Source organism: Tachypleus tridentatus, unplaced genomic scaffold, assembly GCF_004210375.1.
Source record: "Tachypleus tridentatus isolate NWPU-2018 unplaced genomic scaffold, ASM421037v1 Hic_cluster_1, whole genome shotgun sequence".
NCBI classification, from domain to species: domain Eukaryota; kingdom Metazoa; phylum Arthropoda; class Merostomata; order Xiphosura; family Limulidae; genus Tachypleus; species Tachypleus tridentatus.
In genome coordinates, this window is record NW_027467777.1 from 28,305,525 (window position 1) to 28,449,703 (window position 144,179).

General features: G+C 33.3%; 6 protein-coding genes, 1 long non-coding RNA gene and 1 pseudogene across 17 annotated transcripts in view; 5 read left to right on the top strand and 3 right to left on the bottom strand.

Moving 5' to 3' along the window:
* The first annotated feature begins 1,914 nt into the window (after window positions 1–1,914).
* LOC143241889 (uncharacterized) lies at window positions 1,915–3,404 on the top strand. Its single transcript, XR_013022321.1, has 2 exons — window positions 1,915–2,214; window positions 2,813–3,404. It is a non-coding gene; the product is annotated as an uncharacterized LOC143241889 (long non-coding RNA).
* Window positions 3,405–15,771: 12,367 nt separating this feature from the next.
* On the bottom strand, window positions 15,772–49,182 carry LOC143241882 (ADP-ribosylation factor-related protein 1-like). Of its 3 annotated transcripts, none has more exons than XM_076485190.1 (8): window positions 49,053–49,182; window positions 30,176–30,448; window positions 27,347–27,434; window positions 26,737–26,819; window positions 25,513–25,594; window positions 21,590–21,660; window positions 16,987–17,087; window positions 15,772–15,994 (listed from the first exon to the last, which is right to left on the bottom strand). In XM_076485190.1, exons 2-8 carry the CDS (start codon window positions 30,266–30,268, stop codon window positions 15,907–15,909), a joined length of 606 nt encoding a protein of 201 aa, XP_076341305.1. In that variant the 5' UTR covers window positions 30,269–30,448; window positions 49,053–49,182; the 3' UTR covers window positions 15,772–15,906. The 3 variants fall into 3 exon arrangements, with proteins under 3 accessions (XP_076341305.1, XP_076341306.1, XP_076341307.1); XM_076485191.1 differs by having other exon boundaries at window positions 49,042–49,061; XM_076485192.1 differs by lacking the exon at window positions 49,053–49,182 and adding an exon at window positions 48,702–48,857.
* Window positions 49,183–50,493: 1,311 nt separating this feature from the next.
* Window positions 50,494–67,956, top strand: LOC143241766 (carbonyl reductase family member 4-like). 4 transcript variants are annotated; one of them, XM_076484988.1, is made up of 6 exons: window positions 50,494–50,678; window positions 60,349–60,460; window positions 63,125–63,271; window positions 65,028–65,162; window positions 66,729–66,899; window positions 67,726–67,956. In XM_076484988.1, the coding sequence occupies exons 1-6, from the start codon at window positions 50,520–50,522 to the stop codon at window positions 67,737–67,739; spliced, it is 738 nt and encodes a 245-aa protein (XP_076341103.1). In that variant the 5' UTR covers window positions 50,494–50,519; the 3' UTR covers window positions 67,740–67,956. The 4 variants fall into 4 exon arrangements, with proteins under 4 accessions (XP_076341103.1, XP_076341104.1, XP_076341105.1 ...); XM_076484989.1 differs by having other exon boundaries at window positions 66,729–66,868; XM_076484990.1 differs by lacking the exon at window positions 63,125–63,271.
* Window positions 67,957–76,968: 9,012 nt separating this feature from the next.
* RpS20 (ribosomal protein S20) lies at window positions 76,969–79,707 on the top strand. The gene is made up of 4 exons (XM_076485230.1): window positions 76,969–77,128; window positions 78,367–78,472; window positions 78,582–78,781; window positions 79,603–79,707. Exons 1-4 carry the CDS (start codon window positions 77,126–77,128, stop codon window positions 79,657–79,659), a joined length of 366 nt encoding a protein of 121 aa, XP_076341345.1. The 5' UTR covers window positions 76,969–77,125; the 3' UTR covers window positions 79,660–79,707.
* Window positions 79,708–83,018: 3,311 nt separating this feature from the next.
* On the top strand, window positions 83,019–89,931 carry LOC143241925 (cytochrome c oxidase subunit 6C-2-like). Of its 3 annotated transcripts, none has more exons than XM_076485232.1 (4): window positions 83,019–83,143; window positions 83,755–83,923; window positions 89,607–89,703; window positions 89,788–89,931. In XM_076485232.1, exons 2-3 carry the CDS (start codon window positions 83,757–83,759, stop codon window positions 89,683–89,685), a joined length of 246 nt encoding a protein of 81 aa, XP_076341347.1. In that variant the 5' UTR covers window positions 83,019–83,143; window positions 83,755–83,756; the 3' UTR covers window positions 89,686–89,703; window positions 89,788–89,931. The 3 variants fall into 3 exon arrangements, with proteins under 3 accessions (XP_076341347.1, XP_076341348.1, XP_076341349.1); XM_076485233.1 differs by having other exon boundaries at window positions 83,080–83,143; window positions 83,694–83,923; XM_076485234.1 differs by having other exon boundaries at window positions 83,100–83,143; window positions 83,740–83,923.
* LOC143241924 (uncharacterized) lies at window positions 89,931–136,447 on the bottom strand. The gene is made up of 9 exons (XM_076485231.1): window positions 136,326–136,447; window positions 127,281–127,406; window positions 126,819–126,982; window positions 124,054–126,469; window positions 101,896–103,593; window positions 96,853–100,506; window positions 92,470–92,796; window positions 90,899–91,039; window positions 89,931–90,815 (listed from the first exon to the last, which is right to left on the bottom strand). The coding sequence occupies exons 1-9, from the start codon at window positions 136,348–136,350 to the stop codon at window positions 90,760–90,762; spliced, it is 8,607 nt and encodes a 2,868-aa protein (XP_076341346.1). The 5' UTR covers window positions 136,351–136,447; the 3' UTR covers window positions 89,931–90,759.
* Window positions 136,448–139,877: 3,430 nt separating this feature from the next.
* Window positions 139,878–144,179, bottom strand: part of Taf2 (TATA-box binding protein associated factor 2) — a 99,144-nt gene continuing 94,842 nt past the window's right edge. For 3 of the 4 annotated variants that reach the window (XM_076484823.1, XM_076484826.1, XM_076484827.1), the window contains 2 exons: window positions 140,406–140,637; window positions 139,878–140,195 (listed from right to left, as the gene is read on the bottom strand). In XM_076484823.1, the coding sequence (XP_076340938.1) occupies window positions 139,906–140,195; window positions 140,406–140,637 (522 nt within the window). In that variant the 3' untranslated portion in view covers window positions 139,878–139,905. The remainder of the gene's footprint in view (window positions 140,196–140,405; window positions 140,638–144,179) is intronic. The other variant, XM_076484825.1, reaches the window with a different exon arrangement.
* The window catches only part of LOC143241994 (uncharacterized), a 3,018-nt pseudogene continuing 790 nt past the window's right edge, over window positions 141,952–144,179 (top strand).

Sequence of the window (144,179 nt, forward strand, 5' to 3'; positions counted from 1 at the left end):
ACGTATAATAGGAGAGGTTAACTGCTGCCACCTGGATTCTACTTGTGCAATTTACAAGATATTTGGTTTACTGGAGAATATTTTATTATGGGGCTCAGCATGGCCGGGTGGTTAAGGTGCTCGACTCACAGTCCGAGGGTCGCGAGTTCGAATCCCCGTCACACCAAAGATGCTCGCCCTTTCAGACGTGGGGGCGTTATAATGTGGCGGTCAGTTCCACTATTCGTTGGTTATGGAGTAGCCGGAGAGTTGGTGGTGGGTAGTGATGACTAGCTGACTTCTCTCTGGTGTTACATTGCTAAATTAGGGACAGCTAGTGCAGATAGCCTTCGAGTAGCTTTGTGCGAAATTCAACAAACAACAAATTTTCTTGTGGCCTATCCAACAATCACTTGGTTCAAGACAGTTTGTCTTTAGAAAATAAAAAGTATTTCTTGTGACGTAATGAAGATATTTGTCGGGGTTTAGCTCAGTTTCTAGTTCTACTGAGAATCTTGTTGGTCCCTTGATCTTAAATGCATAGTGATATCGTAACAGCTGAGAGTAGGCTGTAGAATAGAGTAGGCTATAGAATAGAGTAGGCTATGGAATAGATATGGAATATAGTAGACTATAGAATAGAGTAGGCTATAGAATAGATTAACTTGACATCTAGAAGTAGCTGACGACCTGATTAGACTCTTTATTCCATGGTGAAAGTTAAAAAGCAGAGAAGTTGATAACAACTGCAGATATTTGGCCTAACTTCTGTGTCGAAGTAACATTTATTTGTTTACTGGACAGTTGATGTTGGCTCTTCTTGTGTCCAGTATAGTCTGTGTGGCAAGGAGACTTTGAACTTCTTGATGTAACTAAAATCATGTTATCTTCAGTAGTTGACTTTAAATACCCCAGTGTTTCTCTTCTCCGTGTTTGAAAGTAGTAAGACGATAAAATAAGATACACTTCACATCAGAGAAAACAAGTTTAATCAGTCTGTCATAAATAAAACATTACTATTAGGCCTGTTACATTTTTAAACACTAAATTCGTTATTCAGTTCTTAGAGACTTTCAATTATTAGGAAATAAACGAACAACAATATTCCAATTATTTGTCATGTCTGTTGTTGGCGATGCATTCGCTCAATCCACGTCTCGATAGGTTCTTCTCTGACTTCTGTTTGGAGTACAAATTCAACGTACGTGTGTAGAGACAATATTAACTTCTTGTTTTCCATGTTACCATAGCCACACAGTAGGGCTAAATTAATTTTGATTTATTTTCAGTATTATTTTTATAATAACAGTTAAATATTATTTAAGGTAAAAAAACTGTCGTAAATTAATTGTTTTATGTATTTTTTGACAAGTAAAACGACAGTATTCTATATATATATATATATATGTTTAAATGATTTAATGTATAATATAAGTGTTACACAGATTTTATTTTCCATTATAATCTATCATTCAGAAACCGATGGATTGAAAAATGGATCCATTCTTTTAACATCCTTTTTGCTCACCTGTGCGGAACTTCTAGTTTCAAGAAATAGCTCTCATATATCTTTGCACAAAATTCACAACGAAACCAAAACTTCAAAACAGAAATTAGATGTAAAAACATTATGAACAGAAATAATTTTAAATTACAGGGATCCTGAACCCGATGTTTACAGCAAACTGTCCAGTTATACCCGCGTGACGTAAGATGTGACAACTTTCTGCTATCAGGTGATTGGTTGTTGATTCTTTAAAACTCCCCCTGCATTTTCTATCTTCCAATCGTTAAGTCAGTGAAATACGAGTTTCTATTGGCTCTTCAGGCCTCTACAACCTTATTCTGTAACCACAATAAAATTGTTACAAATCTACTAGTTTGTGTCTTCAGGCAGTGATATTTATCTGTCTTGAAGGTGTTTCTAAGAGCTACGTCTAACGGTTACAACGTGATGAAGACAACGTTAGAAGTTCCGACTGGTGGCCGTCACGACTTCAAGAACAAATCCACCGACGAGATGAGCTATTTGTTGTGTAAACTAGTAGAATTAGTACCTAATATACCGAGAAAAGAGAGGCTTTCTAAGCTTGAGATAATTCAATATGTTATAGATTATATTCTAGATTTACAGCTCGCTGTGGAGTCTCACCCGACTTTTAGGGCGACGAGACCTGAGCGTCAGCCCTAACTTCTTCCAGTAACGCTACGGTTAATATTCCTGCTGTGCACGAGGTAAGTCGCATGCGCTCCTTGAACGATTTAAATTTGACTGATTCTCTGGGATTTTCAAGTACATAGTTATGTACATTTTCATAACTAAACGTCAATCCAATAATGAAAATAGCTAACCTAAACATGCTCTTCTTACGTCTTATTTATATTGATTAGAATGCACCGTTTCATCTATTCGATACCCGTGGTGGGCAGAACACAGATAGCCCATTTTGTAGCTTTGTGATTAAAACAAACACAATTTATCTTTCCGTTCTGCACTGTAATCCATTTAATGTATCGCCAAGTTGGTAGCTTAAAAGGTTCGGGTTATTTCTAAATCCAGTTGTAACTGTAATACACATCACGTATGATTTATAATACTGTATATTGGAGGACTTGTGTCTAATAGTATCACGCGACTCATTGTCCTGTGTCTAGCAAAAGTGTGTAAAATATATCACATGATTTAAAGTGTGTGTTTTCAGATTAAAATGTGTAACATGTCACGTGATTTAAAGTGTTTTGTTTTTTTTAGAATAAATTACTTCTTTTGTTGAGAGTAGATATTCGGGTTAGACAGAAACAGACGTAGGTTATGGTTTAATATTTTTCTCAGGAAACTCGTACTGAACAAATTTATAGTTACTTACACAATATGGAGGTTGGACTGACGAAACTAGTTTCCTGCTAGACAAATGCAGAAGGTATTGGAAGCCTGGAATCAAGAGAAAGACACTTCCAAGGAGTATATTATATATGATACTAGTCCAAGAGACTAAAAAGTCAGGGAAGTATGTGACGTCATCCTAGAATCAGTATATTTAGTCACGGATTATGTCCTCTCATTGGAAGAAACGTCAGTGGCTACTTCCAGAACTGTAAAAAACAAACTGTTTTGTTTCTTGTATATCTCGTGCTCATTTTCTACTCTGCAAGGTTTGATTGTTATGACAGTTGTGTGTCCACTGGTACACGTAAGCCGTTATAGAATACATGAAACTTTCTGATTTAACTCTAGTCTACGGACTCTTCTATATCACTTTGTGATAATTTTTCATGTTCATCGTATATGCAGGAACTCGTTTAATATTTATACAAGTGATCACGTGATAGATATTGCAGCATTGTGAAATGTAAGTGTATATACGTAAAGGTGGTTCGTTTTTGATGTAAGAAAAAAATATTAAAAACATGTTCCAAATTGAAAATCTTTGATGTCTGAACATTTATTTAATACTACATAATTGAAGTAATTCTGTTGTTAACAAAACATTGATATTATGAAATAGCATTTTAATGCGATCAGATAAAACAAATATTGACGCATTTTGTCACGTGCTTCATGTAGATTTATAACCATTAACCAGATATAACCCTCAAATACTTACTATAATCTTCCGAACTGACCCGTTAAATGCTCTAGCGATAAAAAAACAATAATATTTAATAACGATGTAAGCGGATTTAGTCCTAGCGTCCAAATAACTTTATGGACGATACTGAGAATTAAATTAGATTCATTAACAAAATTTCATATTTATATTTCGAAACAAGTCCTTTCCCTAAAGTGGACATAGTCCAGATGACGTTTTGTGTAGCTTTACAAAGAAACTTGTCAAAACTTTATATGTCAATAAAGTTCTTTATGAACGCTTCGAATGTAGACTCTGTCATCAGCGATTAGCTACAAACAGCTGAAATAGACATATTGTTACTCGGGAATTTAAACTGTTGTGTTCGCAACACCACCAGATGTCAGGGTGTATTCTTGTCAGTTGTTATCTTGGGCTTCTGTATCGATAGTTACCGTTTTGTTCATAAGTTGTTCAGCTCATTTACAGGCTCAACTTTTTTGTAGAGGGGAAAAAATCTGTTGGGCTTTGTTGTGTTCTTTATGTTATATTAATGAGTCATTTCGGGGGTTATGAACCTTATAAAAACAGGGGTAACTTTAACACAAGGTTAAACAGGGACTAACTTGCCAGGTGGTGTAAAAATGAACAATGTCATTCCAGTCATGCGAGAAGATCCGCACGTGCGGGACCGTTGGTCTTTCAAAACAGGCAGATAACACCAGGTGACACCGGTTTATAGTGACATCTGGTGAGAATGCTCTATATGATATTGCTTGAGCTAATCATCCGTGACGTCATCGTGATATGTGTGAGTAGCCGCCAATCATATTAAAGTTTAGCTTGATGACTTCGCAATAAGAACTCTTTCCACATAAAGTTGAAAAAAAATATATTACAAAAAAGCAGAACAACGAACCCCCCTCACGGCCACCCTAAAAACAATGACAAGCACCCCTTACAAAACAACATCCCTGTACAACTTGTACTTAATAAAACAATCAGAAACACGCTTTAAACATGTTTATAACTGTGTTCGTTTCCTTTACAGTTATGGGCACAGAACAGGTAGATTAATATATATTTCTCTACAAGAGGGTTTTCTCGACATCACTGAGAACAGGTAGATTAATATATATTTCTCTACAAGTTGGTTTTATCGACATCACTGAGAACAGGTAGATTAATATATATTTCTCTACAAGTGGGTTTTCTCGACATCACTGAGAACAGGTAGATTAATATATATTTCTCTACAAGAGGGTTTTCTCGACATCACTGAGAACAGGTAGATTAATATATATTTCTCTACAAGTTGGTTTTCTCGACATCACTGAGAACAGGTAGATTAATATATATTTCTCTACAAGTGGGTTTTCTCGACATCACTGAGAACAGGTAGATTATTATATATTTCTCTACAAGTGGGTTTTCTCGACATCACTGAGAACAGGAGGATTAATATATATTTCTCTACAAGTGGGTTTTCTCGACATCACTAAGAACAGGTAGATTATTATATATTTCTCTACAAGTGGGTTTTCTCGACATCACTGAGAACGGGTAGATTAATATATATTTCTCTACAAGTGGGTTTTCTCGACATCACTGAGAACAGGTAGATTAATATATATTTCTCTACAAGTGGGTTTTCTCGACATCACTGAGAACAGGTAGATTAATATATATTTCTCTACAAGTGGGTTTTCTCGACATCACTAAGAACAGGTAGATTATTATATATTTCTCTACAAGTGGGTTTTCTCGACATCACTGAGAACGGGTAGATTAATATATATTTCTCTACAAGTGGGTTTTCTCGACATCACTGAGAACAGGTAGATTAATATATATTTCTCTACAAGTGGGTTTTCTCGACATCACTGAGAACGGGTAGATTATTATATATTTCTCTACAAGTGGGTTTTCTCGACATCACTGAGAACAGGTAGATTAATATATATTTCTCTACAAGTGGGTTTTCTCGACATCACTGAGAACAGGTAGATTATTATATATTTCTCTACAAGTGGGTTTTCTCGACATCACTAAGAACAGGTAGATTATTATATATTTCTCTACAAGTAGGTTTTCTCGACATCACTGAGAACAGGTAGATTATTATATATTTCTCTACAAGTGGGTTTTCTCGACATCACTGAGAACAGATAGATTAATATATATTTCTCTACAAGTGGGTTTTCTCGACATCACTGAGAACAGGTAGATTATTATATATTTCTCTACAAGTGGGTTTTCTCGACATCACTGAGAACAGGTAGATTAATATATATTTCTCTACAAGTGGGTTTTCTCGACATCACTGAGAACAGGTAGATTAATATATATTTCTCTACAAGTGGGTTTTCTCGACATCACTAAGAACAGGTAGATTATTATATATTTCTCTACAAGTGGGTTTTCTCGACATCACTAAGAACGGGTAGATTAATATATATTTCTCTACAAGTGGGTTTTCTCGACATCACTGAGAACAGGTAGATTAATATATATTTCTCTACAAGTGGGTTTTCTCGACATCACTGAGAACAGGTAGATTATTATATATTTCTCTACAAGTGGGTTTTCTCGACATCACTGAGAACAGGTAGATTAATATATATTTCTCTACAAGTGGGTTTTCTCGACATCACTGAGAACAGGTAGATTAATATATATTTCTCTACAAGTGGGTTTTCTCGACATCACTGAGAACAGGTAGATTATTATATATTTCTCTACAAGTGGGTTTTCTCGACATCACTAAGAACAGGTAGATTATTATATATTTCTCTACAAGAGGGTTTTCTCGACATCACTGAGAACAGGTAGATTAATATATATTTCTCTACAAGTTGGTTTTCTCGACATCACTGAGAACAGGTAGATTAATATATATTTCTCTACAAGTGGGTTTTCTCGACATCACTGAGAACAGGTAGATTAATATATATTTCTCTACAAGTGGGTTTTCTCGACATCACTGAGAACAGGTAGATTAATATATATTTCTCTACAAGTGGGTTTTCTCGACATCACTGAGAACAGGTAGATTAATATATATTTTTCTACAAGAGGGTTTTCTCGACATCACTAAGAACAGGTAGATTATTATATATTTCTCTACAAGTAGGTTTTCTCGACATCACTGAGAACAGGAAGATTATTATATATTTCTCTAGAAGTGGGTTTTCTCGACATCACTGAGACAGGTAGATTATTATATATTTCTCTAGAAGTGGGTTTTCTCGACATCACTGAGACAGGTAGATTATTATATATTTCTCTACAAGTTGGTTTTCTCGACATCACTGAGAACAGGTAGATTATTATATATTTCTTTACAAGTAGGTTTTCTCGACATCACTGAGAACAGGTAGATTATTATATATTTCTCTACAAGTGGGTTTTCTCGACATCACTGAGAACAGGTAGATTAATATACATTTCTCTACAAGTGGGTTTTCTCGACATCACTGAGAACAGGTAGATTAATATATATTTCTCTACAAGTGGGTTTTCTCGACATCACTGAGAACAGGTAGATTATTATATATTTCTCTACAAGTGGGTTTTCTCGACATCACTGAGAACAGGTAGATTAATATATATTTCTCTACAAGTGGGTTTTCTCGACATCACTGAGAACAGGTAGATTATTATATATTTCTCTACAAGTGGGTTTTCTCGACATCACTGAGAACAGGTAGATTAATATATATTTTTCTACAAGTGGGTTTTCTCGACATCACTGAGAACAGGTAGATTATTATATATTTCTCTACAAGTGGGTTTTCTCGACATCACTGAGAACAGGTAGATTATTATATATTTCTCTACAAGTGGGTTTTCTCGACATCACTGAGAACAGGTAGATTATTATATATTTCTCTACAAGTGGGTTTTCTCGACATCACTGAGAACAGGTAGATTAATATATATTTTTCTACAAGTGGGTTTTCTCGACATCACTGAGAACAGGTAGATTAATATATATTTCTCTACAAGTGGGTTTTCTCGACATCACTGATAACAGGTAGATTATTATATATTTCTCTACAAGTGGGTTTTCTCGACATCACTGAGAACAGGTAGATTATTATATATTTCTCTACAAGTGGGTTTTCTCGACATCACTGAGAACAGGTAGATTATTATATATTTCTCTACAAGTAGGTTTTCTCGACATCACTGAGAACAGGTAGATTATTATATATTTCTCTACAAGTGGGTTTTCTCGACATCACTGAGAACAGGTAGATTATTATATATTTCTCTACAAGTGGGTTTTCTCGACATCACTGAGAACAGGTAGATTAATATATATTTCTCTACAAGTGGGTTTTCTCGACATCACTGAGAACAGGTAGATTAATATATATTTCTCTACAAGTGGGTTTTCTCGACATCACTGAGAACAGGTAGATTAATATATATTTCTCTACAAGTGGGTTTTCTCGACATCACTGAGAACAGGTAGATTATTATATATTTCTCTACAAGTGGGTTTTCTCGACATCACTGAGAACAGGTATATTAATATATATTTCTCTACAAGTGGGTTTTCTCGACATCACTGAGAACAGGTAGATTATTATATATTTCTCTACAAGTGGGTTTTCTCGACATCATTGAGAACAGGTAGATTATTATATATTTCTCTACAAGTGGGTTTTCTCGACATCACTGATAACAGGTAGATTAATATATATTTCTCTACAAGTGGGTTTTCTCGACATCACTGAGAACAGGTAGATTATTATATATTTCTCTACAAGTGGGTTTTCTCGACATCACTGAGAACAGGTAAATTATTATATATTTCTCTACAAGTGGGTTTTCTCGACATCACTGAGAACAGGTAGATTAATATATATTTCTCTACAAGTGGGTTTTCTCGACATCACTGAGAACAGGTAGATTATTATATATTTCTCTACAAGGGGGTTTTCTCGACATCACTGAGAACAGGTAGATTAATATATATTTCTCTACACGTGGGTTTTCTCGACATCACTGAGAACAGGTAGTTTAATATATATTTCTCTACAAGTGGGTTTTCTCGACATCACTGAGAACAGGTAGATTAATATATATTTCTCTACAAGTGGGTTTTCTCGACATCACTGAGAACAGGTAGATTAATATATATTTCTCTACAAGTGGGTTTTCTCGACATCACTGAGAACAGGTAGATTATTATATATTTCTCTACACGTGGGTTTTCTCGACATCACTGAGAACAGGTAGATTAATATATATTTCTCTACAAGTGGGTTTTCTCGACATTACTGAGAACAGGTACATTATTATATATTTCTCTACACGTGGGTTTTCTCGACATCACTGAGAACAGGTAGATTAATATATATTTCTCTACAAGTGGGTTTTCTCGACATTACTGAGAACAGGTAGATTAATATATATTTCTCTACAAGTGGGTTTTCTCGACATCACTGAGAACAGGTAGATTATTATATATTTCTCTACAAGTGGGTTTTCTCGACATCACTGAGAACAGGTAGATTATTCGGCGCCTGTTCTGTGAAAGTGGGTTTTCTCGGGGATCTCCCGTTTCCCTCCACAACTAATTCTTTGGCTCGTTCGGTTAATTCTAACCTAGACATTGGATGTTTAGATCCTTGCGACCAGGTGGCCCTGACAAAGGTTCGTCAATCATTTGGTTCTACAAGACCCTTCCGTCTCGCTTCTTTTCAACTTTATCGATATCTTGGAAGTCGTCACTGAGAGCCTAAGCTTTCTCTTGCCTTGAAGCCCTCTAGATATCTACTTAATCTCACCAAGTCACACTTCAGACAGCAACAGAACTTTATATCCCTGAACACCCCAGTTGGGAAACTGGAATACCTTCCTCAAAAGTAAATGTCTGCCATAGTCTGTTGTGTGTTTTTTAAAGTTGAAAAGTTTTACGTAAAGTACACACAGTGATAACTTCGGTCCTTTCTATAGCTGGCAAACAGTTCCAGTTAATTGTCTTTATGTTAGTCACAGCCTGTCTTCAACTGTGGAGGTTCTGTAGTTTTAAATACGTTTTGTGCAGAACGTGTTCACGTGGTTTCTTGGTCGTGTATGCTGTCCTTCTCGAGGTCAGGTTGACTTACGACGTTTGTACGATCAAATAATTCTGCGATGTTCAATTTGGTTTAATCATTAATAACATGTAAGTATGACTATTTTTGTTTGTAATAATTTAGTGATTACATTTTCCCTGTACGAGAGCATGTGGTCAATGAGAAGTCAAGATGCGAGGTTATACTCAAACTAAGATTTCTCTGTATTCTCAAAGTTCATAAGAAATTCGCATGTAAAAACTAGGCATTTGTAAAATGTGTTAAACGTATCATAGCAACACCTCAACTTTGTTTTGAATCTTCCACAAATATTTATTTAGGCCCAGCATGGCCAGATGGGTTAAGGCGTTCGACTTGTAATCTGAGGGTTGTGGGTTCGAATTCCCGTCGCACCAAACATACTCGCCCTTTCAGCCGTGGGGCGTTATAATGTTACGGTCAATCCAACTATTCGTTGGGAAAAGAGTAGCCCAAGAGTTGACGGTGTTTGGTGATGACTAGCTGCCTTCCTTCTAGTCTTACACTGCTAAATTAAAGACGGCTAGCGCTGTATTTGAAACTTTGCCTGTATTTAATTTTTACTTGTTTAAGGTATGAAGTGCTATGGGACATTATAAAATTAATATTAATTTTTACGTGTTTAAGTTATGTAGTACGATGGCACATCAGAAAATTGACGAGTGAGAAAGAGCGAAACAAAGGCGTCACCGAAGAAGTGAACCAGACAAGCAGATGTCCATGTAAAACGACTAGATTCAGGACAATATTGTTGCCTTGGCTGAGATTTAAAGATCCAATGTCTGAGACTTGGATGTGGGGGGAAACAGGAGAGCCCCGAGAAAATCCACTTTCACAGGACAGGGCCCGAAGCGACATCTCTTGGGCTAGTCTATCACCAATGAATAGTGGGAATTGACTGCCACATTATAACTCCCCCACGGATGAAAGAGAAAGCATGTTTGGTGCGGCAGAGATTCGAACCCGCAACCCTCAGATTACGAACGCCTTAAGCACCTGGCCATGCTGGGCCCACAAGGGAGGGATCGTGTTGCTCGCCAGGAGGAATGTGTAGTGATTCCACTTATCGTACACCATAGGGCGTCATACCGCTTTATTTCTAACAAATTGTAGCGGCTTTACTTTTTTATATATATAATAAGGTATTGCACCATTTTTGGGAGAGAAGTCATAGTTTCACTTCTCGGATCCCAGAGGGTTCTTCATCGCAATGGATGGACAAATGATGAACATAACGGTCACAACTAAAGACAACATTTCTTCAAATTTTGTGATTTCCTTTGGTTGACTGTTGTAACGTATTCACCTGTTTGTGTTCAGGTAATTTATATCAATTATGAACTACATCAACATCTTAATATACAGTGATAAACTGACAGACACGGAGAAATTTAATAAAACAGATAAATATGTTATCAGGTTAGTTACTATATCAACATCGCGAGCTTTTAGTTGTATTTTAACTTGGGTATAAGTTTCTAACAGGTTGTATAACCGCGTTTTAATTTTGAAATTAGTTTTTAACGGGTTGTATTACCACGACTTAAGTTGGAAACAAGTTTCTAGCATGTTATGTAGAAAATGTTCATAATACGGTGTTAAATTTTGCTACAATTCTACTGCCAGTTTTGAAATTAAAACGTTGGATTTGACGTTCTGGATTTCAACCAATCAGCATTAATACTAAACAAGCCAAAAAACTTGAAATGCGAACAACCTCAAGACCAGACGCGAACCGTACCTCTATAGATTGAGATGCTAATCTTTCAGCCCAGAAGAAGTATGCTCGCAGTGGCAGAGCGGACTGTCTGCAGACTTAAGACACTAGAAACCGGGTTTTCATACCCGTGGTGGGCAGAGCACGGATAGCCCGTTCTGTAGCTGTGTGCTTAAATAGAAATTAAATAATTATTATTTTTATCTGTGCTTGTGAATGCACTTCTGATGTATCTTAATTGTTTAACACAATAGAGCACAGAAATATAGAGCAAACTCAAAATTACTTTATAAAAACAACTAAATAAACAAATACATAAATAACTTTTATTACTTTTCCTTGCCCGACGTGAAAAAAAGATCTTCAAAAATATTAACAATAATTTTACAACGACACCAAGTGACTGAAAATGAAACTAATTTCATCATCACCTTTCTGGGCAAATATAGAAAACTCATATTTTATATCTTTCCCCGGTGGACCAGCGGACTTACAACACTAACATACGAGGTGAGATTTTCCGCTGGACACAGCAAATAGCCCGATGTGGCTTTTCACTAAATAATAAAAAGCATAATTTTGATGACTAAACTGGAATGAACGGTATCTGTCTGTTATAAAACACAAGACGAAAGAGGTCGACGTTCATACAAACGTTATAACAAAACATGATTCAAGGTATCACATGCCTTACAAACGTTATAACAAAACATAATTCAAGGTATCACATGCCTTACAAACGTTATAACAAAACATGGTTCAAGGTATCACATGCCTTACAAACGTTATAACAAAACATGATTCAAGGTATCACATGCCTTACAAACGTTATAACAGGTTATAAAATACGCTTCACGGCCAGACGTCTTAGAAATGTTATGACAAAAGTTTTTGTTACACAGGTTCCTCGGACAGGTGATTATCTCTACCAGTCAGTGCTTTCTGGTTGAGAGACCCAATGTTAAATTTTAGATATTATACGGAAATTTTAAAAAAATCAAAACAAATTTCGTCATTATTTTGAATGTACATCTAAATTTCACACGCGTTCTTGAGGTAAAACTTCTCTTTACTGGAACATTTATTTAACTGTTTATAACTTCGTTCATGACAACACACACGTGAATAGAGCAGGAAATACACTCGCGGTTGTTGCAAGAAAATAACAGACGATCAGTTGATTAGATGTTGTTACCTTATCAGTAATGTGACTGAACGATTAAATCAGTTAAATTTCTTAACGACAATCATTGGCTGAGAAAATTAGCGTTATTCTACCCGGAATATTAACAAAGACGTTTAAAGTCTACACAGAATATCTAATGTTTTTATTTGGTGTAGGCATAGACTTGTAACAATGTGCCAAATTAATCACTTAAGTGTGTTTGAATTTTCAAGATGGCTTCTGACATGGTATTCAGATAACCTTGGGCGGATGGCTTCTGAAGAGATCATTTTACATGTTTAAAGAAGCCTTGAAAGTCATTCTTCATGAAGCCATTTCATTTTAACTTATTTTAATAATGATATTGTGAACAAAGGGAGTCTCGTACCCATAATCTTATCTGTAATTAGTGTGAAATTATCATCTGAGGTCTGTAGTTGAAATGTGATGTTCAAGTTGATCCGTTTGACATGAATCTCACAAGATGTCATCTGTTACTTAGTCCACTATTCGAGGAGTGTTAACGACAGCTATGTTTGTGCTCATTCCAAAGACACTAACTGGAATATAGGTCCAGTGGAGATGTGGGTCAAGGAGGATGACCAAAGTTAATATCACACTTTTTAGAATAGAGATCTGGTGATGATGTTGGAAAGGAAGATGACCAAAGTTAATGTCACAGTCTTTGTAAGGTAGATCTGATGATGATGTTGGCCAAGGAAGATAACTAAAGTTAATGTCACAGTCTTTGTAAGGTAGATCTGGTGATGATGTTGGCCAAGGAAGATGACCAAAGTTAATGTCACAGTCTTTGTAAGGTAGATCTGATGATGATGTTGGCCAAGGAAAATGACTAAAGTTAATGCCACAGTCTTTGTAAGGTAGATCTGGTGATGATGTTGGCCAAGAAAGATGACCAAAGTTAATGTCACAGTCTTTGTAAGATAGATCTGGTGATGATGTTGGCCAAGGAAGATGACCAAAGTTAATGCCACAGTCTTTGTAAGGTATATCTGATGATGATGTTGGCCAAGGAAGATGACTAAAGTTAATGCCACAGTCTTTGTAAGGTAGATCTGGTGATGAAGTTGGCCAAGGAAGATGACCAAAGTTAATGTCACAGTCTTTATAAGATAGATCTGGTGATGATGTTGGCCAAGGAAGATGACCAAAGTTAATGCCACAGTCTTTGTAAGGTAGATCTGATGATGATGTTGGCCAAGGAAGATAACTAAAGTTAATGTCACAGTCTTTGTAAGGTAGATCTGGTGATGATGTTGGCCAAGGAAGATGACCAAAGTTAATGTCACAGTCTTTGTAAGGTAGATCTGGTGATGATGTTGGCCAAGGAAGATGACCAAAGTTAATGTCACACTCTTTGCAAGATAGATCTGGTGATGATGTTGGCCAAGGAAGATGACTAAAGTTAATGCCACAGTCTTTGTAAGGTAGATCTGGTGATGAAGTTGGCCAAGGAAGATGACCAAAGTTAATGTCACAGTCTTTATAAGATAGATCTGGTGATGATGTTGGCCAAGGAAGATGACCAAAGTTAATGCCACAGTCTTTGTAAGGTAGATCTGATGATGATGTTGGCCAAGGAAGATAACTAAAGTTAATGTCACAGACTTTGTAAGGTAGATCTGGTGATGATGTTGGCCAAGGAAGATGACCAAAGTTAATGTCACAGTCTTTGTAAGGTAGATCTGGTGATGATGTTGGCCAAGGAAGATGACCAAAGTTAATGTCACACTCTTTGCAAGATAGATCTGGTGATGATGTTGGCCAAGGAAGATGACTTAAGTTAGTTTCATACTTTTAGAACCAGTTTTAGAGAATACAATGAATTGGTGAATTATTACTAAGAGGAAACTATAGTATTATTGAATGGACAAGATGGATAACTGGTCAGATTTATTCTGAATTTATTTTAATTTGGTCTTCCTTTTAAATTAAATAAAAGACCTAACCTCCATCATAAAATATTTCTCCACACTGTTATACCACCTCCAGTACTTGGAAACAATACATGCATGATCAATTACATTATATTGTTCATTTGTTTACTTTGACCTCAGTACATAAAAAATATGGAATGTTAGACTAACTCAAGGTTTTCCTTATCCTGTATCAGTAGCTTCAGTCATTCACTTCTTACACTATAAAGTTTTCCTGTTTATATGCACTACGATTGTCCCATTATCATGTTAAAAACACATAAAACTCAGGTTTAACAATAAATTATTTTACAATTTTCTATTTTTTTCTTACATCAAATTTCAGTTTCCCAACTTATAATCCAGGAAATATATTGGGACTTATCTGGAAGAAGTTATCATTCTAGAAGAGAAGGTGGGGGAAACATAACCATACAGTTGTTTTATTAAAAATGTAAATTATTGTCTAACATTTTAATCTGAAACAAGCAATAATTAATGTCTTGCATCTTTCTACTATTTTCTTTAGTACAACACCAACTGTATAGTAACATTTGTTCCACTCTCTATTTAAGGGAAGTCTAGGAAGTGTTCTTATATTTTGTTAGTTAAAAAAGATTTTAGTGTTACTAGTTACAAACAATAAGTGTTTGGGTTTCACTACATTCTGTAACACCCCAACAGCTTCAGCAGCCTGCTCATCATATTGTGAACTAGTGTTCTTGTTTATTTACTTTGTTTTAGTGAAACATTTGTCACTTCTGCACAAATAACTTATAACAGCAAAGAATGAACACCAGAAGAACTTTGATACTGTGGTTGTTCTAGAGTATGTTTAGGAACGTTTGCTATTCAATATTTACATAGTAATTTAGCTGTGGCTCTAAAGTTTTGGTAATGTAAATATTGGTAAGTATATCTCTTGGACTTAGAACAACAAAGACCCCTACAATATCTGGAAAACATATTTCAATATAGCTGTAAAATGATACACTGGAATAGAGACATTACAGGAGCAAAGATAGACAACGTAATTATTAGTTGGAATTTGAGTGCATGTTTACCACTGTGAAAGGTCCAGGATATACTTATAAAACTATCTATATAACATTAAGGAGGCTACCACTGTGTTTAGTTCATGTTTAGGAGAATGTTTGCAAAAATTATATCTCAAACCCATTTCTCAGTCAGGTTGTAAATATTTATTACAAAAGTATGACAGAAAAAATGTATTTATTTTAATAATTCTTCAGTTAAACTTGGTTAATGAAACACAGAGCCAGGTAGTGCATACTTCTATTTATAACAAATGAATCACATTACTCATTTTATTGACAAGTTAAAAAAATTACACAACAAAGTGTGAACATGTGACAAGTGAAACCAACAACTATCTTTCTTCACACCAAATGAGGCTTTAAACCTAATGTTATGAATCATCCAATCGTTTTGCAGGTCGAACAACATTTCTTTTAACACACTCCACCACCCATTCTATTCCGTCATGTATTCCATCACTGTAAAAATATTAAAGGGGAAAATGTTAGAAAAAAAAACTTTAATATTCTATTGGTTATAGTTTACCTAAGGTGAGGATTACAAACAGCAATGAAACATTGTCACATGACTTCAACATCTGCTCTGATTTCTTTCAAAGTGATAAACTTGGAGGATTATTAGATTCAGAAATAAATGGTTTTAACCTTTCTTAAAAATGCAATAAAACTACCACAGGAATAATAAAAATAACATCTTTATAAATACAATAAAACTATCACAGGGATAATAAAAATAACATCTTTATAAATACAATAAAACTACCACAGGGATAATAAAAATAACATCTTTATAAATACAATAAAACTATCACAGGGATAATAAAAATAACATCTTTATAAATACAATAAAACTACCACAGGAATAATAAAAATAACATCTTTATAAATACAATAACTACCACAGGAATAATAAAAATAACATCTTTATAAATACAATAAAAATACCACAGGGATAATAAAAATAACATCTTTATAAATACAATACTGTTCTTGAAAAATTTTAAAAATAATAAATTTTTAATTAAATGAAATAATTTTAAAGTATCTAATAACAAAATGTTTGAAAGTTTTTAGTTTGTATATTTTAACTTTCAAAAACAAGTCTATTATTAGGTCAATGAAATAACTCATTCATTTTAAACTGTCAAACTGTAATGAAAATTTTTATAAATTCCAGAGATTATAGAAGTATGCTTAGCTTCACCTCAAATGTTAAGATCACACAAGGAATGTAGGCTTAGCTTACTCAGCTAAAATTAAACAAGTTACACAAATAAAGTATGTTCTAGATATCATCACACAAAGGTTATCTGAGCTAGCCATCCCTGTTAAAGATGAGAAGGAAGACACGTTATTAACAGCACCCACAACCAGCTCTTGGGCTACTCTAATTCATTAGTGAAGTTTCATTGTTTTTCTTACAATTCACAAGTGAATTAGGCTTAACTTACCCTCTAAGTGCTGAAGTACCCAACATGTGACAATCTCTTCTTCCAAGGAGACGAGCACTTTCTCTAAGCACTTGTCTAATATCTCGCACACTCATACAGTCCTGTAATATTATATAGGTTCTTTGAAAGATTACTTCTACTGTGGAACACAAATTAAAAAAATAAAATTCCAGCTAACCAGACCTTAATGTTCTATAAAAGTTTTATTTTAACCTATATCTAACTTTAAATAAGACAAACAACATATCTTACAAAATATTAGAAAAAGAAAACATCCCAATAGAATTGAATTTCAGGTGGGTTTATAGGGTTAGGTTTTTGTAATTATGTCAAAACACACACGGTTAAAGATCAGAGCAGTAAGCTAGTTCTTGAATCAATACACTTTAAACAAGTAAACTATATGGAGGAACAACCATTCAAAAGACAAAATGATGAACATAAGTTTGAAATTCTTTACAAGAGTAGATCCAGTGTTAAAATCTCTATTTTCACCCATCATACAAAAGGCCTAAAAAACAGTGCCAGAATAATATTACAACTCTTACACACTACATTCCAAAGTGACAAATTTCATATTTGAACTTTAGTTTGAAAGTTACAGAATTTAACACATCAACAAATGTGAAAAAATTTAAGAACATTCCAGCCATAAGTTATAACACTGACAGTCTTAGTTACTCTTTACTTTACACTTAGTACCATAAGTTATGACACTGACAATCTCAGTTAGTCTTTACTTTACACTTAGAACCACAAGTTATGACACTGACAGTCTTAGTTAGTCTTTACTTTACACTTAGTACCATTAGTTATGACACTGACAGTCTTAGTTAGTCTTTACTTTACACTTGGTACCATAAGTTATGACACTGACAATCTCAGTTAGTCTTTACTTTACACTTAGTACCATTAGTTATGACACTGACAGTCTTAGTTAGTCTTTACTTTACACTTAGTACCATAAGTTATGACACTGACAGTCTTAGTTAGTCTTTACTTTACACTTAGTACCATTAGTTATGACACTGACAATCTCAGTTAGTCTTTACTTTACACTTAGTACCATTAGTTATGACACTGACAGTCTTAGTTAGTCTTTACTTTACACTTAGTACCATTAGTTATGACACTGACAATCTCAGTTAGTCTTTACTTTACACTTAGTACCACAAGTTATGACACTGACAGTCTTAGATAGTCTTTACTTTACACTTAGTACCATTAGTTATGACACTGACAGTCTTAGTTAGTCTTTACTTTACACTTAGTACCATTAGTTATGACACTGACAATCTCAGTTAGTCTTTACTTTACACTTAGTACCACAAGTTATGACACTGACAGTCTTAGTTAGTCTTTACTTTACACTTAGTACCATTAGTTATGACACTGACAATCTCAGTTAGTCTTTACTTTACACTTAGTACCGTAAGTTATGACACTGACAGTCTTAGTTAGTCTTTACTTTACACTTAGTACCATTAGTTATGACACTGACAGTCTTAGTTAGTCTTTACTTTACACTTAGTACCATTAGTTATGACACTGACAATCTCAGTTAGTCTTTACTTTACACTTAGTACCATAAGTTATGACACTGACAATCTCAGTTAGTCTTTACTTTACACTTAGTACCATTAGTTATGACACTGACAGTCTTAGTTAGTCTTTACTTTACACTTGGTACCATAAGTTATGACACTGACAATCTCAGTTAGTCTTTACTTTACACTTAGTACCATTAGTTATGACACTGACAGTCTTAGTTAGTCTTTACTTTACACTTAGTACCATAAGTTATGACACTGACAGTCTTAGTTAGTCTTTACTTTACACTTAGTACCATTAGTTATGACACTGACAGTCTTAGTTAGTCTTTACTTTACACTTAGTACCATTAGTTATGACACTGACAATCTCAGTTAGTCTTTACTTTACACTTAGTACCACAAGTTATGACACTGACAGTCTTAGATAGTCTTTACTTTACACTTAGTACCATTAGTTATGACACTGACAGTCTTAGTTAGTCTTTACTTTACACTTAGTACCATTAGTTATGACACTGACAATCTCAGTTAGTCTTTACTTTACACTTAGTACCACAAGTTATGACACTGACAGTCTTAGTTAGTCTTTACTTTACACTTAGTACCATTAGTTATGACACTGACAATCTCAGTTAGTCTTTACTTTACACTTAGTACCGTAAGTTATGACACTGACAGTCTTAGTTAGTCTTTACTTTACACTTAGTACCATTAGTTATGACACTGACAGTCTTAGTTAGTCTTTACTTTACACTTAGTACCATTAGTTATGACACTGACAATCTCAGTTAGTCTTTACTTTACACTTAGTACCATAAGTTATGACACTGACAATCTCAGTTAGTCTTTACTTTACACTTAGTACCATAAGTTATGACACTGACAATCTCAGTTAGTCTTTACTTTACACTTAGTACCATTAGTTATGACACTGACAATCTCAGTTAGTCTTTACTTTACACTTAGTACCATAAGTTATGACACTGACAGTCTTAGTTAGTCTTTACTTTACACTTAGTACCATAAGTTATGACACTGACAGTCTTAGTTAGTCTTTACTTTACACTTAGTACCATAAGTTATGACACTGACAGTCTTAGTTAGTCTTTACTTTACACTTGGTACCATAAGTTATGACACTGACAGTCTTAGTTAGTCTTTACTTTACACTAAGTACCATAAGTTATGACACTGACAGTCTTAGTCTTTACTTTACACTAAGTACCATAGTTATTTATGAGTAGTAATACCATCTTTAGAAAATTGATATCTGGACTATCTGAAACGGCTGTTCCTAAGTTAATTTATAGCTTCTCAACATGAAGAACACAGGTGGTCAGACATTTGCAAGTTTGTTTACCCACATAATAGGTCACTTGCCACAGTCTCACTGGAAGAAAAATTCTGCATAGATTTGGAAAAGAAAATTATCATCTATATTTTAGGGTGTTGATAATGAAAATCTCTATCACATGGTGGAACAAATCTCTGTCACATGGTGGAGCAAATCTCTGTCACATGGTGGAACAAATCTCTGTCACATGGTGGAACAAATCTCTGTCACATGGTGAAACAAATCTCTGTCACATGGTGAAACAAATCTCTGTCACATAGTGGAACAAATCTCTGTCACATGGTGGAACAAATCTCTGTCACATGGTGAAACAAATCTCTGTCACATGGTGGAACAAATCTCTGTCACATGGTGAAACAAATCTCTATCACATGGTGAAACAAATCTCTATCACACGGTGGAACAAATCTCTATCACACGGTGGAACAAATCTCTATCACATGGTGAAACAAATCTCTATCACATGGTGGAACAAATCTCTGTCACATGGTGGAACAAATCTCTGTCACATGGTGGAACAAATCTCTGTCACATGGTGGAACAAATCTCTGTCACATGGTGGAACAAATCTCTGTCACATGGTGGAACAAATCTCTGTCACATGGTGAAACAAATCTCTATCACATGGTGGAACAAATCTCTATCACACGGTGGAACAAATCTCTATCACACGGTGGAACAAATCTCTATCACATGGTGGAACAAATCTCTGTCATATGGTGGAACAAATCTCTGTCATATGGTGAAACAAATCTCTATCACATGGTGGAACAAATCTCTATCACACGGTGGAACAAATCTCTATCACACGGTGGAACAAATCTCTATCACACGGTGGAACAAATCTCTATCACACGGTGGAACAAATCTCTATCACACGGTGGAACAAATCTCTATCACACGGTGGAACAAATCTCTATCACACGGTGGAACAAATCTCTATCACACGGTGGAACAAATCTCTATCACACGGTGGAACAAATCTCTATCACACGGTGGAACAAATCTCTATCACACGGTGGAACAAATCTCTATCACACGGTGGAACAAATCTCTATCACACGGTGGAACAAATCTCTATCACATGGTAAAACAAATCTCTATCACACGGTGAAACAAATCTCTATCACATGGTGAAACAAATCTCTATCACATGGTGGAACAAATTTAGTTCCTGGTGGAACATGTTCTCAAAAAAACACCACATAAACAAAAAAGATGTCTTTATAACTATCTATATATATTGCTAAAACCTGTTAACTAAAATATTTATATCAACAAATACATGCCAGATAAGTTACTTACTGTAATATCTTGTTTATATCATCAAATACATGCCAGATAAGTTACTTACTGTAATATCTTGTTTATATCATCAAATACATGCCAGATAAGTTACTTACTGTAATATCTTGTTTATATCATCAAATACATGCCAGATAAGTTACTTACTGTAATATCTTGTTTATATCATCAAATACATGCCAGATAAGTTACTTACTGTAATATCTTGTTTATATCATCAAATACATGCCAGATAAGTTACTTACTGTAATATCTTGTTTATATCATCAAATACGTGCAGATAAGTTACTTACTGTAATATCTTGTTTATATCATCAAATACATGCCAGATAAGTTACTTACTGTAATATCTTGTTTATATCATCAAATACATGCCAGATAAGTTACTTACTGTAATATCTTGTTTATTAGCTACAATCAGCAGAGGTATGCCTTCAAGTTGTTCACTAGAAATCATTTTCTCTGAAATTGAAAAGCAGTAAAAAACATATTTGTTTTGGACAATGTTTTAATATAGTGAAAGTGGGAAAAGTTTAACAATAGGCTATTTCAGAAGTTTACTAAATACTGACTTATGGCTGTTTCTTAAACCACTTGTTATTTTCCTTGATTGGTATTATAGTATTGGTACAGTAAGTAGTACAGGAGTCAAGATGTCCACAAGAATTACCAGACAACTGGTTATGGTAAGTAGTACAGGAGTCAAGATGTCCACAAGAATTACCAGACAACTGGTTATGGTAAGTAGTACAGGAGTCAAGATGTCCACAATAATTACCAGACAACTGGTTATGGTAAGTAGTACAGAAGTCAAGATGTCCACAAGAATTACCAGACAACTGGTTATGGTAAGTAGTACAGGAGTCAAGATGTCCACAAGAATTACCAGACAACTGGTTATGGTAAGTAGTACAGGAGTCAAGATATCCACAATAATTACCAGACAACTGGTTATGGTAAGTAGTACAGGAGTCAAGATGTCCACAAGAATTACCAGACAACTGGTTATGGTAAGTAGTACAGGAGTCAAGATGTCCACAAAAATTACCAGACAACTGGTTATGATAAGTAGTACAGAAGTCAAGATGTCCACAAGAATTACCAGACAACTGGTTATGGTAAGTAGTACAGGAGTCAAGATGTCCACAAGAATTACCAGACAACTGGTTATGGTAAGTAGTACAGGAGTCAAGATGTCCACAAGAATTACCAGACAACTGGTTATGGTAAGTAGTACAGGAGTCAAGATGTCCACAAGAATTACCAGACAACTGGTTATGGTAAGTAGTACAGGAGTCAAGATGTCCACAAGAATTACCAGACAACTGGTTATGGTAAGTAGTACAGGAGTCAAGATGTCCACAAGAATTACCAGACAACTGGTTATGGTAAGTAGTACAAGAGTCAAGATGTCCACAAGAATTACCAGACAACTGGTTATGGTAAGTAGTACAGGAGTCAAGATGTCCACAAGAGTTACCAGACAACTGGTTATGGTAAGTAGTACAGGAGTCAAGATGTCTACAAGAATTACCAGACAACTGGTTATGATAAGTAGTACAGAAGTCAAGATGTCCACAAGAATTACCAGACAACTGGTTATGGTAAGTAGTACAGAAGTCAAGATGTCCACAAGAACTACCAGACAACTGGTTATGGTAAGTAGTACAGAAGTCAAGATGTCCACAAGAGTTACCAGACAACTGGTTATGGTAAGTAGTACAGAAGTCAAGATGTCCACAAGAATTACCAGACAACTGGTTATGGTAAGTAGTACAGGAGTCAAGATGTCCACAATAATTACCAGACAACTGGTTATGGTAAGTAGTACAGGAGACAAGATGTCCACAAGAATTACCAGACAACTGGTTATGGTAAGTAGTACAGAAGTCAAGATGTCCACAATAATTACCAGACAACTGGTTATGGTAAGTAGTACAGAAGTCAAGATGTCCACAAGAATTACCAGACAACTGGTTATGATAAGTAGTACAGAAGTCAAGATGTCCACAAGAATTACCAGACAACTGGTTATGGTAAGTAGTACAGAAGTCAAGATGTCCACAATAATTACCAGACAACTGGTTATGGTAAGTAGTACAGAAGTCAAGATGTCCACAATAATTAACAGACAACTGGTTATGGTAAGTAGTACAGGAGTCAAGATATCCACAAGAATTACCAGACAACTGGTTATGGTAAGTAGTACAGGAGTCAAGATATCCACAAGAATTACCAGACAACTGGTTATGGTAAGTAGTACAGGAGTCAAGATATCCACAAGAATTACCAGACAACTGGTTATAGTAAGTAGTACAGGAGTCAAGATGTCCACAAGAATTACCAGACAACTGGTTATGGTAAGTAGTACAGGAGTCAAGATGTCCACAAGAATTACCAGACAACTGGTTATGGTAAGTAGTACAGGAGTCAAGATATCCACAAGAATTACCAGACAACTGGTTATAGTAAGTAGTACAGGAGTCAAGATGTCCACAAGAATTACCAGACAACTGGTTATGGTAAGTAGTACAGGAGTCAAGATATCCACAAGAATTACCAGACAACTGGTTATAGTAAGTAGTACAGGAGTCAAGATGTCCACAAGAATTACCAGACAACTGGTTATGGTAAGTAGTACAGGAGTCAAGATGTCCACAAGAATTACCAGACAACTGGTTATGGTAAGTAGTACAGGAGTCAAGATATCCACAAGAATTACCAGACAACTGGTTATAGTAAGTAGTACAGGAGTCAAGATGTCCACAAGAATTACCAGACAACTGGTTATGGTAAGTAGTACAGGAGTCAAGATGTCCACAAGAATTACCAGACAACTGGTTATGGTAAGTAGTACAGGAGTCAAGATGTCCACAAGAATTACCAGACAACTGGTTATGGTAAGTAGTACAGGAGTCAAGATATCCACAAGAATTACCAGACAACTGGTTATGGTAAGTAGTACAGGAGTCAAGATATCCACAAGAATTACCAGACAACTGGTTATGGTAAGTAGTACAGGAGTCAAGATATCCACAAGAATTACCAGACAACTGGTTATGGTAAGTAGTACAGGAGTCAAGATGTCCACAATAATTACCAGACAACTGGTTATGGTAAGTAGTACAGGAGTCAAGATGTCCACAAGAATTACCGGACAACTGGTTATGGTAAGTAGTACAGGAGTGAAGATGTCCACAATAATTACCAGACAACTGGTTATGGTAAGTAGTACAGAAGTCAAGATGTCCACAAGAATTACCAGACAACTGGTTATGGTAAGTAGTATAGGAGTCAAGATGTCCACAATAATTACCAGACAACTGGTTATGGTAAGTAGTACAGTATTGTTTGACACAAAACTTTCACAGTTACAATCTGCTGAAATAGCATTTACATTTACTGCAAAATAAACTTTAAAAAATAGTAATAATTTATTTATTTATTATAATTTATATTATGCTACAAACAATACTTCATAACGCATGTCTGAATCCATGTTTTCTTATTGTCACAGCAACAGATACCAGAGAAATTGACTGTAAAATGTAGAACTACAAACAACCAAAGTAAAACTACACGTGGTCCATAAACCAAGCACAGCTTATGTTACTATTGCAAAGTCACAGTTTTCCTTCCACATCTTTCAGCTAATGTAACAAATTTTATAATTTAGTAATTCAATGTGTTGTTTTATCTTCAGCCATTTTATTAATGAAACTGTAATATATTACAAGTACTTATCTAGTATGACAAAGCTTAAAGCAGAGGGTCATGTCACCTAAGAGTTTAAATACAACTGACCCTAAGTGACAGATACTTAAATAAATTAAAATAATGTTTTGGTAAGTAATTCCCTAAACACCTAGCACAGTAAACACTGGTTTTGGTTATTATGTAAACACTGGTTTTAGTTACTACGTAAACACTGGTTTTAGTTATTATGTAAACACTGGTTTTAGTTATTACGTAAACACTGTTTTCTAGTTATTACGTAAACACTGTTTTCTAGTTATTACGTAAACACTGTTTTCTAGTTACCAAAAAAAAAAGTTTTTTAGTCACCATGTAAACACTGGGTGTGTTTTTTTGTTGTTGTTTTTTTTAGTTACCATGTAAACACTGGTTGTTTTTTTTTTTGTTTTTTTTTAAAGTTACCATGTAAACACTGGTTTTAGTTACTATGTAAACACTGGTTTTAGTTATTACGTAAACACTGGTTTTAGTTATTATGTACAAATTTACTGTTTCACACTTCATTATTTTGCTCTGAATACATTACAATACATTACAAAACTAAGACAAAAACTTTACCAAATGCAGACTTTGATTCTTCTAACCTTTCCTTATCTGAAGAGTCAATAATATAAATCAAAGCATGAGATTCGGCATAGTACTGGAAAGAAATGTGTACAAACATTAAGAATTATCAATCGCACAGTCAAAATAATTGCACAAACATTAATAACTATAAATCACAGAGTTTCTCCAACATTCACTAACCCTAGAATATTGTAAAACTGTCAGTTTCAAATTTAAAACACAGCAAATTTTATAGAATGTCCAAGAAATGTGAAGCTATTTTCACCACCTGATGTTTGTCAACAGTTCAGTGGAGACTTAACAAACAAAGGACAACTTGATTCTACACAGGTATTATCTGATAGATACATAACTATTAAGTTTACAAAGACAAGGTTCCTTTAATTTCTTCAAACGATTACAAACAAAGCATCCGTAGACAGTTATTAACGCAAACCACTGGTATTCACTGGGAGAGCACAACATCTGTATGTCCATAATTCCCAACTTCAACCACATTTTTCCAATATGCATTAAATACTGTGTGATACAATGTAGAGTACACATTTAATACTGTAAAATATAATGTACAATACACATTTAATAGTGTACTATAGTACACTAGTGTGATATAATGTGTAGTGAAATGTAGAGTGTGTCACATACACCTAATCATTCTCACCTTACAAGTCAATAATTTGTCACTGTTCATCTGACATCACCTAGTTAATGTAGTTTCACACACACCTAATTATTCTCACCTTACAAGTCAATGATTTGTCACTGTTCATCTGACATCACCTAGTTAATGTAGTTTCACACACACCTAATTATTCTCACCTTACAAGTCAATGATTTGCCACTGTTCATCTGACGTCACCGAGTTAATGTAGTTTCACACACACCTAATCATTCTCACCTTACAAGTCAATGATTTGCCACTGTTCATCTGACGTCACCGAGTTAATGTAGTTTCACACACACCTAATTATTCTCACCTTACAAGTCAATGATTTGCCACTGTTCATCTGACGCCACCGAAGTTAATGTAGTTTCACACACACCTAATTATTCTCACCTTACAAGTCAATGATTTGCCACTGTTCATCTGACGTCACCGAGTTAATGTAGTTTCACACACACCTAATTATTCTCACCTTACAAGTCAATGATTTGCCACTGTTCATCTGACGTCACCGAGTTAATGTAGTTTCACACACACCTAATTATTCTCACCTTATCCCATAATGATTGTAATTCTTCCTGTCCTCCAAGATCCCAGAAATTTAAACAAATACCATGGATGTTGATTTTACCAACTGAAGAGAAAAACAGGTATATCATAAGCTTAAAATGTATGAACAAAAACACTGGAATTTTTCATGATGAAACATGTATATTGGTTGCTGAACCATGCTCATAAATCATTAATAAACATAATGACAAAACACATTATAATCATGAAAATAAATGAGCTACAACAAGTTGTAACACTGCATTATAACACTGGTTCCAAACACTCTTGTCTCTGAAGGCTCACTAAACTACTTACCTTGATTTTAAATACACCCCTGCTGTAAAACACAATATTTTTGTGTACTAACTAAGTTCTCAGTTTTTAATAATTTGGTGATACTCTCATAACACCCCAGCTGCTAAACAAAGCTTGGAAATTGCTGTGTTATAAATTATTCAATACTTTATAATTAGTATTGATGATGTTATCAGAAGTTAGACGATCCTTTATCCAAAACAACATCTCTTCCAAGGTAAAGTAGGATAAAGAAAGATGAATTAAAGTATTGACATGAAGTTAGATTATCTTCTGAAAGTTCAATATACTTACTATTAAGTCCAACAGTTGTTGTAATCTTGTCAAGGTTCGCTCCTCTGTAACCTCTGTTAAACTTAGTTTTGGTTTGTTCTAAGTATGTCTAAAATACCAAAAACATTTACTCCATGTCATATTGTGTGATTTCATTTGTTCATACAGAATATATACATGAGTTTATTACTTTATTCAATTAACTACTCTATTAGTGTCAACATATCAATGTAGTAAATACTTTAAACAGTATGAAACACATTTAACAATATGATTTAAAATAACTTATCAAAATAAATCAGTTATCTTAAAATAATAATTATTATAGACTAAAGATATGCTAACAAGTTTGGTTTAAACATGAAAGTTTAATTATTATAAACTAAAGATCTGCTGACAAGTTTGGTTTAAACATGATAGTTTAATTATTATAGACTAAACATCTGCTGACAAGTTTGGTTTAAACATGAAAGTTTAATTATTATAAACTAAAGATCTGCTGACAAGTTTGGTTTAAACATGATAGTTTAATTATTATAAACTAAAGATCTGCTGACAAGTTTGGTTTAAACATGATAGTTTAATTATTATAGACTAAACATCTGCTGACAAGTTTGGTTTAAACATGAAAGTTTAATTATTATAAACTAAACATCTGCTGACAAGTTTGGTTTAAACATGATAGTTTAATTATTATAAACTAAAGATCTGCTGACAAGTTTGGTTTAAACATGATAGTTTAATTATTATAGACTAAACATCTGCTGACAAGTTTGGTTTAAACATGAAAGTTTAATTATTATAAACTAAAGATATGCAAACAAGTTTGGTTTAAACATGATAGTTTAATTATTATAAACTAAAGATCTGCTGACAAGTTTGGTTTAAACATGATAGTTTAATTATTATAGACTAAACATCTGCTGACAAGTTTGGTTTAAACATGAAAGTTTAATTATTATAAACTAAAGATCTGCTGACAAGTTTGGTTTAAACATGATAGTTTAATTATTATAGACTAAACATCTGCTGACAAGTTTGGTTTAAACATGAAAGTTTAATTATTATAAACTAAACATCTGCTGACAAGTTTGGTTTAAACATGATAGTTTAATTATTATAAACTAAAGATCTGCTGACAAGTTTGGTTTAAACATGAAAGTTTAATTATTATAAACTAAAGATATGCAAACAAGTTTGGTTTAAACATGATAGTTTAATTATTATAAACTAAAGATCTGCTGACAAGTTTGGTTTAAACATGAAAGTTTAATTATTATAAACTAAACATCTGCTGACAAGTTTGGTTTAAAACATGATAGTTTAATTATTATAAACTAAAGATCTGCTGACAAGTTTGGTTTAAACATGATAGTTTAATTATTATAGACTAAACATCTGCTGACAAGTTTGGTTTAAACATGATAGTTTAATTATTATAAACTAAAGATATGCAAACAAGTTTGGTTTAAACATGATAGTTTAATTATTATAAACTAAAGATCTGCTGACAAGTTTGGTTTAAACATGAAAGTTTAATTATTATAAACTAAACATCTGCTGACAAGTTTGGTTTAAACATGATAGTTTAATTATTATAAACTAAAGATCTGCTGACAAGTTTGGTTTAAACATGATAGTTTAATTATTATAAACTAAACATCTGCTGACAAGTTTGGTTTAAACATGAAAGTTTAATTATTATAAACTAAAGATATGCAAACAAGTTTGGTTTAAACATGATAGTTTAATTATTATAAACTAAAGATCTGCTGACAAGTTTGGTTTAAACATGAAAGTTTAATTATTATAAACTAAACATCTGCTGACAAGTTTGGTTTAAACATGATAGTTTAATTATTATAAACTAAAGATCTGCTGACAAGTTTGGTTTAAACATGAAAGTTTAATTATTATAGACTAAACATCTGCTGACAAGTTTGGTTTAAACATGAAAGTTTAATTATTATAAACTAAAGATATGCAAACAAGTTTGGTTTAAACATGATAGTTTAATTATTATAAACTAAAGATATGCAAACAAGTTTGGTTTAAACATGATAGTTTAATTATTATAAACTAAAGATCTGCTGACAAGTTTGGTTTAAACATGAAAGTTTAATTATTATAAACTAAAGATCTGCTGACAAGTTTGGTTTAAACATGAAAGTTTAATTATTATAAACTAAAGATATGCAAACAAGTTTGGTTTAAACATGATAGTTTAATTATTATAAACTAAAGATCTGCTGACAAGTTTGGTTTAAACATGATAGTTTAATTATTATAGACTAAACATCTGCTGACAAGTTTGGTTTAAACATGAAAAATTAGAAAACACCACTTTCTAAGTGAACAACAAATTGTTACAGTGCTATATGGTACATAGAAACTTCATTTTAATAAATCTCTCAACTATTTCAAGTGTACTGTGTGTGACACAATATGTTATGTAGGGTTAGTTATACAGTTAGTTCATACACAATGTAAGTTTAGTTAGTAAAGACCCAGTTATACAACAAGTTGATGTATAATGTAAGTTTAGTTAGTAAAGACCCAGTTATACAACAAGTTGATGTATAATGTAAGTTTAGTTAGTAAAGACCCAGTTATACAGTCTAAGTTGATATGTAATGTAGGTTTAGTTGATAAAGGCTTAGTTGTACAGTCTAATTTCAACACAGGCTCTATTCAGAGGGTTTGATTGTCCTCATATCATCCTTTATTTATAATTTCTATAACATAGTCAAACACTTCTATTTTACAGGTACCGAAATGAGGTTCAAAGTTCGTCCAGCAAGTTGAAAACAGAAGCTGTAATCATAAATACTTCAAACTGTTATGACTTACAGTTTTTCCAGCATTATCCAATCCTAATATGAGAACGAAATATTCATCCTTCTGAAACAAGTATTTCCATAACCCGTACAACAAGCTAAACATATTAATGCGAGTCTCAGCTGTGTGTAAAAGTACAAACTTTCAGAAACTCTTTCTTAGAAGCAAGTTCCTCCATGTACTTCTCATTTCTCTGTTTTTACACAGGTTCAACAATATCCACATCCATGACAAGTCACAGTAAGAGGAGAGATGCATTAATATACGTCTTTTATAAGTTTCATTCTACAAACAAGAACACAATATAATTATTACTTACTTTAAGACTTAATGTTCATCAATATACGTCTTTTATGAGTTTCATTCTACAAACAAGAACAACACATTATGATTATTATTTACTTTAAGACTTAATATTCATCAATATACGTCTTTTATGAGTTTCCTTCTACAAACAAGAACACAATATGATTATTATTTACTTTAAGACTTAATATTCATCAATATACATCTTTTATGAGTTTCATTCTACAAACAAGAACACATTATGATTATTATTTACTTTAAGACTTAATACTTAGAACTGAATACCTTCTCAGATTTTTAATTTGGATCTTATGATTGAAATGAGAATTGTTACACATGTAGATTTAGTTGGTAAAGACTTAGTTATACAGTCTAAGTTGATATGTAATGTGTATTACATGTAGATTTGAATGTTTAGTATAACATCAGATTCTAAAGGTTTTGTATAACATGAGATTCTAAAGGTTTAGTATAACATGAGATTCTAAAGGTTTAGTATAACATGAGATTCTAAAGGTTTAATATAACATGAGATTCTAAAGGTTTAGTATAACATGAGATTCTAAAGGTTTAGTATAACATGAGATTCTAAAGGTTTAGTATAACATGAGATTCTAAAGATTTTGTATAACATGAGATTCTAAAGGTTTAGTATAACATCAGATTCTAAAGGTTTTGTATAACATGTGATTCTAAAGGTTTAGTATAACATGAAATTCTAAAGATTTTGTATAACACGAGATTCTAAAAATTTAGTATAATGTGAGATTCTAAAGGTTTAGTATAACATGAGATTCTAAAGATTTAGTATAACACGAGATTCTAAAAATTTAGTATAATGTGAGATTCTAAAGGTTTAGTATAATGTGAGATTCTAAAGGTTTAGTATAACGTGAGATTCTAAAGGTTTAGTATAACATAAGATTCTAAAGGTTTAGTATAACGTGAGATTCTAAAGGTTTAGTATAACTTAAGATTCTAAAGGTTTAGTATAACGTGAGATTCTAAAGGTTTAGTATAACGTGAGATTCTAAAGGTTTAGTATAACATGAGATTCTAAAGGTTTAGTATACCATAAGATTCTAAAGGTTTAGTATAACGTGAGATTCTAAAGGTTTAGTATAACATAAGATTCTAAAGGTTTAGTATAACGTGAGATTCTAAAGGTTTAGTATAACATGAGATTCTAAAGTTTTAGTATAACATGAGATTCTAAAGGTTTAGTATACCATAAGATTCTAAAGGTTTAGTATAACGTGAGATTCTAAAAGTTTAGTATAACATGAGATTCTCAAGTTTTAGTATAACATGAGATTCTAAAGGTTTGGTATAACATGAGATTCTAAAGGTTTAGTATAACATGAGATTCTAAAGATTTTGTATAACATGAGATTCTAAAGGTTTAGTATAACATAAGATTCTAAAGGTTTAGTATACCATAAGATTCTAAAGGTTTAGTATAACATGAGATTCTAAAGGTTTAGTATAACATCAGATTCTAAAGCTTTAGTATAACGTGAGATTCTAAAGGTTTTGTATAACATGAGTTTCTAAAGGTTTAGTATAACATCAGATTCTAAAGGTTTAGTATAACATGAGATTCTAAAGGTTTAGTATAACATGAGATTCTAAAGGTTTAGTATAACATGAGATTCTAAAGATTTTGTATAACATGAGATTCTAAAGGTTCAGTATAACCTGAGATTCTAAAGGTTTTGTATAACATGAGATTCTAAAGGTTTTGTATAACATGAGATTCTAAAGGTGTTGTATAACATGAGATTCTAAAGGTTTAGTATAACATGAGATTCTAAAGGTTTTGTATAACATGAGATTCTAAAGGTTTAGTATAACATGAGATTCTAAAGGTTTAGTATAACATGAGATTCTAAAGGTTTAGTATAACATGAGATTCTAAAGGTTTAGTATAACATGAGATTCTAAAGGTTGAGTATAACATGAGATTCTAAAGGTTCAGTATAACATGAGATTCTAAAGGTTCAGTGTAACATGAGTTTCTAAAGGTTTAGTATAACGTGAGATTCTAAAGGTTTAGTATAACATAAGATTCTAAAGGTTTAGTATAACGTGAGATTCTAAAGGTTTAGTATAACATGAGATTCTAAAGTTTTAGTATAACATGAGATTCTAAAGATTTAGTATACCATAAGATTCTAAAGGTTTAGTATAACGTGAGATTCTAAAGGTTTAGTATAACATGAGATTCTCAAGTTTTAGTATAACATGAGATTCTAAAGGTTTGGTATAACATGAGATCTAAAGGTTTGGTATAACATGAGATTCTAAAGGTTTAGTATAACATGAGATTCTAAAGATTTTGTATAACATGAGATTCTAAAGGTTTAGTATAACATAAGATTCTAAAGGTTTAGTATAACATGAGATTCTAAAGGTTTAGTATAACATGAGATTCTAAAGGTTTAGTATAACATAAGATTCTAAAGGTTTAGTATAACATGAGATTCTAAAGGTTTAGTATAACATGAGATTCTAAAGGTTTAGTATAACATCAGATTCTAAAGCTTTAGTATAACGTGAGATTCTAAAGGTTTTGTATAACATGAGTTTCTAAAGGTTTAGTATAACATCAGATTCTAAAGGTTTAGTATAACATGAGATTCTAAAGGTTTAGTATAACATGAGATTCTAAAGATTTTGTATAACATGAGATTCTAAAGGTTCAGTATAATCTGATATTCTAAAGGTTTTGTATAACATGAGATTCTAAAGGTTTAGTATAACATGAGATTCTAAAGGTTTAGTATAACATGAGATTCTAAAGGTTTAGTACAACATGAGATTCTAAAGGTTCAGTATAACATGAGATTCTAAAGGTTTAGTATAACATACGATTCTAAAGGTTTTGTATAACATGAGATTCTAAAGGTTTAGTATAACATGAGATTCTAAAGGTTTTGTATAACATGAGATTCTAAAGGTTTTGTATAACATGAGATTCTAAAGGTTTAGTATAACATGAGATTCTAAAGGTTTAGTATAACATGAGATTATAAAGTTTTAGTATAGCATGAGATTCTAAAGGTTTAGTATAACATAAGATTCTAAAGGTTTAGTATACCATAAGATTCTAAAGGTTTAGTATAACATAAGATTCTAAAGGTTTAGTATACCATAAGATTCTAAAGGTTTAGTATAACATAAGATTCTAAAGGTTTAGTATACCATAAGATTCTAAAGGTTTAGTATAACATGAGATTCTAAAGGTTTAGTATAACATGAGATTCTAAAGGTTTAGTATAACATGAGATTCTAAAGGTTTAGTATAACATCAGATTCTAAAGGTTTAGTATAACATGAGATTCTAAAGGTTTAGTATAACATGAGATTCTAAAGATTTTGTATAACATGAGATTCTAAAGGTTCAGTATAACATGAGATTCTAAAGGTTCAGTATAACATGAGATTCTAAAGGTTTAGTATAACATGAGATTCTAAAGGTTTAGTATAACATCAGATTCTAAAGGTTTAGTATAACGTGAGATTCTAAAGGTTTTGTATAACATGAGATTCTAAAGGTTTAGTATAACATGAGATTCTAAAGGTTCAGTATAACATGAGATTCTAAAGGTTCAGTATAACATGAGATTCTAAAGGTTTTGTATAACATGAGATTCTAAAGGTTTTGTATAACATGAGATTCTAAAGGTTTTGTATAACATGAGATTCTAAAGGTTTTGTATAACATAAGATTCTAAAGGTTTTGTATAACATGAGATTCTAAAGGTTTAGTATAACATGAGATTCTAAAGGTTTTGTATAACATGAGATTCTAAAGGTTTTGTATAACATAAGATTCTAAAGGTTTTGTATAACATGAGATTCTAAAGGTTCAGTATAACATGAGATTCTAAAGGTTTTGTATAACATGAGATTCTAAAGGTTTAGTATAACATGAGATTCTAAAGGTTTAGTATAACATGAGATTCTAAAGGTTTTGTATAACATGAGATTCTAAAGGTTTTGTATAACATGAGATTCTAAAGGTTTTGTATAACATAAGATTCTAAAGGTTTTGTATAACATGAGATTCTAAAGGTTTAGTATAACATGAGATTCTAAAGGTTTTGTATAACATGAGATTCTAAAGGTTTAGTATAACATGAGATTCTAAAGGTTTTGTACAACATGAGATTCTAAAGGTTTAGTATAACGTGAGATTCTAAAAGTTTAGTATAATGTGAGATTCTAAAAGTTTAGTATAACATGAGATTCTAAAGGTTTAGTATAACGTGAGATTTTAAAGGTTTAGTATAACATGAGATTCTAAAGGTTTAGTATAACATGAGATTCTAAAGGTTTAGTATAACATGAGATTCTAAAGGTTTAGTATAACATGAGATTCTAAAGGTTTAGTATAACGTGAGATTCTAAAGGTTTAGTATAACATCAAATTCTAAAGGTTTTGTATAACATCAAATTCTAAAGTTTTAGTATAACGTGAGATTCTAAAGGTTTTGTATAACGTGAGATTCTAAAGGTTATGTATAACGTGAGATTCTAAAGGTTTTGTATAACGTGAGATTCTAGAGGTTTTGTATAACGTGAGATTCTAAAGGTTTTGTATAACGTGAGATTCTAAAGGTTTTGTATAACGTGAGATTCTAAAGGTTTTGTATAACGTGAGATTCTAGAGGTTTAGTATACCATAAGATTCTAAAGGTTTAGTATAACGTGAGATTCTAAAGGTTTAGTATAACGTGAGATTCTAAAAGTTTTGTATAATGTGAGATTCTGAAGGTTTAGTATAGCATGAGATTCTAAAGGTTTAGTATAACATCAGATTCTAAAGGTTTAGTATAACGTGAGATTCTAAAAGTTTAGTATAATGTGAGATTCTAAAAGTTTTGTATTATGTGAGATTCTGAAGGTTTAGTATAACATATGATTCTAAAAGTTTTGTATAATGTGAGATTCTGAAGGTTTAGTATAGCATGAGATTCTAAAGGTTTAGTATAATGTGAGATTCTGAAGGTTTTGTATAACATGAGATTCTAAAGGTTTAGTATAACATGAGATTCTAAAGGTTTAGTATAACATCAGATTCTAAAGGTTTTGTATAACATGAGATTCTAAAGTTTTAGTATAACGTGAGATTCTAAAGGTTTAGTATAACGTGAGATTCTAAAGGTTTTGTATAACGTGAGATTCTAAAGGTTTAGTATAACATGAGATTCTAAAGGTTTAGTATAACATGAGATTCTAAAGGTTTTGTATAACATGAGATTCTAAAGGTTTTGTATAACGTGAGATTCTAAAGGTTTTGTATAACGTGAGATTCTAAAGGTTTTGTATAACGTGAGATTCTAAAGGTTTAGTATAACATGAGATTCTAAAGGTTTAGTATAACATAAGATTGTAAAGGTTTTGTATAACATGAGATTCTAAAGGTTTTGTATAACATAAGACTAAAGGTTTAGTATAACATGAGATTCTAAAGGTTTAGTATAACATGAGATTCTAAAGGTTTAGTATAACATGAGATTCTAAAGGTTTAGTATAACATGAGATTCTAAAGGTTTAGTATAACGAGATTCTAAAGGTTTTGTATAACGTGACATTCTAAAGGTTTTGTATAACGTGAGATTCTAAAGGTTTAGTATAACATGAGATTCTAAAGGTTTAGTATAACATAAGATTGTAAAGGTTTTGTATAACATGAGATTCTAAAGGTTTTGTATAACATAAGACTCTAAAGGTTTAGTATAACATGAGATTCTAAAGGTTTAGTATAACATGAGATTCTAAAGGTTTAGTATAACATGAGATTCTAAAGGTTTAGTATAACGAGATTCTAAAGGTTTAGTATAACATAAGATTCTAAAGGTTTGGTATAGCATAAGATTCTAAAAGTTTTGTATAATGTGAGATTCTGAAGGTTTAGTATAGCATGAGATTCTGAAGGTTTAGTATAGCATGAGATTCTGAAGGTTTAGTATAACACGAGATTCTAAAGGTTTAGTATAACGAGATTCTAAAGGTTTTGTATAACATGAGATTCTAAAGGTTTTGTATAACATGAGATTCTAAAGGTTTAGTATAACATGAGATTCTAAAGGTTTAGTATAACGTGAGATTCTGAAGGTTTAGTATAACATGAGATTCTAAATGTTTAGTATAACGAGATTCTAAAGGTTTTGTATAACGAGATTCTAAAGGTTTTGTATAACGAGATTCTAAAGGTTTTGTATAACATCAGATTCTAAAGGTTTTGTATAACGAGATTCTGAAGGTTTAGTATAACATCAGATTCTAAAGGTTTTGTATAACGTGAGATTCTAAAGGTTTTGTATAACATGAGATTCTAAAGGTTTAGTATAACGTGAGATTCTAAAGGTTTTGTATAACATGAGATTCTAAAGGTTTAGTATAACGTGAGATTCTAAAGGTTTAGTATAACGAGATTCTAAAGGTTTTGTATAACGTGAGATTCTAAAGGTTTAGTATAACGTGAGATTCTAAAGGTTTAGTATAACGAGATTCTAAAGGTTTAGTATAACGTGAGATTCTAAAGGTTTAGTATAACGTGAGATTCTAAAGGTTTAGTATAACATGAGATTCTAAAGGTTTAGTATAACATGAGATTCTAAAGGTTTTGTATAACGTGAGATTCTAAAGGTTTAGTATAACGTGAGATTCTAAAGGTTTAGTATAACATACGATTCTAAAGGTTTTGTATAACGTGAGATTCTAAAGGTTTAGTATAACGTGAGATTCTAAAGGTTTAGTATAACATGAGATTCTAAAGGTTTAGTATAACATAAGATTCTAAAGGTTTAGTATAACATAAGATTCTAAAGGTTTAGTATAACGTGAGATTCTAAAGGTTTAGTATAATGTGAGATTCTAAAGGTTTAGTATAACGAGATTCTAAAGGTTTTGTATAACATGAGATTCTAAAGGTTTTGTATAACATGAGATTCTAAAGGTTTTGTATAACATGAGATTCTAAAGGTGTTGTATAACATGAGATTCTAAAGGTTTAGTATAACATGAGATTCTAAAGGTTTTGTATAACATGAGATTCTAAAGGTTTAGTATAACATGAGATTCTAAGGTTTAGTATAACATGAGATTCTAAAGGTTTAGTATAACATGAGATTCTAAAGGTTTAGTATAACATGAGATTCTAAAGGTTGAGTATAACATGAGATTCTAAAGGTTCAGTATAACATGAGATTCTAAAGGTTCAGTGTAACATGAGATTCTCAAGGTTTAGTATAACATACGATTCTAAAGGTTTAGTATAACATGAGATTCTAAAGGTTTAGTATAACATCAGATTCTAAAGCTTTAGTATAACGTGAGATTCTAAAGGTTTTGTATAACATGAGTTTCTAAAGGTTTAGTATAACGTGAGATTCTAAAGGTTTAGTATAACATAAGATTCTAAAGGTTTAGTATAACGTGAGATTCTAAAGGTTTAGTATAACATGAGATTCTAAAGTTTTAGTATAACATGAGATTCTAAAGATTTAGTATACCATAAGATTCTAAAGGTTTAGTATAACGTGAGATTCTAAAGGTTTAGTATAACATGAGATTCTCAAGTTTTAGTATAACATGAGATTCTAAAGGTTTGGTATAACATGAGATCTAAAGGTTTGGTATAACATGAGATTCTAAAGGTTTAGTATAACATGAGATTCTAAAGATTTTGTATAACATGAGATTCTAAAGGTTTAGTATAACATAAGATTCTAAAGGTTTAGTATAACATGAGATTCTAAAGGTTTAGTATAACATGAGATTCTAAAGGTTTAGTATAACATAAGATTCTAAAGGTTTAGTATAACATGAGATTCTAAAGGTTTAGTATAACATGAGATTCTAAAGGTTTAGTATAACATCAGATTCTAAAGGTTTAGTATAACATGAGATTCTAAAGGTTTTGTATAACATGAGTTTCTAAAGGTTTAGTATAACATCAGATTCTAAAGGTTTAGTATAACATGAGATTCTAAAGGTTTAGTATAACATGAGATTCTAAAGATTTTGTATAACATGAGATTCTAAAGGTTCAGTATAATCTGATATTCTAAAGGTTTTGTATAACATGAGATTCTAAAGGTTTAGTATAACATGAGATTCTAAAGGTTTAGTATAACATGAGATTCTAAAGGTTTAGTATAACATGAGATTCTAAAGGTTCAGTATAACATGAGATTCTAAAGGTTTAGTATAACATGAGATTCTAAAGGTTTTGTATAACATGAGATTCTAAAGGTTTAGTATAACATGAGATTCTAAAGGTTTTGTATAACATGAGATTCTAAAGGTTTTGTATAACATGAGATTCTAAAGGTTTAGTATAACATGAGATTCTAAAGGTTTAGTATAACATGAGATTCTAAAGTTTTAGTATAGCATGAGATTCTAAAGGTTTAGTATAACATAAGATTCTAAAGGTTTAGTATACCATAAGATTCTAAAGGTTTAGTATAACATAAGATTCTAAAGGTTTAGTATACCATAAGATTCTAAAGGTTTAGTATAACATAAGATTCTAAAGGTTTAGTATACCATAAGATTCTAAAGGTTTAGTATAACATGAGATTCTAAAGGTTTAGTATAACATGAGATTCTAAAGGTTTAGTATAACATGAGATTCTAAAGGTTTAGTATAACATCAGATTCTAAAGGTTTAGTATAACATGAGATTCTAAAGGTTTAGTATAACATGAGATTCTAAAGATTTTGTATAACATGAGATTCTAAAGGTTCAGTATAACATGAGATTCTAAAGGTTCAGTATAACATGAGATTCTAAAGGTTTAGTATAACATGAGATTCTAAAGGTTTAGTATAACATCAGATTCTAAAGGTTTAGTATAACATGAGATTCTAAAGGTTTTGTATAACATGAGATTCTAAAGGTTTAGTATAACATGAGATTCTAAAGGTTTAGTATAACATGAGATTCTAAAGGTTTTGTATAACATGAGATTCTAAAGGTTTTGTATAACATGAGATTCTAAAGGTTTTGTATAACATGAGATTCTAAAGGTTTTGTATAACATAAGATTCTAAAGGTTTTGTATAACATGAGATTCTAAAGGTTTAGTATAACATGAGATTCTAAAGGTTTTGTATAACATGAGATTCTAAAGGTTTTGTATAACATAAGATTCTAAAGGTTTTGTATAACATGAGATTCTAAAGGTTCAGTATAACATGAGATTCTAAAGGTTTTGTATAACATGAGATTCTAAAGGTTTAGTATAACATGAGATTCTAAAGGTTTAGTATAACATGAGATTCTAAAGGTTTTGTATAACATGAGATTCTAAAGGTTTTGTATAACATGAGATTCTAAAGGTTTTGTATAACATAAGATTCTAAAGGTTTTGTATAACATGAGATTCTAAAGGTTTAGTATAACATGAGATTCTAAAGGTTTTGTATAACATGAGATTCTAAAGGTTTAGTATAACATGAGATTCTAAAGGTTTTGTACAACATGAGATTCTAAAGGTTTAGTATAACGTGAGATTCTAAAAGTTTAGTATAATGTGAGATTCTAAAAGTTTAGTATAACATGAGATTCTAAAGGTTTAGTATAACGTGAGATTTTAAAGGTTTAGTATAACATGAGATTCTAAAGGTTTAGTATAACATGAGATTCTAAAGGTTTAGTATAACATGAGATTCTAAAGGTTTAGTATAACATGAGATTCTAAAGGTTTAGTATAACGTGAGATTCTAAAGGTTTAGTATAACATCAAATTCTAAAGGTTTTGTATAACATCAAATTCTAAAGTTTTAGTATAACATTGAGATTCTAAAGGTTTTGTATAACGTGAGATTCTAAAGGTTATGTATAACGTGAGATTCTAAAGGTTTTGTATAACGTGAGATTCTAGAGGTTTTGTATAACGTGAGATTCTAAAGGTTTTGTATAACGTGAGATTCTAAAGGTTTTGTATAACGTGAGATTCTAAAGGTTTTGTATAACGTGAGATTCTAGAGGTTTAGTATACCATAAGATTCTAAAGGTTTAGTATAACGTGAGATTCTAAAGGTTTAGTATAACGTGAGATTCTAAAAGTTTTGTATAATGTGAGATTCTGAAGGTTTAGTATAGCATGAGATTCTAAAGGTTTAGTATAACATCAGATTCTAAAGGTTTAGTATAACGTGAGATTCTAAAAGTTTAGTATAATGTGAGATTCTAAAAGTTTTGTATTATGTGAGATTCTGAAGGTTTAGTATAACATATGATTCTAAAAGTTTTGTATAATGTGAGATTCTGAAGGTTTAGTATAGCATGAGATTCTAAAGGTTTAGTATAATGTGAGATTCTGAAGGTTTTGTATAACATGAGATTCTAAAGGTTTAGTATAACATGAGATTCTAAAGGTTTAGTATAACATCAGATTCTAAAGGTTTTGTATAACATGAGATTCTAAAGTTTTAGTATAACGTGAGATTCTAAAGGTTTAGTATAACGTGAGATTCTAAAGGTTTTGTATAACGTGAGATTCTAAAGGTTTAGTATAACATGAGATTCTAAAGGTTTAGTATAACATGAGATTCTAAAGGTTTTGTATAACATGAGATTCTAAAAATTTTGTATAACGTGAGATTCTAAAGGTTTTGTATAACGTGAGATTCTAAAGGTTTTGTATAACGTGAGATTCTAAAGGTTTTGTATAACGTGAGATTCTAAAGGTTTAGTATAACATGAGATTCTAAAGGTTTAGTATAACATAAGATTGTAAAGGTTTTGTATAACATGAGATTCTAAAGGTTTTGTATAACATAAGACTAAAGGTTTAGTATAACATGAGATTCTAAAGGTTTAGTATAACATGAGATTCTAAAGGTTTAGTATAACATGAGATTCTAAAGGTTTAGTATAACATGAGATTCTAAAGGTTTAGTATAACGAGATTCTAAAGGTTTTGTATAACGTGACATTCTAAAGGTTTTGTATAACGTGAGATTCTAAAGGTTTAGTATAACATGAGATTCTAAAGGTTTAGTATAACATAAGATTGTAAAGGTTTTGTATAACATGAGATTCTAAAGGTTTTGTATAACATAAGACTCTAAAGGTTTAGTATAACATGAGATTCTAAAGGTTTAGTATAACATGAGATTCTAAAGGTTTAGTATAACATGAGATTCTAAAGGTTTAGTATAACGAGATTCTAAAGGTTTAGTATAACATAAGATTCTAAAGGTTTGGTATAGCATAAGATTCTAAAAGTTTTGTATAATGTGAGATTCTGAAGGTTTAGTATAGCATGAGATTCTGAAGGTTTAGTATAGCATGAGATTCTGAAGGTTTAGTATAACACGAGATTCTAAAGGTTTAGTATAACGAGATTCTAAAGGTTTTGTATAACATGAGATTCTAAAGGTTTTGTATAACATGAGATTCTAAAGGTTTAGTATAACGTGAGATTCTAAAGGTTTAGTATAACGTGAGATTCTGAAGGTTTAGTATAACATGAGATTCTAAATGTTTAGTATAACGAGATTCTAAAGGTTTTGTATAACGAGATTCTAAAGGTTTTGTATAACGAGATTCTAAAGGTTTTGTATAACATCAGATTCTAAAGGTTTTGTATAACGAGATTCTGAAGGTTTAGTATAACATCAGATTCTAAAGGTTTTGTATAACGTGAGATTCTAAAGGTTTTGTATAACATGAGATTCTAAAGGTTTAGTATAACGTGAGATTCTAAAGGTTTTGTATAACATGAGATTCTAAAGGTTTAGTATAACGAGATTCTAAAGGTTTAGTATAACGAGATTCTAAAGGTTTTGTATAACGTGAGATTCTAAAGGTTTAGTATAACGTGAGATTCTAAAGGTTTAGTATAACGAGATTCTAAAGGTTTAGTATAACGTGAGATTCTAAAGGTTTAGTATAACGTGAGATTCTAAAGGTTTAGTATAATGTGAGATTCTAAAGGTTTAGTATAACATGAGATTCTAAAGGTTTTGTATAACGTGAGATTCTAAAGGTTTAGTATAACGTGAGATTCTAAAGGTTTAGTATAACATACGATTCTAAAGGTTTTGTATAACGTGAGATTCTAAAGGTTTAGTATAACGTGAGATTCTAAAGGTTTAGTATAACATACGATTCTAAAGGTTTAGTATAACATAAGATTCTAAAGGTTTAGTATAACATAAGATTCTAAAGGTTTAGTATAACGTGAGATTCTAAAGGTTTAGTATAATGTGAGATTCTAAAGGTTTAGTATAACGAGATTCTAAAGGTTTTGTATAACATGAGATTCTAAAGGTTTAGTATAACATGAGATTCTAAAGGTTTAGTATAACATGAGATTCTAAAGGTTTAGTATAACGTGAGATTCTAAAGGTTTAGTATAACATGATATTCTAAAGGTTTAGTATAACGTGAGATTCTAAAGGTTTAGCATAACACGGTTCATTTATTAACTTCTCAGTTAAATAATCAATTACAAACCTAGCCAGCTAAATAAAAGTCCTATTTATCAAAACATCATAAACAAACATAAGATAGTATTTTACACTTCCACATACTGTTACTTTGGTCATTCAGAAAATTAATTAGAAATTGTAGTAAAAATTGTTCAGTTCTACATCTAATTTGAAATTTTCCATATTATGCACAACATGCTAGTAGATGAACTTGTAACATTTGCTCAGTGTAAGAAAGGAACTATTTAGAATATATGGTTTACATTTAAATTGTATATACGGGCTGGCTTGTTTATTAATGCTATTAACTCAGGAAAGTTCAAAGTAGACTAGATAGTGATGAGGACAAAATAAACTAAATGAAAATAAATTGAGATATAGAGAAAGTTTAATGTTGTAAATCAACATAAAAGTAGTTATACAAATGGCTTTAAGTGTTACTACTGCAATACTAAGAAGTATAAATACAAATGGCTTTAAGTGTTACTACTGCAATACTAAGAAGTATAAATACAAATGGCTTTAAGTGTTACAACTGCAATACTAAGAAGTATAAATACAAATGGCTTTAAGTGTTACAACTGCAATACTAAGAAGTATAAATACAAATGGCTTTAAGTGTTACAACTGCAATACTAAGAAGTATAAGAAATAAAACATTAATTTAGAACACTTGTAATTATAGAAAATGTTGGTAATAACTGAAACATGGTTATATTGGATGATTTTGATGACAGAAATGTCTTTGAAATACATGGTTATAGGTTATTTAATAGGAACAGAGAAGCAAATAGAGGGGACAAATGTTTCTATATGTAAAGTGTGAGTTACATCCTGTTGAAGTTAAAAATATTAAAGCAAGGAGATTGAATCAATTTAGGTTTCTGCTACTGGATATGAAAGGAAAAACTCTTAGTAGGAATTTGTTACAGACCACCAGATGACTAATGAAATGTTACAGACCACCAGATGACTCTAATGAAATGTTACAGACCACCAGATGACCCTAATGAAATGTTACAGACCACCAGATGACCCTAATGAAATTAGTGAGAAACTTTACAGCGAGATTGATATTTCAACTGTTAATGAAGCCATAATGATGGGTGAGTTTAATTTCAGACATATTGACTGGGATATGCTAGAGTCAAACCACAAGAGAGAAATATGAATATCAGGATTGCTGGTATGGGTATTAACACTTTTACCAAAAAAAGGAAAGAACTGCTTTCTGGAAACAGTTCAGGATGGTTTTCTTCAAGAATTAGTCATGAAACTTACCAGAAACAGCACTGTTTTAGATTTAGTGTTATCTTCAAATAAAAGTAATTATTGAGAAACTAAGAAACATATGAATACAAGTGATCGTTGCTTTGTTAGGTTGGCTTATACAGAGTTTAAGAGAGAAAATTATAGAAAAGTATCATAAACATAAAAACTATAAATTGGCAGAAGATTATAGATCAAGAAATTTGATGAAACAGGACATCACAAAGGGTGTGAGAAAAGGTTAGCTGAAAATTTGAAAAAATAACGGTGAAGATTTCTTTAAATACATTAATGATAAATGTTAAAATGGGAAGAAAAACCCTTGTGGGATGATAAAAGAAGGATAGTATCTGATGATTATGACATGATTGATTTACTAACTTTTGGTTTTTCTTCAGTTCTTACTGACGAAAATTTTGGCAGTATTCCACGTCTAGAACAGTTGGTAAATAGAATCAAACAAGATGACTGCATTACTTCTGAGCTGGTTAAGATGAAGTTGGATTGTTTAACTAGTGATGGTTAAGATGAAGTTGGAATGTTTAACTAGTGATGGTTAAGATGAAGTTGGATTGTTTAACTAGTGATGGTTAAGATGAAGTTGGAACATTTAACAAGTGATGGTTAAGATGAAGTTGAAATGTTTAACTAGTGATAAGGGTCCTGGATCACATCATTTTAACCCCAGTGGTTCTGAAAGATGTTAAAGATTGGATATTAGAGCCATTTACTACTATTTTTTGTCAGTTCTTGAAGGCAGAAGATTGGACATTAGCTAACGTAACTCCTCTTTTTGAGGGAACTGATAAAACTTGTACCAGTAAATATAGACCCATTAGTCTTACATCAGTTGTGGGAGGGAACTGATAAAACTTGTACCAGTAAATATAGACCCATTAGTCTTACATCAGTTGTGGGAGGGAGATGATAAAACTTGTACCAGTAAATATAGACCCATTAGTCTTACATCAGTTGTGGGAGGGAGATGATAAAACTTGTACCAGTAAATATAGACCCATTAGTCTTACATCAGTTGTGGGAGGGAGATGATAAAACTTGTACCAGTAAATATAGACCCATTAGTCTTACATCAGTTGTGGGAGGGAGATGATAAAACTTGTACCAGTAAATATAGACCCATTAGTCTTACATCAGTTGTGGGAGGGAACTGATAAAACTTGTACCAGTAAATATAGACCCATTAGTCTTACATCAGTTGTGGGAGGGAGATGATAAAACTTGTACCAGTAAATATAGACCCATTAGTCTTACATCAGTTGTGGGAGGGAGATGATAAAACTTGTACCAGTAAATATAGACCCATTAGTCTTACATCAGTTGTGGGAGGGAGATGATAAAACTTGTACCAGTAAATATAGACCCATTAGTCTTACATCAGTTGTGGGAGGAGATGATAAAACTTGTACCAGTAAATATAGACCCATTAGTCTTACATCAGTTGTGGGAGGAGATGATAAAACTTGTACCAGTAAATATAGACCCATTAGTCTTACATCAGTTGTGGGAGGAGATGATAAAACTTGTACCAGTAAATATAGACCCATTAGTCTTACATCAGTTGTGGGAGGGAGATGATAAAACTTGTACCAGTAAATATAGACCCATTAGTCTTACATCAGTTGTGGGAGGAGATGATAAAACTTGTACCAGTAAATATAGACCCATTAGTCTTACATCAGTTGTGGGAGGAGATGATAAAACTTGTACCAGTAAATATAGACCCATTAGTCTTACATCAGTTGTGGGAGGGAGATGATAAAACTTGTACCAGTAAATATAGACCCATTAGTCTTACATCAGTTGTGGGAGGGAACTGATAAAACTTGTACCAGTAAATATAGACCCATTAGTCTTACATCAGTTGTGGGAGGGAGATGATAAAACTTGTACCAGTAAATATAGACCCATTAGTCTTACATCAGTTGTGGGAGGGAGATGATAAAACTTGTACCAGTAAATATAGACCCATTAGTCTTACATCAGTTGTGGGAGGAGATGATAAAACTTGTACCAGTAAATATAGACCCATTAGTCTTACATCAGTTGTGGGAGGAGATGATAAAACTTGTACCAGTAAATATAGACCCATTAGTCTTACATCAGTTGTGGGAGGGAGATGATAAAACTTGTACCAGTAAATATAGACCCATTAGTCTTACATCAGTTGTGGGAGGGAGATGATAAAACTTGTACCAGTAAATATAGACCCATTAGTCTTACATCAGTTGTGGGAGGAGATGATAAAACTTGTACCAGTAAATATAGACCCATTAGTCTTACATCAGTTGTGGGAGGAGATGATAAAACTTGTACCAGTAAATATAGACCCATTAGTCTTACATCAGTTGTGGGAGGAGATGATAAAACTTGTACCAGTAAATATAGACCCATTAGTCTTACATCAGTTGTGGGAGGAGATGATAAAACTTGTACCAGTAAATATAGACCCATTAGTCTTACATCAGTTGTGGGAGGGAGATGATAAAACTTGTACCAGTAAATATAGACCCATTAGTCTTACATCAGTTGTGGGATAATTTTGGAAAGTCTGTGAAAAGATGCTTTGTAAGGTCATTTAACAAAGTTTAAAACATTGTTGAATGAATATGGTTTCACTAAGTAAAATTTGTGCCTTACAAACCTTTTGACATCCTTTGAAAAGGTTACTGTTTATGCAATTGAAGGTAAGTGTTGATTTGGTAAATCTGAATTTTCAGAAAACATTTGACAAAGTGCCACACAAAAGGCTGGTAAACAAATTGTATCTATAGGTATGGAAGATAAGTATGTGGATAGAAGAGAGGCTGGATGAAAGAAACCAGAGGATTGTTACAAATGGAGTTCAGTCAAACTGAATTAATGTCACAAGCAGGGTACTTCATGGCTCAGTCTTAGGAACTTTACTGTCTTAGATATACATTAGTGATGTAAATCAAGGAACTAACATCTTGGGTTTCACTGACTATGAAGAGGATGCTGCTGATTTACAAAAGGATTTAGATCATCTGGTGAGTCAGGCAAATAAATGGCAGATAAATTTTAATTATGAAAAATGTCATATGCCAGTTATCATAATTTAAATTATAAGTGTAACTTGGATGGAAATAACCTTAACAGTATCATGAAAGAAAGAGGGGTCTCTAAAGTGATCCAATCAGTGTGCTGTTACTAGTGGTAGGAAAAAACAGGATTTTAGGTTGTAACTACAGAAATACTGAATGCAAGTCTAAAGAAGTTATAATTTCATAGTACATGTCACTGGTTAGTCCATGTTTGGAATACCATGTTCAGTCTTTGGCTTCTTACCTTAGGAAAGGCATCAAATTGTTGTAAAGTGTTCAGAGAAGGGTTACTAGAATGATGTTTGGGATAGGTGTTTTCTTATAGCAAAGCCACATTGGGCTATCTGCCAAGCCTACAGAGGGGAAATTTGGGATGGAGAGGTTGTTATACGAGAAGAGGCTGAAATCTCTCAAATTATTTTCTCTTGAAAAAAGGAGTAAGGCGAGACCTGATTGAAGCTTAAAATTGTAAAAGGAACTCGTAGTATTGACGTATCATCTTTTGTCATATTTAACTGTGACAATACTACAACTAAAGGACACAAATATAAATTTTGACAAGGTAGGAGTCATCTTCAGCTAAGACGGTTTCATTTTTCTAACAGGATTGTTGGCCTTTGGAATTGGTTGCCTTTAGATGATGTAGAGATGGTAAATTTAAGCAAGTTTAAGAAAAAGCTTGACAAGCATATGAATGATAATGGCTGGCTTAAAGTTTTTTATGTTAATTTAGTGTAGAGGATGGAACAGCCAGGATGGTCCCATGTTGTTCTACAATGTCACATTATGTTATGCTATTCATAAATACATATACGTGATTTTTTCATAGGATAGAACCATAGGTCAGTCCTATAATTGTATTTTATCAATACATAACTTATAAACTAAAATACTTAATTTAATAAAACTTCTATTTACTTGGTATTAAAGAGCATAATGCTTAAGTTATATTACTTAGTTACAGATTTCAGGCTTCCACTTATACTAAAACAGCTGTACCACAAACACTTCACATTTTAGCTGGTACACTAAAAATAAGCTAGTTACTGAAAATTTCAATGGTTCTTCCTTTCACAGCTACAGAGCCTACAATATTCTACCTTATCACATGGTGTGTACCACTTATTTCAATCAAATTCATAGTTAAATTTCCAAAAATATATGACAGTTACTGTTTCGACACGTTTTGCATCAAAATATAAAAAAATATATAACAAAGCCTTTTTTTAATGGAATACAATTTACACAATTCTATCTGAAATCCAATGAATAGGTATTTACTTTTATTTGGGTAAATACTTATATCGTACTGCCTAACAAAATGAACACTAGAAAATTATTGTTCCACTAGTTTGGGAACAACAATAAATATTTTATTTCTCTCGCCAAGTATCAGACACCAAAATTCAGCAATGACCTGCCTCATATTTTAGGAAAATGCTTAGCATTTAGTGTTCCGCAATTCTTCAATTCTTAAAAATCCGTAGCGCAATACTTTTGCACAAACGTAGTCATAAGAATTATAAAGAAATAAATTCAAATCATTCGTTTGGCCGTGAAGATACTCAAGTTACAGAACGTCACACTCACACAAGGCAGAGTGAAGAATCTATTATTAGTAACGGTGTTAACAATAAAACTTATAATACTCAATATATTGACGAATAATAAGTAATGTTATTAACAGTAATAAGTAATTAACAATAGCATCAATAATGTTATTACTTAACAAATATTAAACGAAAAGCATGTGAAACAAACATGAGACCTACCCTACACGAAGTACTTTTATAAATTATATTTGCTAGTGCCATCTACATGTTATTAATTGAAATCATTGTGCATAAGATGCCATATCACTGCAATCTAATTTTATACGTATAATTTAACACGTCCCCAATGTGCCAGCGTAAGTTTATAAACCTGCAACGCTAAAACCAGAGATTCCATTTTCTATATGTGCAAAGCGCAAATAACCTAAAGCGTAAATTCGTGCTAAACCAAACATAGTTTAATATTTCTTTCTAGTTAAACATTATGTGCAAAATATTATAGTCCCCTCTATATTATTTTCCTTAAAATAATAAAAAAGGTATGCAATACTAAAAGTGCTAAAATTATTTTTCAAGGTGGTATTTCTGTTAAAATAGGTCTATATCTTATATACAAAATATAGAACATATTAATTAATCTTTTCACAATGCGTTTTCAAAGCTAGCCATGAATCGTCAGGAATTGTTCAAACCACATATAATGCGACACCAGAAAGGTTTGCAACCAATGCCTATATCAATGAAAACAGTAAAAAAGAAGAAAAACATTGGAGAAACAAGATGTGGAAGACATATTATCCAAGGATAGTGTTTTTTTTGTTTTATCAAGCATAAATTTTTACTTTGGGATGAGAAAAAAGTTATTTCGAAAAATCCACAATTGGGCTGTTTACAAGAGAGACTCCTCAGAGCACAGAAGTAATTGGCAGATGGGTCAGCATGAAAGTATTACTTACGATATTATAGCACTTCTAAAATAAGAACAGTCTCTTATTTTTATCTTTTTATTATTGTGCATTGTCAGCTGTCCTAAAAATGCAGTTTGTTAATAGCATTGTTCAAAATTTCTTATTAAGACTGCATTGCAAATTTTTCATCATGTATCCGTGATGACGAGAAAACCCACTTGTATAGAAAATTATATATGTAAAAACAAAAACGGCTGGTACAGATAGAGAAAGCAAGAGGAACGAACAACGTTTCGACTTTCTTCGGTTATCGTCAGGTTCACAAAGAAAGAAAGAGGTAATTTGAAACAAACATAAACAAACGCAAAATTAAAGGAACGCCTTTAAACCTATATTAATAAATATAATCCAACATCTAAGATTTTATATTTACTTAGGCCCGGTATAGCAAGATGGGTTAAGGCGTTAGACTTGTAATCCGAGGGTTGCTGATTCGATTCCCGTTGCACCAAACATGCCCGCCCTTTCAGCCATGGGGACGTTATAAAGTTACGGTCAATCCCGCTATTCGTTAGTAAAAGATTAGCCCAAGAGTTGGCGGTGGGTGGTGATGACTAGCTGCCTTCCCTCTAGTCTTACACTATTAAATTAGGGACAGCTAGTGTAGATAGCCCTCGTGTAGCTTTGTGCGAAATTGAAAAATAAAAAACAAAACAAAAAATTATTTTCAAACATTGAGTATATATATTCTTCAACAGATGGCAGGCTATACACAACCATGATCGGTGTTGCAGCAGTATTTGGTGGTTCCCAAGGGATTGGTAGGGCAGTTGCTTCCAAATTTATTCGTGTAGGTTATGACGTAGTTATTCTTTCACGTAACAACAATAAACGTGAGGAAGCTATTGCAACATTAGAGAAGGATAATGTATCTTCAGTACGTATTGTGTTCTCAAATGTCATTACAACCGCCAATATGTTATAACTTCTTTAACCGTATGATAACTTTAAGAAACTGAACATTACAATTACATATATTTCAGGACGGCTGAGACAGTTAATTTAAGATCAAAACGTTGTTAGTAAAAGTTTTAATACCCATACCAGCCTTGAGATATATTGTCACTTCAAGTGGGTTTCTGTCGTCATGAATTAAAATTATATGCTCCTCACTGTACACTCTACTTTTCAAGGGCTGAATTTTATGGATTTACTTTAAAATATCCTATCATAAGATTTGTTTTTCTCTTGATAGTGCAATAAACATTTAAAAAGAAATACTATTTTTGTTATATCTTAATTTTTTTTAACAAAACGTGCACATACGTTTGTTACTAAATACAATACTGTAATACTAATAGAAATCTAGATTTTTACTGTGTATACAATCGTTTGGGGTATTGTTTATGTAAATGCTTGCAGGCAGTGGTTAAATGTAAAGAATTATGGATCGAGACTTTCAGCAAAGAAAATTGCTAAAGAGGCCCCCACTATTTAGAACAAGGGAAGCTGAAATAGTGATATACTATAGGTGGACATGTCAAAGATGAATACAGTAATTTTTATGTCCAACAACAGGCAATGCATTAAGTAATGAAGTCTACAACCATATGTGGAATATTGTAGCAATAAACAGAAGACTATAACTTACTGGATGTCTTGGAAATCTTTGATATATATTTTTTAAAGAATGTTGACATGTCTCAGTGCAAGGTTTATTTTAGTTTAGTGCCCTGTGATGTAGAATTGATACTTAATAAATATTTAATATTTTTAAAGTTTTCTATGGAATGTAGACAAAACACTGCCACCCCACCAGTTACTGGTTTCCACTTTGAAAGCTGCTTATAAGTGCATGTTTTTTCATGTTTAGAAGACTTCCGTGTGTATATATATTTTTGTTACTGAATGTTGAAGTTAACAAAAGAAGTCTTATATACTGTTTGTTCAATTTTCATGACAGGAACATAAATTAGTCTTAACCAAAAACATCTGTCTGTGAAAAAATTAATGAAGTAAACATTTTTCTTGAAACTTTGGTTGGCAAGTTTTCTCTGTGTTGGTTTAGCTTTAGCTACATCCATAATCATTTCAAATTCCTGTTGTGATGATTTATTGTAATTCTTATGTTGTTGTTTCTTTCAGTTAAAGTATCTCTACTCAACCAAACTGTTGGTAGTTGTAGAACACATTCAACCAAAATGTTACTAGTAGAACATATCAAACCCCATAATTGTCTTTCAGCCTCTATTCTGAAGTAATTATGATATTCATTATGGTACCGTTCTTCTGTAGTCACACCTTTGACAAGTCTCCGGTTGATGCCATTCATCTGTAGTCACACCTTTGACAAGTCTCCAGTTCATACTATTCTTTTGTAGTCACACCTTTGACAAGTCTCCAGTTGATATTATTTTTCTGTAGTCACCCCTTTGACAATCTCCAATCGATACCATTCATCTGTAGTCACACCTTTGACAAGTCTCCAATTGATACCATTTTTCTGTAGTCACACCTTTGACAAGTCTCTGATAGATACCATTCATCTGTAGTCACACCTTTGACAAGTCTTTGATAGATACCATTCTTTTGTAGTCATACCTTTGACAAGTCTTTTATAGATACCATTTTTCTGTAGTCACACCTTTGACAAGTCTCTGATAGATACCATTCATCTGTAGTCACACCTTTGACAAGTCTCTGATAGATACCATTCATCTGTAGTCATACCTTTGACAAGTCTCTGATAGATACCATTCATCTGTAGTCACACCTTTGACAAGTCTCTGATAGATACCATTCATCTGTAGTCATACCTTTGACAAGTCTCTGATAGATACCATTCATCTGTAGTCACACCTTTGACAAATCTCCAATCTATACCATTCTCCGTAGTCACACCTTTGACAAGTCTCTAATAGATACCATTCATCTGTAGTCACACCTTTGACAAGTCTTTGATAGATACCATTCTTTTGTAGTCATACCTTTGACAAGTCTTTTAGAGATACCATTTTTCTGTAGTCACACCTTTGACAAGTCTCTGATAGATACCATTCATCTGTAGTCACACCTTTGACAAGTCTCTGATAGATACCATTCATCTGTAGTCATACCTTTGACAAGTCTCTGATAGATACCATTCATCTGTAGTCATACCTTTGACAAGTCTCTGATAGATACCATTCATCTGTAGTCATACCTTTGACAAGTCTTTGATAGATACCATTCTTTTGTAGTCATACCTTTGACAAGTCTTTTATAGATACCATTCTTTTGTAGTCATACCTTTGACAAGTCTTTTATAGATACCATTTTTTTGTAGTCACACCTTTGACAAGTCTCTGATAGATACCATTCATCTGTAGTTACACCTTTGACAAGTCTCTGATAGATACCATTCATCTGTAGTCATACCTTTGATAAGTCTTTGATAGATACCATTCATCTGTAGTCACACCTTTGACAAGTCTCTGATAGATACCATTCATCTGTAGTCATACCTTTGACAAGTCTCCAACCAATATCATTTATCTGTAGTCACACCTTTGACAAGTCTCTGATAGATACCATTCTTCTGTAGTCATACCTTTGACAAGTCTCTGATAGATACCATTCATCTGTAGTCATACCTTTGACAAGTCTTTGATAGATACCATTCATCTGTAGTCACACCTTTGACAAGTCTCTGATAGATACCATTCATCTGTAATCATACCTTTGACAAGTCTCTGATAGATACCAATCATCTGTAGTCACACCTTTGACAAGTATCCAACCGATACCATTCATCTGTAGTCACATCTTTGACAAGTCTCCAACCGATACCATTCATCTGTAGTCATACCTTTGACAAGTCTTTGATAGATACCATTCATCTGTAGTCATACCTTTGACAAGTCTTTTATAGATACCATTCTTTTGTAGTCATACCTTTGACAAGTCTTTTATAGATACCATTTTTCTGTAGTCACACCTTTGACAAGTCTTTTATAGATACCATTCTTTTGTAGTCATACCTTTGACAAGTCTTTGATAGATACCATTCTTTTGTAGTCATACCTTTGACAAGTCTTTTATAGATACCATTTTTCTGTAGTCACACCTTTGACAAGTCTTTTATAGATACCATTCTTTTGTAGTCATACCTTTGACAAGTCTTTTATAGATACCATTTTTCTGTAGTCACACCTTTGACAAGTCTCTGATAGATACCATTCATCTGTAGTTACACCTTTGACAAGTCTCTGACAGACACCATTCATCTGTAGTCACACCTTTGACAAGTCTTTTATAGATACCATTCTTTTGTAGTCATACCTTTGACAAGTCTTTTATAGATACCATTTTTCTGTAGTCACACCTTTGACAAGTCTCTGATAGATACCATTCATCTGTAGTCACACCTTTGACAAGTCTCTGATAGATACCATTCATCTGTAGTCATACCTTTGACATGTCTCTGATAGATACCATTCATCTGTAGTCACACCTTTGACAAGTCTCTGATAGATACCATTCATCTGTAGTCACACCTTTGACAAGTCTCTGATAGATACCATTCATCTGTAGTCACACCTTTGACAAGTCTCTGATAGATACCATTCATCTGTAGTCATACCTTTGACAAGTCTCCAACCGATACCATTTATCTGTAGTCACATTTGATAGATACCATTCTTCTGTAGTCATACCTTTGACAAGTCTCTGATAGATACCATTCTTCTGTAGTCACACCTTTGACAAGTCTCTGATAGATACCATTCTTCTGTAGTCACACCTTTGACAAGTCTCTGATAGATACCATTCATCTGTAGTCATACCTTTGACAAGTCTCTAATAGATAACATTCTTCTGTAGTCACACCTTCGACAAGTCTCTGATAGATACCAATCATCTGTAGTCACACCTTCGACAAGTCTCTGATAGATACCAATCATCTGTAGTCACACCTTTGACAAGTGTCTGATAGATACCATTCATCTGTAGTCACAACTTTGACAAATCTCCAATTGATACCATTCATCTGTAGTCACACCTTTGACAAGTCTCCAATTGATACGATTCATCTGTAGTCACACCTTTGACAAGTTTCTAATCAATACCACTCTTTTTACTTCACTAAAATAGAATATAAAAATCTGATTACATTTTTAGATGGTCAGTGTATTTAATGTTTTATTTCATTAACAAATTTAATAATGTAGGTTTGAAACTAATGTGGTGAGTAACAGCATTGCAGTTGTCAAACAGGGTTCATACTGGGTTTACAACTGTGAGAGTTTATTATATCAGTTGTAGAGAGGAGAAAACAATAGATGTATAAGGAAGAGAACAAGCTGCCAGGTCTTATAACATCTCTTCTTGTAGAGAGGCTGCGAGGTCTATAACATCTCTTCTTGTAGAGAGGCTGCGAGGTCTTATAACATCTCTTCTTGTAGAGAGGCTGCGAGGTCTTATAACATCTCTTCTTGTAGAGAGGCTGCAAGGTCTTGTAACATCTTATAACATCTCTTGTAGAGAGGCTGCAAGGTCTTATAACATCTCTTCTTGTAGAGAGGCTGCAAGGTCTTATAACATCTCTTCTTGTAGAGAGGCTGCAAGGTCTTATAACATCTCTTCTTGTAGAGAGGCTGCAAGTTCTTATAACATCTCTTCTTGTAGAGAGGCTGCGAGGTCTTATAACATCTCTTCTTGTAGAGAGGCTGCAAGGTCTTATAGCATCTTATAACATCTCTTCTTGTAGAGAGGCTGCAAGGTCTTATAACATCTCTTCTTGTAGAGAGGCTGTGAGGTCTTATAACATCTCTTCTTGTAGAGAGGCTGGGAGGTCTTATAACATCTCTTCTTGTAGAGAGGCTGCAAGGTCTTATAACATCTCTTCTTGTAGAGAGGCTGCAAGGTCTTATAACATCTCTTCTTGTAGAGAGGCTGCAAGTTCTTATAACATCTCTTCTTGTAGAGAGGCTGCGAGGTCTTATAACATCTCTTCTTGTAGAGAGGCTGCAAGGTCTTATAGCATCTTATAACATCTCTTCTTGTAGAGAGGCTGTGAGGTCTTATAACATCTCTTCTTGTAGAGAGGCTGGGAGGTCTTATAACATCTCTTCTTGTAGAGAGGCTGCAAGGTCTTATAACATCTCTTCTTGTAGAGAGGCTGCAAGGTCTTATAACATCTCTTCTTGTAGAGAGGCTGCAAGGTCTTATAGCATCTTATAACATCTCTTCTTGTAGAGAGGTTGCAAGGTCTTATAACATCTCTTCTTGTAGAGAGGCTGCAAGGTCTTATAACATCTCTTTTTGTAGAGAGGCTGCAAGGTCTTATAACATCTTATAACATCTCTTGTAGAGAGGCTGCAAGGTCTTATAACATCTCTTCTTGTAGAGAGGCTGCAAGGTCTTATAGCATCTTATAACATCTCTTCTTGTAGAGAGGTTGCAAGGTCTTATAACTTCTCTTCTTGTAGAGAGGCTGCAAGGTCTTATAACATCTCTTTTTGTAGAGAGGCTGCAAGGTCTTATAACATCTTATAACATCTCTTGTAGAGAGGCTGCAAGGTCTTATAACATCTCTTCTTGTAGAGGCTGCAAGGTCTTATAACATCTCTTCTTGTAGAGAGGCTGCGAGGTCTTATAACATCTCTTCTTGTAGAGAGGCTGCAAGGTCTTATAACATCTCTTCTTGTGTAGAGGCTGCGAGGTCTTATAACATCTCTTCTTGTAGAGAGGCTGTGAGGTCTTATAACATCTCTTCTTGTAGAGAGGCTGCAATGTCTTATAACATCTCTTCTTGTAGAGAGGCTGCAAGGTCTTATAACATCTCTTCTTGTAGAGAGGCTGCAAGGTCTTATAACATCTCTTCTTGTAGAGAGGCTGCAAGGTCTTATAACATCTCTTCTTGTAGAGAGGTTGCAAGGTCTTATAACATCTCTTCTTGTAGAGAGGCTGCAAGGTCTTATAACATCTTATAACATCTCTTTATGTAGAGAGACATTAATTTGTTTTTAACAGGATATTTTGGTTCATGATTCTTTTTCTAACCGACTGAATTTTTAAACATTAAATATTTTAATTCAAATACATGTTGTTAGACATAGTTTAGAAATACAGTAATTCTCAGTATGAATTATCATTGTAAACCATTGTGCTCAATTAAAGTCATCTGCTCTGATACGCTGATGTCTAACAGATAAGTTAAAAATGCCCTCAAGATGAAGGTTCCATAAATGTAAAGAGAGTAACTTGAATTGGAGAACAAAGAGAAAAAAATACGTGTGATGAAATAGAACTTGTATTTACAATTAGTGTGTTTGTACATGTGATGAAATTGAACTTGTATTTACAATTAGTGTGTTTGTACATGTGATGAAATAGAACTTCTATTTACAATTAGTGTGTTTGTACATGTGATGAAATAGAACTTGTATTTACAATTAGTGTGTTTGTACATGTGATGAAATAGAACTTGTATTTACAATTAATGTGTTTGTACATGTGGTGAAATAGAACTTGTATTTACAATTAATGTGTTTGTACATGTGATGAAATAGAACTTGTATTTACAATTAATGTGTTTATACATGTGGTGAAATAGAACTTGTATTTACAATTAATGTGTTTGTACATGTGATGAAATAGAACTTGTATTTACAATTAATGTGTTTGTACATGTGGTGAAATAGAACTTGTATTTACAATTAGTGTGTTTGTACATGTGATGAAATAGAACTTGTATTTACAATTAATGTGTTTGTACATGTGGTGAAATAGAACTTGTATTTACAATTAGTGTGTTTGTACATGTGATGAAATAGAACTTGTATTTACAATTAATGTGTTTGTACATGTGATGAAATAGAACTTGTATTTACAATTAGTGTGTTTGTACATGTGATGAAATAGAACTTGTATTTACAATTAATGTGTTTGTACATGTGATGAAATAGAACTTGTATTTACAATTAATGTGTTTGTACATGTGGTGAAATAGAACTTGTATTTACAATTAGTGTGTTTGTACATGTGATGAAATAGAACTTGTATTTACAATTAATGTGTTTGTACATGTGGTGAAATAGAACTTGTATTTACAATTAATGTGTTTGTAGATGTGATGAAATAGAACTTGTATTTACAATTAATGTGTTTGTACATGTGGTGAAATAGAACTTGTATTTACAATTAGTGTGTTTGTACATGTGATGAAATAGAACTTGTATTTACAATTAATGTGTTTGTACATGTGGTGAAATAGAACTTGTATTTACAATTAGTGTGTTTGTACATGTGGTGAAATAGAACTTGTATTTACAATTTATGTGTTTGTACATGTGATGAAATAGAACTTGTATTTACAATTAATGTGTTTGTACATGTGGTGAAATAGAACTTGTATTTACAATTAGTGTGTTTGTACATGTGATGAAATAGAACTTGTATTTACAATTAATGTGTTTGTACATGTGATGAAATAGAACTTGTATTTACAATTAGTGTGTTTGTACATGTGATGAAATAGAACTTGTATTTACAATTAATGTGTTTGTACATGTGATGAAATAGAACTTGTATTTACAATTAAGGTGTTTGTACATGTGATGAAATAGAACTTGTATTTATAATTAATGTGTTTGTACATGTGATGAAATAGAACTTGTATTTACAATTAGTGTGTTTGTACATGTGATGAAATAGAACTTGTATTTACAATTAATGTGTTTGTACATGTGGTGAAATAGAACTTGTATTTACAATTAATGTGTTTGTACATGTGATGAAATAGAACTTGTATTTACAATTAATGTGTTTGTACATGTGATGAAATAGAACTTGTATTTACAATTAGTGTGTTTGTACATGTGATGAATTAGAACTTGTATTTACAATTAGTGTGTTTGTACATGTGATGAAATAGAACTTGTATTTACAATTAATGTGTTTGTACATGTGATGAAATAGAACTTGTATTTACAATTAGTGTGTTTGTACATGTGATGAAATAGAACTTGTATTTACAATTAATGTGTTTGTACATGTGATGAAATAGAACTTGTATTTACAACTAAGGTGTTTGTACATGTGATGAAATAGAACTTGTATTTATAATTAATGTGTTTGTACATGTGATGAAATAGAACTTGTATTTACAATTAGTGTGTTTGTACATGTGATGAATTAGAACTTGTATTTACAATTAATGTGTTTGTAGATGTGATGAAATAGAACTTGTATTTACAATTAATGTGTTTGTACATGTGATGAAATAGAACTTGTATTTACAATTAGTGTGTTTGTACATGTGATGAAAGAGAACTTGTATTTACAATTAATGTGTTTGTAGATGTGATGAAATAGAACTTGTATTTACAATTAATGTGTTTGTACATGTGATGAAATAGAACTTGTATTTACAATTAATGTGTTTGTACATGTGGTGAAATAGAACTTGTATTTACAATTAATGTGTTTGTACATGTGATGAAATAGAACTTGTATTTACAATTAAGGTGTTTGTACATGTGGTGAAATAGAACTTGTATTTACAATTAATGTGTTTGTACATGTGATGAAATAGAACTTTTATTTACAATTAGTGTGTTTGTACATGTGATGAAATAGAACTTGTATTTACAATTAATGTGTTTGTACATGTGGTGAAATAGAACTTGTATTTACAATTAGTGTGTTTGTACATGTGATGAAATAGAACTTGTATTTACAATTAATGTGTTTGTACATGTGGTGAAATAGAACTTGTATTTACAATTAGTGTGTTTGTATGTCTTGCATTTATGAGACTGCCTGGCCTCAAGTTTAGTGACTATATAGTGTTGAAAGGAATTATTTGTTATTATTTATATGTGCACATAACACAGACAAAAAATGTTCCATTATTGTTCTATAATCTTATAAACATATTAAAATACCAGAATTAAGTGCTGCATATGGCAACTGTTCCAAACAACATTTTTAATGAAACAGAACTAACCCTTATTAGTTTCTACATGTACCTGTGTCACTAGTTGAAGTGAGTTGACCCTCCCAAGAGAAAGCAGACCATAACCAAAATTATATAACCTTTGACTACATAAAGATATTAGTATATATCATAACCATTTAACATTCAGTTTAAAAAATGCATGCTATGTGCAGAACATTTGCACAAAAAAATTAGAAACGTTTACCTGTGTACACCTGAATAAAGATATATTTTAAACCAGCTCTGTAAGATTAAAATTTTTAACAGAATATTAGCTGATAAAATCATAAGAAATGGTTTTGAGTTTTATTCCTGTAAAAAATGTAGTAACTGTTTAACATTGGTGTGTGTAAAGTATTCAGATCCATAATCATAATAGCTTGTAGAATAATATGATGGTTTCTTCAAGACAATGTGGCATCTAAATTTATTTGAATAAAGTTTTATGAGATATTGATATATATATGTATGTGTTTTAGATGTCATTGTCATTTTCATAAGTTATTATCTTTAAAAACCTATGTTTTTACATTTGATTGTTTACATATTTCTGAATATCTTTGAGTTGAATACTTAAATGTCTAATATTGTCTTTACTTTGGTTAATTATTTTTTTTACCACTGTAAGGTTCGTATTAAAGGATTGCAGTGTGATGTAACAGATGAAAAGACAGTGCAGAAAACTTTGAAGTTAGTAGAAGAGACCATGGGACCGTTAGGAGTGGTTGTTAACTGTGCAGGTAAGTTGAAGTTAGTAGAAGAGACCATGGGACCGTTATGAGTGATTGTTAACTGTACAGGTAAGTTTGAAGTTAGTAGAAGAGACCATGGGACCGTTAGGAGTGGTTGTTAACTGTGCAGGTAAGTTGAAGTTAGTAGAAGAGACCATGGGACCGTTATGAGTGATTGTTAACTGTACAGGTAAGTTTGAAGTTAGTAGAAGAGACCATGGGACCATTATGAGTGATTGTTAACTGTACAGGTAAGTTTGAAGTTAGTAGAAGAGACCATGAGACCGTTAGGAGTGGTTGTTAACTGTACAGGTAAGTTGAAGTTAGTAGAAGAGACCATGGGCTCATTACGAGTGGTTGTTAACTGTGGAGGTAAGTTGAAGTTAGTAAAGAGACCACGGGACCGTTATCAGTGGTTGTTAACTTACAGGTAAGTTTGTATGGGAGCTTCACATTCTCATAACATCACTTGGGTTATATTTAGTAGGTCATGGACTTACTATGGTCATGATTTCATTTGGGTGATATGTAGTAGGTCATGGACTTAGTAGGGTCATAATTTTATTTAGGTGATACATAGTAGGTCATGGTCTTAGTAGGGTCATGATTTTATTAAGGTTATAAATAGTAGGCCATGAACTTAGTAGGGTCATAATTATATTTAGGTTAAATGTAGTAGGTCATGAACTTAGAAGGGTCATGATTTTATTTAGGTTATATGTAGTAGGTCATTGGCTTACTAAGACCATGATTTAGGTTATATGTAATAGGTCATGGTCTCAGTAGAGTCATGGTTTTATTTAGGTGATACATAGTAGGTCATGGTCTTAGTAGGGTCATGATTTTATTTAGGTTATAAGTAGTAGGCCATGAACTTAGTAGAGTCATAATTTTATTTTGGTTATATGTAGCAGGTTTTGGACATAGTAGGGTCATTATTTTATATAGGGTATTAGTAGTAGGCCATGAACCTAGAAGGGTCATGATTTTATTTAAGTTATATGTAGTAGGTCATTGGCTTAGTAAGGCCATGATTTAGGTTACATGTAATAGGTCATGGTCTCAGTAGGGTCATGATTTTATTTTGGTTATATGTAGTAGGTTTTGGACTTAGTAGGGTCATTATTTTATATAGGGTATAAGTAGTAGGCCATGAACCTAGAAGGGTCATGATTTTATTTAAGTTATATGTAGTAGGTCATTGGCTTAGTAAGGCCATGATTTAGGTTACATTTAATAGGTCATGGTCTCAGTAGGGTCATGATTTTATTTTGGTTATATGTAGTAGGTCATTGGCTTAGTAAGGCCATGATTTAGGTTACATTAATAGGTCATGTTCTCAGTAGGGTCATGGTTTTATTTAGGTGATACATAGTAGGTCATGGTCTTAGTAGGGTCATGATTTTACTTAGGTTATATGTAGTAGGTCATGGTCTTAGTAGAGTCATGATTTTATTTAGGTTATATGTAGTAGGTCGTGGACTTAGTAGGGTCATGATTTTATTTGGGTGATATGTAGTGGGTCATGGACATATTAGGGTCATATTTTAACTTCAGTTACATTTAATATGTGTGACCCTAGTGGTCATGTTTTCATTTGGATTAAAAGTATTTGTGAGCGTGGTAGGGTTAGGTTTCCCTTTGAGTTATATTCAGTAGGCCATGACTTTTATTTAATGCAGCAGGTCATGAAATGGTGATATTTTACAACAAAATAATCATGAAATGGTGATATTTTACAATAAAATAATCATGAAATGTAATATTTTGGGAGAAAAAGCCACAGTTATTGTTACTGCTTTCTTTTAGCCATGTTTTGACATTATAAAGTGGAAATATCTATTAGTTCAGAACAAAATAAACTGTGTTTTTTAGATAATTATTAAAAGTTGTTACAGGATATTCATACCACTAAATTACAAGTATGTTTTACACAAGTACAATAATTTAAGTAGTTTAGTGGAATATACATTTGAAACAGCTTATCAGTGGTTAAGAACCTATACATGTGCTGACACCTGTGAAAAAGTTTTAAAAATATTGTGCTTAACATTTTTAAGTATCAGTTGAATGATGGTAGATTATGGATATTGTGATTATTTAGGTTTAGCTACCATTCTGTGAGTTAGGGTTATGTGTTTCAGTGGGCTGATTTCCAAACAAGCTATTACATGCCATGTTTAGTTCTCAAAAGATATTTGAATTTCCTATCAGTCTTGGAATTTTGAAGCTAACAGAGCAATATACATTCCATCAATCATATGTTTCAGTACATGCAGTCTCGTTCCTCAGCTCTTTAAAGCCATTTTCTCTGTGCTTTTCATGAATTCTGTTGGTAGAGAAAACGTTTCGAAGTTCACTTGCCACTGTAAAATAATTTTGTGTAATATCTGTTTGAACTTGAACTCTTCTAGTTTATACCAGAATAACATTGTCTAGCAACTCTCTGCATCTTCATGAAAACTCTGGAAAAAAGTTAATTCATTTGGGAAGTAATGATTTCTTTCAAGTTAACAGATTAAGCCCTCTATTGGAGTACATTTTTTTGTTACTAAGTTGGACAATGGACACCATGACACTCAATCTCTGTTTCAGTCTCGTACATTTGTTGTTAAAACATGTTTTATGTGTTTATGCTTGAATATTATAATATTTTCTTATTTGTGTCTGTAGGTATAAATCTTGATCGATTATTGGTGCAGACTGTACCAAAAGACATAAACTCAGTTATTAACGTTAACCTAATTGGATCCATAATCATCTCAAAAATTTCTGTCCGTTTCATGTTGAAGCACAAGTGTGGGAACATTATTAATGTCGGTAAGTGTTGACAGCTTAATATTTGAGGACATAATGTTACAGGTTAAATAAATAATGGGAAAATAAAGTTTTCTAACAATCATTTAATTTTTGAAACTCAAAGTTACCAAGTAGTAATGTTATGATGAAAACAAACTGGTGTTAAATATGACAAATAAATCAAAATATGTATCATAAATGTGATTAATGCCATCTGTCTTCACTTTACCTTGTATGGTATTAGATTTAGATTTGTAAGTGGTCATGAATAATTTAGAAATAGTTTAAAGATGGCTTTACTATTTTTAGAAAGTTCTTACTTAGATTATAGTGAATTTACTGCTGAAATATATACCATCAAATTGTCCTGTTCTTTGTTCCTAAAATATAATTTAAGAAACCTATATGATAATGATGTTAATAATAGTGAACCTATATAATAATGGTGTTTATAATATTAAACCTATATAATAATGGTGTTTATAATATTAAACCTATATAATAATGGTGTTTATAATATTAAACCTATATAATAATGGTGTTTATAGTATTAAACCTATATAATAATGGTGTTTATAATATTAAACCTATATAATAATGGTGTTTATAATATTAAACCTATATAATAATGGTGTTTATAATATTAAACCTATATGATATGGTGTTTATAATGTTAAACCTATATGATATGGTGTTTATAATGTTAAACCTACATGATTATGGTGTTTATAATGTTAAACCTACATGATTATGATGTTTATAATGTTAAACCTACATGATATGGTGTTTATAATGTTAAACCTACATGATATGGTGTTTATAATATTAAACCTATATGATATGGTGTTTATAATGTTAAACCTACATGATTATGATGTTTATAATGTTAAACCTACATGATTATGATGTTTATAATGTTAAACCTATATGATATGGTGTTTATAATGTTAAACCTACATAATTATGGTGTTTATAATGTTAAACCTACATGATTATGGTGTTTATAATGTTAAACCTACATGATTATGGTGTTTGTAATGTTAAACCTACATGATTATGATGTTTATAATATTAAACCTATATGATATGATGTTTATAATGTTAAACCTATATGATATGGTATTTATAATGTTATACCTATATGATATGGTGTTTATAATGTTAAACCTATATGATATGGTGTTTATAATGTTAAACCTACATGTTTATGATGTTTATAATGTTAAACCTATATGATATGATGTTTATAATGTTAAACCTATATGATATGGTGTTTATAATGTTAAACCTATATGATATGATGTTTATAATGTTAAACCTATATGATATGGTGTTTATAATGGTAAACCTACATGATATGATGTTTATAATGTTAAACCTATATGATATGGTGTTTATAATGTTAAACCTACATGTTTATGATGTTTATAATAGTAAAACTTTGTGACAAGTGATGTTTATAATAGTAAAACTCTGTGACAAGTGATGTTTGTTATTGTAAATCTGTATAATAATTGGTATTTTTAATGGTAAAACTCTATGATGTTTGATGTTTGTAGTGGTAAGCCTCTATGATATTTGATGTTTGTAGTGGTAAGCCTCTATGATATTTGATGTTTGTAGTGGTAAAACTCTATGATGTTTGATGTTTGTAGTGGTAAAACTCTATGATATTTGATGTTTGTAGTGGTAAGCCTCTATGATAATTTATATATGAATGTTTGTAATGAGACCTAGAATAAACTATAATTAAATATATATTTTCTTACATATTAAGGTAGTGTTGTGGGACTTACTGGGAACACAGGGCAGACTGTGTATGCTGCATCAAAAGCAGGATTAGTTGGTCTTACCAAGTCCTTAGCACGAGAGGTTGCTTCACGAGGAATACGAGTCAACCTTGTAGTACCAGGTATATATGTTTAAGTGAATCAAGTACACCTAAAGGTTGAGTCAGTCATGTAACACCAGGTATATATGTTTGAATGAATCAAGTACACCTAAAGGTTGAGTCAACCTTGTAATACCAGATATATATGTTTGAGTGAATCAAGTACACCTAAAGGTTGAGTCAGTCATGTAATACCAGGTATATATGTTTGAGTGAATCAAGTACAGCTAAAGGTTGAGTCAATCTTGTAATACCAGGTATATATGTGTAAGTGAATCAAGTACAGCTGAAGGTTGAGTCAGTCATGTAACACCAGTTATATATGTTTAAGTGAATCAAGTACACCTAAAGGTTGAGCCAGTCATGTAACACCAGGTATATATGTTTAAGTGAATCAAGTACAGCTAAAGGTTAAGTCAACCTTGTAATACCAGGTATATATGTTTGAGTGAATCAAGTACACCTAAAGGTTGAGTCAGTCATGTAGTACCAGGTATATATGTTTGAGTGAATCAAGTACACCTAAAGGTTGAGTCAGTCATGTAACACCAGGTATATATGTTTGAGTGAATCAAGTACACTTAAAGGTTGAGTCAACCTTGTAACACCAGGTATATATGTTTGAGTGAATCAAGTACACCTAAAGGTTGAGTCAACCTTGTAATACCAGGTATATATGTTTGAGTGAATCAAGTACACCTAAAGGTTGAGTCAGTCATGTAGTACCAGGTATATATGTTTGAGTGAATCAAGTACACCTAAAGGTTGAGTCAACCTTGTAATACCAGGTATATATGTTTGAGTGAATCAAGTACACCTAAAGGTTGAGTCAGTCATGTAGTACCAGGTATATATGTTTGAGTGAATCAAGTACACCTAAAGGTTGAGTCAGTCATGTAACACCAGGTATATATGTTTGAGTGAATCAAGTACACCTAAAGGTTGAGTCAGTCATGTAACACCAGGTATATATGTTTCAGTGAGTCAAGTACACCTAAATGTTGAGTCAACCTTGTAACACCAGGTATATATGTTTGAGTGAATCAAGTACACCTAAAGGTTGAGTCAGTCATGTAACACCAGGTATATATGTTTAAGTGAATCAAGTACACCTAAAGGTTGAGTCAGTCATGTAACACCAGGTATATATGTTTCAGTGAGTCAAGTACACCTAAATGTTGAGTCAACCTTGTAACACCAGGTATATATGTTTGAGTGAATCAAGTACACCTAAAGGTTGAGTCAGTCATGTAATACCAGGTATATATGTTTAAGTGAATCAAGTACAGCTGATACTTTATGTTACTGTATTTAATGGAAATGGACTAAGAACAGACTCTCCATATTTTGCAGTTATAAGAACAAAATTTGATTAAACATTGTGCAAAAGTAAAGAATTTCTCTGTAATAAAATGTTCATTAAATAAACATCACTCAAGTGTAAAATAAACAGTTGTATTATTTAGTAATTTCCTTTAGAAATACTGTATTCATTTTATTAAAAAGTAGTTTCATATGTAAAACATTTAAAAACTTTTTACAACTATAATAATTGTTTTACTTTCTTAACCTTTTACCGCTTGACAGGATATATTCAGACAGTTATGACGGAGAATTTGGACATTGAACAAGTTAAAAAACGAATACCATTAAGTAGGTTAGGAGCTCCTGGAGATGTTGCAGAAGGAGTTTGTTTCCTTGCGACTTCCCCGTTTATTACAGGAGAGGTAAAGAGAAAATTATTTTATTACAGGAGAGGTAAAGAGAAAATTATTTCATGTAGACAATCAGTCTTTCTCACTTTTTTACAAAAAACATTTATTATGAACTGTATTCTTTGTGTCAGTACTTTATGTTTTTATGAATTGTCTCTTTGTTACCACTTTATGTTTTTATGAATTGTCTCTTTGTTACTACTTTATGTTTTTATGGATGATATTTGTGTCAGTACTTTATGTTTTTATGTATTGTCTCTTTGTTACTACTTTATGTTTTTATGAATTGTTCTCCTATCAGTACTTTATGTTTTTATGGATCATCCTTCAGTTAGTACTTTATGTTTGTATGAATCGTCGTTGTGTCAGTAATTTATGTTTTTGTGGACCATATTTGTGTTAGTACTTTTTTATGAACTGTCTATATGTCAGTACTTTATGTTTTTATGGATCGTTCTTCTATCAGTACTTTATGATATTATATTTCATCCTTCAATCAGTACTTTATGTTTTTATGAGTCATATTTTTTGTCAGTACTTTATGTTTTATGGATTGTCCTTTTGTCATCCTTCAGTCAGTACTTTATGTTTTATGGGTCATATTTTGTGTCAGTACTTTATGTTTTTATGGGTCATATTTTGTGTCAGATTAGTATTTGACTTGTGGTTCAGTAATTCAGACTTGGTTCAGTAGAGCTATTTACTCTGCTGGTCATACTTGAATTCATATTGTGTCTTCTTACACAGAGAACTGTGTAAAACTGTTTTGTTTCAGTTATATATTTGTGTAAACTTTACAAAATGTCCTCATTATTTAACTCAGGTTTTAATAACTTTACAGAAGTAATTAATATTACTTTTATTTCCAGGTCTTAGTCATTGATGGAGGACTTCACCTAAATAGATGAAATAGGAACATTACAGCCATTTTAGTTAAGTAAATATTCAGTGTAATAAATGAAGGATGCCTTAATAAAAATATAACTTCATCAGTAACAACTCTTTATACATCACAGCTCATAAAAATAAGTTGATTGTAACTAGATTCTATCACTATTCAAAAACTCTGAAATAAACAATAAAATTATTGTTTCAATTAACAATGAGTAATTGTGAAAAACATTTGTAGTCATAAAACACTGTATAATGAATTAGGGATTACTGTTATGGATTACACTGTATAATGAATCTGATGCTTGAGTGGTGTTATGGATTACACTGTATAATGAATCTGATGCTTGAGTGGTGTTATGGATTACACTGTATAATGAATCTGATGCTTGAGTGGTGTTAGGGATTACACTGTATAATGAATCTGATGCTTGAGTGGTGTTAGGGATTACACTGTATAATGAATCTGATGCTTGAGTGGTGTTATGGATTACACTGTATAATGAATCTGATGCTCGAGTGGTATTATGGATTACACTGTATAATGAATCTGATGCTTGTGTGGTGTTAAGGATTACACTGTATAATGAATCTGATGCTTGAGTGGTGTTAAGGATTACACTGTATAATGAATCTGATGCTTGAGTGGTGTTAGGGATTACACTGTATAATGAATCTGATGCTTGAGTGGTGTTAGGGATTACACTGTATAATGAATCTGATGCTTGAGTGGTGTTATGGATTACACTGTATAATGAATCTGATGCTTGAGTGGTGTTATGGATTACACTGTATAATGAATCTGATGCCTGAGTGGTGTTAGGGATTACACTGTATAATGAATCTGATGCTTGAGTGGTGTTATGGATTACACTGTATAATGAATCTGATGCTTGAGTGGTGTTGGGGATTACACTGTATAATGAATCTGATGCTTGAGTGGTGTTAGGGATTACACTGTATAATGAATCTGATGCTTGAGTGGTGTTAGGGATTACACTGTATAATGAATCTGATGCTTGAGTGGTGTTAAGGATTACACTGTATAATGAATCTTATGCTTGAGTGGTGTTAGGGATTACACTGTATAATGAATCTGATGCTTGAGTGGTGTTAGGGATTACACTGTATAATGAATCTGATGCTTGAGTGGTGTTGGGGATTACACTGTATAATGAATCTGATGCTTGAGTGGTGTTAGGGATTACACTGTATAATGAATCTGATGCTTGAGTGGTGTTAAGGATTACACTGTATAATGAATCTGATGCTTGAGTGGTGTTAGGGATTACACTGTATAATGAATCTGATGCTTGAGTGGTGTTATGGATTACACTGTATAATGAATCTGATGCTTGAGTGGTGTTAGGGATTACACTGTATAATGAATCTGATGCTTGAGTGGTGTTGGGGATTACACTGTATAATGAATCTGATGCTTGAGTGGTGTTATGGATTACACTGTATAATGAATCTGATGCTCGAGTGGTGTTATGGATTACACTGTATAATGAATCTGATGCTTGAGTGGTGTTAAGGATTACACTGTATAATGAATCTGATGCTCGAGTGGTGTTATGGATTACACTGTATAATGAATCTGATGCTTGAGTGGTGTTAAGGATTACACTGTATAATGAATCTGATGCTTGAGTGGTGTTAGGGATTACACTGTATAATGAATCTGATGCTTGAGTGGTGTTATGGATTACACTGTATAATGAATCTGATGCTTGAGTGGTGTTAGGGATTACACTGTATAATGAATCTGATGCTTGAGTGGTGTTATGGATTATACTGTATAATAAATCTGATGCTTGAGTGGTGTTAAGGATTACACTGTATAATGAATCTGATGCTTGAGTGGTGTTGGGGATTACACTGTATAATGAATCTGATGCTTGAGTGGTGTTAGGGATTAAATTGTATAATGAATCTGATGCTTGAGTGGTGTTAGGGATTACACTGTCAATAGTATAATTATATTTTGATTCACAAAAACCAAAGTATAGAACAAATTAACAGTGGATCTTGCAGCACATTAAAAACATTTGCACTGCTATACAGAGGGTTTAGTACATTATTAAAACAATTTTGAATACACAAATCAGCAAATTGTGATAACCACAGCTGAGATAAAATAGAATGTACAAGAACTATATTTCAACATGACTTTGTATTTCTTTAATAATGTGATGCTATTTAAATGTGGTTGTGAAGTTTATGTAAAAGCCCTTTCTGATGTAAAATATTTGTACACTTAGATTATAAAAACGTATTCAGAGTGAAGATTAAGAATTTTTAAGACAGGGAAATTACGTGTACTTAATGACATTGAAAAATAAAGAAAGTGGATTAACTTGAGGTACTGGGACCATCCAGATAAAGATATAGAACAAATCATACCTCAGTGATATTAACCAAAGTGCTGTGTCTTGTAGCAGTTCAAAATCCATAGCACAAATTTCAGTAACGAAATCTGTCTAAATTTCCCAGGCAACAGTATGCAGTATAACAGGGGTTCCCAACCTTTTGGCATTCGCGACCCCTTACCTAAATGTTTGAAACCCATGTGACCCCCTACTTAGGGCTTACTATCAGTAGCTTAATTTTTCTTTTATTTTCTGTGAAGGAGAGGGAAAGAAACATCTAAAAAAAATATTTAAAAATTCTGTAATTATTTATTAGCAAATTAAATCATATTGGTCCAACCTGAATTCACAAAAGGAACATATACTTCTTAAAATAATATTAACATAGGTTTGAACAGCTATCCAACCCAGCTAGTGAGATGCCTGATGTTGCATTTCAGCAGCAAGCTTTGAAATTCGTGGCCGAGTGTTTGTTAGAGCCAGTCTCATGTCATCTCCAACATCCAATCTGTTCCTATTCTTTGTTTTTATATTGACAAGAGTGGAAAATCCTGCCTCAAACAAGTTGGTAGAAGCAAATGGAACAAGGACACGTAAAGCTATCATGCTGACTTTGGAGTATGACTGATACATAGCGCACCAGAACTGAGTCACGGATTTCACCTTGAAGATATCACGAGCTGAAGAGTCGTTCCTTAGATCCAGAAATTCATCTTGGATATCATCTGGGATGCTGGATACATCAAGTTCAGTACAAAATGGGTTCCTTACCAGGGCCTCCTGTTCCTGTGATAGCTCAGGGAAGTAACGCTCGACTTCCTTTTCTAATCTTATCCTTGAGGAACTGATCCAGTTGGATTGAGACTCATCCATCACTCCACAAAGATTTTCAAACATAGCGATGTTTCCAAGATTGGTTTTCCGACGCCAGTTCTGCAGTTTGGAAACAAAGGCTCGAAGACTCTCTTGTAAAAGGAGAACATGTGTTTCCCTTCCTTGAAGCTTCAAATTGAGCTTGTTCAGCTGGTCAAAAATGTCGGCTAGGTACGCAACCCTTTTATTCCATGCTTCATCTTCGAAGTGAGCTACAAGATCTTTCCTTTCTTGAGTCTCCAGGAATAGCTTTATTTCATCTTTCATTTCAAAGACACGATTAATAACGTTTCCTTTCGACAACCAACGTACTGCTGTGCAGAGAGGCAGGGAGAGCCTTACTGGCGAGAGCATATCGGTGAATCATGCAGTAGATGCCCTTTGCTTGAGGCGCTAGCTTCTTCACTCTCGACTGGAATCCTGATTTCGATCCCAGCATAGCCGGTGCCCCATCCGTATACACCCCACACACGTTTTCCCATTGAAGATCTTCGTCTTGAAAAAAAGTTGAAACTTTTTCCATGACATCATCAGCTTTTGTTGTGGTTTCAAGTGCACTGCAGAATAAGAATTCGTCTTTGATGTCACCTGAATTAATGTATCTCACGAAGACAAGCAACTGTGAACATGAACTTACATCTGTTGACTCGTCGAGCTGAAAGGAGAACAAAGGGGAACCCTTGATTTCAGTCAAAACCTGTTCCTTCACATCCATAGACATTTTAGAAATGCGCCTCTGTATAGTATTATTTGATAGGGATACTTGCTGCATCTTTGCACTGGCTTCTCCAAGAATAAGATTTACTGCTTTCATCATGCAGGGTTTAAGAAGTGTTTCTCCAATCGTGTGAGGCTTTTTTTGTTTAGCAATTTCGAATGCAATCTCATATGAAGCTTCCACTACGGCTGCACTCTGCTGCTGAAACGACCCACTTCTATCGATTCTTTGGCTTTTAAGACACCGTTCATGCCGTTTGAAGAAATCCAAACCCTTCTTTGCGTGTTCTGGATGTTTCGTCTCGAGATGACGCTTCAGTTTTGATGGTTTCATTAACTCTGCACTCAGGACAGCATGGCACAAAACACACTGTGGTTTCTCGATACCGTTGTTGGCGAGCACAGTGGTGAAGCCAATGTTGAGGTAGCATTCTGAGTATCTGCGCCGTTTAGCCATGGACACAACTCACCTCTACTGCTTACTTATCTCCTTGTTAAAATAAAATTAAAATGTTGAATAATGAACGCTTTGGCAACTGTAGATCTTACACTGACTACTTGTGGGGGGGTGCAGGTAGAGTAATGATGGGGTAAGTATTGGGAGGGAAGGGAGCGTGGCCAGTGGATTCATCCACCAATCAGCAACGGACATGTGACTCACGTGTCGACAGCGAGCACACACACACTTAATCACAGCTAAACAGACACACAAGCATACATACATGCGCGTGCACTCACATACTCGCTACTCACTAGTACACACATACATACAGTTGCAGACACATACACATTCACACAGGCACGCATACATACACCCATAATATCATCTAATGACATTGAACTAACGTAGCACACGTTTTGCTTTGCACCGAAACAAAAAAAATGTAAGAGCATGAAAATGTAATTGATGAAATAAAATTAATGTTATCCCAAGCTACTTCTAACAAGGCTACGCGACTCCCCTGCCAAGGCTTTGCGACCCCCTGGGGGGTCGCAACCAACCGGTTGGGAACCCCCTGCAGTATAATCATGAAGGATGCCCTTCTGGAAAAGTGATACAAGTTACTTGTACACAAATTGATTCCATGATGCATATGTTCAACTGTTGCATACTTCAAGCAGCTGGAGAATGAAATGGATATTCCTACTATTCCATACAAAGATATACTGGTCTAGCTGACAGACACAAGGTCTATGGATTTCTATATGAATGTGCTGTTCAAACAGATCCCTAAAATTTATCAGTGTTTTACACTAATGGCTTTTGGAAAGAATGTAGGGAGGAGAGGTGGGTTTTTGACATGAAAGCTTTATGATGGAGCCATATGCAGTGGAAACTACATTGCAGAATGATTTTTAAGATGCACAGTTTTGATGAGATAGAAAATGACTGAATATGATAGTATGGACTACAATGACTTGGTGAGGCTTCAAACTTATTTTGATAGAATGTACTTAAGTCCTGTATTACACTTTAAGAAATTTAAATTCAAAGTTAAAGCTTACAAGACAAAATGCTATTTTTGTTGTTTTATATTAAAATCACAGGACAGTTTTAAATATTATTTTATTTGGTATGTATCAATCAAAGAACCCTGGACTGAAAGCACAGTTGGGCTGTTAAGAAAAGAAATGTGGAAAGTGTAAGGCAATGCCTATATGTAAATAGAGATATTTTTACACAAATGGATATTTTAGTAGTCACAGACTAAAGGGAATGGAGTTAGTCAACACCATCCACCACCAAATTGTGGAATATACTTTGTAAATTAATAGTGGGATTGACTGTATGTTACAGTTGGGATTGAAGGTACATTATAATGCTCCCATGGCTGAAAGGACAAGCATGTTTAGTGATGGAATTCAAACCTGTGACCTGCAGGTATTCTTTGACTCTAAATCCACGCTGTACACCATACTGACTTACACTGTACACCACGTGCTCACTATCAAGATAGGACGTTCTATACGATCACTTGATTCTTAATAACCTCTTCATAATTTGTTTCATAAACATAACCATTCCATATTGTACCAATGATGGAGTGCATGGGTAAAGCAGAAAGGAATTACTGCCCATTCTTGCCTCAATTGTATAACTCAGTATGGTCTTCTTTTCAAAATAAGGTTTTGTGGTCTGCACTATCTCCAGTGATGATGTTCTTCCAGCCTCTCCAATATATTGTCACTGATCTTTCTTGCATGAAGTATGAGAGTCCTTACCAGTTTCAAGTCACTGGATGGTTTACCATGGAGATATCCTCTTGAATAAGTTCTATGAGAATGTGGTTAGAACCATTCAGTTAAGAGTAGTGTGGTTGTGATTTCCTGGTGCAACATTCAAAGGAGTTGAGTCATCACCGCGATGGTTGACATGACCTCCTCATCACATTTACACAACCCGTGGAGTCAATTCATCACATTAATGAATGATATAACATCCTTGTACCACTTCTACAATCATGGGAGTTCAGCCATCACCTTACAAAATGATGTGGCCTCCCAATTCATTTTACAAACAATGGAGTTGAGCCCATTACCTTACTGGGTGACATGGTTTTTTTGATACATACTGGCATTGAGGTATTAAAATTGCAGTTTACCCCTTTGATTGGGAACCCTCATCCTACCTTTTAATTTATGTTGGTTTTCAGTGTTGAGGTTTTGGATTCAAGTGAATCAATCACCATAAATTCTTAAATGAGTTTGGGTTGTCTAACTTCCTCCCTCCAATTGTTCTTGTGTGTCTTTGGTCACAGCAGTAGTACCTGGGATTATTCCAGTGCTATCCTTGACTATCCATCCCTCATTTATTCTTATGGGGATGTTATTGCCTTTGGTTGGTGCCAGCTTGTGTGGGAGTTGATTCCAGTGAAAAACATCTTTCAGATATCTGATGATAAGTTCCAGATTGCTAGATTGGCAATGATCCTCCTGACATACTCAGAAATAGGTGTGGGTCTTAATTTCCAATTCCTTGGCTTGAGGTTAAAATGGTATGATTCTCATCGTACCTGAATGTGGATGTAGGTACCCTGTGAGGAAGATTTGGATGTAGTTGACTTACCGAATATTATCTGTCGCACCTTGCTACTATACACTTTACAGTTTCTGGTATACCTGACTCAGAAGTGGTACAGTTCCCCTCTTCTGATCTTTCTCTCATTGTCAGAAGTCAATTTATGTCATTTCTCGTAGTTTTCTCCCTCCTCATTGTGAGATCCTAGCCAATCTTGTTAGAGGAGAAAAGTGCCATATTAAAAGTTATAATTTAATTTTTCTGTACTGGAAATGTATTTGTGATAAATATTTACCTCCCATTTCCCACCCTTCCTTTCACTTCTCTATTTCTCACACCCTCTGCTAAACTTCAAAGTGAAGGTTCAGTAGAATACTGTAGAGGGAGACACATGAACACATCATTCTACTATTGGTTAAGAGATAACGCACAATAAATATGTTGGAATATAGTAATTTCAACAAGGTAGAAGCATAAGGTTTGTGGTGTGTGTAAAAGGTTTACATATAGAGGGTAGCACTGAATGAAAATAGCTATTCTTGTGAGATAGGTAAGTACCTATCGGAAAATTATAACTTCTTGAAAAGAACACTTAAGGATTCTTGTATCAAATTACATGGAAATACTTTGGTAATTCTTAGATTGGAGAAATATGCTCATAAAATTAAAAGAAAATTTGAAAACCTCTTAATTTTTGTTTGAGTAGATAACTCAATCATTATTCATTTTTTTGGACATTAAAATCATTTATAGAAAAATATAAATAGAAGAAATATCAAAGGATCTTCTTTTATTAAAAGTAAAATAAAATTATTATAATCTCCAACATTGTGTTAACACATCAATAAACACTAAAGTTTATAACACAAAAAGAAATGTTTGGTTCCCATCTGATAAAATGAGCAGTGATGGTAAAATCAGGAGTTCGATTCCTGTCCGTGGACTCAGCAGATAGCCCGATGTGGCTTTATATAAAGAATAAGACAACATTTGGTATAAATGTGTACTACACTGTCAATAAAGTTACTTTATGCAAAGAATAAGACAACATTTAGTATAAATGTGTACTATACTGTCAAAAAATTTACTTTATATGAAGAATAAGAGAACATTTACTATAAATGTGTACTACACTGTCAATAAATTTCGAAACGAACTTTTGTGTCCATGTTTTTCTCGTCAGCAGATTTTCTATATTCTGTTTAAAACTATATTCTGTTTAAAACTTAACAGTGAAACATATTTTACTTAAAAGTCTTAGTTTGATGTGTTAGTAGTGTGAGAAGATTCAACAATACTATCATTGTACAATATCTGAGTTAATTATAATAAATATATTATGAGCTTTTACAAAATTTGACGTTTATATCATGGACACTAGTCAATTTTTAACCTAAATTTTATAAATAAAGGAAAGTCCGTTCGTTCATAATTAATGTTTTTTTTTTTGCTTTTGAATTTCGCGCAAAGCTACTCGAGAGCAACCTGCGCTAGCCGTCCCTAATTTAGCAGTGTAAGACTAGAGGGAAGGTGGCTAGGGAAGGTAGTCATCACCACCCACCGCCAACTCTTGGGCTACTCTTTTACCAACGAATAGTGGGAATGACCGTCACGTTATAATGTCCCCATGGCTGAGAGGGCGATCATGTTTGGTGCGACAGGGATTCGCACCCGCGACCCCTCGGATTACGAGTCGAACACCTTAACACCTTAGGCTATTTGTGCTGTTTCCACCACGCATATGAAAAGTCAGTTTGTAATTTATAACAAACATATATTTATAACATATAATTTATATGCACACTCACTGCTATGCTACAGAAACACTAAAACAAAAGACATCCGTGTCTTAAATTTATAAAAGTTATATAGGAGGTACATGCACAAATATGTAAACGAAAAAAAAATAGATTTAAAAGCATGAATGAACTTGACATTACTTTTTAAATCTGTAGAAATTAAAATATTTTAATCATAATAAAAGTCGATATTTAGAGAAATTACTGATTGTTGGTTTGCTAATATTGTATAATTTCCCTTTAGCGTTTTGTAATTAGGTTTCAAAATATCATAATGTAGGACATAAATGTGCGATATAGAAATGAAAAGTTTTGTTTTCTATAATGTTTGCAATTTTTTTGATCTCTATTCTTATATGGGGCTTGGAAGAAATACTTCGGATATTTAATTTGTTTTTAAATACACTTTATAATATCCGTTCTGTTCTGTGGTTTCACGTCGTACAAACGCCAATGCGTGTCAAAAATCTCGGTACCACTTTCATTATTCTCTTTCACGTGTTTTCTGTTCCAGAAGTGTTAGGAGTTATATCTGGCTCACCGCTGTTCAGTTGATTTTTGCTGATTAAGTCGGCCAGAAAATACTGATACATCTGATATGGTAATTATAAGATTGTTTAAATTATAGCTGTTGTAATTATTTTTCTCCTAAGAAAGTTCTAATATCAAATAATAAGTATAATAAACATCGGTTAGGCTTAATGTTTCGAGTGGGTTTTGTAGTAGGCCTAATACCAATAGTAAGGTTGTGGCGTATTGGTGATCCTCGTTATTTTTACATGCCACGTTTTAAGTGTTTAAGAAAAAGTAGTGTTAACCCCATAATAATTCTAGGATCTGCCTTTGTCAATTTTTTTTTCTACTTGTCCAATGTAGTTTTGAAAAAAAGAAGCTAACTAGGGGTTGCATGATTAACGAAAGATTTAACAATTCCAAGGCTAAGCATTAAGCTTAAAAGTTAACCAAAATAATGTATGAAGTATTTTATGGGAAAATTTAGGGTGTTTTTACTGCTGACAGAAACTGCTTTCATACCATTTTGTAATTTTAAAAGAGATATCTACTGAGATGGTGTAGTAGAAAACTATATCCATGCATTTACAGTAGTTTTGGGCTACAAAAACTTGTATTCATGTAATATAGTATTAGTATAGTGTTTTGATTGACGTCAGTGTTAGTAAACGTAAGTAGTAATCATTAATACTACCTTTTTATATCATTATTTGCATATTGGTTTGAAATAATATTGACACTACTTTGTGTCTACAGCCATGATATTAAAATATAGTGTCATCCGCCTTCTGAGATGTACCCTAATGACACTTTTTTTAAAGTTATTGGTTGTGATTTTATTTTAAATTCTCTAATATTTTCCTCAATCAACTAGTTAGTTGAAATGTAGTAAAAAGGAACTGTTACTAATAATGACATGACTGTGTGAACCAACAGTTGTAACAAGTTTTTATAATTTCAAATTTTCATTAATTTTGATTAATATGTTTCATAAAGTATGCTACCAGTACAGTATTGTCTATCTCAACTTGTCTGAAATAATGGTGTACCTAAATAACTTGTGTAGAGATTTCACTTTCTTGGATTATGTGTAAATCTAATTAGAAAGATAATATATATTATTGCATTATTGTTTTTGAAAGCTACAAAAAATTATTTGACCCTAAAAAAGGAACATGAAATCAAAGTATCCAAGAAGAGTTGTGATTTGCTTGTCATAATGTGATATGTACTTTATTGTGGGCCATCAGTTTTCTTAAAGATAAGGATTTTTCAAAAATATGAATGGTAGATTGAGTTAGTGACGTGACTGATTTATATTTTAAGAGTACGTTCAAAGATACTGGCAAGCCTCTCGATGACGCACAGAGCCATCGCATTCATCGGATTCGTATTACCCTCACAAGTCGAAATGTGCGAAGTCTTGAAAAAGGTAACAGTTTCCTTTATATTGTGTTGATAATGTTAATTTAATTACTGTACCTTTTGGAATTTGTGATTGTTTTGTTTTTTCGGAAATTTAAACTACTAAATATTTCCAGTATGTGCGGAACTTATCCAAGGAGCTAAGGAAAAAGAATTGAAAGTAAAGGGTCCGGTACGGATTCCTACTAAAGTTCTGCGGATCACGACACGCAAGACTCCTTGTGGTGAAGGCTCAAAGACTTGGGATCGTTACCAGATGAGGATCCACAAACGACTGATCGACCTTCACAGTCCCTCAGAGATTGTGAAACAGATTGTATCCTTTGAGATTGGAAGTTTTAGTTTTAATTCTGTAATTTGTTTTATAGAGAGTAAGGCTTAGGTTTAGAGACAAGAAAAGTTTCAGTTCATTCATAGATTAAAGATAATTTCTGAATAATTAAAATAGTGTAGACAGTAAAATGTCTCAAAGTTTCAATTTGTTTTATTCATGTTGTTTCAAGTTCATTCAGTTTCTAGTAGAATGAATAGTAGTTTTCAAGTTATGTCTGCTATTGTTAAGTGCCACAAGGGGCACAATGTTTCATTTGTAGAACTTGTTTCACAAAACAGTCTCATAGAAGGAATTTTGCTTCATCAACTGCTTGGAAACTTGTACCAGCTAACCATCTTCTTTCATGTTCAAAGAGATTCTAACTTTGTACTGACTTCCAGTATTAGCTAGTGTAGTAGCTGGTTTATAGGTTTATGAAATACAATAAAATCAACTTTTGCAACTATTATTAGCTTTAATGATTTAGTAGTGAATAAGTAATCTTAATATTTAATTTGTGTACTTCTATTGTTTTTAACCACTTGGTCAAACTTTATCTTGATGTCTACTCCTCTATCTATAAGTTGTGTCATATTTCATTTGCTGTTTAATCTATTGGTGATATTCTTTTAGAATCCTGTCAGGTTTGTTCTGTTTCATTTAGTGTTTATTTTCTCATTAAATCAGTTTTCTTAAGTTATATAATTTACAACAAAATTTGATTGCAGTCTTTGGACTGAAGTGGTTGCATTACTTCTCTGTTAAGATGCAAGATGTTTAATTATAAAAAAAACTTCCATTTATACCCTTAATTTTGTACTTAGACATCGATCAACATTGAGCCTGGTGTTGAGGTTGAAGTAACGATAGCTGATGTGTAAATCCTGACAGATGTATTGTTCAGATTATCAATAAATTTCCAGTAAATATTTTGTTGTACAGTTACTTATTTCATTGAAGTCAACAGTAACATCTAACAAATGTATGTACTTTTCAAAGTTACTTGTGTATGATACGTACTATCACCACATGCCACTAATTTAAGAGCAATGTTAATTCTGGTTTGTTTTTTAATATGAAACAGTGGGAACTACTATATTGTTAAAACATGAAATTTTCTTTAATATCACAAAGCATGTACTTAATCAACTCAAGTTGTTTGTTTTTATATATTGTTAACATGTTTCATTTGACTAACATTGCCCTAAGTGTTTCTTCATGTACAGCAGATACCCATGTGAGCACCTCCAGTCTTGAAATCCTTGTGCTTTAATATCACTCATAACAAAATGTAATAAACTAAAACCATTTAAGTGTAATATAGCTCAAAACAAATTTTTAACATGGTTGTAGTATATTATATTACCAATCTTGACTCAGGATCTCTCTTGGTTGGCAGGATAAAGAACAAGAAATTGATGTTGCATACACCACTGAATATTCCACAATCAGCTGTATCTAAACGTAATTCAAAGTATGGTAATATATCTTATTTGAGTATTCAGAGTTTTGACATTTTACTAGCAGTGGTCTTTTTGTGTTTGAGGAGAGTAACTGATGTCATTTATCTGAAGGTTACTACAAGTATTGCTACTGGCCTTGTTAGCAAACTAATTTATGAGTGCATCTACAGTATCTGGTTTCATAGATGAATTTGCATCGACAAGGGCAAAAAATCCTTTATGATCACATCTGCAGTGACTATACAAGTTTGAATTGAATATATTGGAACTTTGTACATGCTGAATAGCAAAGTTCTAGTGTTGAAGATTTGTTGGGTTCTGGATGGGAAAAACTGTTAATGATCAACGAAAAGAGGCAGAAGTAGTAGATGTGTCATTAACTGTGAGGTTTGTGCTAATGATATGACCAGTTGTAACTTGGTTAAATTTAGAAATAAACCAAATTGTGATTACCATATGTCACTGTATGAGTGGTCCTGCATAGATTTTAACAATCTTGCATCTGAACCATGCCATCGAAGCATCTGTGGTTGGGAGAGATTATCTGTGTTTATAACACCAGTAAAAAGATCTATAGTTAATTAGCTAAGTTCCTAGAGCTACTGGTGTAGTGATGGTCAGTTGGGAACAAGATGTTTTCATTAACTTCTGCTGATTAATAAAGTTTTTCTGACAAGAAAGTTTTTTTAGAGTTAAGTGAAAGTTCAATAAATGAAAGCTGTTACTTTTCCATAGATGAAACCTCATTGATTAATTGGCTTTGGTTCTTCTATTGAATGGCACTTCACAGACTTGACAACAGGTTTTACAAGTTCTTTACTGGTTTACAGTAATAGTTTTATTGTCCATAGTTCACAATAAACGTAATTAAAACAATTCATGGTATATTATAAAAAAAAATCTGTTTCTAAAGCACGATAAAATTGTCAAATATAAATATCAGCTTTACTCCACCTCTTGTATTCGTTCAAGTTTTCACCTTTCGAAGAAGTAGTCGTGGCCTGTTTAGAGTAAAAGGGCATCAGGACACGAGTTTTAAAGTTCTCTATCATTTAAGAATCGGGCAGAATAGTTCAGACTGGATATTCTGCTTCACAAATAATCTTGTAGGAATAGAGGTTCTGTTCATAAGAAACGTGATTTATATATGCACCTGACGATGACCGAAGAAGGTCGAAACGTTCGCTCTTCTATGTAAAATATTTTCTCAACCCAAACGAGCCATTTTTGCATATATATTTCTCTACAAGTGAGTTTTCTCGATATCACTGATTAGAAACGTGATTTGTATTAAAACCTAACCAATCGTTACCATACTATGGTAGGAACGTTTTTACAAGTGACGAGTATCTATTAACGATAACTACTATGTAAAGCTACATCCAATATTTACAAAATTGGTATGTTTTTATAATGATGCACTTAATTTTGCTTTTCAGTCACAGTAGTGAAAAATATTTTGATTAAATTTCAATTACTCAGGTTCGCAGTGATTTTGTGTGTGTATAAAGGATTAGTTTGTTGTACGCTTGAATATATATGACACCTTATACGTCACAGAAAGGGTTCATTTTTATTCAAATTGTAAAACAAATATAAAGCATATTCATAGGTGGCGGTACATGCAGATCAGCAGGATGAACTTTGGCAACGTCATCGTACTTATTGATAAAACTTAGTTTGCAGCTATTTTTCTTGGCTACTGTATTCAATCTATTTCTTTATGATACTTAGAAATAACTGTTAAGGTTGAGCATCTAATTGATATTGTGTTTTACAGCTTGTTAGACTTCTAATATAATTGAGAAGTGTTTGAAATGGATAACTAGGAACAAGTCAGAGACAAATTTTTCATATTTCTTTTCCTACTCTAACCAAAAACATTTTCTGCGATGGCTTTAGTACGATAGGAAGGCATTTTAAGAGAGCGGTAGTGCTTAGTTTAAGCTAAAAATCATAATTCTAATGGAAACTATGCTATCATTAAATCTTCGTGTAAGTGTTTTGAACAAAAACCTGATGTTCCTTTAGAAAGCTTAAGTACAAGTTAAAAGTTACAGTCCAATAATAAACGAAAACCATGTAGATACTCAGTGGTAATTGGTAATAGAAGGTTTAATCAAAAACAATTGGAAAGGCATCGTATGAATGCGTAGAGAAACATTTAATAATTCAAAGCAACCTTAATTGACTTGCTCAAGCCTGGCATGGCCAGATGGGTTAAGGCGCTCGACTCGTAATCTGAGGGTCCCGGGTTCGAATCTCAGTCGTACCAAACATGCTTGCTCTTTCAACCGTGGGGGCGTTATAATGTTACGGTCAATCCCACTGGTTGTTAGTAAAATAGTAGCCCAAGAGTTGGCGATGGGTGGTGATGACTAGCTGCCTTTCCTCTAGTTTTACACTCCTAAATTAGGGACGACTAGCGCAGATTACCCTGGTGTAGCTTTGCGCCAAATTGAAAAAAGAACAAAAATTGACTTATTTTTCATTTCGATTTTAATAGATAATTTGGCTTAAGCGAAGATTTATGTTAATTAATTAATAATAGACAGCGGATATAAATGGTTTATAGACTTATGTAATATTTCTATAAAATTAGTAAAAGAGGAAGTTAAAGTTTGAACAGTCTGTTTCATGTTATATGTTAACTTGTTTGATGCCTCAGAGAAACTAGTCACTTTGTATATATCATCTCTGCATAAATATATTAATATTTTTAAAATTTTAGTAACAAATGTATATGTTTGGGATAACGAATGTAAATTACACTTGTTTAATTTAATTTTCGTTTTCACAATTATTTTAGCTAGCATCCCTTAGCAACTCACGCATGCGCCTTTTCTGTAAGAGGAATAAGGTCATTTACGGAAAGTTAAGAAATAGGGTAGATCGTAAGGAAGTAAGTTAAATTCTTTTCAGTATTTAAGGTTTAGGTATTAGTGAATTAAGATTTATATCTACTTAAAAACTCAAACGTGAATAACAGTGTAAAAAACAACAGTAATGTTTAAATCCCAGTCATGTCTTGGGTTCTTGCATAACTGTATATTGTAACCGTAAGTTATAATGGCTAACGTTATTGTTCTATCTTATAGAAGTTCTGTTGCTATCATTAATAATATAGTAGTAGTATAATTATTATTTGAAGCGTTAGGCTATGTTAGTAATGTTGTACTTCTCCATTCCTGGATCATATGCAAACAACTGGGTACTTACATTATTAATGCTAGAATCTAGTAGAAATAAACAACTTTATAACACCGAAATGTGAATGTTATTATTTGAGTTTCTAATTAAGTATTAACATTTTGGCGTTGAAAAGCCGTTTATTTCTAGTATGTCTTTTTGCACACAAATATGCACTACAAAAATTAAATAATGGGTGTACTTGTATTGTTATTAAAGACCTTTAAGGTGAAATTCTTAAGATATTACCGTTATTTAATTAGTTTAAGAAGTAATGGAACACTTAAGTTTATAAGTCAACTGTCCAAGTATGAAACTGTCTAGAAATGTCAACAACAGTAAAGAAAATTCCCAAGCCCCAGTTAAGAGGTTTGCTACGTAGTAGTCTTCGCGTTCATCTTGGAATTGTGGCAGTTCTATCAATAGCTTCTGGTATTGCTTGGAAGTATGGTATAGCAGAGCCAAGGAAGAAACGGTACGCTGACTTTTACAAGTAAGTACTTGTGATTTCAGTTATGTCGAAATATGGGAGATGGAAATTATCCAAGATGTTCAAAGTGTTTTCAGTTTTACAATAATTACAACACAGTGTTTGAAGTAGTTTTGTACAATTTATATATTTCACCCAGGAGAAAATAAAAGCTAATTTTCAAGGACGTGAATTCTACCAAAATCAAATTACTGAAATGTTATAAAAATACAGTACCCGATACACAAAACTTGGTAAGAACACCTACATGTAGAAGGCAAGCAGTGTTAACTTTTGTTTTGCTTATTTTAGACACTTAATATTGTGTTCTAGCAGGAAATTAACAGAAGAATCGATACCTAGCCCTACTGGATCGAAGCCCTGCATATCCGTGGTATATTTTAACTAAATCCTGAATTATAGGAAGAGCATTTATTAAAGTAAAAAACTGTGAAGGTAGTTCTAAATGAGCATGTGTTACTGAACAATGCACTAATGAACCTTTCTTTTATAGTCTTCAAGGTATATTTCGACATATTTAGTAATGCAGCCTAGACTGATCGCCACCTTTAGTTGCAAATTTTATAAACAGTTATTAATTTAACAACACCTACTCTATTATTACTATTTTAAATTGCATTTCTATCTTTATATAAACAGTGAGTGCTAAGCTTAATTTATTGTAAGAGGTTATGAGACACACACACAGTTTTCTATTTATGTTTCCTGTATGATTTGTCATTAAAAACTGTACAAAAGATCCAACTCTGTAAAACTGTTATTATTAATAATGAGTAATTTTGAGTTTTATGCACAGAATAAATATTTTCAAGATTCTAAATAAGTGTTTGCTTATTAGAAACTTGAATTTTTTTTTAAACTGGTTCAGAGAGGCTTAAATGACAAGTCCCAGAAGAAAGTGCGTGGCTACGAAATGATGGACTGTGAGAGTTCAGTGTGTTTTGTTTTGTAAAGTTTGAAGAAAGTGTGTGGCTACGAAATGATGGACTGTGAGAGTTCAGTGTGTTTTGTTTTGTAAAGTTTGAAGAAAGTGTGTGGCTACAAAATGATGGACTGTGAGAGTTCAGTGTGTTTTGTTTTGTAAAGTTTGAAGAAAGTGTGTGGCTACGAAATGATGGACTGTGAGAGTTCAGTGTGTTTTGTTTTGTAAAGTTTGAAGAAAGTGTGTGGCTACGAAATGATGGACTGTGAGAGTTCAGTGTGTTTTGTTTTGTAAAGTTTGAAGAAAGTGCATGGCTACAAAATGATGGACTGTGAGAGTTCAGTGTGTTTTGTTTTGTAAAGTTTGAAGAAGTGTGGCTCTGAAATGATGGACTGTGAGAGTTCAGTGTGTTTTGTTTTGTAAAGTTTGAAAAAGTGTGGCTTCTGAAATGATGGACTGTGAGAGTTCAGTGTGTTTTGTTTTGTAAAGTTTGAAGAAAGTGTGTAGCTCTGAAATGATGGACTGTGAGAGTTCAGTGTGTTTTGTTTTGTAAAGTTTGAAGAAAGTGTGTAGCTCTGAAATGATGGACTGTGAGAGTTCAGTGTGTTTTGTTTTGTAAAGTTTGAAGAAAGTGTGTAGCTCTGAAATGATGGACTGTGAGAGTTCAGTGTGTTTTGTTTTGTAAAGTTTGAAGAAAGTGTGTGGCTACGAAATGATGGACTGTGAGAGTTCAGTGTGTTTTGTTTTGTAAAGTTTGAAGAAAAAGTGCATTAGCTCTGAAATGATGGACTGTGAGAGTTCAGTGTGTTTTGTTTTGTAAAGTTTGAAGAAAGTGTGTAGCTCTGAAATGATGGACTGTGAGAGTTCAGTGTGTTTTGTTTTGTAAAGTTTGAAGAAAGTGTGTGGCTCTGAAATGATGGACTGTGAGAGTTCAGTGTGTTTTGTTTTGTAAAGTTTGAAGAAAGTGTGTGGCTCTGAAATGATGGACTGTGAGAGTTCAGTGTGTTTTGTTTTGTAAAGTTTGAAGAAAAGTGCATGGCTACGAAATGATGGACTGTGAGAGTTCAGTGTGTTTTGTTTTGTAAAGTTTGAAGAAAGTGTGTGGCTCTGAAATGATGGACTGTGAGAGTTCAGTGTGTTTTGTTTTGTAAAGTTTGAAGAAAGTGTGTGGCTCTGAAATGATGGACTGTGAGAGTTCAGTGTGTTTTGTTTTGTAAAGTTTGAAGAAAAGTGCATAGCTTCTGAAATGATGGACTGTGAGAGTTCAGTGTGTTTTGTTTTGTAAAGTTTGAAGAAAGTGTGTGCTCTGAAATGATGGACTGTGAGAGTTCAGTGTGTTTTGTTTTGTAAAGTTTGAAGAAAGTGTGTGGCTCTGAAATGATGGACTGTGAGAGTTCAGTGTGTTTTGTTTTGTAAAGTTTGAAGAAAGTGGGTGGCTTCTGAAATGATGGACTGTGAGAGTTCAGTGTGTTTTGTTTTGTAAAGTTTGAAGAAAGTGTGTGGCTCTGAAATGATGGACTGTGAGAGTTCAGTGTGTTTTGTTTTGTAAAGTTTGAAGAAAAAGTTGAAATGATGGACTGTGAGAAAGTTTGAAGAAAGTGCATATGCTCTGAAATGATGGACTGTGAGAGTTCAGTGTGTTTTGTTTTGTAAAGTTTGAAGAAAGTGTGTGGCTCTGAAATGATGGACTGTGAGAGTTCAGTGTGTTTTGTTTTGTAAAGTTTGAAGAAAGTGTGTGGCTCTGAAATGATGGACTGTGAGAGTTCAGTGTGTTTTGTTTTGTAAAGTTTGAAGAAAGTGTGTGGCTCTGAAATGATGGACTGTGAGAGTTCAGTGTGTTTTGTTTTGTAAAGTTTGAAGAAAGTGTGTGGCTCTGAAATGATGGACTGTGAGAGTTCAGTGTGTTTTGTTTTGTAAAGTTTGAAGAAAGTGTGTGGCTCTGAAATGATGGACTGTGAGAGTTCAGTGTGTTTTGTTTTGTAAAGTTTGAAGAAAAGTGTGTAGCTCTGAAATGATGGACTGTGAGAGTTCAGTGTGTTTTGTTTTGTAAAGTTTGAAGAAAGTGTGTAGCTCTGAAATGATGGACTGTGAGAGTTCAGTGTGTTTTGTTTTGTAAAGTTTGAAGAAAGTGTGTGTGTGCTCTGAAATGATGGACTGTGAGAGTTCAGTGTGTTTTGTTTTGTAAAGTTTGAAGAAAGTGTGTGGCTCTGAAATGATGGACTGTGAGAGTTCAGTGTGTTTTGTTTGTAAAGTTTGAAGAAAGTTGAAATGATGGACTGTGAGAGTTCAGTGTGTTTTGTTTTGTAAAGTTTGAAGAAAGTGTGTGGCTACGAAATGATGGACTGTGAGAGTTCAGTGTGTTTTGTTTTGTAAAGTTTGAAGAAAGTGTGTGGCTACGAAATGATGGACTGTGAGAGTTCAGTGTGTTTTGTTTTGTAAAGTTTGAAGAAAGTGTGTGGCTCTGAAATGATGGACTGTGAGAGTTCAGTGTGTTTTGTTTTGTAAAGTTTGAAGAGTGTGTTTTGTTTTGTAAAGTTTGAAGAAAGTGTGTAGCTCTGAAATGATGGACTGTGAGAGTTCAGTGTGTTTTGTTTTGTAAAGTTTGAAGAAAGTGTGTAGCTCTGAAATGATGGACTGTGAGAGTTCAGTGTGTTTTGTTTTGTAAAGTTTGAAGAAAGTGTGTAGCTCTGAAATGATGGACTGTGAGAGTTCAGTGTGTTTTGTTTTGTAAAGTTTGAAGAAGAAAGTGTGTGGCTACGAAATGATGGACTGTGAGAGTTCAGTGTGTTTTGTTTTGTAAAGTTTGAAGAAAGTGTGTGGCTACGAAATGATGGACTGTGAGAGTTCAGTGTGTTTTGTTTTGTAAAGTTTGAAGAAATGATGGACTGAAATGATGGACTGTGAGAGTTCAGTGTGTTTTGTTTTGTAAAGTTTGAAAGAAATGATGGACTGTGAGAGTTCAGTGTGTTTTGTTTTGTAAAGTTTGAAGAAATGATGGACTGTGAGAGTTCAGTGTGTTTTGTTTTGTAAAGTTTGAAGTAGCTCTGAAAGATGGACTGTGGAGTTCAGTGTGTTTTGTTTTGTAAAGTTTGTGTGGCTCTGAAATGATGGACTGTGAGAGTTCAGTGTGTTTTGTTTTGTAAAGTTTGAAGAAAGTGTGTGGCTACGAAATGATGGACTGTGAGAGTTCAGTGTGTTTTGTTTTGTAAAGTTTGAAGAAAGTGTGTGGCTACGAAATGATGGACTGTGAGAGTTCAGTGTGTTTTGTTTTGTAAAGTTTGAAAAAGTAAAATTAAACACATAAGGCAGTTTGAAAATAGTCTCAACTTTATTTCTGGCCTATAACTAAGTTGTAGTGAGTTGATTGATTAGCAATGAATAGTGAATAATATTAGTGTTGCATATTAAAAATAACTACAAAATATGTTTTCAATTATACCATTGAAATAGAAACCCTTATAACCTGAGCACTTTTGAAAGTAGGACCTTCTATTTTAGTTTTATCAAAACTTTGTGTACTGACATGTTTTTAGTACATTGTGAGTAAATGCTATTGTTTACTGTTAGGTATGATGCATAATGAGGTATCTGTGTTATGTCCATCTATATCACTTGTTAAACATTAAAAGCTTTGGACCAACATGGCTGTTTTGTTGCTTACCTAGTCTTTGTTATGGTAAAGCTACTAAGACCATGCATTACTGTCAGTAACTTTGAAGTGGTGGTTAGAGAAATGACTAGCTCACAGCATCCATATTACAAGTCTAAAAGAAATATGTTTTTAACTGTTTAAATACAGTAATATGAAAATAAAGCTTTGAAACAGTCAGGTCATTCAAAAAATATTTTGTCTAATCTGTTTATATTATTATATGGAAACTTTGGCTTGTGTGTTATACAATACCATTTGACTGTATACAGGAACTAATGCATATCTGTTTATATCATTATATGGAACCTTTGGCTTGTGTGTTATACAACACCATTTGACTGTATATAGGAACTAATACATTACCTCAATAAACATCCTAGTTTTATTACATCTATAAAACAAGTTTCATTTTACAAAATATTTTAAAGTTAGAATATTTGAAAAATATTAGTGTTATTACTGTTTCTCTTTGTTGGTATGAAGTGTAATTATAGATAAAACACTACTTAAGGCTTGAACATTGTTATACAATATTACAACATATGAATGGTGAGTAAATGTTTTTAAATATTAAATAATACACTTTACATTGTATGCCACTAAATCATTATATCTGAAGATAGAATTTCTCTGTCATTTCAATAATATTTTGTAATTTTCTGAAATAAATTATATATCCAAGGGTTACAGAAAGTTTCTTGGATGGGTAACAAATAAATACTTGTTAAAATTGCGTTTACACATACATGGTATGAAATGAAGCAACACTGTTGGTGTTTAAAAAGTACCATCACTACCCATGATGAGAAGCAGCAGATGGTACAAAACAGGACAACCAATGTTACGTTCTACATCTTTCTGTAAAGTGTAACTAATTTACAGTTCTCAGTGAAGATTCATCTCACTAATATATTTTATTGTGGTTTGGTAGAATTGGCCTGTAGACAATTTCTTCAGACGTCAAACAACTGTAAAAAATACATTTCTAAAATTTAAGAATGACAACAAACTAGGGTAAGTAAGATATAGGTTTTGGTTATTACTGTATAAAAAAACAAAGACATTGCATGTTCTTAGTTTATTGTATAAAAGCAACAGTTTTTGTTTTCCAGTTCCTATGATGCAGAGAAAGATTTTGAAAGAATGAGACAGGCTGGTGTGTTCCAATCATGTAGACCAGATGGGGAATGAACAGAACAGCTGTTTTAGGTATGTCATTTGTTTGATCACTTTAACATTCTTGAAAGTGTTATTATACCATGAGGACTTACAACATATATTTATGTTTTCCAGGTGTGGCAAACAGAATTCATTGGGACCAACAAATGAAGTTTCTTGCTAAAAACAGATTTATACCAACATTTCTTAATCTAGTTTTATATGTTACAAATGTACGTGTAATTGAACTATGAGTGAATAAAATAAAACACCACCACATTTTTGTCTATTTCATTTTAATGTAATTAAGAGGGTAAAGGTCACGTCAGAAAATGGTACAATCCGATGTGTTATCTTATTTAATAACAGTATGAAACTTACAACAAACCATCCAATGCCTTCAGAACCTAGATCCTTTACAGATGTTGGATCAAATATACAAATATATTCACAACATTACAGGATCCATTTATTCTGTATGAAAGAACTATACTTAGATGTTTTAAGAAAAGAAAAATGTTTACCACTGACAGAATGTTCCTGGTATTTATAATACACATGATATCTGATGAAAATAAAAAGCTACTAATATATTTATATTTATACATGTAGTATATATATACACACAGTTCACAGACTATGCACACTGCCCATATTTGTTCACTTCTAAAACACAAGAATCCTGTGTTATTAGGCCCAACAATTCAGTGTTTAAACATAGCTGACTGGAGTCTTGGTCCATGCTGAAATACAAACAGTAGTGTTAAAGAAAAATAAATGCACACTTTTCAGGGTTCCTTGATCAGAGCAGCATTCAAGTTTCTTTTGTTTGGTGTCTTCAAGTGATCCCTCAAGACAAAATTAATTTGGCCTTGTGCCAAAAATATAACGTAAAAGAACTTGACACTGGGGTAGGGGACGTGATGGACTTTACATTATCATGAAGACAGTAACATATTTACACTTCTTTACATACACCATCTGCAGAAAGGATGTCCTTAGTACATGGTCACAACAGCACCAGGTTACAGAAAAAGTGTTCTACCACACTCCTTGGGTTATGGAGCCATGCATAGCTTTACAGATACAACTACACACGGGTCTAGGCTATCTGTGACTGTCCCGGGAAAACCTCCTTCTCTTGACAGGGGGGACTTCTTGTTCTGTGGTAAAAAACAACAAAGACATCAACATGTTGACATGAATGTTATTCTTAAAGTGAAAGAACACAACATAAATATCTCACCAAGGATAAAGCTGCCTCTAGTTTTCCTTTTTTCTGTTGTTAACTCACTAGTTTCTTCCATCACAGGAGAGTTCTCATGTTCTTTTCCACGAACACCTCTCTGACTGCTTCCTCTTCGTGTGGGAGACTGCTCTTCTTGTCCTAATATAGAAAGCATACACACCAGTCAGATGTGTATTCAATGACATTATTATGGTAAAAAATAATGGATTCAAGGTCAAAGAAGTTTCATTTGTACAACTGCCATCACAAGTGGTCCACCACACGTTCACAACAACAGTTACCTGGTGGTCTACTGTTTAGTCACCAGTGGTCCACCACACGTACACAACAACAGTTACCTGACAGTCTACTGTTTAGTCACCAGTGGTCCACCACACGTACACAACAACAGTTACCTGACAGTCCACTGTTTAGTCACCAGTGGTCTACACAACAACAGTTACCTGACAGTCTACTGTTTAGTCACCAGTGGTCTACACAACAACAGTTACCTGACAGTCCACTGTTTAGTCACCAGTGGTCTACAGAACAACAGTTACCTGACAGTCCACTGTTTTCACAGTCTGTAAACATGAGTGATTAATATAATAATACAGGTGATTCCAAGTAATTGAACATTATTGTTTTCAGTTGATTCAAAGTTGCTCACTTTGTGTCTTGACTCTTAAACAAACAGAAATTAGCTCTTCCCATTATTTTTATTTAAACAACTGAAGTTTGACATGACAATAACAACTAAGTTGAATGTTGTCAAATTCCATTATTGTATGTAATTTTCCTCACAGACACAATCAAGTATATGCAACAAGGTAAAAAGAACATGGAACTGAACTAAAATTCTGAGCCCAAAATTTTCCCACGACATTGTGAATTTAATAAATAACAAAAACTATAGTAAGACATTATAATATGAGTAGCAATAAAAACAAAAGAAATCCAGCCATGGAAAACAGAGAATTGTTACTACATTTTAATGGTGAGGGTTACTGGTAGTGTAATTATTAATTTAGACATTATCTTAAACAGTGATATATTATAAGGCTAGAATTCTAACTTCATAAAATAACATTTTTACTTATTAAGCTATAATTACTGGTTTTACTTACGACCACTTGCTGTAGATAGTGATGATAAAAGGTTAGGGATATTGTGATTGTGGACGTATTTATCTGCAGAGGTAATGGTTTTGAATAAACATTAAATCATGTAAGACAAGAGTTTCCTTACCAATATGCGAGTACTATTTTACTCCTTTTTACTTTAGTTTTATCTGTGATGTGTGACCATTTTTGGTACTGAAAAACAAACATTATATAGAATCCAAGGTGTGAAGATGTTACTGTTCGAGATAAACTTTCTTCTCTGTAGTTGTTTATATCACTGTATTAGTTTTATAAAAAAGTATACAGATACAATTACTTAAATATTCTGTATATATTTACCCTCTGTCTCAGTTACTTAAAGCTAAAATAATGATAAGTGGTTACATGTTGAAGGCTACCTCTTTGATAGAGAGAAAAAAAACCAAACCCCATTAAATATTTACCCAAGTGTACCCAAAACATTACCTATCAGTAGTAATCTCTTGCTTCGGTCAGAGGTTCGCTTCCCAGGGACTTTGTCTTCCTCAACAACTTTCTTTACGTCTCTACGAAAACCACACCGGCTTTCGCTTCTACGAGATTCATGAGAAGACGATCGTCTGTTTGTCCGAATGTTAGTTTCTTCTTTCTCTACATCCTTAGGATACTGACGAGAACCTCGAAGTTGGCGGGCATGGATTGTAATATTTTTTTCTTCAGGAAAAACCTTCTGTCGGGCACTTGAACGACTTGCTAACTCACGAAGTGACATCTCATCCTCGCTTGAGCCTTCAGAAGTTTCATTCTCCAATACTGAAAAAATATACTTTATAGACAGGTGTCCTTTGAAGATATTTATTAAATAAACAGCTCAAAATTGTATACAACATTTGAATCAAAGCTTTAGGTAGAACAAGCTTCAGTAATAGTCTTTAGTTATCACAAGTTTTAATAAGCAGATGATGAAGAGTTTCAAACATTTTACAATACATCTCAAAAGATTTTAAAGACAGTCTGGGGAGTGGTAAACATATGAGAGTTTCTCTGTGTTGTCACAGGCAGAGCTTGTTTGTTTCAGATGAATGGGGCCAAATGTTATTTTCATTAACAGTTGCTAGAAACTACCATAAACAATCTTCTGTCAATATCTCTTCAAGAGCACACATCATACAAAACTGAAGTGACGGCACTGTATGAGTGTTACAAGGGAAGATTTCCCAGTCAAATATACTGACCATTTTGTTCCTTTCAAAAACGTTTCCAGAAGTGTTTTTGATCCTTTTCATTAATTATGTTTTTCAAACAAAACCTGTTACTAATCACCCATATTTCCTATAAACCTAAAACACAAACTACTTGCTTGAAGAAATTTAAAAAATTATAAAATGTTAATTTTTAATTTACCTTTCTCACAAACCCTGATTAAAATTCGAGAAATGTTCACATCAGTATGTGGTTTGATTCTAATAATGTTCTGTGTTAAGCCTACAAACATATGTAACTTCTTGTCATTTAATCAATCAATGTAATACTGTTACCAGTATTTTAGCTTCAAATTAAAAATGTTTGTCAAACTAATATAAACAATCACAATATTCCTTAATAATCTATTGTGAAAGATACAGCATTGTCTTTTATCCAACTGATGTACAATTATTATACAGTTGTATTATCACACTGACATGTGTGAATTTTAGAAATGTTGATGTGAACTCAATCATTTTCTCTCCACTAAAAATATTTCAAAACAAACAAAATAAAAAATTCAAAACTGTTAATCAAGGTTTCTTTCAGTTTTGTATATAATTTTACTGCCATGTGAAAAATTTTAAAATTCAAAGCCAACAGAGTGCAAATAAAACTAAAAATTAACACAGCTGTTATAATAGTTAGTTAGATATCTTGTTATAAATACTTACAAACAGTGCAAACAAAATGTACAATTAACATTCTCTAAGTGATTGTTTAGACATGACAACTGCATGTTGTGGAGACAAGTGTTGAGGACAATGTTTCGAAAGTTTTCCACCTTTTGTCTTCAAGTCAGTGTGTGTGTAGGTATTTGTCTTTTATAGTACTCTGGTGGATTGCAGAGAGTGTGATATGATTGGTTGGATTATCACTGTTTGTGTTTGGAGGAGAGATTTCCTGTAGATTCAACGTCATCCTATACACTTGTATCTCCACAACAGGCAGTTGCCATCCATTCTACAAAGTTTCATCATAAAAATTAGTATAGCTGTTACAATAGTTAAATATATTCTTACTTATAAATATTTAAATGCAGGGCAAATAAAACCAAAAATTAACATAGCTATTAGATTGATTGATTTATGACACAAAGCAGCTGGACTATCTGTGACACAAACATCCAGTAAAAAAGTTAAAGTAAAAAAGTAAAGTAAAACAAACATAAAACAAAATGTTTACATTTAGTTTACAGCAGTAAGAGAAAAACTACAGTAATACAAGTTGTAAAGGACTTTCTCTAGCCTAACTGTAATTATCATAACTCACCAGGAAGACTAACAGGTAAGTACAAAAACCACTGTCAGTCACCTGAAGTTGGCCTTTCCAGTCCTGGTTCTGAGTTATTTGACATTATGGCCATTTTCCAAAAATAAAGTAATAAAAGTTTTAAAAGACTTGTAGCAAAATTTTAATAATAACTCGCCAGGATTGACTAACAGGTAGTTCGAACAGCAGCGTTAGTCACCTGAAGTTGGCCTTTTCAGTCCTGGTTTCGAGTTATTTGACTTTACGGCCATTTTCTAATTTCAAATCAAACTAGACAGGCTGTGATTCATAAAAGCGAATCACATTAAAAAAGGTCTAATGTATAAATTAAAAAACCTAAATAGCATTAAAAAGATTAATGGCCTTTAAAAAACTAAAAACATTTCCAAGGTGGACAGTGTCACCATCACCAATAACACTGTCTAATGTCATGGACATGGTCCCTACCACCGCAACGAGCACACATCAAGGAACCACGACATGATGTCTTCAAGTGTCCGAATCGCAGACACTGGAAACATTGGAGAGGGTTTGGAATGTATGTCCATACTCTGCAATTAAGATAACCTGCCTTGATGGTGGCAGGTGGACATGGTGATGTAAATGTGAGAATGAGGACATTGGTCGGCACCATAATTCCACCTTTGTAAGTGGATGTACACCTCACTGCAGAAACTCCTTTGGTGGAGAGACCAGCGAGAATCTTTGACTCAGGATGTTCTTCAAATCCCTCTCAACAACAACTCCTTGTAATGAATTCAAAGTAGCATGAGGTGTACCCTCAATAGGTATATCCCCAATTGCATTTGAATGCACGAGGAGTTCACTGTGTTGAGATGTGGATGTTTACATCAATATGTCACCAGATCAAAGCTTCTTTACTGACTTTGGAGAGCCAGCAAGTCCCTCTAGTCTCTTCTGAAAGAAAAAGGGAGACATTTGCCCCAAAGGTTTGTCTGAAAGTGAACCAATATAAGAAAATGAGGTACAACAGGTGGTACAGATGGTGAGGATTACTGCTCAGAATCTTCAAGATGTGGTTGTTTTCACTATTTTATTAAGATTTTTAACTGGATTATCTATAATGAAAAAGGAACATTTCGGTGCCCACTGACCCCACCCACCATGGAGCACTATGAGGGGATGCACTACAGTGTCAAACAAGGACACTGCAGCAATGCCAGTGTTTCGTGTGCACTATACCCAAATACCAGCATCAGATACAATGTACACAACATCTGTTGAGAACATTCAACACTAGTACTTGATTGACACTAGCCCAATCGGACCAGCTTACTGACCCAAGGGGGGCCACCCCAAGGCTGCCTGCCTACAGGAATTCAAGGCCAAAGTGGTGTGTTAGGGTAGGACCCCTCAACCAACAAGATCCTCTCCTTTCCTTCATGGGTCGCCATTCACAACAAACATGTGGGTGGATGTCTAGTTCCCAGAGGAGGTAAACAGAAAGAACAGAACCTTCCATGGGAGGTCCTCACCACGTACAGGACTCCACACAGAGGGGTAACCATTAGAAAAGTAAGTTAAATATATTTTTAGAAATATTTAAATGCAGTGAAAGCAAAACTAAAAATTAACACAGCTGATAGAACAGTTAGTTAAACACCTTCTCATAAATATTTAAATGCAGTGGGAGTAAAACTAAAAATTAACATAGTTGTTAGAACAGTTAGTTAAATACCTTCTCATAAATATTTAAATGCAGTGGGAGTAAAACTAAAAATTAACACAGCTGTTAGAACAATTAGTTAAATACCTTCTTATAAATATTTAAATGCAGTGGGAGTAAAACTAAAAATTAACACAGCTGTTAGAACAGTTAGTTAAATACCTTCTTATAAATATTTAAATGCAGTGGGAGTAAAACTAAAAATTAACACAGCTGTTAGAACAGTTAGTTAAATATCTTATAAATATTAAATGCAGTGGTAGCAAAACTGAAAAAATAGCACATCTGTGATAATATTTAGTTAAATATGATATATGCATTTAAATGCATTACCTTATCAGTTGAGTATGCTCCGTTAATAATATTTTTATCTGTAAACTTAATACCTCATGAGGTTTGGCTAGCTTTGGAGATTTATGTTACTTTTATATCCAAATATTAAGATAATACTGTAAAATGATCTATAATAATAATAAATGTTATTTATATTATATATATGTTTTACCAAGTAAAAATTGTAGTGAACTACTTTTTGTCATCATTCTTCAGACAATTCATTTGGAAAAGAAATATTTGACAATATTAATAAATAGTACTATACCTGACAAGTCAAAATCTTTACTTTTGTTGATGGTGTCAGACAATATTAATAAATACTACTATACCTGACAAGTCAAAATCTTTACTTTTGTTGATGGTGTCATCTCGTCTAAGTCTACAGTGCTTTGGAAAGGCTGGAGATGGGTTATCTTCTTTGTCTTTCTTTTCCTCATGTGACCTTGATGAACTGTGGTCTTCTGAAGCAATCTGTTTGGGATAATCTTCTAGTCCTATACAAGCCTTAATTAGCTCAGCAGCATTTTCTGAGGACTTTCTCTTTGATGGCTTTAAACAAACATTTTCTGTCTGATCATCAAGGATATCAGCTTTGCCACAATCACCTTCATTTGCTTTTACTTCTTCTTCGATGGACTTTTCAGTCTTCGTTATTCCCTCCACGTGTCCTTCATGTTTATCTTGCTCTTTAATTTCTTCAGCGAACTCTTCCTCTTCAGTCTTTATTACTGAATTTATTTCCAAACTTCTATCGACTGTTGGCACTGGTGATGTCCTCATTAATGATATGTGAATTGGACGGACAAGTTCATTATTTTCTGAAGATACAAATGTTCCATTCTCTTTAACTTCAGAAGATATCTCACCAACTGAAATATTAGAATCAAGTTTGTTGGTTGGGGAAATTATTACAGATGAAGAATTACTTTCAGGAACAACAGAGCTGTCTTCTACATTTGCAGGTTTTTCCTTTGTATGATCATTTGTTATTCCTTTTTCTGCTGATGCAGATTTTGTTACTTCTGGAATCTGACTTTGTTTTTGTTCCTCTTCTTGGTGTGATACAGACTCATCTGCAGATAAATGATCAAGTGAAGCATGGTCATATCCTCCTCCCTCGGTGCCAGTAACTGATAGAACGTTTTCTGGTACAATCTCAAACACTTTGGTTTCTATAACCTTGTTTTGACTAGTTGGATTCGACTGACTGTATGTGTAACAATGATCCTCTGAAATACCTCTTGCAGATGTTGACTCCTTAACAGGCAGATCTTCATTCATTTCTACTTCACAAGAACTCTGCAAACCACCACTAGAGGTGAAAGTAATTAAGTTACTTGGATTTTTGGTACCAATCAATTTTTCTCCTGTAGTAGATTCCAACACTGCCATCCTAAGATCTGGCTGTTCTTTTTTAAACTGTTCTGGACTTTTCTCACAGCGTATGGTAGGACTACAATCTTCCAGAGTCTCAACACAAACTGCTGCTTTCAAACATCTTACTTGACCCATCGTCTTTTCCCCTTCACAACCCTTTCCACTCAATTCCAATGGTGCCGAAGACAGGTTAGTAATATTAGCCTTATGAGTTTCCAACAGTGATGAAGCAGCCAGCAGAGAACTGGAAGCTAAACTGCTGGAAGTGCAGATGGTTCCTCTTACGGGGACAATTTTGAAGGAAGGTGATGTACTTGTTACCATCACTGATTTTACAAGCACTTTGTTAACCATTGATGATGAAAGAGATGGTGACACAGACCCTGATGGTTTTATGTGTGAGACTACTAACCTAACTGGTGATGTTGATAGAGAGTTTGTGGCAGTAATACAGGATGTGTTTGGAGAGCCAGAAGTGGAATTTATTAACTCCAGAACTGGCTGACTTGAAGATTTTACAGTCTTAAGAGAAGATCCTGCTGCTGGAAGAGTCACTAGTTTGATCGGAACAGTTTTAGAGGAACTAAAGGGGACAGTGACTCCAGTCATACTATTAGCAGGTGTCAGCAAAGACCGCTGTCCAACTGAAGTGGGAGTATTTTTAAATATTAATGTCAAACGATTCCCAGATGTGTCACAACCACTACTGCTAAGCTTAGATGATGAAACAACAGGTGAGGAAGTGATTACAGTAGAATTTACAGTATTTAAGACTGCCCGTGTTGCCGTGCCTATAGAAACAGAAACTATTTCAGTGATAATGGAATGCTTAGAAGTTTCGCCTTCTTTTTCTGTATGTACAACTTTTTCTGAAGAGCTGGAAGGTACCAAACTACCAGAATGTTTGACAGCTGAGGCAGTAACCATGCGACTAGCAACAAGTTGCAAACTAGATGTTGGCTGAGCCAACAGGTATGTACCTGTTCGACCGTCCTCAACTGTACTAACTGTAGCATCTGGACTGGGTTGTTGTGAAGATGTTAAAACAGGCTTTGAAGAGACTGTGGTGTCAGTAATTTTGTTAGATGTTGGCTGAGTAAATGAGTAAATATCCGTTTGTCTAGCCTCAGCTGTACTAACTGTAGCATCTGGACTGGGTTGTTGTGAAGATTTGAAAACAGGCTGTGAAGAGACTGTGGTGCCAGTAACTTGATTAGATATTGGCAAAACCAATGGATAAATACCCGTTTGTCTAGCCTCAGCTGTACTAACTGTAGCATCTGGACTGGGTTGTTGTGAAGACTTGAAAACAGGCTGTGAAGAGATTGTGGTGTCAGTAACTAGATTAGATGTTGGCAAAACCAATGGATAAATACCCGTTTGTCTAGCCTCAGCTCTACTAACTGTAGCATCTGGACTGGGTTGTTGTGAAGACGTGAAAACAGGCTGCAAAAAGACTGTGGTGTCAGTAACCTCATTAGATGTAGATTGAACCAATGGATAAATACCCGTTTGTCTATCCTCAACTGTACTAATTGTAGCATCTGGACTGGACTGTTGTGAAGCTGTAAAAACAGGTTGTGAAGAGACTGTAGTGTCAGTAACTTGATTAGATGTTGGCTGAGCCAATGGATAAATACCCGTTTGTCTATCCTCAACTGTACTAACTGTAGCATCTGGACTGGACTGTTGTGAATCTGTAAAAACAGGTTGTGAAGAGACTGTGGTGTCAGTAACTTGATCAGATGTTGGCTGAGCCAATGGGTATGTACCCATTTGTCTAGCCTCAACTGTACTAACTGCAACATCTAGACTGGGTTGTCGTGAAGATGTGAAAACAGGTTGTGAAGAGACTGTGCAAGTAATTTGATTAGGTGTTGGCTGAGCCAATGGGTGTGAACCCATTTGTCCAGCCTCAACTGTAGCATCTGGACTGGGCTGCTGTGAAGAGACTGTGGTGTCAGTACCTTGATTAGATGTTGGTTGAGCCAATGGGCATGTTGTACCTGTTTGACCAGCCTCAGCTGTAGCATCTGGACTAGGCTGTTGTGAAGAAACTGTGGTGTCAGTAACTTGATTAGATGTTGGCTGAGCTAATGAGTGTGAACCAATTTGTCCAGCCTCAATTGAAGCATCTGGACTTGGCTGTTGTGAAGAGACTGTGGTGTCAGTAACTTGATTAGGTTTAGCTGAAGAAGCTATTCGTTTCATTGCAACTGTAACAGGATTATGCAACATATGAGAAACAGTTGGATGTGGATTGGATTGAATGAGAACAGCTCGACTGGTTTCAGTCATAACAGAAGTTGACGGAGAACATGTAACAAGTTCTGGAGAAACTGTTGAATGAGAACCAATTGATTTGTGGGAATTAACCAGATTATGCTGAGAAAAGGAAGAAGATAATTCCTGGATAAACTGCTGATCAGCTGGTTGGACAGTGGAAGACTGGGAGACTGGACTATTGCTTGTGCTGGGATTACCCGACGATGAGATATCATCATCAGGTTTAAGATGGATTTTTAGAGGTTGTAATGGTTCTTTTGTCGGTGGTTTTACAGCAATACTCACAATATTATGCACTGAGTCTCTTTCCACTGAATGCTCTGCAATCAATATAAAAACTATTTTAATATCAACATAAAAAAGTCTAAATATTTCACAGCATTTTTTAATATTAATCTCTTATGAATCCTAGCTTAATGTCAAACTAATGAAATAATCCTAGCTTAATGTCAAACTGATGAAATAATCCTAGCTTAATGTCAAACTGATGAAATAATCCTAACTTAATGTCAAACTAATGAAATAATCCTAGCTTAATGTCAAACTGATGAAATAATCCTAGCTTAATGTCAAACTGATGAAATAATCCTAGCTTAATGTCAAACTGATGAAATAATCCTAGCTTAATGTCAAACTGATGAAATAATCCTAGCTTAATGTCAAACTGATGAAATAATCCTAGCTTAATGTCAAACTGATGAAATAATCCTAGCTTAATGTCAAACTGATGAAATAATCCTAGCTTAATGTCAAACTGATTAAATAATCCTAGCTTAATGTCAAAATAATGAAATAATCCTAGCTTAATGTCAAAATAATGAAATAATCCTAGCTTAATGTCAAAATATAGAAATAATCCTAGCTTAATGTCAAAATAATGAAATGGTTCTGTAAAAAATGTTTCAAGAATTTGCTGCTACATTAATATAAACTGTTTTACATCTGTGAGGTGGTGTAAAAAGCAAACTGCTTCTATCATTATCATTGTAAACACTTTAATTAAATTGTTTTAAAAGTTGTAACACAACCTTGCCAATACAGTCATTACTATCTAAACAAAACATACAGATATCTTAAGAAATGTTAAAAACACGTATAAAATTTAATAACAAATAAGACTATTGACTAATAAAAAAAGGTTTTCATTACAATGAAACACAGTTTCAAACTTCTGCAGTTGTGTTGATAACAATAATATTATATAAAATTTCAATATCATTTAAAATCAACTTAATGTACAAGGTGTCCATAAATTATTCACCCCATTATAGGCCTTAAATTCTTTATTATATGAGCTATCTCAAAACAGTTTGTAACAATTAATAACACAACTCAAGAAATGTTTCTCTTTACTTTGCAGAACATCCACGCTAAACATGCTTCTTAATGTTTGGAACAAAATCATCTTCCACCTTAATGTTCTGTGTGCTATCGATGGGGCTTGACTGGAAGTTTACCGAATTCTGGCTTATGAATTTATTGACTGAATTATGTTAGTTTACTTAATAAGAGAAAACGTTTTTGAGTTGTGTTATTAACTGTTGCAAACCGTTTCATGATAGCTCATATAACAGAGAATTTATAAAGGCTTATAATGGGGTGAACAATTTATGGACATCCTGTATATACAACTACATTAGTATAACATTTTATTCAAAAATATTAAAATGTTCTTACAGTAAAGAGAAATATATACAAAATATGAATACCTATAGGTGATCTAACTTTTGTAGAACTTGAATAAATCTCTGCATTGTGACTGGCTTGAATCTCTTGCTGCTTTACAACACACATCTCACCAGTGCTTCTCTCCGTTTCCATGTTCTGAGTTGATAATGACTGCAATTTTGGTACAGGATTTATAAGGTTGGCTTCCTTGTCATTAACATTGGTACATAATGTCTTTGTTGTGTGCTTGGCAGTGTCTTCGTCAATAGAATCCATGCTGGATTCTCCACTGTCATATTCTTCTTTAGTCTCTTCCTTACCATTATTGAGATTGTCAGTATGTTGAGCAGTGAGACAACTTCTTTTGTGCTCTATGGGCATCTGTCGGTTATAAGATCCACAACAAGAAATCTCGTTTCCTTCAGATGCCATGATTAGAGATGCAGACAACAGTGATGTACAATGTCCAGATGATGAGATTAGAGATGAAGGACAATTTCCAGATGTTGTGGTTTGAGACATGGATAATGACAAAGGACAATGTCCAGATGCTGAGGTTAGAGATGTGGATAGTGATGAAGAATGATGTCCAGATGCTGTGGTCAGAGACGTGGATACCAATGAAAGACAATGTCCAGATGCTGTGGTTATAGATGTGGATAACAATGAAGGACAATGTCCAGATGCTGTGGTTAGAGATGTGGATAATGACAAAGGACAATGTATCTGATCCAAGTTAGTAGGTATTGTTAGAGTTTTTAGAGAAGCCATGTTATTCACATAAATTTCACTATCCCTCGTCTGCAGAAGAGAGATATCTAGCCCTTGGTACACATCACTCCGAGAAGGTACAAGTATTGGTAATTCTGTCTTTTCTGCTAGAAACTGAAATTTACTACCAACTGAGCTCACTTTTGACACGTTCCCAACAGAAGGCACTTCTATTAGTTTTGATCGTGGGCTTGTTCCTGTACTACTATCCAGTGTGAGAACTCTAGTCCCTGGAGGAGAGTTTCTCCTAATGTCAACAAATCTTAAACCCTGAACTTTACTGCCACGCTGAATATCATCTAACCTTTCCTGACAATTGGCAGGTCGATGACGGTTGTTTAACAATGAAACAGAACCACTGTGTCGATGAGAGGGCTTTAATAACTTGTTCTGTTTGATATCATCCACTGTTTTGAGATCTTGCTGGTTATCTTGTGGGCAAATGAGCAGTGGCCCATTTATTGGATTTCTTCTGTTCAAAGCATCTACGTGGTTTATGTCAAAATCCCTTGACGTCTGTGCACTGTTGTGGAATTGTGATGACAAGTATGAATAAGAGCTGGGAACTTCCTGTCCAGAAGTACTCAACACATGATATGCATGCCTTGTAATAGCCACTTTCTCATCTTTATCAGTGTGGATTTTACTCTCTTTTTCATACTTCTCTCTCTCATTAAAAGTCACAACTACTGTTTTCTGGTTTTCTTCAATATTATTTATTTGCTGAGTGACCAACTTTGTCTGTACACTACCAATTGAAGATGGTGCATCACATGCTATACTTGATGTTGTCACATCTGGCAAAACTACAGGACGAGACTGATTGCAAACAGCATGAGTCATGGACAAATGCTCTTTATGTGAATGCATATAATCTTCACTTAACTTTGTGATATGCAAAGCCCAATTCCTATCTTTGGATTGAGGTAGGTGCGTGCAGTGTCCTGCAGATGAACTTTTGGATTTCTCTAAAAACCAAAAAGATAAAAGAAAAACACAAGATGTGGAAATCAAAAATATATAAGCAAGGAATTTATATACTACCAAAAGTAGTTTGTAAATACTGTATTAACAAGATGTTCTCTTTTCATTATGATGACACTGGTAACAGCTTAAGGATGTTTTAAACCTACATGTAGATCAACCTACGGACATAATTTGTTACACAGAAACAGCTTCAAGTAAGATATGTCACCATACAAAATAAACTTTTACCACAATTATCATAAAGTTTATGCAGGCATGAGATCCTGGGGGGATGGTAACAAGATTACTCTGTGACTGCATGTTAACTGTAAAAAATCTACGCCCCTGAGTTCATGTTATACTTATGCTTGTATTTCATAGTTTAGTAATATTAAGCAATTAGATTTTCATCAACTATAATTTTTCTTTCTAATTTCACTACATGAAGTTTACTACAAGTGTACATGTGAGGCTACGACACACACACACACACACACACACAAATATATATATATAAAGTACATAATTTTAAGCCAAAAACAAAACACATTAAAAATTAAACAAAATACACTGCATTTTCTAAAAAAAGATCCTAAGGTAGAAGCTATAACAAAGGATTATAAAATGTATCCTAGGTTTTGGAGCAGACTGACGACGTAGGACCCACAATGGGGTGAGGATACACCGTCTATCAGTCTTAACCTCCAATTCAGTAGTCTCACATAATAAATAGAGATAATTGACTTAAAAGGTTATAGTTATAATTAATCATAGGTTGGGATTTACTGTTTCTAATGCAGTCCTTCCTTATCATTTTGTTTACTCATTTAACTGAAATTTAATGTATTTATTTAATTTCACTATAATGTACAAAATACGTTTCACTAACAACTGCTGAAATAAATATTGTAAACAGCAAACACTGGAAGACATCAGCTAGTAAAACGCAATGGGATAAACACCGGGTCGTGTGTGGTCTCATTAAACATACCATAGAAAAAAAACATGGACAGAGAACAATGGTAGACATTAGCTGATAGAATGTGATTGTAGAAACAAGTTTGAGTGATTCATTGGTTTTTTAGATATTTTCTCTCTGAAGACTAAAAATATTAAAACTTCCCAAAAACATTTAATAATTCCTTTTTACTTTTTTTGAAATTACAACAACATGAAGAGGATGAAACAATCAAAATGATAAAGTAATATATTGACTACAGAAAAGATAACAGAATTAGCTGTAGGCTAAAGAACACTGCACAGTAAGCAAATTAAGATATAATTACAAACCAGTTGAAACAGAAAGAATTTTCTAAGAGAGATGAGTCCATTTTTACATACAAGTATAAAGTCTGGACAGAAAGCAGCTGTTAGAAGTATAAACATCAACAATCATTATTACATTCTTACACATAAGCTAAGAGACCAAAAAATGTGAAAAACATAGAGAGAATTAAAATGTTAAACACCAGAAGTAGTGAAGCCAACGATATGTTTCACAAAACAAAACATTTAGATGAGCTACGTGTAAATAAGTGATGGGAAAATAAGAAATGAAAAAGTGACTACTGTTAGTTTCATACTCAATATTAGTAAGTTTTCATAGTCTCTTCAAATTGTCTATAAATCAAACATGACAGTAAATAAAAAATTACTGATTGAATTCATTTTAGCAACATTCAATGTTCAGAATCTGGAAACTTTATAATCCAGCTCTTAATGTTAATGGCTGAATTCCGTTCTTATGTATACACACTTAAACGATTTATTATGTATGTGCACACACCCTTAAAGTTAGTTATTCTTATATATATACACACACACACACTAATTATGAATTATATAAATACACACACACTAAAGATGAGTTATTCTTTATATATATACATACACACTGCTGGCCAAAATCTTAAGGCCAATGAACATAAAGACAAAATATGCATTTTGCACTGTTAGACTCAACCACTTATTTGAGTAGAGCTTCAAGAGTTGACAATAAGAAAACGGAAAATAAAAAACTTCTTTAGCATTTAATAGGGAAAATGCGAACACTATGAAATTAGCCTAAATACCAGCTGGTCAAAAGTTTAAGACCATACAAAAAAGAAGTCCTAAACAGGGTAGGAAATGCCCAACAAGAGGTCTCAGTAGTGAGTTGCACGGTTGTCATTGCAAATAACTTCAAACATTTGCTTTGGCATGGTCCATATAAGTGTTTGCAGAAGGCTGGCTGGAATGTTATGTGGTGAAGATGGCTTCACGAAGATCATGCACTGTTTGAAATTGACGTGCATTTCTATAGACTTCCTTTGCCATCAACCCCAAACATTTTCAATAGGGTCCAGTTAGGACGAACACGCTGGATGGTCCAAAAGAAACACGTTATTCGCCATGAAAAAGTCCTTTGTCCTGCGGGCATTGTGGATTTCAACGTTGTCCTGCTGAAAGACCCAGCCATTTCCACACAAGCAAAAGCCTTCAGTCAATGAGTATGCCCTCTCCAACATGCCAATGTAGCCAGCTGCTGCTTGATGCCCCTGTATAACCTGAAGCTCCATTGTTCCATGGAAGGAAAAAGCACCCCAGATCGTGATGGAACATCCTCCACTGTTTCATGTAGAAAATGTCTCCAGTGGGATATCCTTATCATGCCAGAAACATTGGAAGCCATCTGGACCATCCAGGTTAAATTTTTTTCTCATCAGAGAACAAAACCTTTTTCCACTTTTTTACATCCCATGTTTGGTGCTTCTCAGCAAAGTTTAACTGAGCTGTTTCATGGTGGCCTTTTAAGATGTTTACAGTTTTTAAAGCATTTCTCTCGTAGATGCTGTCTTATTGTTCTTGAGCTGCATTCTGCCTTCATAAGGGCCTTAATCTGGTTCTACGATCAGCTAGTGTCCTGCTGGACAACTCATTGAATTCTCCTTCTCAATGCCAACAAAATTTTCTTGGTTCTTCCACTTGAAATTCTCGTTCCATATCCCTCAGGGTCTTTTAAGAAATTTGAAACAGCAATTTTACTACACCCAATCTCACCAGTGATGGTACATTGAGAGGACCTTGCTTTTGCAGCTCAACAACTCTACCACGTTCAAACTCTGTCAACTTTTTTAGCTTTTGCCATGTTTCTACTCAATGTAACACAAGAGATATCAGTGGGAGATGTTGACAATGCTAATGCTTGAACACTAATGGCTATATTTCGTTACGTGTTTACCGATTAACGCTTCGTTTCAGTATGGTCTTAAACTTTTGACCAGTTAGTATTTAGGCTAATTTCATAGTTTTCACATTTTCCCTATTAAATGTTAAAAACGTTTTTTATTTTTATTTTCCCTTTTCTTATTTTCATCTTTCGAAGCTCTACTCAAATAAATGGTTGAGTCTAACAATGCAAAATGCATATTTTTTCTTTATGTTCACTGGCCTTAAGATATTGGCTAGCAGTGTATATGTGTGTGTGTTTTTCGTATAGCAAAGCCACAAAGGGCTATCTGCTCAGCCCACAGAGGGGAATCGAACCCCTGACTTTAGCGTTGTAAATCCAGAGACATACCGCTGTACTAGCGGGGGGGGGGGGCAGTGCATATATATACACACATACTAAAGATGAGATATTCTTTCTATATATGCACACACAAACTAAAAAGAGGAGTTATTCTTATACATACACACACTAAAGATCAGTTATTTTTATATATACACACACACAAAAGATGAGTTATTCTTATGTATAGGCACTTAGAAATTACTTAAATATTAATCACTTGTATATTTTTATATTTATCATATTCAAACATACATAAATAGACTACCTGGACAGTTAATTTTCCTTACTGCTATCCTGGTATGTTATAATAACCAACAACTTCACTTCTTGATTTACACAATACATACTTTACAAACATTGGGAAGTAAAAGTAGCCAAGTGGTTATATTTATATGAACAGTAAAATGTTAGAGTCCTTATTAAAACCATAGTTCTTTAACAAGAACATGTTGTCTTCACACACAGAAGGAACATTATAGGATGTCTATCACAGTAAATAACTCGTACCTTAAACATTTCTTTAAAGAAACAATATGGAAGCAACTGAACAAATTACAGATGTCTACCACAGTAAATGACTGGTAGCTTAAACATTTCTTTAAAATAAAAATATGGAAGAAACTGTAAATAATATTTCTTTAATAAAACAATATGGAAGTAACTGTAAATAATATTCATGTCTATCACAATAAACGACTGGTAAAAGACACCAGTATGAACACAGTCACAACATATTTATGGTAAAGAGACTTATATCAACGCAATCACAACAAACCTATAGTAAAGACACCAGTACCAACATAATAGAAAGACACTAATATCAAGACAATCATAATGCACCTATAGTAAAGACACCTGAATGACTACCTACTAACCTAAGTAAAACTATATGTTATACTTTCTGATGATTCAGTCAGTTTGACCGATACTGTAACCACCATAAAAGAAATAAGTCAAAATTACCTGTTGTTTTTTTTATTTCTAGAATGGCTGCAGATTATAACAGAAAACTACAGTTGTGTATTCTACATACCTTACAATAATAGTATACACAGATTTATACTAAGTTTGTTTCCCATTGAACAGAATCTAGTTAATAATTCTACTAAGCAAGTGATAACTTGGTCCATGAACATGAAGATGTAAGATGCTATGTGGATAGCTAATGAATAATGTCTATAATAATTTATCAAAATCTTTTTAACCTACTTTTAAACAACATATTACCAACATACATGACAATCAACTCTATTATTTACATTTGATCAGTTGTTTTTTCTGTTGATAATGGTAATGAAAGTTAAGCCTACTTTATTTATATTGATGTGAGTAGTACACTAACTTCTCAATTAATTAAATAATACACCTAAGAATGAAAAATACTAAACATGTGCAAAGCAAACAATGTCCTAAAACTATTATTTTTTAACCTTATTTCCATGAGTTTTCATATGGATAAGAGTAAGAGAGTATGTGACAATATTTGTAGACTTGAATAAAAAAAAATTACATCCATCATTAACATGTGCCAAAAAGTTCAGTATCAAATTGTAGATTATAATTCAAATTTTAGTACCATACATGAGATAAATTATTAGTTTAAAAAAGTAGACACTAAAACAGAATTGTTAACTATGATTTTTGGGTGACATTATATGTTTCATAATATTATATTTTACTTTACTAACAATATGTTTATAGTTTCTTACAAATCAGACACTGGAAATCTAGAATATAAAATAAGAACCCACTATCTTTCCTATTTCCTGAGATATATCTAGTGAATTTACTGCAGTATATCTGTCTCTTTAGAAATACAAGTACCTGCTCTAAAGCAGTCACCTTCCGAACTGAGACAAACTGGCCTGATCAGAGGGATTCCACTGTACATACATCCATTTTGCTCAGTTCATAATCAAATGTTCAGTTTTCCTCCATTTTAGTAAAGTTTTTTAAAGTACGTAGAACTAACAGTTGTGTGTTTTTTTTTGTTTTTTTCTTCCTCCATTTCAAGCTGGAAGAGTAGAGGTAACATTAAATGGTGATTGGATATCTTGGATGTGTAAATACAGCTAAATTAGTAGGCCTGAAAAATTACAGTAGAATTACATAGTATTGGTGAAATGAATTACAAGTTTTTTTTATTTCAATGTTGAAAACACTTGGCAGTTTATAGCAAGCAAGTAACATAACACTAACAGTCTTAACTATGAGAAATCAGTGTTTTATATACATCTCTATTTACTGTAAGAGATCAGTAATAATATTTACTCTTCAAAACAAGAAACGCAAAAGCGATATTTTTTTGTTATTTTAAAGAGAAATATATGTAATAACGTTACAAGCTCAGAGTATGTGATGTTACACGTGTTAAGGCACTGATTGTCAGACCAAAATGACAATAAAGGTTGTGCACTTTGAAAACGGAGGAAAACATCGGATTTTTCGCCAAAACGCATTCGTGTCCAATAAATTTGTTTGAGAGATCTGCATGTTCTGCAAGTGCAACATATGCAAAATTCCTATAAAAGTGACGGGTTCTTGGTTTCCATAGGTCCGTGTTAAGCCACCGACACGCAATACAGTTACGCCAAGACTGACAGAAGCACAATGAAACAACGCCATTGGTCGCTTGGAAGCAGGCGAATCTCGATCAGATGTTGCCGGAGCTGTGAATGTCCACCCAAGCACCATCACAAGGCTATGGAATCGTCACCAACAACATGGATCAACTCGTGACCGTCCACGATCTGGCAGACCTCGTGTGCAGGATGTTGACAGATTTTGTGGTGGCACATTCGAGGGAATCTTACAGCTCAACGATACGTCGACGAGATTCTTAGGCCCCATGTGCAACCCATCATGGTAAACGTCAACGACGTTTTTCAACATGCCAACGCCCGTCCTCACACAGCCCGACTCACCACTGTCTTCTTGAGACACCACAACATCAACGTTCTTCCCTGGCCCTCCAGATCATCAGATTTAAACCCCATTGAACATCTTTGGGACGAGTTGGACCGACGTCTGCGACGGCGACAACCTCAACCGCAGACTCTTCCTCAGCTTGCAGCAGCTTTGCAGGCTGAGTGGACAGCCATTCCACAGGATGTGATTCGTCATCTCATCGCTTCCATGGGCAGAAGATGCCAAACAGTTATTGATGCTCACGGGGGGCATACTCGTTATTGACGTTGAGTGACGTTAAACTTCAACTAGTGAGCGTGGACTTCGCCTTTGCAGACTTTGGATGTTCAGCAGTGAATGTGCAAAGTTTCACACATGTCATACTGAACTACCCGGAATAAACTTGTTAACAATGTGTCTCATATTTTGCCTTTTGCGTTTCTTTTTTTGAAGAGTATATTTAGTACTCTCAATGTATCTTACTAGGACAAATCCAACAAAGTATTTAGTACTGTCTCACTGTATCTTATTAGGACAAATCCAACAAAGTATTTAGTACTATCCATGTGTTTTACAACGACAAATCCAACAAAGTATTTAGTACTGTCACTGTATCTTACTAGGACAAATCCAACAAAGTATTTAGCACCATCAATGTATTTTACAACGACAAATCCAACAAAGTATTGAGTACTATTAATGTATTTTACGAGAAAAAATCTGACAAAATATTTAGAACTGCCAATGTATCTTACGTGAAAACATCCAACAATGTCTTTAGGACAAACTCATAGTATATTTAGTACTGTCACTGTATCTTACGAGGAACATTTAACAACATGTTTAGTACTATCAATGTATCTTGAAAGTACAAATCCAAGATAGTATTTAGTACTGTCACTGTATTGTTTGTTTTCTTATAGCCAAACCACATAGGGCTATCTGCTGAGCCCACCGAGGGGAATCGAATCCCTGATTTCTGCATTGTAAATCCGAAAACATACCGTCGTACGAGGAGGGGGCATGCCACTGTATCTTGGCCCGGCATGGCCAGGTGGGTTAAGGAGTGCGACTAGTAATCTGAGGGTCGTGTATTTGCCATCCCCAACGCACCAAACATGCTTACCTTTTCAGCCGTGGGGGCGTTATAAAATGTCGGTCAATCCCACTATTCGTTGGAAAAGAGTAGCCCAAGAGTTGCGGTGGGTAGTGACGACTAGCTGCCTTCCCTCTAGTCTTACATTGCTAAATTAAGGAGAGCTAGCGTAGATAGCCTTCGAGTAGCTTTGCGCGAAATTCAAAAACAAACAAACACAATCTTACTAGGACAAAGGAAACCTTATTTAATACTCTCAATGTATCTTACGAGGAAGAATCCATAAAAGTATTTAGTACTGTCACTGTATCGTACTAGGAGAAATCCAACAAAGTATTTAGTATTGTCAATGAATCTCACTAGAACAAATCCAACAAAGTATTTAATACTGTGAATGTATCTCACTAGAACAAATCCAACAAAGTATTTAATACTGTAATTGTTATTACTAAATATCACTACTGTAACGGATTTACTATTATGTATTTAGTTTACTATCTACGCTTGTTTGAGTTTAATATGTTCAGAAATGCCTGTTCTCAAAATGTGGAGAAGATTCTCGAGCGTAGAAATCAACAATGTATATATCTGCGTAGATTCCAGTATTATTGGACTAACTGAACTTCCAAAGAACCCTTCCTCAAAATTTATAAATCGCGACACACGGAGAGACAATAGAATATTATTGATTTGTTACACTTAGTATACTGTAAACCTCGGAAGCTATAACTTTAAACAAGATTTATTAATCGAAAAACTAAAGATATTCGACCAGGAGCGTTTATAGATTTTGAACATTACAAACCGTTTAACTTCAGTGAATTAACTTCAGACGTCAATATTTCTACAAAGAATTTACGTTGTTTCGGCTGTGAAAAACTGACCTGAGGCCAGCCAGGAATAGAGCTAGCTAGATGCCCTGTGACGAGATTGGTTCCTATGTATCAACACAGAATTAATTCGTTTGTCGTTTACCGTTGATAAAATATTCAGTTCCAGACTAGTTAGAGGAGTCAGTAAACATATTTGTATTACGAAAGAAAACTGTGTATATCAATCTTGTTGAAAAATATCATAAATTTAACAGGTGTTGACATTTAATTAACTTAAATTAAAATTTTCGGCTATTTTAAATCGTATAACGTAACATAATAAACCGGAGATCCGTCCCACATAATTATAATATGTAACAGTATTTTGAAGACATTGTGTTCAGTTAACATGTATAGTTCACGAGGGTACTGGAGAGGGGCGACCAACGCGCGATTTTTGTAATTTAAAACTTTCTTATATAGTTATAACTCAGTTGATTACGGTATTATATAGTTATAACTCAACTACTTATGGTATCATATAGTTATAACTCAGCCGCTTATGGTATCATATAGTTATAACTCAGCTGCTTATCGTAACATATAGGTCTAATTCAGCTGCTTATGGTATTATCTAGTTATAACTCAGCTGCTTAAGATATTATATAGTTATAACTCAGCTGCTTACGGTATTATATAGTTATAACTCAGCTGCTTACGGTATTATATAGTTATAACTCAGCTGCTTACGGTATTATATAGTTATAACTCAGCTCCTTATGATATTATATAGTTATAACTCAGCTGCTTATGGTATTATATAGTTATAACTCAGCTGCTTATGGTATTTAACATTTCCTACATAGTTTACATTTGACTGAAGACGTATTAGTATTTTTGGGTTGAAAGAGCCGCATATAATGGTTTCTGTTGATACTGTAACTGTAAGTCGATACCGTATTACAACTGTTAGGTTTTGTACCCACCGAACTTTATACAGTAGCTGTTTGTGACTTGTTGGGAATAAATTTTAACAAACAAACTGCAGTACAATTCACTTGTTATAAAAATAATACATCTAAGATAGTCAAACTTATGTACAAATATTTGTTAACTTTTCATTGGATGTTTATGGACTTTATGTGAAGAGATATACAACTGTTTAAAGCTACATTTCACATAAAATTGTTTCCAGATTTAACGTTATAGCACCAACTTACGAGTTTTCAAGGGAGCATACCCCATACCCTCGTAACATTAGCAAGCTATTCAGACTGATTAAGTTTTGATCTCACAAGTTAAAGCCAAATATTCTGCACACGGACCTGTAGACATTCTTCAAAACTTACTTTCTTGTAGCAAAGAATAATTATTTGTTTGTGATTCTTTAAATGACACATACAAGAAGATAATTTGTTTGTTTGCACTGAAATTCCAACAAGGGTTTCTTGTGCATAGGTGTCCCTAACTTTTGAAGTAGTAGGTTAGAGGAAAGGCAGCTAAATAAGAGAACCTCCCGCCAGTTCTTGGGATACTCTTGACTTATCGTTTTGTGAGAGTGGACCGTCACTCTGAGAGCCTACTTGCAGCCTTAAAGTGTAAAGTAGATTGACTTTTATTCCACGCAAATAAAATGGAAAATTCATGAGTTTTAAGCTATACATCATGGAAAGTTTCACAATTCAAGTAAACCGTACAGTGTGATATAGCCTTGAACCCTGAACACGAGAGTATATCATGACATCACACTATCGTATGATGACTGGAACACGCTAAGGCAACGGTTCTCAAATATTTCAGGCTCGTGTACCACTTTCTTCTTCACCTTTTTTTAAATTACGAACTTAGTTCCATTGCAAAAAAACAAATACAAATTTGTTTTTGTTAAATTTCACGCATAAAGCTACTGAGGGCTATCTCGCTAGCCGTCCCTAATTTTGCAGTGAAAGACTAGAAGAAATGCACCTAGTCATCATCACCCCCGCCAACTCTTGGGCTTCTCTTTTATCAACGAATAGTGGGATTGACCGTGACATTATAACGTCCCCATGGCTGAAAGGGTGAGCATGTTTGGTGCGACAGTGATTCGAACCCGTGACCCTCAGATTACGAGTCGAGAGCCATAACGGGAATAAACACAAAACCCAGTGACACAAAATGGTATTTTTGACACTTATCAATCATGATGAAGGATGAGATCATTTTTTTCAGCATGATTAAAGAACACGCGGAACTGTTTTTGTAAATTTGAAAGGACACTTGGGAGTCTAGGAAGGCAGAAAGTTAATCTACAGAAGAGGATATTAGAATGTATATTTACGTAAAGAGCACAAATAGGACTTATTACAAGGATTATATTTTCATGCTAATTGTGTCTTGTACCAGTGACATTAGCTACACGTACCACAGTTTGAGAATCACTGGTATAAACAATGAAATGTTTCTGCACTAGGTTAACATCACACTATTGTGTTGTGAGTGTAATAATCTAAACTATGAAATGTTTCTGTACTAGGTTAACATCACGCTATTGTATTGTGAGTGTAATAATCTAAACTATGAAGTGTTTCCGTACTAGATTAACATCACACTATTGTGTTGTGAGTGTAATAACCTAAACTATGAAGTGTTTCTGTACATGTTTAACATCACACTGTTGTGTTGTGAGTGTAATAATCTAAACTATGAAATGTTTCTGCACTAGGTTAACATCACACTATTGTGTTGTGAGTGTAATAATCTAAACTATGAAATGTTTCCGTACTAGTTTAACATCACACTATTGTGTTGTGAGTGTAATAATCTAAACTATGAAATGTTTCTGTACATGTTTAGCATTACACTATTGTGTTGTGATTGTAATAATCTAAACTATGAAATGTTTCTGTACATGTTTAGCATTACACTATTGTGTTGTGAGTGTAATAATCTAAACTATGAAATGTTTCTGTACATGTTTAACATCACACTATTGTGTTGTGATTGTAATAATCTAAACTATGAAATGTTTCTGTACATGTTTAGCATTACACTATTGTGTTGTGATTGTAATAATCTAAACTATGAAATGTTTCTGCACATGTTTAGCATTACACTATTGTGTTGTGAGTGTAATAATCTAAACTATGAAATCTTTCTGTACATGTTTAACATTACACTATTGTGTTGTGATTGTAATAATCTAAACTATGAAATGTTTCTGTACTAGGTTAACATCACACTATTGTGTTGTGAGTGTAATAATCTAAACTATGAAATGTTTCTGTACATGTTTAACATCACACTATTGTGTTGTGATTGTAATAATCTAAACTATGAAATGTTTCTGTACATGTTTAACATCACACTATTGTGTTGTGAGTGTAATAATCTAAACTATGAAATGTTTCTGTACATGTTTAGCATCACACTATTGTGTTGTGATTGTAATAATCTAAACTATGAAATGTTTCTGTACTAGGTTAACATCACACTATTGTGTTGTGAGTGTAATAATCTAAACTATGAAATGTTTCTGTACTAGGTTAACATCACACTATTGTGTTGTGAGTGTAATAATCTAAACTATGAAATGTTTCTGTACATGTTTAGTATTACACTATTGTGTTGTGATTGTAATAATCTAAACTATGAAATGTTTCTGTACTAGGTTAACATCACACTATTGTGTTGTGAGTGTAATAATCTAAACTATGAAATGTTTCTGTACATGTTTAGTATTACACAATTGTGTTGTGAGTGTAATAATCTAAACTATGAAATGTTTCTGTACATGTTTAACACTACACTATTGTGTTGTGAGTGTAATAATCTAAACTATGAAATGTTTCTGTACTAGGTTAACATCACACTATTGTGTTGTGAGTGTAATAATCTGAACTATGAAATGTTTCTGTACATGTTTAACATTACACTATTGTGTTGTGATTGTAATAATCTAAACTATGAAATGTTTCTGTACTAGGTTAACATCACACTATTGTGTTGTGAGTGTAATAATCTAAACTATGAAATGTTTCTGTACATGTTTAACATTACACTATTGTGTTGTGATTGTAATAATCTAAACTATGAAATGTTTCTGCACATGTTTAACATCACACTATTGTGTTGTGAGTGTAATAATCTAAACTATGAAATGTTTCTGTACATGTTTAACACTACACTATTGTGTTGTGAGTGTAATAATCTAAACTATGAAATGTTTCTGTACTAGGTTAACATCACACTATTGTGTTGTGAGTGTAATAATCTGAACTATGAAATGTTTCTGTACATGTTTAACATTACACTATTGTGTTGTGATTGTAATAATCTAAACTATGAAATGTTTCTGTACATGTTTAACATCACACTATTGTGCTGTGAGTGTAATAATCTAAACTATGTGACCACGCCCACACAAGATCGCTACATCTGGTTACGTCACCTTCGGGATAGGACCACCACTGTGATGTCTACTGCCTCAACCATACCAGGGCTGCGTAGGATTTCCGATCAGACCGTGCTTTTAACCGTTGGACGAGATTCTTAGGTCCCATGTGCAACCCATCATGGTGAACGTCAACGACGTTTTTCAACATGACAACGCCCGTCCTCACACAGCCCGACTCAACAATGTCTTCTTGAGACACTAAACATCAACGTTCTTCTCTGGCCCTCCAGATCACCAGATTTAAACCCCATCGAACATCTTTGGGACGAGTTGGACCGATGTCTGCGACAGCAACAACCTCAACCGCAGACTCTACCTCAGCTTGCAGCAGCTTTGCAGGCTGAGTGGACAGCCATTCCACAGGATGTGATTCGTCATCTCATCACTTCCATGGGCAGGAGATGCCAAACAGTTATTGATGCTCATGGGGGGCATACTCGTTATTGACGTTGAGTGACGTTAAACTTCAACTAGTGAGCGTGGACTTCACCTTTGCAGACTTTGGATGTTCAGCAGTGAATGTGCAAAGTTTCACACATGTCATACTGAACTACCCGGAATAAACTTGTTAACAATTTGTCTCATATTTTGCCTTTTGCGTTTCTTTTTTTGAAGAGTATATATTCATATGTAATACATTATAAATGAAATGTAATTGTCTTAAAAAATACTGAATCAGTAGTAGTACTACAGATAAAACATGTCACATTGTACAGGTCAGTTTTATGTTATTGGATATAGTAACTAAAAAGGGAGGAAACAGTATATCAGAACAGCCATGTCTACATACATAAACTACAACAGATAATAAACAGTTCATATATTATACAGCTAACTAAAGTAGAAATAAATAATACATCAGAACAGCCATGTCTACATACATAAACTACAACAGATAATAAACAGTTCATATATTATACAGCTAACTACAGAAGAAAAAAATAATACATCAGAACAGCTATGTCTACATACATAAACTACAACAGATAATAAACAGTTCATATATTATACAGCTAACTAAAGAAGAAATACATAATACATCAGAACAGCTATGTCTACATACATAAACTACAAATAATAAACAGTTCATATATTATACAGCTAACTAAAGAAGAAATAAATAAGACATCAAAACAGCTATGTCTACATACATAAACTACAACAGATAATAAACAGTTCATATATTATAAAGCTAACTACAGAAGAAATAAATAATACATCAGAACAGCCATCTCTACATACAAACTACAACAGATAATAAACAGTTCATATATTATACAGCTAACTAAAGAAGAAATACATAATACATCAGAACAGCCATGTCTACATACATAAACTACAAGAGATAATAAACAGTTCATATATTATGCAGCTAACTAAAGAAGAAATACATAACACATCAGAACAGCCATGTCTACATACATAAACTACAAGAGATAATAAACAGTTCATATATTATACAGCTAACTACAGAAGAAATAAATAATACATCAGAACAGCCATGTCCACATACATAAACTACAACAGATAATAAACAGTTCATATATTATACAGCTAACTACAGAAGAAATAAATAATACATCAGAACAGCCATGTCTGCACACATAAACTACAACAGATAATAAACGGTTCATATATTATACAGCTAACTACAGAAGAAATAAATAATACATGAGAACAGCCATTTCTACATACAAACTACAACAGATAATAAACAGTTCATATATTATACAGCTAACTAAAGAAGAAATAAATAATACATCAGAACCGCCATGTCTACATACAAACTACGACAGATAATAAACAGTTCATATATTATACAGCTAACTAAAGAAGAAATAAATAATACATGAGAACAGCCATGTCTACATACATAAACTACAACAGATAATAAACAGTTCATATATTATATAGCTAACTAAAAAAGAAATAAAGAGTATATCAGGAGAACCATGTCTACATACATAAACTACAACAGATAATAAACAGTTCATATATTATACAGCTAACTAAAGTAGAAATAAATGGTACATCAGAACAGCCATGTCTACATACATAAACTACAACAGATAATAAACAGTTCATATGAGGTCTGTTAAAAAAATACGCAGACTGTTTGAATTGTGTGGCTCCAGTTGGTTCCAGGGGAATCCGCTTGGTGTCGCTAGGTTCGCACAGATCAGCTGATTACGACGCCATTTCCCGATTGCAGATATCTTCATTTGTGTATTAGCCACATGGTTTTAAGTGAAGTGCGATTTTTTTCGTTTGGTGGATTTCAGAATGAATGACCTGAATGAGCAATGACTTGCTGTTAAATTTTGTGTTAAACTTGGAAAATCTGCGACTGAAACTTTTGCTATGCTTAGTATGGCTTATAGTGATGTTGCTATGAAGCGTACGGCATGTTTCAAGTGGCATGAACGTTTTAAGGATGGTCGACAGTCCATTGAAGATGATGAGCGTCCTGGACGTCCTTCCACGTCAACTGACGACCCACACGTCGACAAAATCAACACCCTGGTGCGGGCAAATTGACGTCTGACTGTCGGGGAGCTTGCTGAAGAGTGTGGGATATCAGTTGGATCTTGTTACGAGATTTTTACCGAAAAATTGAAGATGCACCTCGTTGCTGCGAAATTCAGCCCTCAGAACTCGTGAGTGTTTGGCCAAACATTCGATCACTGTTCTTCCCCACCCCCCCTACTCACCTGACCTTGCTCCTTGCGATTTTTTCTTGTTCCCCAAACTCAAAAGACCCTTGAAAGGAAGAAGATTTGAGATGGTTCCCGAGATTAAGGCAAATGCGACGAAGGAGCTGGAGGACATTACAAAAGAAGCGTACAAGGACTGTTTCAACAAGTGGAAACACCGTTGGGATAAGTGTGTGCGTTGGGGAGGAGAGTACTTTGAAGGGGTCCCAGACCTTCTAAATAAAGTACATTTTGTTTTATGACGTCATTCCGCGTATTTTTTGAACAGCCCTCGTATATTATACAGCTAACTAAAGAAGAAATAAATAGTATATCAGAACAGCCATGTCTACATACATAAACTACAACAGATAATAAATAGTTCATATATTATACAGCTAACTACAGAAGAAATAAATAATACATCAGAACAGCCATGTCTACATACATAAACTACAACAGATAATAAACAGTTCATATATTATACAGCTAACTACAGAAGAAAAAAATAATACATCAGAACAGCTATGTCTACATACATAAACTACAACAGATAATAAACAGTTCATATATTATACAGCTAACTGAAGAAGAAATACATAATACATCAGAACAGCCATGTCTACATACATAAACTACAACAGATAATAAACAGTTCATATATTATACAGCTAACTAAAGAAGAAATACATAATACATCAGAACAGCTATGTCTACATGCATAAAGTACAACAGATAAACAGTTCATATATTATACAGCTAACTAAAGAAGAAATACATAATACATCAGAACAGCCATGTCTGCACACATAAACTACAACAGATAATAAACGGTTCATATATTATACAGCTAACTACAGAAGAAATAAATAATACATGAGAACAGCCATGTCTACATACAAACTACAACAGATAATAAACAGTTCATATATTATACAGCTAACTAAAGAAGAAATAAATAATACATCAGAACCGCCATGTCTACATACAAACTACGACAGATAATAAACAGTTCATATATTATACAGCTAACTAAAGAAGAAATAAATAATACATGAGAACAGCCATGTTTACATACATAAACTACAACAGATAATAAACAGTTCATATATTATACAGCTAACTAAAGAAGAAATACATAATACATCAGAACAGCTATGTCTACATACATAAACTACAACAGATAATAAACAGTTCATATATTATACAGCTAACTAAAGAAGAAATACATAATACATCAGAACAGCCATGTCTACATACATAAACTACAACAGATAATAAACAGTTCATATATTATACAGCTAACTAAAGAAGAAATACATAATACATCAGAACAGCTATGTCTACATACATAAACTACAACAGATAATAAACAGTTCATATATTATACAGCTAACTAAAGAAGAAATAAATAATACATCAGAACAGCCATGTCTACATACAAACTACAACAGATAATAAACAGTTCATATATTATACAGCTAACTAAAGAAGAAATAAATAATACATCAGAACAGCCATGTCTACATACATAAACTACAACAGATAATAAACAGTTCATATATTATACAGCTAACTAAAGAAGAAATAAATAATACATGAGAACAGCCATGTTTACATACATAAACTACAACAGATAATAAACAGTTCATATATTATACAGCTAACTACAGAAGAAAAAAATAATACATCAGAACAGCTATGTCTACATACATAAACTACAACAGATAATAAACAGTTCATATATTATACAGCTAACTAAAGAAGAAATACATAATACATCAGAACAGCCATGTCTACATACATAAACTACAACAGATAATAAACAGTTCATATATTATACAGCTAACTAAAGAAGAAATAAATAAGACATCAAAACAGCTATGTCTACATACATAAACTACAACAGATAATAAACAGTTCATATATTATACAGCTAACTAAAGAAAAAATACATAATACATCAGAACAGCCATGTCTACATACATAAACTACAACAGATAATAAACAGTTCATATATTATACAGCTAACTACAGAAGAAAAAAATAATACATCAGAACAGCTATGTCTACATACATAAACTACAACAGATAATAAACAGTTCATATATTATACAGCTAACTACAGAAGAAATAAATAATACATCAGAACCGCCATGTTTACATACATAAACTACAACAGATAATAAACAGTTCATATATTATACAGCTAACTAAAGAAGAAATAAATAGTATATCAGAACAGCCGTGTCTACATACATAAACTACAACAGATAATAAACAGTTCATATATTATACAGCTAACTACAGAAGAAATAAATAATACATGAGAACAGCCATGTCTACATACAAACTACAACAGATAATAAACAGTTCATATATTATACAGCTAACTAAAGAAGAAATAAATAATACATCAGAACCGCCATGTCTACATACAAACTACGACAGATAATAAACAGTTCATATATTATACAGCTAACTACAGAAGAAATAAATAATACATGAGAACAGCCATGTCTACATACAAACTACAACAGATAATAAACAGTTCATATATTATACAGCTAACTAAAGAAGAAATAAATAATACATCAGAACAGCCATGTCTACATACATAAACTACAACAGATAATAAACAGTTCATATATTATACAGCTAACTAAAGAAGAAATAAATAATACATGAGAACAGCCATGTTTACATACATAAACTACAACAGATAATAAACAGTTCATATATTATACAGCTAACTACAGAAGAAAAAAATAATACATCAGAACAGCTATGTCTACATACATAAACTACAACAGATAATAAACAGTTCATATATTATACAGCTAACTAAAGAAGAAATAAATAATACATCAAAACAGCCATGTCTACATACATAAACTACAACAGATAATAAACAGTTCATATATTATACAGCTAACTAAAGAAGAAATAAATAAGACATCAAAACAGCTATGTCTACATACATAAACTACAACAGATAATAAACAGTTCATATATTATACAGCTAACTAAAGAAAAAATACATAATACATCAGAACAGCCATGTCTACATACATAAACTACAACAGATAATAAACGGTTCATATATTATACAGCTAACTACAGAAGAAATAAATAATACATGAGAACAGCCATGTCTACATACAAACTACAACAGATAATAAACAGTTCATATATTATACAGCTAACTAAAGAAGAAATAAAGAATACATCAGAACCGCCATGTCTACATACAAACTACGACAGATAATAAACAGTTCATATATTATACAGCTAACTAAAGAAGAAATAAATAATACATGAGAACAGCCATGTTTACATACATAAACTACAACAGATAATAAACAGTTCATATATTATACAGCTAACTAAAGAAGAAATACATAATACATCAGAACAGCTATGTCTACATACATAAACTACAACAGATAAACAGTTCATATATTATACAGCTAACTAAAGAAGAAATACATAATACATCAGAACAGCCATGTCTACATACATAAACTACAACAGATAATAAACAGTTCATATATTATACAGCTAACTAAAGAAGAAATAAATAATACATGAGAACAGCCATGTCTACATAGAAACTACAACAGATAATAAACAGTTCATATATTATACAGCTAACTAAAGAAGAAATAGATAATACATCAGAACCGCCATGTGTACATACAAACTACAACAGATAATAAACAGTTCATATATTATACAGCTAACTAAAGAAGAAATAAATAATACATGAGAACAGCCATGTTTACATACATAAACTACAACAGATAATAAACAGTTCATATATTATACAGCTAACTAAAGAAGAAATAAATAATACATCAGAACAGCTATGTCTACATACATAAACTACAACAGATAATAAACAGTTCATATATTATACAGCTAACTAAAGAAGAAATACATAATACATCAGAACAGCCATGTCTACATACATAAACTACAACAGATAATAAACAGTTCATATATTATACAGCTAACTAAAGAAGAAATAAATAAGACATCTAAACAGCTATGTCTACATACATAAACTACAACAGATAATAAACAGTTCATATATTATACAGCTAACTAAAGAAAAAATACATAATACATCAGAACAGCCATGTCTACATACATAAACTACAACAGATAATAAATAGTTCATATATTATACAGCTAACTACAGAAGAAAAAATAATACATCAGAACAGCTATGTCTACATACATAAACTACAACAGATAATAAACAGTTCATATATTATACAGCTAACTACAGAAGAAATAAATAATACATCAGAACTGCCATGTTTACATACATAAACTACAACAGATAATAAACAGTTCATATATTATACAGCTAACTAAAGAAGAAATAAATAGTATATCAGAACAGCCGTGTCTACATACATAAACTACAACAGATAATAAACAGTTCATATATTATATAGCTAACTAAAGAAGAAATAAATAATACATCAGAACAGCTATGTCTACATACATAAACTACAACAGATAATAAACATTTCATATATTATACAGCTAACTAGAGAAGAAATAAATAGTATATCAGAACAGCCGTGTCTACATACATAAACTACAACAGATAATAAACATTTCATATGTTATATAGCTAACTAAAGAAGAAATAAATAATACATCAGAACAGTCATGTCTACATAGACAAAGACATTTTGGTGTGTAAAGATATAATAAGAAGTCCAGTACAAATTAAATTGTAATTTAATTATAAGTGTTCTTGGTATATTTAACATATATCACCTGTAAGTAACTTGCATTAATAAAGATACATACATGAGAACAGTTACTAGTGTATTTATTTACGTAATTATATTTAGTAAAACTCGTCAAGTTTTACTGGTAATTATGTTTTTTTATAACCCGTATGTAAAGTTCTTCTATAAAACATAAAAAGGAAGTAATATGTTACCTTCATAAGATATAATACTCTCTTTTGTCAGAGCCAGCCTTTTGCAAGGATCAGAAGGACCGTTGTGTGACATATTCACAAGCGACGCTTGAGCAGTTGTTGATTGGTTTTCTGATGATAAAATGGATGGAGTACAGAGTACATCAGTGTTACTGCCAACTGGTTGAGACGATAAAGTTAACTGTTTGACCGTCTGCTGAAATTTCTCAACACTAGTGGTCACGTTAGGACATGGAACTTTGACAGAAGACACTGTTAGGATTGGAGATAATCTTGTCACAGATGATTCTGTGCTAATTTTACAAGACTGTGAATGCAGTACAGCTGCAGGTTCTGATTTAACATATACATTCTGTTCTATATTACTTTGTACACATACACTAGGCACTGTAACACCACTTTTGTGCACTGTTTCGTTCCTCAATCCCACATCAACACCTGGCACACTTTTCGGTAAATTAGCTGTTTTTAGAGTCAATCCCTCACATCCCATAGATTCTGCCATGATAATGGAATGCGTTTCCTTGGTAACTATACTTCCTTTTGCTTTATTTTCCTCTTTCTTAGGACTAACAACAACTGCTGCATTAGGTCCACGTAACGATATATGCAGAGGAGGTACCCTTGGTTCACAGGAACTTACTGACCCTGTTTTGTTAAAAGAAGGAATACTGACAAAAGAGACATCAATCTTGTGGGGTGACTGTGATGAATATCCACTGTCTTTCTCTGCTCTACTCTTCTTCTCTCTATTTTCACTTTCTTTGGCTTCACGTAGAGTTTTAGGATCTAATTTCAATCGTAGTTTGAGCATTTCTCCTGGATTACCGCTGGAAGCCACAGAATCTGTCCGAACTGTCAATTTTGTACTATGGATAATAGTTTCTGATTCGGGAGACTGTGACACATCTGTGTGAGATTTACTAATCCCAGAGTCTGTATCTGATGAGGGGTTGTTGTCTTTACCATCATCAGATGGACTTCTTTCAGACTGTCCATTCTCTGACATATCCATCTCAAACTCCGGAAATGGTGGAAGTGAACCGATAGACTCTTCTTCTTCTTCGTCACTTGGCATTGGTTCTAACTGACCTGTAAATGGATTGATGAGATGCTTGGTTTTACCATCAGAAGAAGCAGGAGGGGGTGGTGATGGAAGAGGCATGGGTTCTTGGACAGAAACCAGTTCTGGTGGTTTAGGAGTTTCATAAAGCACAGTACTCACATTCGGTATGGGCTGATATACTGTTCTATTCACTGCTGAAGTAACAGGTGGAGAACCCACTGTGGTACAGAAAGGAAGATTTCCAGTGTGTACTTGAGAATTACCTTGTGCCGTAGGATGAATGTTGGGAAAACTTGGAGCTGGTGGTGATAGCGGAATGTTTGGCAGTGAAACACTGAATGATGTGCTACTGAGTACACCTAAGTTTTCAAAACCTGCTGATGTCAAGGGAACAGGCTGGTTGCACACTGTGCTGACTCCAACATTCTCACCATACGGGGACAATGAATTTAAAAAACATGGGGGCTCCACAGAATTATTCTCTCCCCCTCCTGCAAAATCTTCTCTGTTGGGAGGTTTTTCTTTAGGTTTTCTTGGCTTACGCTTTCGTTTTGGTGGCTGTTTCACAGATACTGCAGGTGGTGGCATTAAAAGATTAGGGTGTTGTTGTTGTCCATCATTTTGTAAGAGATTAACCAGAAGTGGGCTACAGAGTGCAACACTTGCTCGAGCACTAGTAGAAGATGAAGGCAGCACCGTTGAGACATGGGTAACAAGATTACTATATACAGAAGTTGGATGGGTAGAGGACTGCTGATGAACAGGGCTCATACCAGCATGTGGAGATCCAACAGAAACTGCAGGTGAAACTGATGAGCCTTGAAGACTCGATGATCCAAATGGTAGGCGAGAAACATTTCCTTGGCCATGTTGATGCACGGCATGCTTTGTGGTCATAGCATGAGTCATACTAGCAAAAGGAAATGGACCAAAACTGCTCTGTGTTCGACTTTGACTCGTATGGGCAACACGACATGGTCCAGAAATGTTTGCCTGAAGAAATGGAATAGGCTCACTCGTTGCTGGAGCCACCACATTTGGAGACTTGAAGCCAACACTTCCACTAACAAATGGAGTGTTACTTTGTACAGTGGGCATGGATCCACTTGTGGGTACATGTGAAGAAGACATGGATGATTCCACACCCACACCTCCTTGCTGACTCAGATACTGTGCAATATTCTTTCGTGTGGCTTCAACATTGCTGGGCCCAGGAGAACCCTCCAAGCTAGAGGCATCAAAAATAGTTGAGGGACTACTGGTGAACTGAGAGCTGTGTGGATCTGAACTCTTATGAAATGTTATTTCCTGGGGCTCATTGTATCGGCCAGCCAAAGTCAGGGTAATTACCTAAAAAATAAAAATGGATAATAACAAATTATAACATTCTAGTGTCTTTTAAAGTAATAAAATTCAGTAAATACATTGAGAAGGTACATAAACATGTGCAGAATTCATATTATACCAGAAAGCTATTGGGTTTTCAATATGAACATCAGATGGAACTGTCTTACTGAAAGTAATAACTGTGAAATCTTTTCTGTAGATGGCACATAGTTACTTTGAAACTGTCAATAAACTGATGAGACAAATACATATTAGTTTACATATACTTAATGAGCTTTAAAATACATGTAAGGTATTGTTGGTGAAGAGAACAAATCTTACATAATTCTGAAACAACAATTAATGTACCAACCTGATCTCCTTCTATTTGCACAGACAAGATACCAAGTTCCCTCAAAACATGATCTCCTCTTTGGGCTAACTGACGTAGCCTCTGGGCTGCTCCTCGTGGGATACTAAATGTAACACGTACACTGTTCCACGGTTCCACCTTTGTCACTTGAAATGGCTTCTCCTCTACGGTGAATGTTGATAAAAGTCACCATTTTCAAATCTCAAAAGTCAACTACATTACAAATTACAATACATAAACTCTGTGTAATTTAAGAACAATGATACTTAATAAACAAAGGGGGAACTTCTGTATTTTGATGTGATCAAGCCACTGCAGTTTAAATAACATGTTAAATTTAAAAACTAAATATGAAAACTGTAATACACAAGTCAGTGAATTCCCGCCCTCATTTTCTACCAGTTTTAAATCAATGAAAAAGATAGTAATAAATGGTGTAATAAAGTTAACTTATTCACTTACCATCCGAGATAAGAGTCTGCAATTTACACACTAGGTAATGCAATCGGTAAGGAAAAGCTGGATCCTCCACGTCTCCCTCACAAGTCAGAACAGTTGTGGCTAGCTCAAACTCCTCCCTATCCAGAGCTAACAGAAGGGACAATTTGGTCGAGGTGAATATCTTTAATTTGACATGAATAATCTTAACAATACATACTGTATTTTGTAATCAATTAACTGTATTATTGTAATCTTAACAATATATACTGTATTTTGTAATCAATTAACTGTATTATTGTAATCTTAACAATATATACTGTATTTTGTAATCACTTAACTGTATTATTGTAATCTTAACAATACATACTGTATTTTGTAATCACTTAACTGTATTATTGTAATCTTAACAATACATACTGTATTTTGTAATCACTTAACTTTATTATTGTAATCTTAACAATACATACTGTATTTTGTAATCACTTACCTGTATTATTGTAATCTTAAAATATACTTATTTTGTAATCAATTAACTGTATTATTGTAATCTTAACAATACACACTGTATTTTGTAATCAATTAACTGTATTATTGTAATCTTAACAATACACTCTGTATTTTGTAATCAATTAACTGTATTATTGTAAAACAAGACGTAGGTTTATGATTCCAATATTCTAAGAAATTCTGCAAAATGTTAAAATTCTAAATTTTTATATGTTATCACTACTGATTCTATGGCTGTCTGATAAGTTAGTTTAAAAGTGACTAGATGTTTTAACTACTAGTCTATCAGTTTATTACTACTGATAAGAGTTCATGTTACATGTGTTTCATAATATTACATAATAAAAACATACTCCATGTGTAGTGCCTTAAAACAATCAACTACGACCTCTATTAAAAAATACAGAAATGTCAAAATTGTTTATTCACAAAATATTATAGTGTCACTAGTTTTAATAATGTATCATGTTGTTTGGAAATTAAAGGAAAATGAAAAACGTAATAGAGTAAAATAAAAGCAGCAACAAAAAAATAACAAGGGTGAGAAAAGCAAAAAATGAACAGTTCTTAAGAATCCCTCTACTTTAAGGTTCTTCTATATTCCCTTAAGAGCCCTTCTACTTTATGGTCTTCTGTATTCCCTTTAGAGTCCCTCTACTTTATGGTCTTCTATATTCCCTTAAGAGTCCCTCTACTTTATGGTCTTCTATATTCCCTTAAGAGTCCCTCTACTTTATGGTTCTTCTATATTCCCTTAAGAGTCCCTCTACTTTATGGTCTTCTATATTCCCTTAAGAGTCCCTCTACTTTATGGTTCTTCTATATTCCCTTAAGAGTCCCTCTACTTTATGGTCTTCTATATTCCCTTAAGAGTCCCTCTACTTTATGGTTCTTCTATATTCCCTTAAGAGTCCCTCTACTTTATGGTCTTCTATATTCCCTTTAAGAGTCCCTCTACTTTATGGTCTTCTATATTCCCTTTAGAGTCCCTCTACTTTATGGTCTTCTATATTCCCTTAAGAGTCCCTCTACTTTATGGTCTTCTATATTCCCTTTAGAGTCCCTCTACTTTATGGTCTTCTATATTCCCTTAAGAGTCCCTCTATTTTATGGTCTTCTATATTTCCTTTAGAGTCCCTCTACTTTATGGCCTTTTATATTCCCTTAAGAGTCCCTCTACTCTTTGGTCTTCTATATTCCCTTAAGAATGCCTCTACTCTGTGATCTTCTATATTCCCTTAAGAATCCCTCTACTCTCTGGTCTTCTGTATTCCCTTAAGAATCCCTCTACTCTCTGGTCTTCTGTATTCCCTTAAGAGTCCCTCTACTTTATGGTCTTCTGTATTCCCTTAAGAGTCCCTCTACTTTATGGTGTTCTGTATTCCCTTAAGAGTCTCTCTACTCTTTGGTCTTCTGTATTCCCTTAAGAGTCCCTCTACTTTATGGTCTTCTGTATTCCCTTAAGAGTCCCTCTACTTTACGGTCTTCTGTATTCCCTTAAGAGTTTTTCTACTTTATGGTCTTCCATATTCCCTTAAGAGTCCCTCTACTCTGTGGTCTTCTATATATCCCCGAGTCACTCTGCTCTGTGGTCTTCTATATTCCCCAAGTCCCTTTACTTTGTGGTTTTCTATATTCCCCTGAGTACCTTTACTTTCTGGTTTTCTATATTCCCCGAGTTCCTCTACTCTGCGATCTTCTATATTCCCCAAGTCCCTGTAATTTGTGGTTTTCTATATTCCCCTGAGTCCCCTTACTTTCTGGCTTTCTATATTGCCATGAGTCCCTTTATTTTCTGGTTTTCTATATTCTCATGAGTCACTTTACTTTGTGCTTTCTATATTCCCCTGAGTCCCTCTACTCTGTGGTCTTCTATATTCCCCAAGTCCCTCTGCTCTGTGGTCTTCTATATATCCCAGAGTCCCTCTGCTCTGTGGTCTTCCATATTCCCCCGAGTACCTTTACTTTCTGGTTTTCCATATTCTCCTGAGTACCTTTACTTTCTGGTTTTCTATATTCCCCTGAGTACCTTTACTTTCTGGTTTTCTATATTCCCCTGAGTCCCTCTACTCTGTGGTCTTCTATATTCTGCAAGTTCCTTTACTTTGTGGTTTTCAATATTTTCCTGAGTCCCTTTACTTTGTGGTTTTCTATATTCCCATGAGTCCCTTTACTTTGTGGTTTTCTATATTCCCCGAGTCCCTCTACTCTGTGGTTTTCTATATTCCCCGAGTCCCTCTACTCTGTGGTCTATATTCCCCGAGTCCCTTTACTTTGTGGTTTTCCATATTCCCCTGAGTCCCTTTATTTTCTGGTTTTCTATATTCCCATGAGTCCCTTTACTTTCTGGTTTTCTATATTCTCATGAGTCACTTTACTTTGTGCTTTCTATATTCCCCTGAGTCCCTCTACTCTGTGGTCTTCTATATTCCCCAAGTCCCTCTGCTCTGTGGTCTTCTATATATCCCAGAGTCCCTCTGCTCTGTGGTCTTCCATATTCCCCCGAGTACCTTTACTTTCTGGTTTTCCATATTCTCCTGAGTACCTTTACTTTGTGGTTTTCTATATTCCCATGAGTCCCTTTACTTTGTGGTTTTCTATATTCCCCGAGTCCCTCTACTCTGTGGTATTCTATATTCTGCAAGTTCCTTTACTTTGTGGTTTTCAATATTTTCCTGAGTCCCTTTACTTTGTGGTTTTCTATATTCCCATGAGTCCCTTTACTTTGTGGTTTTCTATATTCCCTGAGTCCCTTTACTTTGTGGTTTTCTATATTCCCCGAGTCCCTCTACTCTGTGGTCTATATTCCCCGAGTCCCTTTACTTTGTGGTTTTCCATATTCCCCTGAGTCCCTTTATTTTCTGGTTTTCTATATTCCCATGAGTCCCTTTACTTTCTGGTTTTCTGTATTCCCTGAGTCCCTTTATTTTGTGGTTTTCAATATTCCCCTGAGTCCCTCTACTCTGTGGTCTTCTATATTCCCTGAGTACCTTTACTTTCTGGTTTTCTATATTAGAAGTGAAGGATGACAGCATAACAGTAAACCTAAATCTGCAACCCATAAAACCATGTCAATGAAAAAGCTGACTTCTAAAGAAAACAGATATAAAGAAAATGGGGTTATTTTATACACACATCTATCAGCAGTATTGTGATGTTGTCTCATTGCAAACAATTTATTTTTGTATTAAATGTTTCCTGAAACTTGAGCAACATAGTGTATCTGATAAACTTAGGTAACATATTGTGCCCATCAAACCAGGGAAATAAACACAGTTTTCAATACACTCAGGTAACAATGTATCTGATAAACCTAGACAATAAACACATTTTCACTCTTATTAATGTTACTAAAAAACATGACTACTGTTTTATCTGGACAGGTGCAGGAACTACAGTAAGTAGAGTTGAGATTAAAACAGTTTATCTATAAGTGAACAACATTCTAATCATCTTCAGTTTCTCTTAGTAGTATGAATTTAATAGTTTTCATTGACCAATAAATCCATTAGCAAGATGTCTTATATATGACAGTAATTAGGTTGTCTTAGCACTGAATTAGCCATTCTATAAAGTTTAACTTTAGAATAACACACACTTATGATAACTGTGATTAATTTAATACTGAAGTTAACTTCTCCCCTGCTAAGTCAATAAATATCAGGTAGGATAATCACATCAATTACCATCATGAAATTAAATCAACTGTTATTAGTGCTTCTAGTTATTAATGTTTTGGTTATTTTAATTATTTAATTAATTGAAATATTATTATTATAATTTCTCATTGTTATTTTGGGTTAATTAAAGACTATTCAGGTAAACTGATTACTACCATGCCTCTCAAAACTAATCATATAATCATAGTTAGTGTTTGAAATTATCCAAGTCATCAATTAACTGATTAATAGGCATGACAGTTAACTAAGAAGCAAATACAACTAACCAACTATCATTACTCAAACATACACATTTAGGTACAACTTAAAAATAGCCAATCATTTGATCTATCACTTATACAAGATACAATACTGACTTATCTGTCAGTGTTATTAATAATAAAGCATCATGATGAACTTGAAATGATTTACTGGATTATTATTGCCATCAGGTACCTTAAATAATAATAATAGTACACATGTGTGAACTGAAGCGGTTTTCCAGGTTTAGTTTCTAAGACATATGTTCATTTGTGTAAATTGAGCCAGATTCTTAGCTTTAGTTTCTATGCCATAGTTATATTTGTGTGAACTAAACCAGTTTCTCAGCTTTAGTTTTTAGATTATACCTTTCTTTGTGTGAACTAAACCAGTTTCTCAGTTTTAGTTTCTAGGCTATACTTTTATTTGGGTGAACTCAGCCAGTTTCTCAGTTTTAGTTTCTAGGCTATACTTTTATTTGGGTGAACTCAGCCAGTTTCTCAGTTTTAGTTTCTAGGCTATACTTTTATTTGGGTGAACTCAGCCAGTTTCTCAGTTTTAGTTTCTAGGCCATACATGTTTGTGAATTTTGACAATTAAGGTTTACTGAGGCCACTTAGATGCCTTACAAATGACTGAAAAGTTCCACTGGCTAGTAACTCTGAAAAGAAACAGGTAAATCTACCTAAAATCAAACTGATATTTAGAGGTAATAAGATCATAACAACAATTTTGAATATTAAGATGCATTAAAATTAACTTCGATGTGTTTAAAAATATAAGCTACCAACTCAGAATTGAACTACAACTTAACCCAATAATGACTATAGTTAATCTGATACACTGCTCTTACTCAGGATGATCTGATACACTGCTCTTACTCAGGATGATTACAGTGTATTGTTTCATCAGTTTCAGCCAATAATATTTCATAAAGTTCAACAATCTTAAAGGTTTTAGGCTAATCCTGAATCCATTTATTAAGTTGACAATGCAAAACAGTTCATATAATAAAAATAATATACATACATATATTAGCATATCCCAACCAATGCTGTTCCTTAAATAATAGTGAGAGAGAGACACAGCACTGAGTAAAAATATAAACATAAGAGATCCTAAACATATGCTTGAAGGAAACAATAACTACAATGATAACCTTTTGTTACAATATCCTTGAACCTAAAAACATAAACAATGATAACTTGTTACAATATCCTTGAACCTAACAACACAAACAAGAGTGAACTTTTGTTACAATATGCTTAAATCTAACAAGGGTATGATCTGTGCTTTGTCTTAAATCTAACAAGGGTATGATCTGTGCTTTGTCTTAAATCTAACAAGGGTATGATCTGTGTTTTGTCTTAAATATAACAAGGGTATGATCGGTGCTTTGTCAAAATATCCTTTTGTGATTTTACACTCCTGTTGGTAACAAAATCTAGTATTTGGCAATGACAGCAACTGAAACATTCACATTGTAAAAACATGGCAAAATCATATAAAGTGAATTTCACCTGCTTACATGTGTCATGTAAGTGTCAGTTCAACAGAAAATAAAGTTATGAGTGTGGATTAACAAAAAATATTGTATCAAATGGTATATAAACTAAAGATATTAGAGCACAGAGCTTCAAGGTCTCATCCTTGTATTACCCTCTCCAGGACCAAGCTAAGTTAAGAAACAAAAACTGATGTAAAAATAACTAATTCTTTAATCCAATTTTTATTTCTTATATTCTATATATTCACAGTATCATAGAAAATAATTAATTAAACTGTTATTCTTTGATGTAGTAAAAGATTGTAAACAGTAAAAAAAACAACAACACATCACACATTTATTGTTTGAATTTTTGTTGGTATGGTTATATATATATAACACATTCACTGTTCAAAGGTTTGTTTTCATTTGGCCCTTGGTTTTGAAAACCTACAACAGATTTCTAAAAATCACATTCTAACATGATAGTCCAGTTCCTGTTATATGTGAACGATCAAATGTTTCCAATATATCATAATTTGTCTCATAATCCAAGTAGATAATATTATCTTCCAACTGACAGAGTACGTTAGCTTTGGACAAAACCCTGTACACAATAATAAAACCAGAGGGAACATTCATCTCTGCTAAGTGTTGATCATGGGTTTTCATAGCCTTGACCATCCAAAAACTCATCAGTTCTAACATGGATCATAGCACAAATATACACTAACTTTCCTCCACATCCATTCAGACATTTTCAAGAAATTTTGCTAAGAAATACAGACACAGGGATAAAAACAGAATTTCTGTTCATCTTTGGCAGCAGAGATGAAAAATATTACCCACATGTAGTTACTCAATATGAACTACAACAATAAACTAACAGTTCTGAATATTTACTTTCAAAACTTGCTTGTCTAACAAGTCTCTACAGAACTTCAAAACAAATCTTTTATGCAAATGATTAGAAGCAATTTTTTTAATTACTTTTGATTAACTATAATCAAATATTGTGAAAGAACTTTTTCTTTCTTAAGTATCTACATTAAAGCATATTATTAAAGCTTCTTAGTAAAGCTAACTAAAAAATAATTGAGTAAGCAACATACATGAACAATGTAAGTAACATACATGAACAATGTAAGCAACATACATGAACAGTCTTAAAGGAATTTAATAACTAATCAATACCTTACAATCTGATCCAAACTGTTATATACATCCTACAGTTTGATCTTAACAACTGCTATATATACATCACACAGTCTGATCTAAACAACTGTTATATACATCCTACAGTCTGATCTAAACAATTGCTACATACATACTACAGTTTGATCTAAACAATTGCTACATATACATCCACAGTCTGATCTAAACAACTGTTATATACATCCTACAGTCTGATCTAAACAACTGTTATATACATCCTACAGTCTGATCTAAACAACTGTTATATACATCCTACAGTCTGATCTAAACAAGTGCTACATACATACTACAGTTTGATCTAAACAATTGCTATACATACATCCACAGTCTGATCTAAACAACTGTTATATATATCCTACAGTCTGATCTAAACAAGTGCTACATACATCCTACAGTTTGATCTAAACAATTGCTATATATACATCCACAGTCTGATCTAAACAACTGTTACATACATCCCACAGTCCGATCTAAACAACTGCTACATATATCCTACAGTCTGACCTAAACAACTGCTATATATCCTACAGTCTGACCTAAACAACTGCTATATATCCTACAGTCTGACCTAAACAACTGCTGCATACATCCTATAGTCTGATCTAAACAACTGCTACATATATCCTACAGTCTGACCTAAACAACTGCTACATACATCCTATAGTCTGATCTAAACAACTGCTATATATATCCTACAGTCTGACCTAAACAACTGCTACATACATCCTATAGTCCGATCCAAACAACTGTTATATACATCCTAGTCTGATTTAAGCAACTGTTATCTACATCCTACAGTCTGATCTAACAAACTGTTATATATATCCTACAGTCTGATCTAAACAACTGCTGCATACATCCTACAGTTTGATATAAACAACTGCTATATATATCCTGCAATCTGATCTACACCGTTACATACATCATAGTCTGATCTAAACTACTGCTAACAATACCTTAAAGCTGAATACTGCGAACAATGCACTACAGTCTGATCTGTCACACATGCTGGTTGCACTACAAGTTGAATGATAAAAGGTACTGTGAATTTATGACAATGATTTTATTTCCAATTAGTAAACATTCAGTTTACCATTCTTGTGTCTAAGTTCATATGCACAAAACAAGTTCTACTGTTTATCATAATCTATATATATATAATATTGAGAATGTGAACTCAACAAGTATACCATATTCTTTAAAACCTTCCAACACCTTAGTGTTAGTTTGAGTTTATGAATGAATTTCAGGATTTGTAAAACATTTTTTGGAAGTGATGCCTGATTCATTTGTGGACATCTCTGGAAAAAAATGCATAAAATAAGATATCCTCTCATTTTACAAGCTAAAATCTGATGTGTTTATTTTAAACCTTTTCAAATCAATCAACTATAAAATAAACTTCTTTTTTTTTTTAATTTAAAAAAACGTAATTCCGTCTCCTGAGGCTAAACTGCTTAGATCGTGTTCCATGACGTTTACCTTGTTTTGCTATTTACGCTAGGTAGCCCTATCTCCAACTTCCAAGTGACTCGAGAAAAAATGCTTTACCTCATTTTAGGTTATCTAAATTGTAACATTATCTTTGAAATGGCGTAATAAATAGCAGCCATAATTTCTAGAATATTATCACATAAAGAAATATAGAGACAATACATACGTTATACACATATATGTGTACATATGCATGTATGTGTATATATATATATACATACATATTGTTTCTCTTGTCGGTCTTAACGAATCAAAAAGTTATCAAGTAGTGGCCGAATTTGTGTCTTGCGTTGGAAGAAATATTTTTCTAATTTGACTATGTCAGTGCTATATTGCGACTCAATTCTTAAACAACTTATAAAGATACTTCTTAAGCATATTTTAAATAAAAAAATCCACGAAATCTTAGAAATTTACTGCCATTTAAAAATAAATTTTACTCACAGGAAAGTTGTATTTTTTCCAACATAATTTTATCCCCTTGACGTTCGCCATGGAACAATAACAGTCAACGCCATTTGCAATACGAACAGTGCGCATGCTCTAAGAAATAAGTGGAACGATGGGTAATGTAATTTTTCACCAGATGGCACTACAATATATATATTTTTTTTAAGGCGTGTCTTTTGTTTAAAGTCAACATCTGTGCTAAAAATTATTGACTTGTAGGTAACTCCGCCTCGTTACTAAATATGTTCTATACAAACTGCTTACGTTATTTGTTATCAATTATGAATATAACAAAAACGACAGTGAAAATAAATTCTTGTAGTTATGGATGTACAATTCAAATTCAACGAGTAAAACAGAATAATTTTAAAGCTTGTAATTCAGGCTTGAGTGACATAGTAATATAGTGTTCAATTAAATTTAAAAGACATACGCTTTTTTAAATATTTCGTGTCACAAAAGTTTTACAACACACATTAATATAAGAATAATGTATATTACAATGTACCATAACATTTAGCAATGTACCAAAACGCTTTTAAATAAACTAAAGTAGAAAATGATTTAATATATTAAAAAGTTCATTTTCCTCAATCATGTTTACCGAATTTCGCGCAAAGCTAGTCAATGGCTAGTTGTCTATACCTTAAAAGTAATAGAGTGAATGCAGGTAATTAACGCCACCTACCACTAACTCTTAGTCTAGTAACGAAAAGTAGGATTGACCGTCGTTATGACACCCGCAAGTACGAGAACGCAAGAATGATTATAGTTAATTGCAGTTGTCGGAACACATTAGTGTTGGGCCTATTGCAATTTTAAAGACTACATTTTTCATGTATTCTCGTAAAATTTTTCATTAATTCCAAAAGAGCAAGACAGGGAATGCAATATTTAAATACATCATAGGCTTAACGATAATGTCTTATAACAAGTATCATTACATATTATCACAATTTATTAAGAAATTTTCGGTATTAAAAAAAAGAACGCCTTCTAACACCAATCCAGCTCGTTTTATTGAAAGTTGCTCTTGACAAGACTTATCGCGAACAAAATGAAAATTATAATTTAAACTTTATTTGAAGTAAGTAATTTATTTAAGAAGTCCAAAATTACTGGGGAAGGAAGAACATTACGCTAATATATAATAACAAGCTGGCAACAACGATTTGTAATTAGCGAGATATTTTTTTAGGGTAGCATGGTACATTTTCTCGGTCCTAGCAGCATCAGCCGTATTTGACCAAGTATATTCACCGATCATATCCTGTATCACAGGTATTAACACAGGAAGGTCGAAACGTTGTTCTCTGCTTATCAGTAAAAGTGTTAATACCATTACCGCCCGTTCTGAGTTACATTTTTATTCCAAGTAGGTTTCTAGTTATCAAGAATTACTTCACTACGGTCATACACTTTATAATCCAGCCACTTAGTGTCATCGTTTCTTTTACATTGAACTTTGTACTTAGCTACAGACCATCTTGATGAAGATAGACCAATCTGTTTGAAGTACACATGTATGTAATGAAGAAGACAGACCAATCTGTTTGTAGTATATACGTAACGAAGAAGATAGACCAATCTGTTTGTAGTACATATATGTAATGTTATGTTACTATTGTCATGATGTTGTTAAAGTGGAAACACTAACGATAAATCTTTTAACATAGTCTGTGCTGTAAACTGTATTATTCTTAAAAACAATTTAACATTTCTCCTTACAAATTCAATTTTTTATAAAACTTGAGCATGCATATTACCACAACAATCTTGGCCACAGATATAACAACTCAGATAAATAAAACTTGTGTCAAATGTACTTGTAATATTTCTAGTTAAATTAAAATATTAATAACCAAACTAAAATTTTTCTTTCAACACATCCTGTTTAATAACAAGTTACGTGAAAAAAAAAAAACTGCTTGCAAGTATCATGGATTAAAAAGCAGGAACAATAATAGGTTTCAAAATATAATTATATTCTTTATGTTGAAAAAACAAAGAGGAACTATCCAATAATTTCTAGAATAGCAATACCATAGGTTTTGGTTGGTTTCACTTAATATGTTACTTAAATATGCTTCACTTGTGTAACATATTGTTATGCTCACAAAATGAATTTTCTTACAATGCAAGGCCACCTTGTTTGTGCCTCTTAACGTAATATTTGTATTAAAATTCTTAATTAGACCAAAAAAATCCCCTGCTAATTCAATACCACTCACTATAAAAGGTAAAAACAAAATTTACAGAATCTATTAGTAAGTAAATAGCCAGCTCCAAGAATACAAATCAACCATTTCCATGATGTTATATCCAGACAACTCTAAGGGATATATACCTTCTCACATAGCATTGTAATTCACACATTTTTGGACAGCATATGCATATGCCTAAGAACATTGCCTGCAGCCATTCAAAACAATGGATTACTTCTGTTATTGTGAGACGGCAGTTAGGAAACTGGATAATCATTGATGATATGCAAAGGGATAGTCACCACTGCTTGATATATCACAATTCTTGGGCAAGATGTTCTTCCTGTCTACTACAATGATCAGCTTACCAGATAAGACTGTTTTCACACTAGATGGAGCTCTAGCTTATTCAGCTCCAGTCAAACTTGAAGATGTGTGTGTTTTCTTATAGCAAAGCTATATTGGGCTATCTGCTGATGCTTTAAGGTCAAGGCATTAATACTGTTCTGTAAGTAGACCAGTTGGCAGGTAAGAACTTCAACATGTATGTGTGGTCCATCCTTGATAGGTGAGAAAACAACCAAGTTCTTCACGTCAACTGAGTTCCAATTCTGAACATCTTATAATTACATTGTGCAACTGTGTTCATATTTGACGAATGGATAGACTGTGTACATCTGATGGGAAACTACAGCAGAGCCTCTGGTTGTAAAATGTGTAAACTATGGTATTTGCATCTGTATGATACCCTTAAAAACCTGTGCAAATTCACCTTCCTATTGGTTCTACGACATGATGAATCAATCTGTAGATGAACCAAATGTATTTTAACCACAAAAATATACTTCACCACATATCTAACCAAATATTAAGAACTCTTAACATTATATAAAAGATACAAGAATTTCCATTTTAAAAGGCAACAAATACTTTATCTATTACCAATTTCAATCTCTGCAAAGAATTTCAAACTAATATCACGTAAACATGTGGCTTGTACATTAGAGTGGTATTTGAAACAACTAGTAATAAAATCATATGAGACTTCTTTAAATAATTTTAGTTTATGAAGTTGGTCGGCTGTTATTAAAACAATGTGAGAAACAACTAGAAAAAATAATGAAACATTTTTAGTAATTTTAAACAATCTAGTTATTGAAATAGACGTTTTCTGATTATTAATATATTGTTGTCTACCAACAGCTGTATGATGTGGTGTCAGTAACCAAGGATGTTACAGATCACAAAATGCATCAGGTTTCCATATCCCAGATTATATTTCAAATTTACTTTGGTAAAACAAAAGAAATAGGTAAGGTATCCATTATTGAGAACAAAAGTCTAAAGTGGAGACATTTTTATTAGATAATTTACAGGTGAGGACTTCCACCACTGAAAGTTGCAGGTGACTGATTTGTACTTCCACCCGAACTGTTAAACCTTTCTTTATCCAGTCTGTCCTTTTCACTTTTCTCATGTTTGTGTTTATGTTTATGTTTATGTTTGTTTTTCTTCTTTTTCTTCTTTCTATCTTTATGTAACTTTGAACTCTCGCTCGTTTCATTCTTGACTTCAACAGATTCTGATAATGATCGGGGTTCAGGAGATGTTTTACAAAACATGCTGGAATCAAAACCTGTAGGCTGCAACCCTGTTGGACCTGCAATATTTAATTGAAAGAATCCTTGTACATTTCTAATATGTTTTTCATTGATTTCAACTTTTCAAAAAAAAACAATTTTATTTTACAAATAAACAAATTTCAATTCCTAAGAGAAAAAAAAAATGTAATTATTTTTCAAACAGAAATTCTACACTTTCCAATCAAAATGTAACTTTTTTTTTAACATTTAGAAAAAATTCTGCAAACCTGTCAAACCTGGAAGAGACTTAGACTGGGAATCATCAGAGAACATATCAGCAGAATGGAAAGGCGTAGCAGTCGAGTGAGCTGCCGAGGCAGAGTCTAGGCTCCCTGTGCTGTTGATTAAATCAGCCTGTACAGAACTCACTGGCACAATGGTGTTCACCGAAGTGACCACCACAGCAACTGAAGATGTGCTGGTTACTATACTGCTGGATTCTGGTATCACTTCTTCTTCCTGGTATGGAATTACATAAACATCCATCACAATAACTCGTACTAACAACCAAACTATACCATACTAACAATCAAACCATACCATACCAACATGTTATAGCTAGTACTAACAATCAAACCATACCATACCAACATGTTATAGCTAGTACTAACAATCAAACCATACCATACCAACATGTTATAGCTAGTACTAACAATCAAACCATACCATACCAACATGTTATCACTAGTACTAACAATCAAACCATACCATACCAACATGTTATAGCTAGTACTAACAATCAAACCATACCATACCAACATGTTATAGCTAGTACTAACAATCAAACCATACCATACCAACATGTTATCACTAGTACTAACAATCAAACCATACCATACCAACATGTTATAGCTAGTACTAACAATCAAACCATACCATACCAACATGTTATAGCTAGTGCTAACAGTCAAACCATACCATACCAACATGTTATAGCTAGTGCTAACAATCAAACCATACCATACCAACATGTCATAGCTGGTGCTAACAATCAAACCATACCATACCAACATGTTATAGCTGGTGCTAACAATCAAACCATACCATACCAACATGTTGCAGCTGGTACTAACAATCAAACCATGCCATACCAACATGTTATAGCTGGTACTAACAATCAAACCATACCATACCAACGTGTTATAGCTGGTGCTAACAATCAAACCATACCATACCAAGCGTGTTATCGCTGGTGCTAACAATCAAACCATACCATACCAACATGTTATAGCTAGTGCTAACAATCAAACCATACCATACCAACATGTTATAGCTGGTACTAACAATCAAACCATGCCATACCAACATGTCATAGCTGGTACTAACAATCAAACCATATCATACCAACATGTTATAGCTGGTGCTAACAATCAAACCATACCATACTAACATGTTATAGGTAGTACTAACAATCAAACCATACCATACTAACATGTTATAGCTAGTGCTAACAATCAAACCATGTTATACCAACATGTTATAGCTGGTGCTAACAATCAAACCATATTATACCAACATGTTATAGCTGGTGCTAACAATCAAACCATATTATACCAACATGTTATAGCTAGTACTAACAATGAAACCATACCATACCAACATGTTATAGGTAGTACTAACAATCAAACCATACCATACTAACATGTTATAGCTAGTACTAACAATCAAACCATACCATACTAACATGTTATAGCTAGTACTAACAATCAAACCATATTATACCAACATGTTATAGCTAGTACTAACAATGAAACCATACCATACCAACATGTTATGGGAAGTACTAACAATCAAACCATACCATACCAACATGTTATAGCTGGTGCTAACAATCAAACCATACCATACCAACATGTTATAGCTGGTGCTAACAATGAAACCATACCATACCAACATGTTATAGGTAGTACTAACAATCAAACCATACCATACTAACATGTTATAGCTAGTACTAACAATCAAACCATACCATACCACCATGTTATAGCTAGTACTAACAATCAAACCATACCATACTAACATGTTATAGGTAGTACTAACAATCAAACCATACCATACTAACATGTTATAGGTAGTACTAACAATCAAACCATACCATACTAACATGTTATAGGTAGTACTAACAATCAAACCATACCATACTAACATGTTATAGGTAGTACTAACAATCAAACCATACCATACCAACATGTTATAGGTAGTACTAACAATCAAACCATACCATACCAACATGTTATAGGTAGTACTAACAATCAAACCATACCATACCAACATGTTATAGGTAGTACTAACAATCAAACCATACCATACCAACATGTTATAGCAAGTACTAACAATCAAACCATATCATACCAACATGTTATAGCTAGTACTAACAATCAAACCATACCATACCAACATGTTATAGGTAGTACTAACAATCAAACCATACCATACCAACATGTTATAGCAAGTACTAACAATCAAACCATATCATACCAACATGTTATAGCTGGTGCTAACAATCAAACCATACCATACCAACATGTCATAGAAGCTAGTACTAACAATCAAACCATACCATACTAACATGTTATAGCTGGTACTAACAATCAAACCATACCATACCAACATGTTATAGCTAGTACTAACAATCAAACCATACCATACCAACATGTTATAGCTGGTACTAACAATCAAACCATATCATACCAACATGTTATAGGTGGTACTAACAATCAAACCATACCATACCAACATGTTATCACTGGTACTAACAATCAAACCATACCATACCAACATGTTATAGCTAGTACTAACAATCAAACCATACCATACCAACATGTTATAGCTTAACAATCAAACCATACCATACCAACATGTTATCACTAGTACTAACAATCAAACCATACCATACCAACATGTTATAGCTAGTACTAACAATCAAACCATACCATACCACCATGTTATAGCTAGTACTAACAATCAAACCATACCATACCAACATGTCATAGCTGGTGCTAACAATCAAACCATATCATACCAAGCATGTTATAGGTGGTGCTAACAATCAAACCATACCATACCAACATGTTATCGCTGGTACTAACAATCAAACCATACCATACCAACATGTTATAGGCTGGTGCTAACAATCAAACCATACCATACCAACATGTTATAGCTAGTACTAACAATCAAACCATACCATACCAACATGTTATAGCTAGTACTAACAATCAAACCATACCATACCAACATGTTATAGCTAGTACTAACAATCAAACCATACCATACCAACATGTTATAGCTAGTACTAACAATCAAACCATACCATACCAACATGTCATAGCTAGTACTAACAATCAAACCATATCATACCAACATGTTATAGGTAGTACTAACAATCAAACCATACCATACCAACATGTTATCACTAGTACTAACAATCAAACCATACCATACCAACATGTTATAGCTAGTACTAACAATGAAACCATACCATACCAACATGTTATAGCTAGTACTAACAATCAAACCATACCATACCAACATGTTATAGCTAGTACTAACAATGAAACCATACCATACCAACATGTTATAGCTGGTGCTAACAATGAAACCATACCATACCAACATGTTATAGCTAGTACTAACAATCAAACCATACCATACCAACATGTTATAGCTGGTACTAACAATCAAACCATACCATACCAACATGTTATAGCTAGTACTAACAATCAAACCATACCATACCAACATGTTATAGCTAGTACTAACAATCAAACCATACCATACTAACATGTTATAGCTAGTACTAACAATCAAACCATATTATACCAACATGTTATAGCTAGTACTAACAATGAAACCATACCATACCAACATGTTATAGGTAGTACTAACAATCAAACCATACCATACTAACATGTTATAGGTAGTACTAACAATCAAACCATACCATACCAACATGTTATAGGTAGTACTAACAATCAAACCATACCATACCAACATGTTAT

Bases quoted from the DNA above. Each gene is read 5' to 3' on its own strand.
- LOC143241882 (XM_076485190.1), bottom strand. From the start codon at position 30,268: ATGTTTAGCTTGTTGTACGGGTTATGGAAATACTTGTTTCAGAAGGAT. The intron at 27,435-30,175 runs GTAAGTCATAAC...TTGGTATTTTAG, and splicing joins TGGATAATGCTGGAAAAACT to ACATACTTAGAACAAACCAA. The intron at 15,995-16,986 runs GTAAGTTAAGCC...ATATTTTTACAG, and splicing joins GGTACTTCAGCACTTAGAGG to TGATGGAATACATGACGGAA.
- LOC143241766 (XM_076484988.1), top strand. From the start codon at position 50,520: ATGATCGGTGTTGCAGCAGTATTTGGTGGTTCCCAAGGGATTGGTAGG. The intron at 60,461-63,124 runs GTAAGTTGAAGT...TTGTGTCTGTAG, and splicing joins AGTGGTTGTTAACTGTGCAG to GTATAAATCTTGATCGATTA. The intron at 63,272-65,027 runs GTAAGTGTTGAC...TTACATATTAAG, and splicing joins TGGGAACATTATTAATGTCG to GTAGTGTTGTGGGACTTACT.
- RpS20 (XM_076485230.1), top strand. The intron at 78,473-78,581 runs GTAACAGTTTCC...AAATATTTCCAG, and splicing joins TGTGCGAAGTCTTGAAAAAG to TATGTGCGGAACTTATCCAA. The intron at 78,782-79,602 runs GTATCCTTTGAG...TTTTGTACTTAG, and splicing joins CAGAGATTGTGAAACAGATT to ACATCGATCAACATTGAGCC.
- LOC143241925 (XM_076485232.1), top strand. From the start codon at position 83,757: ATGTCAACAACAGTAAAGAAAATTCCCAAGCCCCAGTTAAGAGGTTTG. The intron at 83,924-89,606 runs GTAAGTACTTGT...TTTGTTTTCCAG, and splicing joins CGGTACGCTGACTTTTACAA to TTCCTATGATGCAGAGAAAG.
- LOC143241924 (XM_076485231.1), bottom strand. From the start codon at position 136,350: ATGTTGGAAAAAATACAACTTTCCT. The intron at 127,407-136,325 runs GTGAGTAAAATT...CCCTTCTGTTAG, and splicing joins GGAAAAAATACAACTTTCCT to CTCTGGATAGGGAGGAGTTT. The intron at 100,507-101,895 runs GTATTCATATTT...TATTGATTGCAG, and splicing joins AAAAGTTAGATCACCTATAG to AGCATTCAGTGGAAAGAGAC.